We start from the raw sequence: 144,179 nt of genomic DNA on the forward strand, positions 1-144,179 counted from the left end.
GTTACTAGTGTTGGAGAATATATTAATGATGACTGAAGTCTCTGTCATATGTATCTGTTGCGTTTACTAAACTTACGGAAAAATGCCACGAACTTAGGAACCAATCCAATAAATGAAGCCAAACGGACGTACAACGTGAAGGGTAGGTTACATAATTGGTACAAACAGCCATAACGTCAGATTGCTGTGAAAAATCGACATGTAGGATGCAGTTCAGTCTGCAAGTAGCTTGCTGGTCAACGGTATATGAATTTCTGGTTTAATAATACCACTAATCTGTTTGGAACCTTAGACACCACTAACAACAGATTATTGTAAAACCCTACAGCAGATTCAGTCACTCCTTACTGCAACTCTTTTGTCAGACTAAGCCTCAGCTCTTTCTTTGTAAGTTAGTGAGATAGGTTATGGCCTGACAAAGCTTCTTTTATGCTCCTTCACGTCAATGGAAAGGAGAAAACCTTTCTTGTAGCAGGATGACCAGAAAATACCGAAGGACAACGTTCTGAACATGCAACAAATTCTCTTGCATTACCTCCTCAATCTTATCAACACTGTCAATCTAACACAATATCTGTTGTAAGGTACAAAACAGTACTTAGCAACCTAGTAGAAGAGTTGACAATAGACTTTGGTTCGAACTGTTCTCCGTAACTGCACACTTATCAAAACTAAACTTCAACATCGAGTTTGTTGTCACATCTATCACATCACAGGCATGAGGATTACTTGAGATTGGGCGAGAAGGGTATCAGCCACTTGGTCTGTGTGAGAGGGATTCTTGACCTGGCCATATTGTTAAATCCCTTATTACAAATGGTAACGATCTGAAAGTGATCAGATATAACCTCCACTACGAGTGTTTCGCAACTTTCGCTGCGGCTCAGCTTCCAGGCCCTAGCTGCCTCCTGCCGGCAGCTTCTGGACTCACCGGTGACGTCACCGAAGCCCACCTCCACACGTCTCGAAGAACTCCGGGAGGCGCACAGGCGGCTGTCTCCGGCAGCGGCCTCGCAGGCTGCGTAGGCACCAACTGTGTACAAATACTCCTCGACGTCTTTCGTCTCGCGTGACTCGGTTTGTGCTCCTCCACTCTGCTGCAGGTCACACTTATCTTCGCGACTGTTTCCTGTGGGCTCAGCCTAGAATGCACTGTGAGTCATCAGCTTATTACCGAAGCTGGGCACAAGGATGTTAATCTGTTAGTCGTTATTAACGAAGTTAACTTTTCGAGTAACGGATTAAGGTTTAGGTTCATTTTAAAGAACATTAACGGAGTCCTTAACTTTCGTTAACTTTCTTTGTATCTGTTAATATTAATTAGGTATGTACTAGTTACGACAAAATGACCCCTCGCCACCCGCGGAAATCATGTTGTGACAAGTTTGGGTGATGTAGGTGTGTGGGTACACCGGGCTGCGCACGATTGATGTAACGAGCGAGGCAAAATAACTAGGTGTTGCCTGTTTAGTGATGTCTGTTTTCTGAGTTCACTATGGAACGTGGAGGTGAACGGGCTGCGTTTTTACGGCTAGCTTTCAGTACCCAATACTCTTGATCTACAATGCGGGGGAATTTGCGGTTTTTTACCAACACTGAAGACATTAACTAAAGCTGTACAAGGAAATGCATTTAATTATCAATCATTGTTTAACATTTTGTCTGATGTATGCTCTTATAATACTCATTCCATTCTGGTGCCATTCTCTGGTGCATCGAATGTCTAACAGCATTCAAACTGTGGCACGCTGCTGTCAGCAGTCACAGGAGCACAATATGCCAACCATTTTGTAGTTTGAAGTCTTTGTGACGGGACAGAAAAACCTTTGTTGTACAAAATCATGATTTTGTTTAAAAAATACGGCTAAAATTATAGGCAGAACGACAAACAATGAACAATTTCTGCGATTCATTAGGCATAATACAAAAAGACTATCTCATTCTTCACTTTGGAGAGATCTGTTGGACATAGCTCTAAGCCTTATGAAGATCAACGCACTTAATATTCTTAAAATGTAGTTTCCAGAAAACGGGAAAAGATCGTTCGCAGTGTTTTTTACTCACCGTATGCGTCTTTCTGAATATTCGAGTAGCATGTTATTGCTGACTAGCTACTTCTTTATCCTATGTAGACTTTTTCAGGAGTGTTTTATTTACTCTGGACTCTTTAGTGGTGGCTTCTGTAGGCCTTTCAGTTTCAACTGCCGGCCGTTGTGGCCGAGCGGTTCTAGGCGCTTCAGTCTGGAAGCGCGCAACCACTAAAGTCGCAGGTTCGAATCCTGCCTCGGGCATGGATGTGTGTGATGTCCTTAGCTTAGTTAGGTTTAAGTAGTTCCAAGTTCTAGTGGACTGATGACCTCAGATGTTAAGCCCCTTAGTGCTCACAGCCATTTCCACCATTTTTTTTTCAGTTTCAACTACTCGCGGACGAGCAGCTACCACGTTTCCTGGTTGGATTTCTAATTTGTTCATTACTTTTGTCCTGCCAATTGCACTATCATTGAGATAGTTGACAGATGTAACTGCACTCCCAGGAGAGACTTTTGATGGAGACCATCGAGTGGTGGTGGCAAAGATGAGATTCGATGAACTGAAAGACATAAAAGAAGAAAGGGAATGGAAAAGAGAAGTGTGGAAACTAAAAGATGGCATGGTACAAGAAAAGTTTAAGGAGTTACTTAAAATCCCTAACACCAATTACCGCAATGTGGAAGATGAATGGGATAAGTTCAAAGAAGCGTTTGTAAGCTCTGCTGAGAAGACCTGTGGCAGAGTGTCCGGAAGCGTAAAGGAAAAGCAGACACCATGATGGAATGAGAGTGTGAAGGAGGCAGTGAAAGAGTAGAAGAAAGCATGGCATGAATGGAACAGAGACAGAACAGCTGAAAGTAAAAGGAAATACCGGGATAGTAAAAATAAGTTTAAGAAAATGGTAGCAGAAGAAAAGATGAAAAGCTGAGAGAAATGCACCCGACAGTTGGAAAAAGATGTTACTAGTGGTAAGAGGGTGATATATGGAATTACAAAGAGTATGAGGAAAGAAAAAACATACACAAATCTAGTGAAAGGGGAAAGCGGAGAGCTATTAAGGCAACCAGAGCAGATAAAGAAAAGAAGGAAAGAGTACTTCGATAAATTACTGAATGCGAAGAACGGCAATGGAAAGGGAATAGAAGTACGACGGGGGAGCAGGAGTCTGGAAGAAGAGTGGGATATAACGATGTTAGAAGTGGAACTAGCTCTGAGAAAAATGATAACAAGAAAGGCACCTGCGATCGATCAAATTACTGTGTAGATGATAAAGGCAGCTGGACTAGTTGGGCTATAGTGGCTATATACACTAAGAAGATGCATTTGGACCAAAAAATGTGTACCTAAAGAATGGGGAAAGGGAATAATAATCGCAGTTTTCAAGAAGGGTGACAGGAAAGTATGTGACCACTATCGAGGGATCACACTCATATCCCAAGTAGCAAAAATAATGGAGAGGATACAGGAAAGAAGAGTGATAGAATAAGTGGAAGGGCAGTTAGAAGAGGAGCAGTATGGCTTTCGTCATGGTAGATCAACTGTGGACCCAATCTTTAGTATGAGACAGTTGATGGAAAGACATTGGCAGTATGGCAAAGATCTGGTGATGACATTTCTCGACTTAGTGAAAGCATATGACAGTGTTCCCAGGGAAACGGTATGGGCAACGTTGAAGAGAAAGGGAGTTGGAAAGCAAACACTTGAAGTCATCCAGGCAATATATGAAAAAAAAACTCTAGTTGTGTGCAGACAGCAGTTGGAAGAACTGAATGGTTTAAGAATGTTACGGGACTAAGACAAGGAAGTGTGATATCACCACTTCTATTTATAATGGTGATGGATGAAGAAGTCAACGAGATGAAAGAAGGCCATAGAGGAAAGGAGATGAAGCTATTACTATTTGCTGATGATATTGTGGTGTGGGGAACAAGCAGTAATGAGGTACAAAAACAAATAGACGTCCTAAATGATAAGGTCGAGAAATATGGAATGAAATTTAGTGTGGAGAAAAGCAAGACCATGGTGGCAACCAGAAGGGATACAGCGGGCAAGGGACAAATTCATATTAAGGGACGGGATATTGAAATAGTGAACAACTTTAAATATTTGAGAAGTGTATTAATGGGGAATGCTCGTTTGGAGACAGAAATTAGCAAAAGAATACGACAGAGTAGTACATTTTACGTGTGTGGGGGGCTTGGTGCGGGGAATGGAAGTGCCAATGAGGTACAAGCTGATGCTATAGAAGACTTACTTCACACCCATACTAATTTATTTGTCAGGGACTATGACTAGAAGATAGAACAGTAGGATACAATCCAGTGAAATGAAGTTTCTGAGAAGTATGCTAAGGAAGACTAGGAGAGACAGAGTGAAAAATGAAGATGTTAGGGAGGAAATTGGAGTGGAGAAGTTGGCTGAGAAAATTGAAAAGAATAGATTAAAATGGTTTTGGCATTTGAAGAGGATGGGAGAGGGAAGAATGACAAGAGGAATGATGGAGTTCAAGATTGAGGAGAGGACAAGAGACTAAGAGGAAGGCCGAGAACAAAATGGCAAAATGGATTGATAAAATAAAGATGAGTTTAAGGAGGAGAAACCTGCCATGGAAATAAATTGTTGAAGAAGAATGGAGGAAAGACCGAGTAAAGTGGCGAAGTACCATAGATACCCCATCACGACCAGATGTTGGATAGAGGGGAAACGAAGATTATGAAGACTTGATGAAAATCTGTGGACGCATTTAAGTGATTATTTTGAATTTATTGCCCTTTCAGGAGAACAGCTACTCTTCGAATGTAAATCAACATTAGAGCTAACATTTGAACCTTAAACATTTTGGAACAACACATAAGGACAGCGCATGAATCACCGAAAGTACAGATTTGATAAATAGTGACGACAGAGTAGGCTCGAGGAAACCCAAAAAGAAAAATGAAACTTTGTCATTCAGACATTGACTGAAGAGCAAGTAACATTAATTAAAATAATGCGATAAAGAAGCACTGGAGAGTCTTTGGGCATTGTAGTAATTGCGAGCGGTTTGTCTCAAGGCAGTGTGGACCAAGTAAACTTTTTTGTTACGTACATAGTTGCTTTCTGTCCTCCATGTCCCACTTGAACTTCCTCAACAAATACTTTTTTTTAAAACGACGGTAATACGTTTGATTAACTAGCTCATTTCACTACACTCACAATATAAAATTCACTGATACGAATTAACGAGTAACTATTAACGATTCGCTTAAACTCCAGATAAATCTCCTGTACAGTAACGCTTTAATGTTTAATGAAGTTGACTTCCTTAGAAACGAATTAAGGATTAGCGAAGATAACTCTGTAATTAATGTTGTCGAGCTATACCTATAATACTGATTAATTAGTTCATGAGAGTAAACGACTGCGGTCACGAAATTCTGTCTAAAGCATAACACTAGCAACACCGTCAAAAAAGTCACCATGCGTATGAGATCACCATCTACTGGATGCGATTGCATCCTCTAATGTCCGCTGTCAGTACTGTATATAAAGAAGAGTTTGTTTGTTTACAACATGCTCCATTATGGACTATTTGTAATACTACATGTATGTATTGTGTGTGTAGTGTGTAGTGTAATGTTTGTATGATGACGATGAGAGAAGGGAGAGGGTCAAACCTGGTGCCGGCTCAAAGCCCACTCCCCGTGAATGGCACCAACACCGCAGCAGAGCTTAACGCCCCTATCCGACGCACGGATCGCAATCAGCAGTGTCACGTGCTCTCACTTCATGAGACACTGCGAAGAGGTTCGATGTTTAAACCAGGACGTTGGCGCAAAGTCAGGTGACCAGCGACTTTCCGCCATCACCCCTCGTCCCCTTGCCGGCGATTACTGGCAGTGAAATTTTTTCCACCAGCAAGATTCGAACCAGATTACTACCCAGTCGGGAGCCACCGCGCGTTAGTAACCTCGACTACGGGGGTTGGTATGTAGAGAAGAGTGCCCGCTTGTTTATTTGTAATTCACATAAGTATATAGTTTTATTGCGATCTTGATGAATTTTTGCGCAACTTACCTTCAAAGTAACAGGAACATCTCTGTTTGCACAAGAATTCGTAACCTGTCTTGAAACTTACATTTACGTAATATAAAAAGGGGAAACGCTGGTCGATTTACTTCATATTTCTAGACGATACCCTAATGAACATTTGGGTTAACGTAATGTTTATAGGCTAAGTATACACAGGGTGTCCCTCCTAACCTTTTCACTGCTAATATCTCTGGAACCACACTATATTTCAAACAGCTCTCAAGGGTACGAATGTGCGACAGGGGCTCACGAGGGTAAATGCTATGAGACGTTATAAACCGTGTGAAAATATTGTTTCAACACAAACATATGTTTTCTAAGTGGACACATATCATTCCATACGCCATCAATAACAAGAGAAATCAGAATAATAATGGCACTGGTTGCATCACAATACGTCAGTTACACCCCGACAAATTCGAACGCGTAGTTGACGCATGAAATGAATGAAATGCGCCGCTATTGCACCTCTCGCGACGCATGCGTGACCCGCACGTTCCTCGTAACAACGATGTGACTGACACACGTTTACTTATCACGATGGCTCGAGAGCAACAACATGGATTACTGTCACAAACATTGATATGTAAATAACAGTGTCTCAGCTGAGTGTTGGGTTTACCTACGCGCAGACTACCCGACAGTACAGGCCGGTGTACGCCTCCCCGTTACACCCGCGCGGGTCATCCCTTCGTCTGTGCAGTTGTGTACGGGAACGGGCCGCAGTCGTCAACGGTGTGTAGGAACGGCTCACTACGAAGCTGGTTATTCTGTATGGAAGTACCTACAGGTACATGGCACCAGTGTATTTTACACTGTAATTGGTGCCACTGTTGTATTCATGATATTAATTTGCCTGACCATTCGTACTAGGCATTCTAAATGGTATTCACAAACGAGGATATGGTTGACGTGATATTACTACACGGAGAATGTCACCATAATGGCGCACCAAAAGGCGGCAAAGGTGTAGGCCCAGCGGTACCATAACAGACATCATCCGATCTGAGGAGAGGCGTAACGCATGAATCAGCAGAGGTAGCGGTTCAGGCGACCGCTGCAATTAGCCCTCATGCAAGTATTCATGAAATGGAGAGACAGGTGAGAATCTCTCGAACAAGTGTGATGCATATTCTGTATAGGCACAGATACCACCCTCATCATGTGGCGCTACCTCAATGTCTCCGTAGCAACGACGTTCAAAAAAGTGGTTCGAATGGCTCTGAGCACTATGGCACTTAACATCTGAGGTCATCAGTCCCCTAGAACTTAGAACTGCTTCAACCTAACTAATCAACGGACATTACACACATCCATGCCCAAGGCAGGATTTCAACCTGCGACCGAGCGGTCGCGCGGTTCCACACTGAAGCGCCTAGAACCGCTCGGCCACACCGGCCGGCAACGACGTTCACAGTCGCCTGGATTACTGTCAGTGGGTTCTGCGGCAATGCCATGAATCTATGCTCAGGGTACTGTTTACCGCTGAGGCCGTGTTTACAAATCATTGGAACGTCAACTTACACAAGATGTACTACTGATCACCAGAAAATGTGCACTCGATTTGTCGGTTTAAGCATCAATATCAGTGAGTTGTCAATGTATGGTGTGATACTGTAGGACACCACGTCATTGGCCTCAGTACGAGCGGTTCCTGAGATGTTCCTTACCTGACTGATGATGTCATATGAACATGATGGATGTCCTGTGCATAATGCCATCGTGGAACAACAGACGCTAAACCAACTATTCCCGCCTCGGTGGATTGGGGCAGCAGTCCCATTCATGGATTTCCATCGTGGTCGCCGGACCTAACACCCCAGCCCCATGGACTTTTTCTCTGGGGACATGTGAAAGATGTAGTGTATCAGCAGCTCCCAACAACAATGGCCAACACATCTACCATTGTGTAACTTATATACAGCTATAGACAAATAGCATGTATCCCTCTGTGCGACCCTTTGAGAGCCATTAATTTCGTTTACTCTGGCCGGAGGTTATAGGAATTTCGTTACCTTATGTCCCATGCAGCACTGACGATAAGTTCAATAAAACACGTGCAAGTAAACAGTGTCCCTGTTTTCATTGTGGGTGACTGTACATCCGTATGTTTCCCACGTAGCGTACTAACAGTGTGAATAGCAATATGTAAGTACAGCGTTTGTTGCACCGTAGTTCGTCAGTCACATCACGGACACGAGAAACGTGCGGGCCACGCTTGCATCGCGGGAAGTGCAATAGCGGCGCGTTTCATTCATTTCACGCGTCAACTTCGTGTACGAAGTTCTCGGGATATAACTGACGTATTGTTATGCAACCAATGTCATTATTATTGTGATTTCTCATGTTGCGTGTTGAGTAATATGGGGTGTCCACATAAAAAAAAAAAGTTTGGTGAGCTTCGCCGTTCCCGGGTTCGATTCCCAGCGGGGTCGGGGATTTTCTTTGCCTCGTGATGACTGGGTGTTGTGTGATGTCCTTAGGTTAGTTAGGGTTAAGTAGTTCTAGGGGACTGATGACCATCGATGTTAAGTCCCATATTGCTCAGAGCCATTTGAACCATTTTCTTGAGCTTCGCCCTGACATCTACCCTTCCTACCAACTCTAACCCCATCTTCCTGCCTCCTCCTCAGGGCTCCCTCTCCTCCCCCTCCCTTCTCCTGAACGCCTTCCCCCTCCTACTCCCCCTCCCCCTCTTGCACTCCCTTTCAGTGTCTCTGCACTCCCTCCTGCCTTGTCTTCCCTCTTAATCTCCTGCCACACCAGTCTCCTGCCTCTTGGTGTATCTGCTGACGCCCCTACTCTCTTTATCCTGCAGCCTCCCCTGCTGCCCTTGCTCTCCCCTCCTTTTCCAGTCTCTCCGGCCTCTCCCTCAGCAGGTCCCACCTGGCAGCTTTATTCTTCATCATGTGTGCTCCAAGTGCGTTTTCAGTGTGTTCCTCTGGAGTGTTTTTAATACTGTGGCTGACTTTTAACCCGTGCATGTGCCTTCTGTGTCTTCTTTGTGTTTTAAGAATCGCCAACTGCGTTTTTTTAACTTTATGACGACTTTTTTAATTGTCCCCCCCCCCATGAACGTCTCCATGTCAGTGTATTTTTACCTTCATTATCTCCCCTTACTCTGTTTTATGTTCACCTTTTTTATCGCCTTATATATGTAACATTTTATTCTTGTCTTAGTTGTCATGTCACTCGGCTGAAGAGCGGCGGATTGTGCCGCTCACAGCCCTCCCCTGCACATATGGGGCAGGGGAATGAAATAACAATAAAGGAAAAAAGGGTACTCGCCAGTACTACTATAGTGGTACTCACCTGAAGATGGCCAGAAGACTCTGCGCCGACATCCGGCAGTTCTCTCGTGTTTTTGTGGAACAATTATAAAATTTGTTGCCTTTCTTTCACTCCTTGTATCAGTTATGTTTTCTCGATTTGATTTAAAATTAAGAAGCCGATTTCCGGATGAAGGGTCACGAATATCACTAGATGACATGTTAAAAAAGAAATTAAAAAGGAAATTTGAAAGCTACATAAATTTTGAAGAAGGATTTTCAACAAGCTTTCATTTGATTTCTACAAAGTTCGCCTAGGCAGCTGCGGGATCAGCATGGCTGAATACCAACCGAAGGTGCTCGGGTTCGATTCCCGGTCGTGTCAGAGGTTCACCTCTCCTGGGAACTTAATGTTGTTTTGTTTTCCTTATCATTTCATCATTACCGACGAACAAATCGCCTACATAGCGTCCCGTAGAAGACTGGCTCCCGACGATGACTCACTACACGGCATTGAGAGTGAGAGAGAGATACCATCGAAACGTTTGAATACTATTTCTCATTTACTGAAGCAATTGTCCACAAAGTTTCAACTTGGAATCATAATGCGAATAATCAGCATACTTCCGAGCACAGTTCCGAAAAATTTGTTTAATTCTTTTGATATGTCAAGGGAATGAGGTATGAAGCTGTATTCGACAAGACAAATGTTTATTAAAACGATTTTTATTTCAAGATAGTGGCTCAAGCAATACTTATAATCTTTTGGCTTATGTTCAGTGCCACTACAATTTCTGCCACTGAACGGTCATAAAATAACTTCATAAACTGAGCATGATTATAGCGGATTTCTAGGTACATGCTCAACAAACGAAACGTTCGATTGTTTCCTGCTTTTACGGTCCATGTTAGCAAGAACGTCGCAATATCCAAATATCGAAATGTCATAACTACGGAATGATGCATTCATTAATCCTATACGTACCATGCTTGCAGTTTATATTGCAGGTCATTTACTGGCGCACTTCGCCACTTTCCCATCAGCTACGAGTATGTAACAGAAGTCTAGTTCATGAGCTGTAGTTTTCGAGCCACGAATTTCTCATTGTCCGACTCCAAAGTAGCTGACGTGGTCACGAATAACGCGCGTGGCTGCTGCGTTTGATGACTGGCTGTAGTCAAGTAATTCCATTGTGCTTCAACACTATACCGGACTTCATGAATCCTTCGGCAACTCGTGACTATACGTTTTCATTACGTGATCAATGTGGAGAACGTGCTGCGAGGGTAACAGTCGAGCGCGATCTTTATCGAGGTAGGTCAGAACAGCAGGGGCAACAAGTGAGCTTACGTTATCATGTTAAAAGCTAACGTCACAGAGATCGCGAATACAGGCCACAGCCATCGGCCTTAATAACTGAGATTTTACCGCCTGCTGTTCAGTTTACCGCCTGTGCGAACCAAAGGTTATCGCCTTCTGTACTCAATGGCACCACGTACCATCAGGCCAGGAACTGAGCCCCACGGCGGTATAACAAAGGAGTGTGGAAACTTCGTTCTCCTCGCAGTCTCCATACCACGATACATCCACCGTGATGCTCTGGGAATTGACCTGGAACGTAAATAAACGTAACGTACTCCTCATATATAGGAAAAGAAACGGATTAATTTACAGCTACAGTTTTTGATGACAAATAGCTGGAAACAGTATCTACCGTGAAATACCCGGCAGTAATTATTCAGAGCAACCTAAGTGGAATGATCGCATAAAACGAATAGTGGGAAAAACCGTTGCCCGACTAAGATTCATAGAAAGAGTCTTAAGGAAATGCAACTCATCCACGAAGGAAGTGGCTTGTAAGACGCTTGTTCGACCGATTCTTAAATACTGTTTCTCTAGCTAGGATCCCTACCAGGTGGGGCTGTAAGAGGAGATTGGCAGACGTTACAAGGGAGGTGTTGTGCGTCACAGAGAGATTTACTACTGAAATTTCGGGAGAATATTTTCTGGTAAGAGTCGGATAACACATTTCTTCCCATTCGAGAAATTATAGCCAATATAGAGGATTACCAACAATCATTCTTCCCACGCGCTTTTCGCGAGTGGAACAGGGTTGGAGAGGTCAGTTAATGCTTCAAAAGTACCCTCCGACAAACACACCATTAGGTGACTTCCGGCGTACTATGTAGATGTAGATGCTGTACACGGAAAATACGACATGGTGCCACTGATGTTGAAGGGAAGCTGCAGCGATGTTCGCTGTACTAAAATGTGGGGTGCTTTTCATTATTTTCCAGTTCTACAATTTTGTATCGTGTCTGGAGATATCATATAGCATTCAGTGAGTAAAGCGATACCATAGGACGCACACAGTCGCGAATAAGATTTCGTGATGGCTACCTGAATTGTCAGCTGTATTGGAGGCGATCTTAGAATGTAAACAATTTTTTTTTGTTATTACAGAAGTTTATTTGCCCACATCGCACAAAATTTCAGTTTCCTATCAGATGTCAGCAAGAACACAACCTGAAAACATGTTATACATGTCTTATGTGTTTTATTTGTAAATCTTGTGCACTTTTTGCACAGATATTATTTTATTTTATGACGAGAGACGGTACTATGGAATGTTGTCTCTTATAAGTCGTGTCGAGTTAATACGAACAGTCCATGAAACTGGCTGGCCCTGTAAAAATTTTTTCTATGAAAATGATCTGAAGTTGACGACTTAATTTCTCTGAAACTAGTAATCGTTGCGTAATTTTGTTGATCTGGGCAAATAAACTTCTGTAATAAGAAGCACGACCTTGTTCAATAACACTTCAGTTACCACAGCGTCTGAAGGAGCTGGTGGACCATATGGTGCTGCCAGCGGACCGTGGTGTGGTGGAATTAAATTTGCAATCAGGTCTCATTACACTGAGCTCAGTTTTGGAAAAATTTACTTCCCATTGTTTCAAAAATAATACCAGTCATTATAAAAATGTTCTGATCTTGTTATGAAATATTTGTTGATATTAAAAAATCCTTACACCCCTTAAAAAAGAGAAAATAAGAAACTATTAAAATAATTAAAAATGACTGTTTCCAAAGCACAAGCAGAGAGAAAAGAAAAAAGAAAAAAAGGATACCATTTCTTGTATTTAAATCTAATATATTCATATCAGGCTTTAATTTCATTGGAATATATCACAATCAGGCTGAAATTAAACTTTAGTGTATAACGACAAAGTGATATGTGTAGTTAAGAAACTTAGAGTTATGAAAGGAAAATAAAGCGCTATATCTGCAGTGTAAATGGACATTTCACAGGTGAATAGTATCACTAATTATTAAATATATGTCTGCTGTTTTCTTTCATACATAACTAAAGATTGGGCAAATGATCATATTTCTGGAACTTTAACAGAGAAGTTAACATTTATTTGAGGTCTGGTGTAGTATTTTGTCTTGGAAAAGGGGCCAAGACAGATATAACCGCTATTTTTGCAATTTTATCTTCAGTATAAGTACACCAGAGGTAGACTGGTAAATTTCTGTGCGTAATCTTGTAGACAGCCTAAACTAGAGATTCGGTGTAAATATGGTGTGTTACATCGGGTTGTTACACCATTAGATATCGTTTATACATACAGTGCATGTATTACTTATATATGTTAAGCCTCATTTATGCCGAAGCGAACACGAGCGTACAGAGGTAAACATGTATTCGCTAGCAATGTGCACATATGTGCGTGCATTGACTTACACCTGCAAATAAGCGTTGAAACTCGAGCAAATAGAAGCGAAAGCCCACCATGTGTTTTACCTTTTTGGCGCTAATCTTCGTCGCTTTAACTTCAGTATTCAGTATAGCATTACAGAGAACAAGAACACACACCTTGGTTTAATTATTTGAAGTATATCACTGATTTGATTCTCTTCTTTAGACCTTCTGCCCTTTTCCTCCTTTTTGGATACTTACTTTCCTCCACAGGCTCTTCTGGTGTACTGGCTCAGAGCACTATGGGACTTAACATCCATGGTCATCAGTCCCTTAGAACTTACAACTACTTTAACCTAACTAACCTAAGGACATTACGCAACACCCAGTCATCACGAGGCAGAGAAAATCCCTGACCCCGCCGGGAATCGAACCCGGGAATCCGGGCGCAGGAAGCGAGAACTCGACCGCACGACCACGAGCTGCGGACTCTGATGTACTCTGGGGGACCAAAATCACTTGTCTTACACTTTTGTATACTACAACTTCAGTAGCTAAAATGTCTTTCATAACATTCCCTTTTGTTTGACTGAGTTTCTAAAAGATAATAATATTGCTTTTTGAGTATTTCTAAGGCAAGATTTGTTTTCTACTACGTCACAAGAAACGTTTTACACATTATGACGTAATGCAAAAGTAACATTCTTCTGATTGATGCAATCCTGACATTGATTAGTTTCTTGCTTTGGTGCAGAATCTTTAGTTTTAGGTTAAAACAGATTTTATGTAGTAACAATTAACAGATTTTATGTAGTAACAATTTTACTGGCAGCAACATTAATATCCTGTAGTTATCCTCTTGTTTCAGCTTCCTGAGCATGTAAATGAGTGTCTAGAAATTGCATAGGACTGTCAGGAGCAGTGAAACTTTCCACACTTCCTTGGAGCTATAGATGGGGCGTATTGTGAAATAACTGCACCTGCAATGAGCGGATCTGATTTTTATATTTATGAAGGGTATTCCAGTATTGCGCTTTTAGTGGTAGCTGACACTGATTACTGGTTTATATACACAGATGTTGGCCCCGAAGAACGTATATCAGATGCTGGGGTGCTGTAACGCGCATTATTAGGGAAGAAATTTGAAGATAACAGGCTAGGTATTCCAGAGGAGGCATCACTTGCGGGACAGAGCAAAAGTGTACGTTACATCTTCATTGTAACCAGGCATTTGCTCTCCATGCACATTACTAAAAAGCCATATCCATGCGAACATACACAAGGCAGTGACGAAAATGTTTTCAGTTACACGCTAAACAGAGCAAGGAGGATGGAGAATACACGTCGAATTATTTCATTGTATTCTGGGTGCTAAAACAGCCAATGCAGCTGGACGTTGAAAATGGTGAACTAGTTGTACAAGCTTGCACGTAGCTATACAATTTTCTGCGAGAAAGGAAGACCTCAAGGACTATTTACACTCCTCGAGGGACAGTAGACGAAGAAATTGAGAGTGAAAGTGACGTCACAAGTAGCCGATAGCAAGAAACACGAAGTGACAAGTCTTTCTTTCCTCTGAGACCTTCAAAACAATGAAAAAAATAAAAATAAAAATAAAAAGCGGCAAATGAAATGACGTTGAACAGTATTTTAAATTAGAAAATGGATGAGTCGAATGGGAAGATAAATACTTTTAAGGTGATTGAATAACATTTGTACAGTTCTCCTTAATCTACAATGTAAATATATGCAAGTTACTTTTAACACACGCTTATCACATTGCTTATCTCTAAACACCTGCTTCTCCTTACTTCGATTTATGCACGAGGAATGATATCGGTTGAAAAGAGAACAACGTAGATTGATATTTCTCTACTGTACCCATTCATATGGTTGTGGGTTGTATTGTTCAATCTCGCCTGAAAGAGGACAGAAGAGAGTTTATCTTCTTTTACATTTCGTCTGCCGGTATATTAAGAACTTCGTTGATATCTTGCCAGAAATAATTTTTATTGTTCAGTATTTTATGCTGAAGATGTTTAGGATCTACAGACACCTGTGGGATCTGTACTCTTCAGTTCAAAGGAGAATCACTCGTCTTGCTACTCCATCGCTCCAAAAACACTTCACAGAAAATTACAACAACAACAGTTCGCGCGAAGAAAACAGTACGCTGCCGCAAAGCAAGACTGACATCGAAGCTAGCGTTGAAGAGGATAGAACGCGAACTTCTTTCGATCATTCGCCCTGAAATCGACAACCAGCGGATCACAAGTGAATACTTGTGAATGCAACGTTTACACGCCCAAACACTGCTCACATAGGATGTTCGCTGTTTTGAAACTCCCCAGCAGATTAAGACTGTGGTTCAGACAGGATCTCCTTCCTGGAACTTAGCCTTTCTTATCAGCAGAGTTATCGAAACGCGTTAGATAGCTCGTTCGGCATGTGCACTGGACGTGAAAGGCCAAGTTCTGGGCTCGAGTCGCAGTCAAACAAACAGAGATAGTCTGCTAAGACGTTTAAACACGAAGTTTGTGTTTGAAAGGAAATGTTTGTTACAATAACTGTTTACCTTCACTGTACTTCAAGATCGGTCTCCCATCATCGAGACTCTGTCCCTGGAGCTCCCAAGTATTACCATATAGGTGACTGTAGAAGTGACAGTGGTTATTAAGATCCGGAAGTCGAAGCCACAAAAAGCCTTGGCGGAAACTCGCAGTCTGACCACCGAAAGGCGCAGAACATCCACTGCTGACCCGGGAGACAGCAGTGGCTGCAGCCTGGACAGCAACAGACCAGCTCTGTCGGGGCGCTCAGCCGTAGAAGAACACACCCAGCACACTACCAGCTGGCGACACAGGACGTTAGCGAGGCAGAAGACGGTACTCACCATTCGCGCACTCTTCTCTGTTGGCTGAAAATGTACATCAGTTGCCGTAACTACACTCATGCTCATAAATTAAGGATAATTGCAGAATGTGGTGCCACACAGCGTGGCACTGCACAGAACTGGTGCTAATAGCATAGGCACATAGGGAACAAACACGATACAGATCTGTAAGTCCACGGTATTGGTGATAAATTGAGAAAACCGTCCCGAAACACATGTGCTACAAAACGCCACTGTTTCCTGCGCATGTACCCCGACATCATTATGGGATATGATCACCATGCACACGTACACAGGCCGCACAACGGGTTGGCATACTCTGGATGAGTTGGTCGAGCAGCTGCTGGGGTATAGCTTCCCATTCTCGTACCAGTGCCTGTCGGAACTCCTGAAGTGTCGTAGGGGTTTGAAGACGTGCAGCGATACGTCGACGGAGAGCATCCCTGACCTGCTCGATGGGGCTTAGGTCTGGAGAACAGGCAGGCCACCCCATTCATCTGATATCTTCTGTTTCAAGCTACTCCTCCACGATAGCAGCTCAGTGGGGCCATATGTTATCATCCATCAGGAGGAGGGTGGGACCCACTGCACCCCTGAAAAGGCGGACATGCTGGAGCAAAATGACGTCTCGATACACCTAACTTGTTACAGTTCCTCTGTCAGAGACATGCAGGGCTGCACGTGCACTAATCATAATCCCACCTCACACCATCGAACCATGACCTCCATACAGGTCCCTTTCAAGAATATTAAGGGGTTGGTATCTGTTTCCTGGTTCACGCCAGATGAAAACCCGGCAAGAATCACTGTTCGGATATACCTAGACTCGTCCATGAACATAACCTGGGACCACTGTTCCAAAGGCAGTATACTGTGTTCTTGACACCAGGCTTTATGCACTCTCCTCTGACAAGGGTTCAGTGGAATGCACCTTGCAGGTCTCCAGGAGAATAAATCATGTCGGTTCAGTCAGTCGTCTGTAGACTGTGTAGCTGAAGTCAACTGTTCCAGTGGCTGCAGTCAGCTCCCGAGCAAGGCTACCTGCAGTACTCCGTGGCTGTCTGTGGGCACTGATGGTGAGACAGCGGTCTTATTCTGGTGTTGTACACTGTGGACGTCGTGTACTGTAGCGCCTGGAGACGTTTCCTGTCTGCTGGAATTGTTGCCATAACCTTGAGATCACTTTTTGTGGCACACGGAGAGTCCATGCTACGACCTGCTGTGTTTGACCAGCCTCCAGTCGCCCTAGTATTCTACCCCTCATAAAGTCATCAATACGTGGTCTTTGAGCCATTTTCAACATACAGTCACCATTAGCACGTCTGAAAACGTCTGCACACTTACTCGCTGCACCGTACTCTAACATGCACCAACAAACCTATGCGTATGTGGACTACTGCCAGCGCCACCGTGCGATGACTGCAGGTCAAATGCACCATATCGTCATACCCCGAGGTGATTGAAACCTGCAAACCGCCCACCAGAGCTTTGATCACCATGTATCAGCATTATCCCTAATTTATTAGCAGGAGTGTATAAAATGACATACACCCCTCGAAGGTCCTGGCAACTGCCGAGTATTCTAGATTGGTCATGATGCTGCTAATCAGATGTCCTTCACTATCAGGATAGGATAGAGCACTACCGCTAGCCACAGGTTCATTATCATTAATACTACAGGTAAGTGACAACTGCATCCAGCTAGTGGATGAGGGTGCTGTGGATGAGGCGCCTTCAGAGCGGAGAGGTGTATGCGCCTAGGTACACATACCTTGGTCTGCTGGCGAGAGCGAGAAGTCGGAGCGTGAGTAGTAGGATGTGGTGGCTGAGGCCTTCTGAGGTAGCACCCAGGCTGCGGCGAGGGCGCTCCTTGATGCTCCTGCATAGTGGAGCATTCACCATTCCCAGCCTGGGGGTTTCGAGATCGTTGTTCTGATTGAACCACCCAAGGACGCCAGATGGTATGCTGTGGTTCGGTGCCAGGCACTGCATCAGCCACAGCCACCTCCCACGCGGCAAAAAGCGGCGCTTTGCATGGTGGTGCGCGCCGCTTGGGTGTGTTTCACACCCGCTCACACAACCACCACTGTAGGTGCACTTGCCACAGCCATTCCTGCCATGGCGGGGTTGGTGCCACCTCTGCAACACACGAATAACGGAAAAAATTAAGAACAACACTCAAGATTTTTTTTAATATACGCTGTAAACAATCAATGACAATTTCGTAAATCCCCATTCCTGAAAAATAATTGTATGCTTAAACGATAACGGTCACATTATAATCACCTTTTACATTCTGGGTCTCTGGACTGAGCTGCAGTTTTCCCACCCAGTCAAATATATCCATCCCCTACTCCAGAAAGGAGGAATTGCTTTGTATTTCAGCAGCCACAATCTCACGTTCCCACTCAAGCATCTCACTCTCGCCGGCATCCTTGCGCAGGAATATCAAACTGGCGAGCCAATTGAGGATAACTCAAGAATGTAACAACACAAGGGGCGTGGAGCGTTTTGACACGTACTGTCCAGAGAAACTGGCAGACTTCAACGACGCCAATCAACATTTCCTGGCGGATGCCCACTGTCAAACGACCATAAATCATAGTTCGATGTTCTCTGGTCACTAAGGGTGGCACAAAGAAGAGTCATTAAATGTCATCCTTGCCCAGGAATATCAACCTGGCGAGTCAAACGAGGATACCGCACGAATTTGACAACACAAACATGGAACGAAATCGAGATGTACGTGACACGGGTCACTGAGAGAAACTTCATGAGAGTGCAGAGACGGCGGGATTGCACGCAACAGATGGACAAAAATCCATACTGACAGCTGCGGCGACAAGACGCCCCCCCCCCCCCCCCCGATTTATATTGTGCCTCGGAACAGTGGAACTACTGAGTGTGCCAGTGAACAGTGATTACAAGGTTCTTAGTCCAATGCATATCCGTGTGTTTCTTTCAGAGAAACTTTGACTCGTGTATTTTGCAGGGGTTCGATTTATTGGTGTTTTTTTATTAGACTGACTCTTATATTTTGAGGGTGTTCTATTTATTGTTTTTTTTTTTACTTTGACTATTGTATTTTGCAGGTAGTTCATTGATTGGTGTTTTTTTAAAGACGTTGACTATTTTACTGTCAGAGCTGTTTTATTTACCAATGTTTCTTTTTGTGTGATGTATTATATTTGTGATATTTTATTTCTTAAATTCATTCCTGTGGCATTGCTTCGTTTATCAGTCAGATAGCTCTTCATTCTCATTGCACTGTGATCAATTGGTCTTTGCATGGGGCATATTTATAGTGAGGAACTCCATAAGGGTAACATTAACAAAATTAATTGTAGTTACAGTATAACGACACAGTGATCATTGTTTGCTAACTAACTGAAATATACTAGAGTGATTAAATCAGTGCCACAAAGTTATTTTAATTCTACAAATTATTAGTTTAATAAGATTTAGAATTTTTTTGCGATAACCAGTTTCAAAAACATATTTTTTCCTCTTATTATCATTTTTTTTTTTTTTGCTTTTGCGGATTGTGCATTGTAATGTTCTGATTCATAATACTGATATTATTTTCAGTTTTTTTTTAATTGCTGTGGCACCTTTGCTATCTTCACAAATTCTACTTGTTAATAAACAGTCATAAATTTTCCTGTGATCAGTTGGCTCTTGCAATGAGCAAATACTGGTGAACTCCATAAGGGTAACAACCAGAAATTGTTTTCATGTTAATGACACAGGGACCATTGTTTTTACTTACTGACCGAATTAGGTCTACACTATCTTTTAAATACGTGTCACTGATTTTTTTTTCTCTTTGAAATTGGTAGATTCTAAAGATGTGTTGAAATTATTGTGTTTTAGCAAACAGCTGGTGACCTTTTGCCTTTTCTTTACATTTTGGTTTAAGTTGGGTGTGAGAAGCCTGCTTGGGAATGTCCTAGCATGGCCAGAAAATTCCCTGCACAGGCTTTTCCCGGAGCATTAGGGTTATGAAAGGTCTCTGTTGGATTTCATTCATGTTAATTACTTAAAACAGTTGTCATTTACGGCATACATTCCTCTTCTAAATTTACTGTGGTGTTTATGACTACCTGGGAGGAGACTGAGCAGTGGAACGTGTTACTTTTACACATAAACAAGAACGATCTGTCGCACTATTACACTTTAAAACACAGTTTATATGTAATTCATGTCACACAGTCTCATACGGAACCTACATCCGCTTTCTTTTATATACTGTATATGATAAGATACTGTCACCCCCCTTCCCGTCTGTGTGAGGCGATGAATGAGTAAATGTATTTCTAGTTGGATTCTTGATGGTAGCAGACAAGCCTGTCTGCTAGAGAACAGTAGGGCTAACGTCGGAACAGGTAGCTACGCTTTCTAAAAGCAGAGAGGTTTCTGTTCTTAGAATGGTCCTGTCTGTCCCTTGTCATGTTGGTATAGGAAGCTGCCTCTCTGGTCACTTCCGCTTGTATCTGTTAAGCACCCTCGGTAGGGGCCCAGCCCAGCTCTCCGCGGCGAGCGTCTGAAATGGTAAGATCTCCAGCTAAGCGCATCTCTGCTCAGTCTGTACGACAATGGATTTCTTAAGTTCAGCCTAACTGAAAATTTAATCACCTTTATTTCAGGTTTAGATCTAAAATATCTAATGCTATTTTAAATTGAAATGCAATGTAAATCGAGTGTGAGGATCAGAATATCTTCCAGTCGTTGCTTTGTCACTACTTTGTGAGTAAAGTAGAACCAGGTGTGGATGATCCGTAACTCTAACTAAGATCATCAACCTAAAATTCGAATGGCGTGAGATTATAACGTCTCGTCTTGACAATATTTTTCAATATAGCAACTTTTCTTCATGTTCAGTCCACGTGGGGTGTACTTTGTGGGACCAGTAACACGTGCTTATACCATTGTTTGACCCATCAGGTTAATAGTAAGACGATAGTAACCAATTCGAGGTTTTTCTTTTGTAATTTGTGTTTCGATGTACTTTATTTTAATTATCAAAATTATTGTGGAGTTACACTCTTTGTGTAAACCAAGTAGCCCACGTGAAGCATGTGGTGTAATCAGCAAAGTATCCCTCAGCTATTCTTTTCGGGAAGATTTCACAGAGAGTTGGTATGAATTTAGTATACCAGTGTGTGGTATTTTCATGCCGGGATTGCGCTACGAACGTAACCTCTTTGGGTGAAAATTGAATCGGTTGGTTGTGGTTAATTTCCTCTTGCATATGTTTCAACGTTCTTCGTGTGTTATTTTATGAATGTAGTGTTGTATGTAGTCTCCCAATCTTGGGTCCCTATCTGATGTGTTCCATAAGATTACAAACTCACATTTTCACAATCCTAAATAAGGCACCAGTTTAGTTATGAATCAAGTTTTATATGCTGAAATTTTAACGGAACAATGATCAATATTAAAATAAATGTCCAAATATAAACTGATTTATTTCTTTTTATTTAAATTCTCTCTTTGTGTAAATAACACCGGTTGTCGTAAGGTGACTATTAAAAGATTATAATTAATGTTAGTCTGGTTGGGAATTTGGTAAGCTAGACTGGATACCTGGTGAAACAGTTGCTCAGTAATGCAAGGTTAACTTCCCCAGATAGCTCACACCTTGTAACCCGCTTTTATTGTCTTGAATATCAGCACTGCTTTCAGAACAACTTAATGCATCAACGTTACAACATCTACAACAATGAATTTATATACAGGGTGTTACAAAATGGTACGGCCAAACTTTCAGGAAACATTCCTCACACACAAAGAAAGATAATATGTTATGTGGACATGTGTCCGGAAACGCTTAATTTCCACGTTAGAGCTCATTTTATTACTTCTCTTCAAATCACATTAATCATGGAATGGAAACACATAGCAACAGAACGTACCAGCGTGACTTCAAGCACTTTGTTACAGGAAATGTTCAAAATGTCCTCCGTTAGCGAGGATACATGCATCCACCCTCCGTCGCGTGGAATCCCTGATGCGCTGATGCAACCCTGGAGAATGGCGTATTGTATCACAGCCGTCCACAATACGAGCACGAAGAGTCTCTACATTTGATACCGGGGTTGCGTAAACAAGAGCTTTCAAATGCCCACATAAATGAAACTCAAGAGGGTTGAGGTCAGGAGAGCGTGGAGGTCATGGTATTGGTCCGCCTCTACCAATCCATCGGTCACCGAATCTGTTGTTGAGAAGCATACGAGCACTTCGACTGAAATGTGCAGGAGCTCCATCGCGCATGAACCACATGTTGTGTCGTGCTTGTAAAGGCACATGTTCTAGCAGCACAGGTAGAGTATCCCGTATGAAATCATGATAACGTGCTTCATTGAGCATAGGTGTACGACGAAACTAAAATGACTTCTAACATGGAAATTAAGCTTTTCCGGACACATGTCCACATAACATCTTTTCTTTATTTGTGTGTGAGGAATGTTTCCTGAAAGTTTGGCCGTACCTTTTTGTAACACCCTGTATAGCTTCAGACTCCACCCTCTATTCTGTAGAGGACCAATAGGAGCTCATAGTGCCATGCCAGCAAGCGATAAGTGGCATTTTTTTTATCTTCAGGCAGACTTGGTGCAGCTGTTTGAGGAAAGTATCACGTCTGTGGGGGGAGCAAAGAAAGATCTGAGAGAAACATGTTTGCCTGCAAATGGGTGGAATATTGGGTGCAACTGCTAGCCTCAGAAAAACACTCTTTGTTCATTCTGATACAGGTGAATAGTTTGACACACACAGTGTCAGCTGCAGTCCTCGAAAACTATTTTCCCTGAGCTACGTTTACTTAGCTGAGTAAATTTGTCGCACCGTGCTGCGCAACACGCTTGCGTCTTCTGCTGTGCGACACGGGTCGCAGGGTGCTGTGTGGAATGATTTCCTAAGATCGGCACGGTGCGAGTCAGAACCTTAAGAAGGAAACTTATTTTTCACAATTGGGCAACTGCTCCTGATAGTGTGATACGAGAACTACCTCCTGACACCTTTCTTTTTAACTCAATGAAAATTTTGTGCTATTGAAATAGATAAATATTTAAGATTTAAAAAAAATGGATTTTTCGAGCTACTCGGTATTTATCACGCGATATCTCCTAAGCTAAGTGTTGTACACCAAAATATCTTTGTAGTTGCCTTCAGTAGTACATATCGATAACGTCTGCAAAGGTTTTCGCCAATAGAGTAGGTAATAGTGAAGCAATAAATTAAAATGTAACGTCAGAGGCGGAATTTTTACGAAACAAACGTCCAAAATGAAGTAAGTGACAAACGTTTTCCCATTACGTTTTATGTGGGGGGTGGAAGCGAGAAATAGTTTCGGAAAGGTTTGAAATAATTTTTATAGTTCTTTGGAAGTCGGTGGGTGCTATAGCTTCTCCTAGGTGAGAGCAGTTTCGTGCGGTTCGTTGGCGCGACGCTGTTTCCTGCGAACTGCGAGGAGCTTCCTGCTAGGCCCGGGGCAGTGAAGAGCGACGGTAGCAGCGGAGACAGCGAACACAGTGAACGCAGCGCAATGCTCGAGCTAAAAACTGTTAATTTTGGCACTCTTAAAGTACGTGGAAACTAGGGAAGACGAGGAGGACTGTATGTTATTGGAAAGATTACTCAGGAAGCGCAATGCAATGAGACGAATGTTCTTGCACCGTGAAGGAGAGGGAGCATATAAAATTTTGGTTACAAAACATTTACTCGACGATCCGGAGAAATTAACGGCATTTTTCAGATTCACACTCAACCAGTTCCAGTATTTTCTTTAGTTAATTGAAGACAAACTGAGAAGTAATTGCTGTAACCGAGTGACAAAATGTATTACATTGAACATAATAGAAGACTTCTACATCTACATCACACTCCACAAGCCACTTAATTGTGTGTGGCGGGGGGTACGTTCGGTACCACTATCTGATCCCTCCAACCACTTCTTTCTTCCGACTTCTGGCCAAATTATATTTTTCGTTTGATTTTTCCACTCGGTGTCGGCCATATTTCATAAAATTTGCTTTTCGGAAACCAGTTCGGTAAGTTGCTTATTCTCTGACGCAAAGGTAATCGTTTCTATAACAACTCTGTTAAGAATTGTCTGTTGTTGCCTGTGCGTGCGAAAAAACAGTGGAGCTGTCGCCTCGTTGCTGCCCACTTCGACTATCCCCGCTCCTCCAGCCAAGTTTAGCTGCGACGTACAGGACAGACTCCTCCCGAAGCACGCAAGCGTTTCTCGCAGGCAGAGCCCGATGCGGCACTCTGGGAAAACTGTCTATATTTGTTTGCATCTTGCTCGTGAGCAGCAGGGTCTCGCACGCGTTTTATGCAGAATGCTGCGGGAAATTCCCGCAGCCAGGAAAACGCAGCTTTAGGGCAGAGCCGTGGCGGAAGACGCTGGCCTTCGAAACAGGTAATGACCAACAGAGCGCGCCTTGAGAGCAGAGTTGTATACTGGTTCCAGCTGCTGTCTGCCGACCCCCCTGACGGAGGCAGACACGTGGTCATCAGTATAGACCGACGGACACGTGGCCGTGCGGCACATGTGTCGCGGTTGTGTCGCTAGGCCACCTGAGAGTTAAGAGCTCGCTAGGCGTGGCGCCTTGCATGTCTAAAGGCCCGCAGCTCGTCAGGAGGCGTCGGGCAGGCAAGCTACTACCTGCTGAGAGGGGGCTCGAGACCGCAGAAGCTACATCGGTGAAGTCCGCACACGAGGCGCTACATCTGCACAATAGCGTCTATGGAGATAAAAGGACGGCCACCTCAAGTGCAACTTTTTCGTCAAAAATAACAGCGATAGAGCCCGACGCACCGCCTCCCCTAGACAGAGAGCGGCTATGTTCGGCGGCCGCTTTGCGGCACTCGTGATACGTGGCATGCCTTTTATGTGGCGCCCCTTAGCAGAAAAGGGAAATTTACAGGCATAACTCCGCCCATCTGGGGAATGTTTCAGATGGTTACTTCAAAAGTTGCCTATGTGCGAAACAGAAAGCCCCTCACGCAGTGCCTTTTGTACAAAGCGTGACGACGGCATCCTCAGAACCTTGATAAATGACGGCTATCTCGACCGACGGAGAGCCACGGCCCCCTAGGGACGTCGCCCGCCTTTCTGTGCTGGACTATTTAACATCAACTCGACTCCTATATTAAAGCAACTATTAAAAAAGAGAAACACAATCATTTTAAATTCGAAAATAGCATGATATCGTCAGTTTTTGAGCTGTATTGCGCTTGTATGCCGTCCTTGTGTAGCGTTGTGCATATAGTTGTGTAATTAGGACTGATAAATTACGTAATTAGGGTCGATATTTGCGTCAGTTTCCCGACCAAAATAAATAAAGTACTCTAAGCTAACCTTCCTCTCCCGCATCTGGACAGTTCCATGTGTGAGTGTTTGGCGGGGGGAGGGGGGGAGGAGGGGGGTTAGCACTTTGTCTTTCCAATCAGGGTTAGAGACCCAGAAAGGGTAGAGCCGTTTCAAATTTCCTGTCGATTACAAGAACCTCTGGTGGTTTAATTGTGTTAAGGGGTGCACTTAGGCTTTCCATCCAGGAGCATCAGGGTTCGAGTCCCAGAAAGGGAAACTCCAATTTTAATTTCCCGTCAATTCCAAGCGGCTCTGGCGGTGTAATTGTGTTAGGGGGGTACACTTTCTACCCAGGAGGACCAGGGTTCGAGTCTCAGAAAGAACATGGCCGATCTTAATTTCCTACCAATATTCGAAATTCCGTCCAATAGGATAGATTGAGGTGAGGCAAGTGGGGGAAGGGGAGCTTGGGCACACGTGCAGCTGAGAAAACACGTCTTCTGGCGTGGGGTTGGGTGTGGTTAGGGGCGGGGTTGGGCTGGGGTGGGTAGCTTACAGAAGAAGACAGCTTACAGAAGAAGAGAATAGAAGCTTTCGAAACGTGGTGCTACATAAGAATGCTGAAAATTAGAAGGGTAGATCATGTAAGTAATGAGGAGGTATTGAATGCAACTCGCAAGAAGAGAAATTTGTGGTTCAACACGACTAGAAGAAGGGGTCGGTTGGAAGGTCACATTCTGAGGCATAAACGGATCGCCAATTTAGTACTGGAGGGAAACGTGGGGGGTAAAAATCGCAGAGAGAGCCCAAGAGATGAATACAGTCATTGAGATGGATGTAGGTTGCAGCAGTTACTCTGAGATGAAGAGGCTTGCGCAGGATAGTGTAGCATGCAGAACTGTATCAAACCAGTCTTTGGAGCGAAGAGCACAACAACAACAACAAAACTTTCATTAGATGCTTGATACAGAATTGGCGATGGTATTGACATCCAACATAAACCGACCCCAGCAGTATACACAGGGTGGTCCATTGATAGTAACCAGGCCAAATATCTCACGAAATAAGGATCAAACGAAAAAACTACAAAGAACGAAACTCGCCTAGCCTGAAGCGGGAAACCAGATGGCGCACTGGTTGGCCCACTAGATGGCGCTGCCATAGGTCTAACGGGTATTAACTGCATTTTTTTTAAAACAGGAACCCCACTTTTCATTACATATTCGTGTAGTACGTAAAGAAATATGAATGTTTTAGTTGGACCACTTTTTTCGCTTTGTGATAGATGGCGCTGTAATAGTCACAAACGTATAAGTACGTGGTACCACGCAACATTCCGCCAGTGCGGACTGTATTTGCTTCGTGAAACATTACCCGTGTTAAAATGGACCGTTTACCAATTGCGGAAAAGGTCGATATCGTGTTGATGTATGGCTATTGCGATCAAAATGCCCAACGGGCCTGTGCTATATATGCTGCTCGGTATCCTAGACGACATCATCCAAGTGTCCGTAACGTTCGCCGGATAGTTACGTTATTTAAGGAAACAGGAAGTGTTCAGCCACATGTGAAACGTCAACCATGACCTGGAACAAATGATGATGACCAAGTAGGTATTTTAGCTGCTGTCGCTGCTAATCAGCACATCAGTAGCATACAAATTGCGCGAGTATCGGGAATCTCAAAAACGTCAGTGTTGAGAATGCTACATCAATATTCATTGCACCCGTACCATATTTTTATGCACCAGGAATGCAATGGCGACGACTTTGAACGTCGTGTACAGTTCTGCCACAGGGCACAAGGGAGGAAGTTACGGGACGATGACAGATTTTTTGCACGTGTTCCATTTAGCGATGAAGCGTCATTCACCAACAGCGGTAACGTAAACCGGCATAATATGCACTATTGGGCAACGGAAAATCCACAATGGCTGTGACAAGTGGAACATCAGCGCCCTGGGCGGGTTAATGTATGGTGCGGCGTTATGGGAGGAAGAATAATTGGCCCCCATTTTATCGATGGCAATCTAAATGGTGCAATGTATGCTTATTTCCTACGTAATGTTCTACCGATGTTAGTACAAGATGTTTCACCGCATGTTAGAATGGCGATGTATTTCCAACATGATGGATGTCCTGCAAATAGCTCGCAAGCGGTTGAACCGGTATTGAATAGCATATTTCATGACTGGTGGATTGGTTGTCGAAGCACCATACCATGGTCCGCACGTTCACCGGATCCGACGTCCCCGATTTTCTTTCTGTGGGGAAAGTTTAAGGATATTTGCTATCGGGATCCACCGACAACGCCTGACAACATGCGTCAGCGCATTGTCAATGCATGTGCGAACATTACGGAAGGCGAACTACTCGCTGTTTAGAGGAATGTCGTAACACGTGTTGCCAAATGCATTGAGGTTGACGGACATCATTTTGAGCATTTATTGCATTAATGTGGTATTTACAGGTAATCACGCTGTAACAGCATGCGTTCTCAGAAATGATAAGTTCACAAAGGCACATGTATCACATTGGAACAACCGAAATAAAATGTTCAAACGTACCTACGTTCTGTATTTTAATTTAAAAACCGTACCTGTTACCAACTGTTTGTCTAAAATTGTGAGCCATATGTTTGTGACTATTACAGCGCCATCTATCACAAAGCCAAAAAAGTGATCGAAGTTAACATTCATATTTCTTTACATACTACACGCATATGTAACTAAAAATGGGAGTTGGTATTAAAAAAAAAAAACGCAGTTGATATCCGTTTGACCTATGGCAGCGCCATCTAGCGTGCCAACCATAGCGCCATCTGGTTTCCGCCTTCAAGCTAGACAAGTTTCGTTATTGTAGTTTTTTCGTTTGACGCTTATTTCGTGAGATATTTGGCCCGGTCACGATCAATGGACCCCTCTGTATATTATTACGCTCCCAATGAACTGTCGACTTCACCTGCTGATGACATCAGCTGCTGCTCATAATACTGTTCATTCGAATAAGATTGTTTCAATAGTCAATAGTTTAGAGAGAGAGAGACAGAGAGAGGCAGAGAGAGAGAAATGTAACCGAATAAATATGGAGTCCATAGTTTATGAACTGCATAAACCAGCACGAAAACAAACCCTCATAAGCATGTTATGATTAAAGGCTTGGATGTGTTATGACGGGATGAACTGGTAGATAATATTCATATGAGAATAATGGATTCAAATAAATTTTAAAGGTCATTGATAAATATTCTGAATTGGCCTAGATATTATATGATACAACAAAAATGGGAAGAGATGTCACAGAGGTCTTAGAGCATTTGTTGCAGACAGCCACGAACTGATGCCCAGAGAACCTTCGAACAAATCACAGTGGAGAGTTCTACAACGGATATTCCTAGACGATGATGCTGCAGTATGGAATACATCACCACTCAACATTCACCAACCTGAAGACGAATATCATGAAACATCCGAGCAGAACAATAAAAAATCAACCCTGTAAGCGTTTTAATTTGCGCAATTCACACAAATGGATGACTATCCTCCGAGAATTAACTGCACAATATAATCTAATCAAACGTAGCCAATCGATATTCCTGATAACAGAGTCACGAATGCGGTATACTATCGCATTAAAATGTGTGATTCATATAAACAGAAAATTAATGTGAGTGATTTGATGTATATGTCAAAACACAAGACAGCATTTCAGAAGTCGTACCTCCCAAACTGGATGAAAGAGATATTCACAGTTTCCAGAGCGCAGAGAACAAATCCTAGAACTTACAGCTTAAAGGATGACAGTGCCACTGAAATTTCAGAAATTGCAGAAGAGCTGAGAATCATACGTGTTTCCCGTAGAAGGCCTCATAAGACATCTAGGGCACAGTGAACTAGTTAAATGGCTTGGTTTTGCTACAGCACAAAAAAGTTGGATTAATGCTGACGAATTGCTGTATAATGGGGTGCACAGAGCACAGCCAGCACAGTAGCATAACATGCGCGATAGGAGACACATTACATAAGGTGCTCGTATTCTCGGCCAACTTCCAGTTCAGTTGCGTGTTTCAGGGTATAATTGCTGCAGACGTGGTATAAAGGCTTCAAAAACGTTTGGCTTATAGTGTTATGGGGTTAACCTGCTTGATGAGACGTGTTTGGAACTCGACATTGCATACGCAAAACACCAAGATCTCTCACGACGTTATGCTACAGCTCCAATTTTAGCTGATACAGCCAAGGCAAAACGTGTGAGAAAGGAAACTTGTATAGGACAGCGTTTGTAATTGATAAAATCATGTGTGGTAAAATTAGGTAGGACTTGGGTGTGAATTTGAAGCAAGTGACGAGCGCCGCACATTCTGCATTGAAGAAGATGAGAGTGATGAACTAGAAGGAGCCGGGGAAGAGATGTTTAAAAGCTGTAAACTATTAGCGATGTATGCAGTTAAAAGCGCCCTAAAGCATAAAGAACTGGTTAAAGCACCCGGGTTATACCAATACGCAAGGCGTCAGGCGGAAATATCCCCTTCATCCTTACTACCCTCACAGGTCTCTCAGTGATGGGTTCTCTGGCTGGTCATACCGCGGTTATTGGCATAACGGTCAAGAAAGCATAGAACTCCCAGGAGCAACTAGAGGAGGCAAGGTGATGTATCCGTATGATGGAAGCAGCAGAGATCGGAAAAGGACTATAGGCCTACGTGAAACAACAAAAGAAAGGACTAGGTCTCTTCAGAAACAAAAAAGATTCCGTTACCTATCCTACCGAACATACCGCCTAGAAATACAGATCTGTTCAAGTTTGTTAGGAGATAATTCAGTATTACAAGATTCCATGGTATGTTTATGAGGAATATGTTACTGAAGACCATTTGGAAACCCAGATAATGTGGAATTATGAATTAAGCTCTTACTGTGGGACCAGGAACCTCCTGAGGGGCGTATGTTAAGGAAAATACCAATAACTTCTACTATTTCGGCTCTTTTGGAGCCCTGCAGCCACTTGAAGAGTTACAACGATACTTCACCGACAGAGGACGTGTGTTCTACAAGTTTCGTCGCCACCCAGACTTTAACATTGTGCATCATGTTCCTCGTAACGTTCACAAAGAAGCATATATAAGAAGGTGCGCTAAGCGTCCACTCGTCAGATGAAGTTCAGATGGAATGTCGTATACTCTGACTTAAAGAGAAATATCGTCAGAATTAAGAGCGAGTGACTTCATACGGACTGATTTAAGCGATGGAGACAGGAGTATTGCGCTGACTGCACTGCAGACATTCAACAGAATTCCGAATATCACACAGGCTAACGAACGTCGTCCGAAATTAATGGTAGAAACGAAATTTTTGAAGCAGAACTTGGAGATACGATATAGACGATTAAAACGACGTTTTAAAACGGTCTCAAAAAGAGATAGAGTTACATGCAAGCATCAGTACACTTAAATTTGAAATAAAGACACCGAAACCAGCTACTGACTTTAAACGGTAAGATTCATCAGGACGGCTATTCGGTTTCACAAAAGAACCGGTTTTCAAGAAGGGTTCTAATAAATTTTCCAGATCCGGCCAGTCAGTGGATATACTTTCTGTCAGTACAATCTGTGTCGAGTGTAACATTGCAACAATCTCAATGTTAGATTGTTTCACACAATTTACGGATTCTTCTCGTCGGCTGGAAGAGGACGGAAGATCGTTGAGAGCCCCACCAACACTTATTAGTGTGGGAAGTATATAAGGTGTTGCAATATGTTAACAACATAAAAATTCGACTGAAGGAAAACAAAAAGTCTGTGAAGACCATACTGTCTATACGAGCGAATACAGTGGGCAGTAAGCTAGTAATAAACAAAATGGGATGGTTGATATTACGACAAGGCATCATTGCCTTAAACAACAACGTAAGTGTTGCATGACTGTGAAATACAATCTACATACGAGGTCTGTCTAAAAAGTATCCGACCTCTGATTTTCCGCGCAAAATAGAGACGATAGCGCGGGGCCACAGTAAAGGAAGAGACCTTTATGCGCATGCGTGAATTTTGTCCTCGCCTACCAGCACGTCAGTCGCTGCCTGTTAGTCGCTGAGGGAGGTGGTATACAACGTGTTCGTCGGATTACCGATTCAGTCAAGAGGAGTGAACGAGTTGAGCAAAGATACTGCATCAAATGTTATCAAAAGCTTAGCGATTCTCAAAGCGAAACAACTCGTAAGACTCAGCTGGTATTTGGAGAAGATATGATTAAGGAGTGTTTCAACTGTTTCAAAAATGGCCGCACATCAGTGGAGAGTGACCAGCGTTCTGGCAGGCCCCAAACTGCTCGGAGTGCAGCTGTTGTTGAGAGGGTGCAAAATTTGGTGATAGCAGATCGTCGTTTGACCGTAACGGAGACTGCCCAAGAGATGGGAGTGAGTAAAGATTCTGCACATGCAATTTTGCTTGATGATTCGAACATGCACCAAGTGACTGCGAAATTCTGGCCTAAGTTGTTGTCGCCGGAACAAAAAGACCTCCGTTTTGACGTTGCACAGGACCTTCTGGACACCACGAATACTGATCCTGGGTTTCTGAACACCACGATAACTGGAGATGAGTCACGGGTGTTCGGGTACGATCGAGAAACAAAAAGACTGTTGTCGCAATGGAAGCATCCCGAGTCTCCAAGGCCGAAAAAAAGTACGGCAGGTTGCGCAGCAAAATCAAGGTGATGCTGACTGTCTTCTTTCATGCTCGTGGAATTGTGCATCACGAATAAACACTGGAAGGACAAACAGTGGCAAAGAAGTACTATCAAGATGTTCTCTGGCGACTCCGTGAAGCAGTTCGGCGCAAAAGACCACACATGTGGACGGCGAAAAACTGGCAACTGCATCACGACAACGCCCCCACACATTCATCCGACTTGATCCTAAATTTCCTGTCCAAACGTGGAATTACAGCCGTTCGCCAACCTCCCAACTCTCCAGACATGACTCTTTGCGACTTCTGGTTGTTTCCAAAATTAAAGACGGAACTGAAAGGATCCCGTTTTGCGAGTAGAGAAGAGACAATGCGGAATACGATGACGGAGCTGAACACCATTCCAAAAGAAGACTTCCAGAGGTGTTTCCAACAGTGGAAGGATCGGTGGTCTAAGGGAGTGCAAGCACAATGGGCCTATTTTGAAGGGGATTAGGGTCCCAACCCCGTCAGGTATACGAAATATTTTTTTCTGGCCAAAGGTCGGATACTTTTTAGGCAGGCCTCGTACAGTACATAATCCACACAAAACAGTACACTTTATGGCCGAGATTACTTAGTTACATGTTGTAGATTTTCTTTCTTATAACATTTTTCATATAACGTTTCCATATTGGGCGAGGGAAAATGACTCTCTACATGCTTCAGCACTCCCCAGCACCTCTCACCTTATTCTTAAGATCCCTATGCAGTATTACGATGGCGACGGCAGAAAGGTCATGCAGTCTCTGTAGAAGGCTGAGTTTTTGAACTTGCTCTGGAGCGTCACCTTTTTTCCGATGGTTAGCAAATAAGTTTCTCGACAATCTATTACATTTTCGTGCGGACTATAGCGACCATTTTGCATCTGAACAGTACGCCTCGAAATCGTTCGATGTCTATAGTTATGCCTACTAACACTGTGGTAACGTGTTAGTCGTACTAGAAAGACGCGATACAGAGTGCAGTTTCCCTGAACTCTTCAAATAAATCCAAGTCTTCCATTCGCCTTCACTAATACTGATTTTATTAGACTGATCAGTTTCACACCTCTTCTTACTACTGCCCCTCTGTTCTTACGTTTTTTTGCCAGTTAAAGATCTAGAAACAGGATATTATTGGGTTTTCCCCTTTGTTACTGGCATTATTTTCTGTTTAGCCACATTTAACGACAGCTGCCATTTATTACCCCAGTGAAAATTTACTCCAAACAATGGTTCAAATGGCTCTGAGCACTATGCGACTTAACTTCTGAGGTCATCAGTCGCCTAGAACTTAGAACTAATTAAACCTAACTAGCTTAAGGACGTCACACACATCCATGCCCGAGGCAGGATTCGAACCTGCGACTGTAGCGGTCGCTCGGCTCCAGACTGTAGCGCCTATAACCACACGGCCACTCTGGCCGGCCAAAAAATTTACTCCAGCTGTTTCTAAATTTCCTTACTGTGAAGATAACAGATCAGAGGATATCAAAAAATGTAACTGTACTATCCAAAACAGCATGTTCTCGAAGATCGACTAGGTAGAACTGACCATGTTCAATTACTCGAATAGAGAATATCCCAATCCATGTCCCCTAATTTCTCGCGCCTGGAAATTTAAAGACTACTGAAACCAGAAATACTCTACCTTTTTCTTAGTTTAGCCGAACACTACTCTCACACATGCAAGTAATTAACCAAAAACTTTAACGTTATGGGTGATCACTCACTGACCAAATAAAACAGTTACCATTGATGAGATATTCTCCTAAACAAACTACACAACTCGTGGCATGCTACTGTCTGCTAATGTAATAGCAGATAATGTTCAGCAGGCAAACTTCATCTGCACAGCACTACAATTTGTATGGAATTAAATGCACAACAATAAAACATAGAAATGCAGATGAACACCTATAAACTACACAAATAAAGAAAAATTGACAATCAAAAAGCTGTCTAACTTTTACTTCATTAGTATTAATAGCAACTGTTTGCAATAATTACGGAGCCGTAAATGAATGAGTTTGCAAAAGTATTAGGGTTACAGAAAGAAGTAATTCAGTCAACGAAATCAAGTTTTAACCATTGTTCTAAACGTTGCTGAAAATAAATGAGAATACCTTTACAATATGACACATCACAGTTACGTAAAATGAATGATCAATAAAAGTTACTGTTGTACCTATATAATGAGTTTTTACAACAGTGATTAGGAAAATGTTGTTCGTACTGTCTCTTACCCACTATCCCTTTACAATACTTAGCTGATGTTGCCAGCGAGTCGTGCGTGTCCGTGTCTTTAGTCCATGATCCGTGAGAGTGTAGTCCAACAACAACATCTTGTTGAACTCCTTCATCGTGGGCAATTGTTGCGAATTTAACAGGAAAGATCGACGTCTGCAGAATTAGTTTCAGCTTACATATTTGCGTGCAACGACGAACATAGGAAACTTTACGTAATCTGAGGCTATAATGTGTACTGTACAACATCGCCAGTTTTTAGGGTGATGGTTTACTAATAAATTGCGGCGCATGACTTTTCACAGTATATCCGCCCGCACTACGAAAGTAAATCAAGCTAATCGTACCGTAAGACATTTTTTCGCTATTTGTACCGAACACTCGGCCGTTCACTATTGTCCCCGTAATCCCTTCCGTCACGCAGCACACCCCACGTTCACAGTTAGTTCTTAGTATCGATAAACGACCACAAAGTGCGCTATCATATTTTCTATTAGATTTAACTGTCCCTGCTTCGTGCTGTCTACAATCGAAAACGGTTTCATTACGGCGTGCACGCAACTTACCGGTATGCACATCAAAGTTTTATGCTTAATGAATGAAAACGCAGTTCTGGTTCATGAGCAACACGACATGTAGGAAAAAAATGGCTCTGAGCACTATGGGACTCAACTGCTGAGGTCATTAGTCCCCTAGAACTTAGAACTAGTTAAACCTAACTAACCTAAGGACATCACAAACATCCATGCACGAGGCAGGATTCGAACCTGCGACCGTAGCGGTCTTGCGGTTCCAGACTGCAGCGCCTTTAACCGCACGGCCACTTCGGCCGGCACGACATGTAAGGTTACTAGTTCTTTAATCGTGGTACACAACGAAATGATAAATACAACGGTGTTGGAACACTGATTTTTACTGGCCACTACCACATTGCATAGTAGTAAGTGCACGGCCAAACAGTCACCTCCATTCTGTATTTCTCGCTCTAGTCTTTGTTGATGTTCCTCTGTCGACATATCGGTATAGTTCCACACCATTCATACATCTCGCTTCACATAACACTTTCAATGATTCTGATTACGTTGATTTACAGTTTTATGCCAAAACACAGTTTCATGTTACTCTACTCATAGAACCTGAATTAAATAGTTGTGCTAATTAATGAGGGAGCATGCAACATCAGAACAAATGAAAATAGCAATCAAATTCGTCACAAGTACATGACATAAACAGAAACATAATTGAACCAAAAATTAAACTTATGATAGCTTTTTCTCAAATAACGTTTTCAATGTACACTCCTGGAAATTGAAATAAGAACACCGTGCATTCATTGTCCCAGGAAGGGGAAACTTTATTGACACATTCCTGGGGTCAGATACATCACATGATCACACTGACAGAACCACAGGCACATAGACACAGGCAACAGAGCATGCACAATGTCGGCACTAGTACAGTGTATATCCACCTTTCGCAGCAATGCAGGCTGCTATTCTCCCATGGAGACGATCGTAGAGATGCTGGATGTAGTCCTGTGGAACGGCTTGCCATGCCATTTCCACCTGGCGCCTCAGTTGGACCAGCGTTCGTGCTGGAGGTGCAGACCGCGTGAGACGACGCTTCATCCAGTCCCAAACATGCTCAATGGGGGACAGATCCGGAGATCTTGCTGGCCAGGGTAGTTGACTTACACCTTCTGGAGCACGTTGGGTGGCACGGGATACATGCGGACGTGCATTGTCCTGTTGGAACAGCAAGTTCCCTTGCCGGTCTAGGAATGGTAGAACGATGGGTTCGATGACGGTTTGGATGTACCGTGCACTATTCAGTGTCCCCTCGACGATCACCAGTGGTGTACGGCCAGTGTAGGAGATCGCTCCCCACACCATGATGCCGGGTGTTGGCCCTGTGTGCCTCGGTCGTATGCAGTCCTGATTGTGGCGCTCACCTGCACGGCGCCAAACACGCATACGACCATCATTGGCACCAAGGCAGAAGCGACTCTCATCGCTGAAGACGACACGTCTCCATTCGTCCCTCCATTCACGCCTGTCGCGACACCACTGGAGGCGGGCTGCACGATGTTGGGGCGTGAGCGGAAGACGGCCTAACGGTGTGCGGGACCATAGCCCAGCTTCATGGAGACGGTTGCGAATGGTCCTCGCCGATACCCCAGGAGCAACAGTGTCCCTAATTTGCTGGGAAGTGGCGGTGCGGTCCCCTACGGCACTGCGTAGGATCCTACGGTCTTGGCGTGCATCCGTGCGTCGCTGCGGTCCGGTCCCAGGTCGACGGGCACACGTGCACCTTCCGCCGACCACTGGCGACAACATCGATGTACTGTGGAGACCTCACGCCCCACGTGTTGAGCAATTCGGCGGTACGTCCACCCGGCCTCCCGCATGCCCACTATACGCCCTCGCTCAAAGTCCATCAACTGCACATACGGTTCACGTCCACGCTGTCGCGGCATGCTACCAGTGTTAAAGACTGCGATGGAGCTCCGTATGCCACGGCAAACTGGCTGACACTGACGGCGGCGGTGCACAAATGCTGCGCAGCTAGCGCCATTCGACGGCCAACACCGCGGTTCCTGGTGTGTCCGCTGTGCCGTGCGTGTGATCATTGCTTGTACAGCCCTCTCGCAGTGTCCGGAGCAAGTATGGTGGGTCTGACACACCGGTGTCAATGTGTTCTTTTTTCCATTTCCAGGAGTGTATAATGAAATTAAAACAAAAAATACATAAAAGAAAATGTTGGGAAAAAATGAAAACAAAACTGAAGCGTTCTAAGGGTTATCTTCACATTATGATAGTGTAATGGAGTATTATTTTGTAGACAATATAGGAAGGTTAAAAATTTTTAGTTTATCTGACTGAATCTGATAATTAGGTATACTGAGAACTTTATGGGCCATATTAGAATTTCTTTCCGCACACACGACGCTATTTTCATTTCCGTAGCACATTCGCCGTTCATTATAACGTACTTTGTTCTGTTAATGAAATACACAATATTTGCGCATATACTACGTATGATCGACGATTCGACGAAATAGGAGAGAAATCAATGTAGATTAAAAGTACTTGTTCAGCCGCGTCTACCATTGCAGCAAGACGTCATTCGTATCATTGATCACTCGTAATGCACCGTTCCGGCACAGGAACCAGTCGGCTCATTTCTTGGAAAGAAACGCTGGGCGAAGCGAAGGTCACGCCTCGCGCGTTCGGCCTTCTCCGCGAGATTTCGGGGAACGGGAGTCACGTGACACTACAGCTGCTGCCGCCTCGCGTAGCTTGGAAGTTTGTAACAGTCACTCGCAAGGCGTGACACAGTTAGGAGGTAGCGCAGTAGGAAGTGCACATCAAGTATATATATATATATATATATATATATATATATATATATATATATATATATATATATAGCAGGTAAGTACGCTGAACCTGCACGTTTCGTATCGCAAACTTATATGTGAAACTGTCAGTGAAATAGCGAAGTAGTTGTTATTGGAGCAAGATACGCAGCTGGAAGAGGCAAGTCGCGAAATGGCTTGTTACATCGTCAGTCAGACATGTACCTAACGTTTACTGCCCGTCCCATGTTGCCTGGCGGCTCGCTTCATGCTTTGAGGTTCGACTTCAGGTGTTCCCTTTTTATGTCATAAGTGTTCACTAACATAGCATAAATTCCACCGTAAGATTTGGATCCTGGCGTACTTCAAAGTTGCAGACGTCGGTGCGTGGATGAATTAAGCCCTTAATCGGATTGAACTGGCGATTTTGCGCCGCTACAGAGGCGACAACTTCTCTGATTCAGAAAATCTGCTACTTTCTTATGTGAATGCAGGCTTCCCTGGCAAACTACACTGGCGATTTCTTTTCGGGAAATCAGCCGCTTAATGTGTCCTTGTCGCCAGAAGACAGAAAAGAAATTCGTAGAAACGTCGCTCCAAAACGGTCACATTACGCTGCTGCTTTCACGAGGAAAAATTCATCAGTGTCAATTTGCTAGATTCTCACGCAGTTTCTTCAGCCGGCTCATAAACCACCTTTTCAAACCCTAAGACGTGTAAAGCGTCGTCTAGACTAAATGTGCACGAAGGTACAGACACACAACATCGTATATCCGGTGACATATTTGTCTGTTGGACGTGTATTCCTCCTTGTTGTAGGGACTGACTGCGCTTTTTTCACACAGAAAATCTACTAACTCTTCGAGGTTATGCTGACATCTGTTTAAAGAGGGGCCAAGTGCAGACGAATTTTTTAGTTTTCATTATTTGTTTTTCACCTGATAGGAAGTTTTCTCGTTCTCTTAGTGATAGCAAGAGGCAGGAAAATGTAGGATACAGTTCAGTGACGTCATTTAGGCCTACGTGGAGTCATTTCGGCTTGCTACGAAGTGACGGAAAATAAATGAAAGAAAATTAGGGGTTCCCTCATAATTCTCTTCTCCAATAAAAGCTGATCAATGTTTATAAAATCAGCTAGGTCTAAAAGTGCTCCTTATGAAATAGACAGCATACTTTGTAGTACCTCTTGATTGAATCAAATTCCCTTGCAAAGGTAAGCCTTAATGAAACCTAAAATGGCTAATGTCAGTGCTTACTGATAGCCAGTTAGATTTGTGATATTACAGAGGACCAGTGCAGTGATTGCTACATCGCCTGTGCAATCAGTGTAAATCACTGACGGTCTATAATGACTGGTTCAGTCTTGTCTTTTACATTGTAAAAGGCAGACTTTTGGTTTCTTCGTTGCATACGTTTAATTATCAGAATGTTTACAAAGCATCGGGGTACACTGTTGGAAAAAAAATTAGTACACCCTTTGAGGTTTCCAGTTCACTCAAGATTTATTGTTGCAATAGTGCATATGGATTAAATGAAATGATTACATTACAGATAAGCAGCACAAAAGGTTCCAGAGTACTAGATTAGGACCAATGCTGAAACATGTTTACCGGCGGAGGTTCGAGTCCTCCCTTGGGCATGGGTGTGTCTGTTTGTCCATAGAATAATTTAGGTTAAGTGGCGTGTAAGCTTAGGGACTGATGACCTTAGCAGTTAAGTCCCGTAAGATTTCACACACATTTCAACATTTTTTTTTTTTTTTTGTTTGAAACATGTTGGTACGTGGTGTAGCCTACACAAGCGGCAATGCATGCGCTGACTCTGACATCTAGTTGATCGTACAGATGAAAATAGTGTATTCAGATACGTTGTGCCATGCCGGATCGACATGTTCACGTATTTCTGTAAGAGTTGTTGGTTGGTGAGTCGCATGTGTCACTTCTCGTCCCATCATACCCCACACGTGCTCGATTGAAGACAGATCCTGAGATCATGGTGGCCAGGGAAGCTGCTGCATGTCTGGCAGAGCACATTGAGTTTCACGGGCAGTGTATGGACGAGCATTATCCTGTCGGAACAACACACAACGCTCTCCGTTGGTGGACGATATCGAATCCATTATCAGTACATCTGCTATCCCCCAGGTGGCATATGCCATCATTGGAACACAATGGACGTTGTCTTTCCTGGTGTTCAATTTTTTTTTTTTTTTTGGTCGTGTATGTTAAATGGAATTGTGGGTAATCGTAGAGGAATGGTCTGTTTGTTACTTTCTGCATGTTTGGATGATGCTGATTCCGGAAATGTCGTTCAATAAATGAAAACCCACGCCAATTGCTTACGCTGTGCCTGGCTGTCTCGTTCATTGCAACTGTTTCACACATTTATTTATTCTAAGTATTACCTCATCATTTTATTCGAAAAACGTAGCACTGTGCTTCTGAAATACGTCAGAATAAATTATTAAGCTAAGGCATGTTAAGTTTAAATTTCTTGGAATCTACAGTTTTTTAATTATGTTACGATCATTTTTGTTTGACATAACTGGGCGCGAAAGTGTTTAAATCCAGTTTAGTTTAATGTTTCTATCATGTGAAGTTGCTTTTATACTGCGTAAAGTAAGCTGTTGATTCCTTCTGTACTCGCACTGTACGTTCTCGTCTCCTATTATAAAAAAATATGAAAATATTTTTATATCTATCATATTATATATTAACACTCGGCAGTTTCTTATCCACATGAATAATGACCAGTTATAAAGGCCGAAACCGGTGGTGTGTGGACTTGATACAGCAGTAATTAAGCAATTTGAGCGGATTTTCATTAATTAATGATGTGTGATTCTTTGATGCGTATCCATTGACGATGATCCGTATTCAGTTTTAGTGTTGAACTGGATTCTATGTCGAATTAATATAATACCTGTTTCCACATTTTCTGAAAGAACCTCTCCATGATGCACAACGCTTAACTTGTACCGTCGGCCACTGCAAGTTGACTATCGCTGTAACACTGTCGCGCTGACTGAAAGAACCCGTGACGAAACTCGCCGCTCTCCGTTGTATCTTTATTTCCTCTATCGGCTCTTCTTGGTAAGGATCCCAGATAGATGAAAAATACTCAAAAGTCGGTAGAAAAACGGTCTTGTATTGCACTTCCTTCGTGGATGCGTTACATTTCCTTAAGGTTCTTCCTATGAATGTGTCTGGCATCTGCTTTTCCTACAATTTGCTTTGTAGTCATTCCACTTGTGGTCGCTCAGGATAATTACTCCTAGATATTATACGGTAGATACTGTTTCCAGCAGTTTGTCATCAATAGTGTAGTTGTACAGTAGTGGATTTCTTTTTCTATATATGCGCAGTGTCTTACATATATTTTTGTTCAGAGGCAACTGCCGGAGCCTGCACCATTCATCCGTCCTCTCCAGGTCATTCCGCAAATCGATGCTGTCTTCTGGCATTGCTACTTTCTTCAAGACACCTGCATCATCTGCCAACAGTCTTAAAGTTTGCGACGCTTCCTACTGGATCATTTGTAGAAATTATAAATAATAATGGACCGATGATGCAAAGAAGTCTTCAATCCAGTAGCAGATCTAGTCCGATACTCGATAAGCTCGTATTTTTTTCATTAAACGGCTGTACCGGACGGTGTTGTATGCCTTCACGGAGCAAAGGAACATGGCACCAACATGACCGCTATTGTCTACAGTGCTATGGATCTCGAGGAGGAATAGAGCGAACAGTTTAGTAACATCTGTTTGCTGAATCCACGTTGATTTTTATAGAGAATATTTTCGTTCTCCAGAACGTTATAATTCTTGAGCGTAAAACATGGTCCAAATTCAAGATTCACATCAACGGTACAGGTTTACAATTATTCTTTTTACATGTCTTCCTGAAAAAAGTGGAATACTGGAACACAGATCAGTGTAACTGTACGCAGTACTCTTGAGCTGTCCTGCTGTAGTAGTCATGAGCTGTCCTGTCCAAGCTTTTACTCTAAAAAGTTTCAACATTAAGTCAACTGAAGTTTGCTATTGCTGTGTCTGATGTGAGGCTTGGGCACGTTTCACATAAATGAGTCCGTAACTCTTTACGGTTGCCTAAATGAAATGTGAACTTCGGAGAGGAGGTTATGCGATTGTAAAGTTCCCTGAGACTTCTGAATTATGAAGTGTAATTTGGATCAACACTGTTCGTCTGGATCAGGCGTGGCCAAGATTTGCGATCCCAGAGCAGGCTCAAGTCGGGTCAGCGCTCCGGTCTCCCCCTCCACTGCACTATTCCGAGTAAGTTTGTAAGAGGGCTACATGCTGAAAGCTGCATACGCAAGAAACTTAGGAAGACGTGTTCGCAATGCAGTTCTACTGCTCCTAAGAGGCGAATATTGCAGCACACAAGCAGGATTTTACCACGTTTACTTTCAAATATTTACTTTACTTCCAAAGCAATAACTTATCACTTGATTAAAGAACCACATAAGGTAGTGCTGTTACCCTGAGCAGAACTACGAAAGCTCTACAGATAGGCATTTTACATTAAGTTGTAACGTTTATAAATTTATAAACAGTTGTGTTGTAATATGTGATGTCTACAACTAAGATTCGTGATAAAGTCAAAGACATGGAGCTTCTACACAGGTTAAAATCTCTTAAACCTGAATGTTGGTGAGACATTCTTGATTTTTGACACAAAAAATAGTTCGCACAGATGTATTGTACAACACACTGAAATAACTTTAGTGACATGTCTGTGCTGTTGAGGTTATTGCTCTTGGTGTGACATTTTAGAAAAGTCTTGTAAGTACCTGGATCAGCTCAAATTGGAAGTAACGAGGTCACTAGCAGTTAAAAGTGAGACCGATCTAAAAAATAAATTGAAATCCGTCGTGAACCGTGCTGTCTCTTCGAATCTCTTTCAGAAATTACAATGATATGTTTGTTACTTAAACGTTGTCGGCTATGTCTCGTCCACAAACGATTCCCTTGACACGAGGGAAATGTTTCGTGTCATGAACCTGAAGCTGATCTTTCTATATTACTACTTTTTATTTTGCCACATCCATCTTGTCCGCCATACGTTACCAAAAGATTGTCTCGTTCCATTAAGATACTTACTGAATTCAAAAAACACGCATGATGGTCACAAAAGATTTTGTCAACACTGTACTTAAATTTAACTCCGTTTTTTCTTCTTAATGGCTACCTTCGGTTCATCTAACTTCCTCTGTCGTTCGTCAGATGACAAGTGCGTCATATCGTCTGCCTGGCCGTGTTGTAATCACGAGCCAGTAAGTGTTTTCATGGCCATAGTAAGGTGATGGCATATTAAGCACTTTGCACGGACTTTAAACAATGTGGAAAGTATTCCATTCGGCGCTGAACAATGTTCCTTCTCCACTTTTTATTTGTTTAGTTCCAATAGTAATTACAGTATAGAACGTAAATCTAATGTAACGCGAGCAGTGTTGTCGGCAAACTACTTGGCATCTGACAAGGCGAATGTTTGGCGTCCGGCTGCAGCCTTCACTTCCCTGTTCCTCCTCACACCTCAGCCCCGCTCGTGGCAGCGCTCAGAGCTCTAGGCAGGAGCGCAGCCGAAGCGCTCGCGTTTGCAGAACGCCGTTTGGCCGGCCTTTGTCTAGATGTGTTTCAAGCTGCTCCGTAAGGTGCGGGCGAAAAACTCAGTAATAACTACGCGCCCAGGTTGAAGCCTCGTTCAGGATACAAACATGTGATCTGCCAAAGAGTTCAGGTGTGGTTAGTCTTGTGATACCCCGTGCAGTAAATTCTCTCACAGAAAGCCTGAAAGCTGTGAGGAAACGCAGATTGTATTTCCGCAAAACAGCTTACCTTCTCCACAAAACATATTTTCATTACCACAAAGCTGCACATACCTTTCCTGCGAAATATTAGAGAGCCCTACCGCAAATATAAAGTGTACAACAGCCTACCTTTAAAACTGGTACCGCAGCACAGTGCTTATCGCAGTGAAACACTTTTCTACCGTGCGATAGGCTGGAACAGAGATGAAATTCTTATTAAATACTCCTATAACGACAATTCACAACGTTGGTATTTGTTTGACAGTTAAGTGGCAACATGATGATTTTCCCAGCCATGTCTATTTCTCTTTTATAGTGCACTGTGGTAAGGCACGGATAACACTTCGCAGTTGCTTTAAAACGTCCCTGAACTAATGGATAGAAGGATGGAGTTTGTTGAATTGTTTCATCTGCTGGTATTCTGCGAAATGTCTCTTCACTTCCATAGTTTCAAGTACATAGTGCATAAAGTTTATTGATTGTGACTGCGAGTAATATTATGCAACTTTACAAATGCATCCCAGAGTGTGCTTTGGATATAAGAATTTTTAACCAAACAAATATTTTCAGAGAGTTTCGGGCTTCTGACTGAGGATTGGAATACTCAGAACGACGCCCAAGTTCCACTGTCCGTCTAGACTGTACCTGACATAAGCAGTCTTCAGTCTTAACGCCTGGAAACATTCTGTGCCGCCACATGAACTGCAACTTCAAAATCTACAATTAGTGTTTTAGGGTTAAAATTTTTAGTCCACAGTCTACGAGTACTTTCAAATGCAGTTTTTGATAACATTAAACAAAACGCAACTTACACATACTCCAAGATAGTGCATAAATGTAACGTATAAAGCTGATGAAGTCTTTTGGTGATATGTAACATCTCTATCCGCCAATGAAATATGCATCTTACAACATACAAATTGGAGATTTCGTTCACCAATGAAAAATACGTTATTTTCTGGCTTTACAAAGCAGAACCTTTCGTATCAGTTTGATAAAATACCCGATTTAACTGCCCTACTGCCTGGAACACCAGGATGAGCAGTCATACGTTTCCTTCGCGCTTTGTAGAATGATAAATGCAAATCGTCTCTTTTCTATATTTCATAGCTAGCTGACATATTTAATCTGTTGGTATTATTTTACTAGCTTGTGGCTTGTGAAATTAGGACGGCTGTTGTGGGCGAGCGGTTCTAATCGCTTCAGTCTGGAACCGCGCGACCGCTACGGTCGCAGGTTCGAATCCTGCCTCGGGCATGGATGTGTGTGATGTCCTTAGGTTATTTAGGTTTAGGTAGTTCTAAGTTCTAGGGGACTGATGACGTCAGATGTTGAGTCCCATACTGCTCAGAGCCATTTGTACCATTTTCTGGTGAAATTAGTTCTTCACAAGCTCTGCTTTTGCAATTATTCCGCATAACACGCCATTCAATAACCCTACCACTTTTGTCTTCATGAACATGGGTGTCTCTTAAATACACTATTTCATTGATTTCCGAACTAGTCCGTAAATTCGAGACACGATTCTCCTCCGTGCCACCTCCACCCATCTTTTTACGCGGCTTTGTTTTTAAAATTGTCCTTAATAATAATGTCCACGATTCGTTTATGAAGTGCATCATTAAACGCTTAAAGTGACAAGAGAAAGATAAATATTCTTAGATACGAGCGTCGAGACATTCATCCCGCTAGCTACGTAAAGCTGGAACTTCCGACTGAGAATATGGTCGTACCCATCACACCACCGAACACAACACAACACAACACAACACACAACTTCAGCCTTGCGTAGCTCCTTGTACAGTAGTAAATTTCTCCTGTGTCCTTAGCTAACGATCAATCTTCTATCTTGCAGCTAAGTCTACTGTCATATGGGATGGGGTAGAATAAACGCGGAGTTGCATAGTTTATGTGGTATGTAATTAGGAATTTAATTTAGCGATATTGAAAATTCATCTGTTGCGCTAATGAAGTTTTTTTTGCGAATATGAAAATTAATTTTTCCGGAAGTTAAGTTCTTGCGCATTCGTAACCAAACTTGAGGAGAAACAGGATGGTTATAATTAAGCTTTCGCAATCTGAAAAGTACCCCCTTCCCCCAAATCAGAAACGAGTTATCGTAGTACAACGAAAGATTGTGAAAACGTGTGTAAGCACATGCGGAAACAATAATGAACCATTCAAAGAAACATACTTTAATTTCACCGTGAGAGGGTAACATTTTTTAACTGCATGCCAGGTTCATGTTCCAGGTTACAAACGTTGGTCACCGTGACGACTAACTGCATTCACGACAGCCTCTGACCGTGTTAGAGGTAACGTTTCAAGGAATTTCGCCGCAACTTTCGAACGGTGGACCATGGAGTATTCAGGTGTCGTGGCACAGCTCGTGCGCAGCTTGAAACTCGCACACTGCGGACAGCATTCTCAGTCATGGCAGCAGTAACTTGAGCAGTTCGTAAAGTAGTTGCCCGTCAGCATCTCCCAGGAAAAATTGCCACATCGCCAGTTAATTTGAATTTAAGAATCATGTTCTTCAACCCGGTGCCGAAAGAGGCCGTTCCCGTATTCCTTGAATGCGTCGATACTCGCGAAAAGCTGTTACCGTTTTTCTGTTAAAACAGCTTTGCGCTTAAAGACCCGCCCACCTTGTCTACCTTGTCTAGACGTGTGCTGGCTCTCCGTAACTGTTATGCACACTGATGTTTGTTTTTAAACTCTAGGTCGCCGTACCAGTACCGGTGCCTAACGGCAAGTCATGACACCAACACTACCATTGCGGCCGTCACGAAAATAGGCACTGTGTTACACGACTGCCAGTTGGTGATTTCAGTAAAAGTTTAAAAAAAATTAGACACCTCTATTTTTAGTGTAGGATAGCATGGCGTACTTCCCAAAAGCAAACTCTTGCCAGACGCTACGAAAAAACGAAAAACTAACTTTAAAATAAATTTTCAAGGAAAATTGTTTTTTGATTCAACCTGTGGAAGGAAAGAACCAGAGAGATATTCGGACTGAAAAAATAAATGAACATTTTCAGTTTACAGATGCTGGAGTCCACTTTCGACACTTGCTACGGTGGCTTACCTTCGCACTACCTGCAGCTTTCCCGGTGGATGTGAGCCCTTCATCATCTTGGCTTCATGAAGCGGCCCCTGTTAACCTTGGCCTTCATTCTCTTACTAAGGACACTACTCCATCCCCACTCTGTCGTTCTCAGTTTCATGGCCTTGCAGCGAACTTCACGATAGTACCTTTGTGTACACTGAAGGCTCTCGGACTGATGGTGGTATCGCATGTTCCTTCGTCATTGGCGCCCACGTCTTTCGATATCGGCTTCCGGCGCACTGCTCAGTATTTACAACCGAACTAAATGGTTCAAATTGCTCTGAGCACTATGGGACTTAACATCTATGGTCATCATTCCCCTAGAACTGAGAACTACTTAAACCTAACTAACCTAAGGACATCACACAACACCCAGTCAGCACGAGGCAGAGAAAATCCATGACCCCGCCGGGAATCGAACTCGGGAACCCGAGCGTGGGAAGCGAGAACGCTACCGCACGACCACGAGCTGCGGACACAACCGAACTCTTTGCCCTGTAACCGGCGACAGAGTACATCCGGCGACACACTTTTTAGCTGTGTCCTCTGCTCACACTCTCTCAGCGCCCTTCAAACTCTATGTGCACTGTACAACGCCCATCCCTTAGTGCAACAGGTCCAGAAAACTGTCACTCTTGGTGGAGCCACTGTGATGTTTGTGGGTTCCTGGTCATGTCGGTCTGCCAGGACACGAGGCTGCTGACGCTGCTGCCAAGGCTGCAGTCCTCATACATCAGCCCACTTGTTCCTACATTCCCTCCAATGATGTGTGTTGCTATGTGTCAGGAAGTGGTGTCCCTTTATCGCCATTGCTCCTACCTTCATGCGAATAAGCTCCCGAAGCCTCTCACAGCGGTGTGGACGACCTCTCGGCCCTCCGTTTTAACTAGGTAGCGTATTGGGCAGTGCCTTTTCTCTATCGTTATTTGATAAGTTGCGCTCCCCCACCACTCTGTATACATTTCGCCCAAGTTTTAACCGACCGCCACTTCCTGACGGAATGCCCATTTTTAACAGTTTCGTTTCTTGCTTGGGTTTGGCTTCTGAGTTATCGGCCGTTTTAGCAAATGCACGGTCTGTCGACCATGTCTTACTTTCTATCCGCAGAAGCAATATGGCGAAGGCCATTTAATTTTTAGTTTTGGACCTCCATTTCCTGTATGGTGTTTTTTTAGCAATTTCTCCACGTGACTGTTTTTAGCTGTCTTTTATTCTGTCCATTGGGACTGACGTATAGTCGTTTAACTGCTCTCTGTGTTCGTTTTCTATAGTTTCGACTTGGGCGCGTATGACCCCAGTGGTTTTTGCGCCATAAAAGAAAACAAAACAGTAACTTTAAGCATAAGATACGCCACCCTTCACACTTCAACAAATGATTTTTTCAGTTTGTAATTTACGCCTAAAATTTCCGATAATGATTTTGCCTACTTGTGATTTCCAAATAAGAGTACTTAAGATTTCAGCTCATAGATTCCGAACTATATCCCGCTTCTTATATTCCTCAACCGTAGGATGTCACAAACTCACTCTTTCTTGGACTAAACTTATCAGTTTCTCACAGTCCATATGTCGTGTGTGCCAACTTCGGTCGACTTGACCGACGGAAACAGATTTGAATTTCACCGATTATCGTCCGACGTCATTCCGTTTGGACGATGAGTTCAGCCGTATAACGTGACCGCTCACATTACTGCTTTGAAACGATCGGCCGTCTTAGGCTGATGCAGGTCGTCGGCGATATCCACCGATATGTGACTGCACCAGTACATTCCAACTGCTGCTAGACATGTGTTCACGGGCAAGCAGCACTGGTGGCTCGTATGAACAGGTGGTAGTGAGACATTTACTCTTCCGTGACCTGCTAACATACCCGTCAAAATAGAAGATAGCGATACATTTGCGGAAAGATTGTTTTGATCGCTCTCTTCCGTAATTTCAACCCATTCTCTTTCGCACTTTCGTTTTGTAATGCGTCTCAGTTTTTTTGTAATTACAGGCGGAGTAATCATGTTGTAACTTTTCATTGCGCTTTCTCGAACTCGCTGTTGGGCGAGCTTGACTGCTAACTCACTTGCAGGAGTTCCTGCTTGTACTTTGGTTCATTTCCCAAGTTACGGTGGTTTTTCATCTACAGCATTTGCTTCTCTTTTCTGCTCTCAAATACTTAAGATTCTTCGACTTCTTCTTAACGAACCGAACGAGATTGGATTGCATCAGCGTATTTGTTATTAGTCGTCTTCAGCTTCTGTGGACATATTTCGAGCAGACAGCGTTTTCTCAATTATATTCAACGTTTCCAAATCTCTTCTTTCGCTTGTAATGTGTCGCTAACGCCCACGTTAAGCTTACACATTGCACCCCGGCAGAAACAATGACACAATTCGCAAATGCAATAATTGAGAAAACTCGTCTTAAACAACAAATTCTATAAACCTTACATTGAAATATTAGGCTAGAAGCTCCCTTTAAAATTCAAGTAAGTATTGTTCGCAATGAATTCCACTATGTTTTTTGTGCACTTAGGGCTGTTCACACATTTTTCAAATGGTTCAAAGGCTCTGAGCACTATGGGAGTTAACATCCGAGGTCATCAGACCCCTAGATTTAGAACTACTTAAACATAACTAACCTAAGGACATCACACACATCCATGCCCAAGGCAGAATTGGAACCTGCGACCGTAGCGGTCGCGCTGTTTCGGACTGAAGCACCTAGAACCGCTCGGGCACACCGGACGGCTTCACATATTTTTCCGTGAGATAAACTGAAGATGGCGTTTTTTGACTTATCAATTTTCTTACCAGGGTGCGATATGTGGTCAACGATGATTTGAATTTATGGCAACTCTCAACTTCCGATTGCGAAATGAAGTGGCAGGCTGATTAAATTTAGCTGCGGGACACAGCAGAACCATCTTTTCCACAACTATTCAAATATTTTAAGTTATTTTGAATTGTTACTCTTAGAGACTGGAGAATTCTTCCAGAAGTAATGGGTTACCTTTCTCGGCGAGAATGCTGATAGAATTCATTTTCCTTTCGGAAGATTCCGTTGCGTCACAACTTTCGATCCCTAGAGCTTTTGTTTGCTGGAGGAATTCTATGCCTTAGGCTGCCCAGCTGCCGAACAACCGCAGAGCTAATCTGATGCTCATTCGTTGAACTGATGTCGGATCCAAGCGAATGGGAGTTAACTTGCGGTGAAAGTTTCACTCTGCCGAATTCTGAGAAGTTAACCGGTTGATGGTCGTCACATTTTTACTGAAAAGCCAACACTGACGTTGTGGCGAGAGGTAGGCCTACCTCTGGTTGGATATGTACCGATCTAATTACTGATTGGCAGCGTACGTAGATTGGTATGTTAAGAACCGTCAATAGATCAGCTATAGTAAGAACGCGATAAGTAGGCTGTCGGACCTGAAGTACTGATGGTTAATTGCCAGCACCATTTTTAATACTTCGTGTCGACCGTTCTCGGTTAAAAGATTGGTGTCCCGCACACAGACCTCCAAGTCGTGACTCTGTAATTGCCTCACGAAGTAGTTTTGTGCCGCCTGTGTGAGCCGTAAGTGGTATCTTCAGTAATGTATTGTGCAGCAAGTGAGACGATCACAAATGTTTGCTGAATGCTTTGAATGTTATTTTTTCAGCTCATTGCACTGTATTGTAATATCGTTAATGTAATTTCACATTCATTGTTACAAATGCGTAACGCGTCTTAGATGACCGTCTCTGTAACGCACATTCACGAATCCATGTTTATACCGTAGCAGCTGATCGGTACGAAGCAAACAAGCCGACAAAATTGTCAACACTGGAAGACAAATCAGAAAACATTCCCAGTATAACGTCCTCTCATCCCACAATGATAAAATATCTATCTGCCCCTGCACCCAGTTTCAACGCTGAGGTCACCTGCAATAGCGCCCATACCTGGTGACAAGGGGCGCGGGATGATGGGAAGGCACTACGCTCTAGCTCTAAGGGAAACGAGAAACATTTTTTTTATTTCGAGAAAATGGTTTAAAAGTCGCTGTCACGCAGATTTATAATAAGGTCGGAACAGAGACTTCTTCATGCCTGCTTAAAAGTCGCCATTCGTCTTCCAAAATATAAATAATACTCCATGCTGCGAGCTAACACCCCACAGATGTTCGGGCTTACATGCGGCTCCTCTTGTCCGAAATTGTCTTGGGTCAAACTCGTCTAGGGGTTGAAACGCACGTGCCGTATTACACGCCCTAAATTAGACACTAGTGGCCCTTTGCTTAAATTGTCTGACTGATGGCAAGTTTACGAAATACAAAGTTAACATAACATATAATAACAGTAATAATAGTATCGGGAACACTTGCCAATTGGTTAGAATAATTTTTATTCCGAAAACAAACTAATAGTGAAAGTAGTCGTATTTAGAGTTATTGTTACACTCGTGCGCATATCCATTTGGCACAATTCGATCATTCACAATCTCATCTCTAAATAAAAGTCCAATATTCCACCTCGTTATCTTCGCGAAAAGCTATAGTTCACACCAGGCGCGCGGCTGCTCACCGCTCAGAGACAATGGTCCCGTGATACCACACAACGCGAAATTTTCTAAGTCGTTTCACCTCCTACCTACTTAAAGACCGACTGTCAGCTTTCGCGTCTCAATCCGAACTGTACTCTTTGGTGTCTCCAGCCAAACTGTGATCCCGTCGCCGACCGCGCTTCCCGTGCGCCGAACATCCTTGCTCAACTGACTAGTGCAGTTCCCTTTCCTGAAGCCGTCCATCTGATTGGCTACAGCTTATTCTACGTCAGTTTACATTTTAAAACTTTTATATAATCAAAGCTTGACCAATTTCACGTTCTAAATAAAGTAACAATAATATCCATTACATAATAAACGTTAAATTCTTTTACATAAAACCAATACGACTTCCTTCTTGACTTTGAATGTCACAGCCAGTAGCCTTGCACCAATGTGATCTCTTATAAATAAGGAAAAAAGTAACTATTGTGCACTAAACTTTACAACAAATATTCTATTACCTAATGATTCAATAAGGTGTCATGCTGTCATCGGTCAATATGTTTCTGTGGAGGAAATGATGTGGTGCTTCACTGAAAATACTGATAATTTAAATATAGTACATCTTTTAAATAAAGTTACAGAGTTGATAGTTACAACGTTTGTCATTTTACTGATGCGCTTCTATATGAAATGTCGATCGTGAAGATCGACCAAAAGCGATCAGATTTCAGCTTTCAGGTCTATGTTACAAAACTTGTTAATTTCACTTTAAAAGTAAATCCTAAACTATTATAGATATGAACAATATTCGAATTTTATTGGGATCACCATAAAAATTTATGGAGCATCGCAGATTAAAATTATTGTGGCTTTATTCCCTGCACTACTACATAATTAAATAGTTCTCATAAATGTTTCCCTTCATGGCCGATCTGAGGTTTGCCATATTTAACACTGCTACACCTCCTTGGGCACAAAAGCCATCTACGGGAATTCCCTATGACGTAGGTTCTCGTCTCTCACTCGCACACTACAGCGCTTAGGCCTCAATAGACAAGTGGTGCCTGTGAGTTTCCCCTTCTCTTGGGAATCTGCGCCCTTTGTGGCACGCAGTCCTGGACGACAGGGTTCGTTTCACAATTCCTGTAGGCTGACTCTTTCGGCTATTTATTTAAATGAGAGTACAATGTTCGCTAACTCACAATACCCCAGGTCTAGCTCCGCCCCCCCCCCCCTCGTATAACTATCGTACTAGCGCCCTTGGTAAGACCAATTAGCAATACACATGTATACTCGAAACTCTAAAGGACATAAGCCCTTTTCTACTGTTAACCCTACCCCTCTACCTCGTCGAATAAAATTGTGTCGCTACAGTCGCAGGTTCGAATCTTGCTTCGGGCATGGATGTGTGTGATGTCCTTAGGTTAGTTAAGTTTAAGTAGTTCTAAGTTCTAGGGGACTGATGATCACAGATGTTAAGTCCCATAGTGCTCAGAGCCACTTGAACCATTTTGAAAATTGTGTAGTTGCTGACAGTGATCAGCTGTGATAATAAAAGATTACTTCCAAAATAAGTCTTCACGCCGGCCGTTGTGGCCGAACTGTTCCAGGCACGTCAGTCCGGAACCGCGCTGGTGCTACGGTCGCAGGTTCGAATCCTGCCTCGGGCATGGATGTGTGTGCCGTCCTTAGTTTTGTTAGGTTTAAGTAGTTCTAAGTCTAGGGGACAGATGACCTCAGATGTTAAGTCCCATAGTGCTCACAGCCATTTGAACCACTTTACTGTTCAGTAAAATAATATACCCTGTCCAGTCACATTGTGACCACCTGTCAAAAGCCTGAATAACAACAAATGGTTCAAATGGCTCTGAGCACTATGGGACTCAACTGCTGTGGTCATAAGTCCCCTAGAACTTAGAACTACTTAAACCTAACTAACCTAAGGACATCACACACATCCATGCCCGAGGCAGGTTTCGAACCTGCGACCGTAGCGGTCGTGCGGTTCCAGACTGTAGCGCCTTTAACCGCTCGGCCACTCCGGCCGGCGAATAACAACATTTTGCAGCCCACAGCACTGCGGGATGTACAGGAATAGTCAGTGAAAGGTCTGGAGGGTATCGACAGCGAATTGGAGAGATGCCGACTCCAGTGCCATGTTCAGCTGCGCTGGGTTACTCGGTTGAGCATCCATGGCACGATCAGAGCGATCATGGTGGTCCCACAGACTCTCAATTGGGTTTACTTCTGGGGAGTCTGGTGGCCAGGGTAGTACGGCAAACTCGTATGAGCGCTGTTAAATCCATGCATACATATTTTAAAGTGTGTGACACGTTGCATTGGCCCGCTGGTAGATGTTACACTATGTGATCAAAAGCATCCGGACAGGTGGCTGAAAATGACTACAAAGTTCGTGGCGCCCGCCATCGGTAATGCTGGAATTCTATATGGTGTTGGCCCACCCTTAGCCGTGATGCTAACTTCCAATCTCGCAGGCATACCTTCAATCAGGTGCTGGAATGTTTCTCGGGGAATGGCGGCCCATTCTTCACGGAGTGCTGTACTGAGGAGAGATATCGATGTCGGTCGACGAGGCCAGGCACGAAGTCGGCTTTCCAAAACACCCCAGAGGTCTTCTATAGGATTCAAGTCAGGACTCTGTGCAGGCCAGTCTATTACAGAGATGTTATTGTCGTGTAGCCACTCCGTCATAGGCCGTGCATTAAGAATAGGTGTTGAAAGATGTAATCGCCATCCCCGAATGGCTCTTCAACAGTGGGAAGCATGAATTAGCTTAAATCATCAGTGTAGGCCTGTGCTGCGATAGTGCCACGATAAACAACAAGGGTTTCAAGACCCCTCCACGAAAAACACGACCACAGCATAACACCACCGCCTCCGAGTTTTACTGTTGGCCACTACACACGCTGGGAGATGACGTTCAGCTGGCATTCGCCACACCGACTCCCCGCCATCGGATCGCAACATTGTGTACCGTGATTCGTCACTCCACACACCGTTTTTCCACTGTCCGATCGTCCAATGTTCATGCTCCTTGCACCAAGCGAGGCTTCGTTTGGCATTTACTGGCGTGATGTGTGGCTTATCAGCAGCTGCTCGACCATGAGATCCAAGTTTTCTCACCTCCCGCCTAACTGTCGTAGTACTTCCAATGGATCCTGATGCAGTTAGGAATTCCTGTGTGGTGGACTGGACAGATGTCTGCCTATTAGAAGTTACGACCCTCTTCAATTGTCGGTGGTCTGTCAGTCAACAGACGAGGTCGGCCTGTACGCTTTTATGCTGTACGTGTGCCTTCACGTTTCAACTTCACTATCACTTCGGAAACAGTGGACGTAGGGACGTTCAGGTGTGTGGAAATCTCCCATACAGATGTATGACAAGTGACAGTCACCTGACCACGTTCAAAGTCCGTGAGTTCTGCAGAGCGCCCCATTCTGCTCTCACGATGTCTAATGACTGCTGAGGTCTCTGGTGTGGAGTAACTGGCAGTAGGTGGCAGTACAGTGCACCTAAAAAGGTGTGTTTTTGGGCGTGTCCGGACACTTTTGCTCACAGTGTAGCATGCGAAGGAAAAGAAACTGCATGTAGGGGAGGACATGGTTACCATGGATAGAATCAGTGTGCCTTCCAGAATGAGAGTACCATTCAGGAAATACCACTAAAACATTCGCCAAACCATAACCCTGCGTAGTACAGTCTGGACCGTTCAAACCATGGTTGCAGGGCGTTTGCTTCAGTCCTATGGTGAGTAATATGTGATTAATCTGGATACTTTACCTGCCGCCACTCTGCGGACGTGCAGTTGTGCTATTGGCTTGCAAATTGCACCCTTCGTCGCCCCTGAACAGTAGTCAGCTTGGTTACATGGGCCAGGCACCTGATGCTCTGGCCCATACGCAGCAGCGTTCACTGAAAGGTCGACGAGGAGATACTCTTCGTAGTGCCTTGGATCATCTTGGTAGTCAGTTGCTCAGCAGTTACATGTTTATTGCCCCGGACACAATTCTGCAGCCGTCGTTAATCCCTGTAATCTACAGCCCGTGGTGCACTGCAGTTGTATTGGAGCCACTTTCGGATAGTGCCGTTTTGTCATGCATTGTACACTCTAACCACAGCTGCCCACAAATAGTTTACGAACTTAGCTGCCCTGAAATCCTTCCTCCCTTGCCCTGAAAACCAATGATAATGCGCTTTTGACAGTGAGATAAATCACTCTCTTTCCACATTGCGACAAAATCTGCAATGCTTTCTGTGTCCCCTGGCAGTCCATCATAGTGGTACACTGTGCAGCCTGTGAGTGGATATTGCATATTGCACATTGATGTCAACATAGACGGTGATCACGTTAATGTGAGTGGGCCGTGTGGTACCTTCTGACCTTATGTCGTGTCCTGACATAGGTGGGAGAGGGAGAAAAGGGGTTACTGGTCAGTCAGCGCTCCCGAGCGGTACACAGCAGAAGGCAGGAGGACAGTTCACAGTGAAGGCATTTGGTTTTCTTCTGTCTGAGCCAACACTGGTACAGGCATTTACTAGAAATGCAGGTGGTGAAACTCGATAGGGAACTCGTTGTGGAGACTCTTGGACAAAGGGTTTTCAAATAGTTGTTTATTCCATACAGGACTAACTAATACACTGGAGGCTACTTCTAGGGTTAGAAAAAGCATGAATAACATTATTACAACAGAAGCCAGTGTAGAAGTTCCAGGATGGATGCTAACCACAGTAGCAAACACTAGCAGCATCTTAAGGCAACAACTTAGTTGCAAAACAAAACATACTAAATGTGACTCTGTTCATTGAGGCACTCAAAGTGAGAGAGCAGACTTACGCGGAGCTGGACCGAACGTGTGGGGGCACTGTTTCTCCCACTTACAGCCACCTAGCCAATCCCACAGGTCTCTTGCAGGCGCCTGCCCATCACAGTTTAGTTAGGTCCCCTCTACTGCTCCTAAGGCGGGGATGTTAATGCAGTTGTACTAAGTCCGTATTTGGTATCCAAAATGTTCAGCTGAAAGCTAAACGTAACTGCTCTGCCAAATAAGTATTGCAAAATTATTGTTATGTCATTTAGCCCCGCCCCTCGGTTTCCCCGAAGTAGGGACTGCTAGGCCAACAGTTCTTTGGCGTTTTCGCTCTCTTTCTAACCCTTGTGAGGCTACTGACGTTGCTGTTCTCAGGGCTGGTATCAAGCTCTCTTTATCGCTAGTACGTGTCTGTTGGTTACAACGTTCTACGCTGGCAACCTACCACAGCATCTAGATGCCATATGAAGTTACATGTTAATTCCTTGAAGAGTAACTAGCGCCCTGGGACTGCGTCTGGGATCGTCTGCATTTTCACAAGGCTCTCCGCTTACCGTTTATTTCATCTAATAATATCTCTCCTAGTTTCTCTGCCCTCAGCATCGTCTCTGCTTCCTTTCTCACAGCTTCAAGATAACACTACAGTAGCAAGGAATAATCAATATATTACACTTATCAGTATTGAGCCAGTACACCATTTTGGAAGATTCAGTGTTTGATAGAGATTGAAATGTAGATAGAAACAGAAGATATGGGATGCATTTTGTGCAAAAGAAGTGTTCAAACTGTTATGGAAATATTGATACTCTATTACTTAAGAACTGCAGTTACTCACTTATGGCGTCTGTCTGATGCAGCAAGAATGTCAGGGTGTCGTACTTTACATGTAATGTACAAATATTACGAACTGTTCCTTCACAGAGGTGTCTCTGTGCGTCATATAATTACTGAGAGCAATGTGCGAGATCAAAGGGCTGATCAGTAACGCTGTGTTCAAGAATCACCCGCAATGGAATCCGTTACCAAGGTTGAGGAAACTGCAGCTGTCGACCTAGACGCCTTACTGGACGCTGGGGAGGGCCCCATGGTGACTCTCGTGGCAGGAGAGACGCGGCTGATGGCGTGCAGGGCCGTTCTGGCAGCGAGGAGCCCAGTCTTCAGCGCAATGTTCAGCCACGACACGCTGGAGTCCAGCAGCAATGAGGTCACCATAACAGACGTGGAGGGTCCGGTGCTAAGAGAGCTACTGGCCTACTGCCACACACTGAGGACTCCACATCTGTCCAGCATGACTCACCAAGTTCTGGCAGCAGCAGACAAATACGATTTGTCGGGATTGAAGACAGAGTGCGAGCAGCAGCTGGCTTCTCTGCTGACTGTGGAGACAGCGGCGGCAACAGCGGTGCTCGCTGTCAGACACTCGTGCCCTAGCCTCACGCAAGCCGCCGTCGCCTTCATAAAGGCCAACTTCCATGTGCTGGCCACTCAGGGTTGGGCTGATGCTGTGCACAACCAGCCCAAGGATGTGGTCGAAGTGTGTTGGCTACTCGGGCAGCCACCAACAAAAATCAGGTAAGCACAAGCATAAGAACAAGATGCTAATCTGTGTTTTCCAGCGCTAGGTGTGTGTGTGTTTTGTTTGTTTGTGTGTGTGTGTGTTTTTTGTTTGTTTGTTTGTGTGTGTGTGTGTGTTTTGTTTGTTTGTTTGTGTGTGTGTGTTTTGTTTGTTTGTGTGTGTGTGTGTGTGTTTTGTTTGTTTGTTTGTGTGTGTGTTTTGTTTGTTTGTTTGTGTGTGTGTGTTTTTTTGTTTATTTGTGTGTGTGTGTGTGTGTGTATTTTGTTTGTTTGTTTGTGTGTGTATTTTGTTTGTTTGTGTGTGTGTTTTTTGTTTGTTTGTGTGTGTGTTTTTTGTTTGTTTGTGTGTGTTTTTTGTTTGTTTGTGTGTGTTTTTTGTTTGTTTGTGTGTGTGTTTTTTGTTTGTTTTGTGTGTGTGTCTTTTTTGTTTGTTTTGTGTGTGTGTCTTTTTTGTTTGTTTGTGTTTCTAAGCCTACAATGTTTACCCTTGAATTAAGTAGATGTCTTTGCTGGGAAATATACCTTCAGTGAAGACTACACAATTGATCTGGTGATAGCTCACAAAGCTTTTGTTGCGTTTTCATGACTGGTACAACAGATCTAGGAACTGCAATGTGTTTGTTACGAGATAAATAAGCTAACAAAATTGTTGGAAGAGCCAAATATTTTGTAGCTTCAAGAACTGCTTTGATCTCTAAGCAGTTCATCATTGCTTGCAGTCGCTAGTTCATTTAAATCATATGTGTATGTAGGTTTTGGCATTATGCCTGTTCTGAGAAAAAAGATATGTTGACTGTGTTCTCAGCAGGAGACGTTTTTGTTGTGAGTGCACAGGTGTGCTACCCAGCAGGGAAGCACACAGTAACCTCTGCAGATTGTACTCAAGCAGGCGAGTGCTCGGGATTTTTTGTGCCTGATCTATAGCTCATCACAACCCTGTCGACGAAAAGTTGCATCTAGTAATTTGGTGTCACAGTTGCTACTGATAATGAGATACTTCTGACTGGTACTAAGCTGAATAACGAGAAGTCGAAAATGAAGAGTATGTAGCTCCTCACCAGCACCAGGAACATAACAGTATGCTGCAATATGAGACAATGAGAGCGGCAATGTATCTACAACTTATCATTTCTCACGATGCCCTGATGTAAATGGTGACATGCCGCAAATTCAGGCTTCCTCCCTTCACCCAGTTCCATGTCTCACAGTACAAAATCAACAGCCAGGTGGACACCTTTGAGCAAGCAGGTGAAACTCAGCAGCTGCATCCGCCAGCAGCGTTGCTTCTGCCAGCCCCAGTTTCAACAAACATCTCATGGGAAGCCAACGAATGTGGGCAGCCATGAGTTGGTGATAGCACTTTCTACTTATGATCACGATGTACTTATCAATGTATTCAAAATTTCATACATCCTGCCTCAGTGTGCCTACCACTGTGCAGGATAGTCTTACAACTTTGCCTGTTGCATTATTTTTCTATTGTATTAGTGCATGTATACTGTATACCATCAGTTTTCATAGTTAAATTATTTTGTTAACCCTGAGCGGTACAGGGGGAATTTTACATCAAGCTCCAAAGAGTCAGGTTACATACAGCAGATATCTAGTAGGCAAGGTACTGTAAGCACATATTCTCATATGCTCTGTGTTCACCCACAACACCCTCATGACATCACAGCAACACCGAAGCTTTGAGCAGCGTCCACACAATACTGGGCCTTCTTACCACATTTCTCTGCTTCTCTGTTTGGGATTGACCTAGTAATGGTGCTGTAGTAGGTACTCATTTCTGTAACAGTGATGCTGTGTACAGAAGCAGATGACAAACCTCAGCGCTCCTGTCTTGCATGAAGTTTTCTATGGTGCTACTAATAACCTTCCAGTGAATGCCACTAACTTAACCCAGACAGGTTGCTCATGTGGCATTGTAGGGATGTGACTCCGCCAGGGTCTCGACTTTTTCACCGTTACAAAGGGAAATGAAGGACGTGAGATTGGGTTCCACTTCCTCCCTTGCGACCTCTTGAAGCGTCTCAGTTTTTTGCTCGCCATGCAATCCAAGTGTCTTCTGAACTTCCTTTCTCACTATCTGACGAAGAACACTTGTGAAATCAGTTGCTTCCTCCATCACAGACATCGATACGACGTTTGGAAGCCGTTCAAACTTCTTGCGTGTAATTCTTTTTTGAGGCATTGTCTCGATATACTGGCACCCTTTTATGATGTCGTCTGCTGTCGGAACCTCCTTCAGGAGTAGGGCTTGATACATGTCCTCAGCAACACCCTTCATGAGATTTGCAACCTTATCTTCCTCCTTCAGTCTAACATCCACTGTTTTACACAGCTCCAAGACGTCTTGAAGGTAGGATGCTGTAGTTTCTCCTGGTTGCTATGCCCTGCACTTCTGTTTATCTGCAGCCTAGCACTTCTGTCATTGTTTCGCCGGAATACTTGCGCAGTTCCGTCTGGAATACTGCCCAGCTTGTGAACTTGTCCTCGTTGTTCCTATACCATTGCTTGACAGTGCCCTCAAAGGAAAAAAAATACGTTAGCAAAACGCACGGTGTCATCCCATTTGTTAAATTTGGCTATACGCTCATATACCTTCAGCCACTTGTTTGGATCAGGGCCATCGTCACCAGAGAACCCGGAAAGATATCTCATGGGGTGGCACACAGTTTCTGTCATCGTAAAGTACTCGTCTTCTCCTGTCTCCGATGGACTGCGATCTGTTGAATATGGCTCGAACTCAGGTTTCTCGCCGCGTTAACGGCGGCTCTGTCGTGGCCCGATTGGAGCCACTCTGTCGTCCATAATGTGCGCTATCACAAGTTCCAATACCCAGCGTCTCTACAAAAATGTCACTTAGAAGAAGATGTAATTAGATTAATGACTAACACTATCTTCACTTAACGAAGATTTACTCGGTATTTGCAGATACAAGAGCAAGGAGCCAACTGCCTCCGGCTAGAACACAAACAGTATTTATACAGCTACAGAACATTCCAGTACAATGATCCATGACATTTGTGGATACTTGTAGAATGTACTCGAACCGAATATAGAAATTATTATTGTACAGTCCAGGTGAGTTTTGAACTCACGACCCTTCGTGCAACAGTTTAGTCTCATAACCTCTACACCTCGGTGCTAATTTGCACGGAACCCTCAGTGTAAGTCCTAATCGCATCCCTGACAGTTTTTGATAATTCGAAGGCATTTTCGCCAAAATTGTCTCTGAGTTCTGTTAAGGGTGGGGAAGCGTACACAGTCCACAGAAGCTCCTAGCTTGCTTTCGTGATATTTGTTTTTACCGTCTTGAAAAACTCTAAATCACTCTGTAGTCCCTCCAAGTAAATCAGTATCAGATTATAATCGCTAGTTCTCTATCCTGAGATGACTTCCCAGTGAACATACCTACAAGCTGACACACTTGTAAATGTAACGTCTACATTGGAGCTTTCTCACGTCCTGTTTTGGTAAGTAGGTGTGTTTCCAGGATGATTGTGCACATATACTGTTAAATCAAAACATTGTGTCCGCTGCCCACGAATGCTGTAGCGGGCAGAGACGAATGGGCAGTCATTATAGCGAAGATTCGGGACCTAAATGCGCAATTCCACTGATACAAGCAGTTTTGACAAAGGGCTCATTGTTGGGGCACTGCGGCTGGAAGCGAGAATCTCTGAAAAGGCGCAGGAGGTCGCCTGTTCGCCTACTGGTGTCGTGATCACCTATGTATAGTGGTTGAAGGATGGTTTTGGACTACCTCGTCTCATCAGAAAACGTAGAGGTCGGGGGAGCCCTCCTGTGCTATTCTATATTCTATACAGGTAGCGATCTGTGGTAGGTCTGACGACACAGTGCTGGTGCAGGCACAAGTGTTTCGGAGCACATCGTTCAAAGGCCATCGTCGAACATGGAGCTCCACGTCACATGACCCCTACGTATTCCTGTGTTGACCAAACGACATAGTCAGTTACGATTGCAGAGGGCACAGCATCACCGAGTTTTCACCGTGGATCAATAGAAACATGTGGCCTGTAGAATAAATCGCATTTCTTGTTACACCAGGTCGATGGTTGGGTCATTACACGCTGTCATCCAGACACGAAACATGCACTGCACCATAGATGCCTTGTGTTAAGAGGTACATTGAGTTGGGCTTCAACTAGACTTGTGATGGTAATAAAAGGTATCATGACGGCTGTGAACTACGTCAGAATTACGGACCACCTGCATCGCTTCATGCTTGAAGTCTCACCCTACGGCGATGACATCTTCCAGCAGGATAACCATCAGTGTTGCAAAGTCAGAATCGTGCTGCAGTGAAATCACACAGTCTTGGCCAGAAAATGTGCCTGTCATGCATCCATTGGAACACACATCGGGAGCCACCTGTGTGCCAGTAGACAGCTGTCTCTTACTTTGCAGGAATTGCTTCACCAGGGCATAGACATCTGGTGCCACATACGAGAGCAGTAAGTAAGGTCTCCTATGTTTTATACGTACACAGACCTGTTTATTTCTACAATGGTTTACAATAGTTTACGGATTGAACATTTAGCTATTTTTGGACATAATCGCCATTTCTGTCGATGAATTTTTGTAGACCCTGTGGCAGTTTTTGTATGCCCATGTCATACCAGCTCGCCACCGCGCTGTTCAGAAAGTTATGAATCTCTTCTTTCACCTCGTCGTCGGAGCTGAATCGCTTTCCGGTCAAATGTTCTTTTAACCTAGGGAACAGGCGACAGCCACTGGGTGCCAAGTCAGGACTATAGGGTGGGTGGGTGATTATGTTCCACTGAAACTGTTGCAAGAGAGCATCGATTTGCCGAGCGATGTGTGGGCGAGCGTTGTCATGGAGAATATGTAGGCCCTTGCTCAACACTCCTCTTCTCCGCTTCTGAATTGCCCGTTTTAGTTTTTTCAGAGTCTCACAGTACCTGTCAGCGTTAATTGTGGTCCCAGTGGGCATAAAGTCGACCAACAATACCCCTTTCCGATCCCAAAAAACAGTTGTCATGACATTACCGGCAGACTGCGTGAGCTTGAACTTCCGCGGCTTTGGCGAAGAAGAATGCCGCCACTGGCGTGATTGTTGCTTGGTCTTGGGTGTAAAGTGGTATGCCCACGTTTCGTCAAGCGTCACAATTGAGTCCACAAAGTTGTCCTGTTCGGCTGCAAGGCGGTGAAGAAATGCGCGGGAAGCATCAACTCGTTGCCACATGTGGTCCTCAGTCAGCATGCGTGGCACCCATCTTGCGCACACCGGTAGTCCAATGTTTCCGTTAAAATTCTGTGAGCGGTGCTTCGGGAAACCTCAGGAACAAACATGCAGAGATGATCCAGTGTGGTCCGCCGATCTTCACGCATGCTTTGCTCAACCTTCAACACGGTCTCCTCAGAAATTGACGGTCTCCCGCTCCTTTGTTCGTCGTGAATTTCGGACTGACCAACTGCAAACACTCTACACCACTTACGAACATTTTTGACATCCATGCACGACTCACCGTACACTTACGTCAATTGGCGATCGATTTCAATCGGTGCAGTGCCCTTTGCGTTCAAAAACCGAATAACTGCGCGCAGTTCTCACTTGACGGTTACATCAAACGGGAGCTCTATTTTCAACGGCTGCCAAGCCAAGACTAAGCCCCTCAGTGCGACGTGTGCATGTTTACACACAGGGCGTGAAGCACTCTCCATAACAATGACCAACTGCCACACAGAGTTCTGTACTTATAAAAAAAAAAAAATAGGAGACCTTACTTCAATGACTTGTAGAATGCATGGAAATCAGAATCTCTGTTGCACTGTGTTTGAAAAGTCGAATAACACGCTGTTAAACATGTGGTCATAATGTTTTAGCTCATCGGTGTAAAACTGCAGCTCGAGAACAGCCAACGTAATTCATGATCCTTATCATATAGTGTTGCACTGTGGCACGACACAGATTTAGTATCTGCTTCAAGACCAGTTACAATTAGCTTAACATAATGTGTCTGAAAAATGTCCTTCAGCTTTTGAATTTGTATAAATATTTCATTGCTGAAAGTACATGGTGAGAGTAAATCCACTGGTATCCGCATTAATATCTTGGTTGATCATGGCATGATCATCATACAACTAACGGATTTACGTGGGATCTCCTGTTGGGAACTACATCTGCCATTGAGCATCTCCCCTTCGTTGTGCTTTACGCTCTTTGGACGTCTTGGAGATTCTTCCTTGGTGGAGAGTACGCTTCCAGCACACATTGAATTTCTGTTGGTCCGAAGGCTTTTGTAATTCGTGTAGCAGCGTCAGGATGTGCATAGCGTTCAATTGTGGTGATCGTAACGACTGTATGTTGGATTGTGAGTGAGTATGAAAGTAACGACGCAAACGTGACTTTCTATGATCAAATGCCATGCGTTGATACAGGGTGTTTCAAAAATGACCGGTATATTTGCAATGGCAATACAAACTAAACGAGCAGCGATAGAAATACACCATATGTTGCAATATGCTTGGGACAACAGTACATTTTCAGGCAGACAAACTTTCGAAATTACAGTAGTTACAATTGTCAACAACAGATGGCGCTGCGGTCTGGGAAACTCTATAGTACGATATTTTCCACATATCCACCATGCGTAGCAATAATATGGCGTAGTCTCTGAATGAAATTACCCGAAACCTTTGACAACGTGTCTGGCGGAATGGCTTCACATGCAGATGAGATGTACTGCTTCAGCTGTTCAATTGTTTCTGGATTCTGACGGTACACCTGGTCTTTCAAGTGTCCCCACAGAAAGAAGTCACAGGGGTTCATGTCTGGCGAATAGGGAGGCCAATCCACGCCGCCTCCTGTATGTTTCGGATAGCCCAAAGCAATCACACGATCATCGAAATATTCATTCAGGAAATTAAAGACGTCGGCCGTGCGATGTGGCCGGGCACCATCTTGCATAAACCACGAGGTGTTCGCAGTGTCATCTAAGGCAGTTTGTACCGCCACAAATTCACGAAGAATGTCCAGATAGGGTGATGCAGTAATCGTTTCGGATCTGAAAAATGGGCCAATGATTCCTTTGGAAGAAATGGCGGCCCAGACCAGTACTTTTTGAGGATGCAGGGACGATGGGACTGCAACATGGGGCTTTTCGGTTCCCCATATGCGCCAGTTCTGTTTATTGACGAAGCCGTCGAGGTAAAAATAAGATTCGTCAGTAAACCAAATGCTGCCCACATGCATATCGCCGTCATCAATCCTGTGCACTATATCGTTAGCGAATGTCTCTCGTGCAGCAATGGTAGCGGCGCTGAGGGGTTGCCGCGTTTGAATTTTGTATGGATAGAGGTTTAAACTCTGGCGCATGAGACGATACGTGGACGTTGGCGTCATTTGGACCGCAGCTGCAACACGGCGAACGGAAACCCGAGGCCGCTGTTGGATCACCTGCTGCACTAGCTGCGCGTTGCCCTCTGTGGTTGCCGTACGCGGTCGCCCTACCTTTCCAGCACGTTCATCCGTCACGTTCCCAGTCCCTTGAAATTTTTCAAACAGATCCTTTATTGTATCGCTTTTCGGTCTTTTGGTTACATTAAACCTCCGTTGAAAACTTCGTCTTGTTGCAATAACACTGTGTTCTAGGCGGTGGAATTCCAACACCAGAAAAATCCTCTATTCTAAGGAATAAACCATGTTGTCCACAGCACACTTGCACGTTGTGAACAGCACACGCTTACAGCAGAAATACCACGTACAGAATGGCGCACCCACAGACTGCGTTGTCTTCTATATCTTTCACATCACTTGCAGCGCCATCTGTTGTTGAAAATTGTAACTACTGTAATTTCGAAAGTTTGTCCGCCTGAAAATGTACTGTTGTCCCAAGCATATTGCAACAAACGGTGTATTTCTATCGCTGCTCGTTTAGTTTTTATTGCCGTTTCAAATATACCGGTCATTTTTGAAACACCCTGTATGTGATAAGATTTGTGTGTAAAGTTGTAAATGAGATTCCTCTTCTCCTTTCTGCATGCGTTTTGACTGAGTTCGTTACTCTTGCCTGTGCAGGATGGAAGAGTCACTGTTTTTAACTGAATTTTGTCCACTAATTCTTGGAAAGTGAAGGTCAGGAATTCTCACATTGGTGTCACACACTCACTAGATGTCTTAAGATGTGTGTAGACTAACCAGCTTCTCTATTCCAGAGAAACTTATCACCATAGCTATCATACAAAGGTTCAGGGTCTACTTGCGTTTTATACTTCTACAGAGATATAGGATTAATCACTTTGGGTAGCAGCGTCCAGCATGCGTTTTCAGTTGGGAGAAAGAGATGGCATTTCAGCAGAGCTGTCTGTCTGAATGGCGACATCAAACAGCTGTCTTGTGCTAAGCACGGGCAAGGCCCTTTTAAATTTAAAGCCAGTAGTTCTCTCTTAACCGCTTAGATGGCGATTTATGCTTCCTAGATTTGAGTGCAGTATTTTCTGTATCTGCTAGTTCATTCGTGGACTGAAGTACTGAGTTAGTGTAATTCTCAGTAATCTGCCCCTTGTCAGTATTTTCAATAGCATTTGTTATTAAGACAAATTCTATTGTTCGCAGTGTTTTTTTCCCCTGCTTTTTGCAGGGTAGGCTCACAGCTAGACAGCTAGACTCATTTCCCTGGAAAAGTTACTTCTTTCACTGTCTTCTTCCCACATATTATCTTAGCCGAAATACAGAACACACACAGTCCATAACCAAAGCACTTCAGACGTGTAATTGGCATACAGTAATCGTAAACAGATATTGCAGGAGACTTCTGTTGTTCAACCACTCTCTTTGTCATAACAGTAGACACTTCTGCCACGTGATGTAACGTGGCTTTTCCTCTAACGCATTTCGTAAATGAAAGGAAAAGATCATTAAAATTTTCACGATCCATTTCTCTGTCAAAGGTTAGCTGGTAGACATGTCATGAGCGCCTAATTGGGCATGCTAGTGGGAATTTCGTAAAGGGTGACCGACGGGCTATTTTTCTATAGTGGCTCACAGCTGACCTGAGTTTTTAAATACTATGTTCGACTAATGTTTTTGTTGTGTCGATTCCCTAAGGTCTCGACACAATGAGTGGCTAGGTGCACGCGAAACTAACGCAGACGGGCGTAACTTCTGAAACAGGAGACTGGATGAAAACTATAAAGAAAAGAAGAGAGATTTTAATATACTTAACTTTAATGTAGTCTTGTTCTTGTTGAAATACATCTCTTGCATAGTAGTAAGCAATTAGCAATGATACACATGGCGCCTTGCTAGGTAGTAGCGATGGACTAGCTGAAGGCTATTTAATCTGTCTCTCGGCAATTGAGAGGAATACTTGGTAGGTCTAGTCGCAAGCTATGTCGTCCGTACAACTGGGGCGAGGTCAAGTCCGTGTCTTGTGACCTGCCCTGTGGTGGCGCTACGTTTGCGAATACACAGTGGCGACACGCGGGTCCGACATGTACTACAGGACCGCGGCCGATTTAAGTTACCACCTAGCAAGTGTGGTGTCTAGCGGTGACACCACAGTTTTGCAGTTCTGTACATGGACCACATACAATGTTAAGGCGTTCTTAGTAGAATGAATGCTGTTTCTTTTTACTTCCTCATTTTGTTGAGCTACAACTTTAGAGTTGGCTTCCCTGACTATCTTGGTGGTTTCCCTCTTTTTTTTCGTTTTAATAAATACCATCATACGAGCTGTATGAAAAAAGTAACGAGACGGATTTTTTATCTACCGAAGCTTTTATTATTGTCAAAAGTATTGCCCCTTTCAAAGTAATTCCCCCGGTAGTTATTCACCAGCGGAGTCGTTTCCAGTCTTGATAGCAGCGCTGAAAGGCTTCAAATGCTAGGACATTTAACATGTCGATCACATTCATTTGAATGTTCGTCATAATTCCGAAATGACTTCTTTTTTCAATTCCTGGGAAAGAAAAGTCAGGACGACTCAGATCCGGTGGATATGGGGGCTCTGGGACAGAAACAGTGCCTTCAAGTGGCCGTGTGACATGGGGCGTTGTCATGATGCAGTATCCACTTGTCTGCAACGTCTGGTCTCACTTAATTCCCCCTTTATCTGAGACTATGAAGGATTTCTTCACAAACAGTTGGCTGACAATCTGTCCTATAGGAACAAATTCTTCATGCATGATACCTCTACTGTCGGGAGAGCAAATAAGAATAGTTTTTATCTTTTATTTGCTCATTCGAGCTGATAGACACGGACGGGTATCCAACCTGGTGCCACGTGACCAAATAACCAAAGGAAGGACTGGGCCGATTTTTGCTGATTTGTACATAGTTGGTGGGTAGGTAACACGGACTTTATGTAACATTAAGTTAGTCTTGACAGGACAAGCTAGTGATCTTTAACAATTTATGAGTTATTTTAAAAACACTGGCGACAACCTAGCCTGATAAAATTTTTCACACACAGCCTGAAGGACTGATATAGAAAACAAGATAAGACTGAAATACAAAAAATTCCCAAAGCAAAACTCCAGAAGGGCTAATTTTAAGAAACAGAAAACAACAACCAATAACGCAGGGTTGTTTTAAAAACATTGCCACTACCGCAACGAGTACCGCCAGAACGCCAGATTTTTTAAAAAAATGCAAGTAATAACCGATAACGCCTGAAGGGCTGATTGTAAGAAATACCAACTACAATTAATGATGCCTGCAAGACCAATTAAGAAATGCAATTAAAAACTAAATAATTAACTAGTATTTGAAAAGTTACTTTTGAAACAGACCCGAAGGGATATCTTAAACACAAACTATTTGACAACAAGGTACACGAATAATTAACAAGACACTTTAAACATAAGCGGAAGGTTTAACAATGCAATCACAGTAATGAGGAAACTTCAAAATTTCCACAGATTAGTTGCAATCGGCAATTAAATAACTGAAGTTTTGGTTCTCAACTCTAAATCAGTGCGAGCTGCATCACATTTCGCTCATTCATCACCTGATCGGTACGCTACAGCCTGTACGCAAACCGCCAGTTTAGCGTCAGTGTGTCCACAAGTCTGCAACAGACTAAAACATCCAATTACCAGCCGGTACTGACAAATATAACAGAAATGAGAAACCTGCCAGATAAAATTACTGAATTACGCTGGCGCCACGTTAGTAAGTTTGCGCCGTAAGGAAACATTTTGTTCCTGAAATAAAAGTTCGCGGCCCCAGCCGCCAATTAATCAAACGCACGTGAGATACCAACACGACAGACAAATCGTACACAGGAAACACTCTTCGTGAAGTTTTTGAAGAAACAGAGCATAAGATATATGGAGGGGCAGATTGAGCCGACTTAGAGATCAGCTCATGAAGTACAGGCAGGCAATTCAAACTGCGTAACGACCAACCACAACGGATGGCGACAGCGAAAGAATCTTGAGTAGATGGGACACAGTTTCGTTGTGGTCTGCAGAAGCAGATAATAATAATAACTATCCTCACCTTAACTGCAGGCTGATGATTTCAATGGTGGTCTAGCAAAATCGCAATGGATAGCCTGTAATGAATCCCTCCTGTGCGTCTCACAATACACCGAGGCCGTCATTCCTTAATTTCTTACAGGTTTGAACTAGAACGTTGACCGTGCCAACAGCCCGTACTGAAACCCTCGCAAGCAGCGGCGTACTCCTTCTCCAGGAACGCCGGGCATGTTTACTCCCTCATACCGACCACTACTTCCCACTAGAAGCACACACCGTGTAAGCTGCATGCTATCACGTGCCAAGTCAATGCAGAACTCACTGCATTACCGTTCGCATTGACAGCCAAGGCGCGACACTCTACTGTACATCCCTCCAAATACTCTCCCCCTATGTTCCGTAATCTGTCTGACAAGGATCACTGGCCGTAAATAGGAAAGATAAACTAGCCGATCACTGATGGCGTTCAGCCATCTTGCTCACGAGCTTTTATTCTCTCCAGCAGATGTCCCAGTGTGCCACTCCGCACTTAGTCTCTTTGTCCCAGGATACTGCTCAGAGTCCAGGATTCATCATATGTGTTCACACATCTGAACCGTTCGGGGTCCAATCAAGAAGAGTAACGCTCACGTTTCTTAGATTGTTCTTGTCATCGGTTGTAAGATTTCTCGGCACGATTTCGGCACAAAGCTTTCGCATGTGCGAAATTTCGGTCAAAATTTGATAGAGGGTGAAATTGTTTAACAGGTCATACATCATTCTTACCGTCAAATGTCGTTCTGATTTCACACTAACAATCACATGCTTTTTAAGTTGAATGTATTCTTGGGTGAGGTTCGTCTTCAACGTGTTCTTGGCCTCTCAAAACTACGTCGCTAGCAGTGTTTCCAGTCTCGTTACTTTTTTCACACAAATTGTACCTAGCTTACCCAGTTGACTTCCTCTACTTTCCTCCACGTTCGGAGGTCGTGAGATCATGTTAGATTCCGCTGAGGCATACAATTTATGAATTCGTGTACATTTTCCACCATTCTCCATGCATCACCTGTGCTATGGCTCGCAAGGGTATATTTCCTTTGAGTAATAGCACTTCAGCTGCTGTTACCATATCTCTGTGACAAACAGTTCGTCACTCAGGGCGTTGGAAATCTCATGGTGACCCGCGTCAGTACCCACATCATTTAATCCCGAGGCCTGTGAATTTGCTGACGCCTCAGAATCCTTGGCCTCGTCTTTAGAGACCAAGTTGGAAGTTGTTTACCAACTGAAGAACGGCACTCAACACCCTCACAGCACGATGCACTGTCGGCTGTGGTTGGCTCTGACTGCGGACCGGCGCTTCGGTTCAAATGGTTCAAACGGCTCTGAGCACTATGGGACTTAACATCTGAGGTCATCAGCCCCCTAGAGCTTAGAACTACTTAAACCTAACTAACCTAAGGACACCACACACACCTATACTCGAGGCACGATTTGAACCTGCGGCCGTAGCGGTTGCGCGGTTGCAGACTGAAGCGCGTAGAACTGCTCGGCCACACTGGCCGGCGCATCGGTTCAGAGCGGCTCTTGTCAAACTTATTACTACAGGGAGGAGATAGCACTCTGGCAATAAAGCGAGCAGTCACGCTTGCCACGGAGTAAAGCTTGTTAAATTCAAAGTTTCGCCGTATCGAATGAAACACTTTGGGACAAAGTTGTATCCCTAACTACGAAGCACTTGCACCCAGATAACTGTACACACTTGAGTGTTAGTTGAATACCGTGGTACTGCGAAATCAACACTTAATCAGGAGCTAAACATTCAGCACATAACGGCTCACGTGGTAGCCATCTTGAATCGCACCACCGCTGGTCTGGTACACGCTCCAGCCGCATACAAAGCCACACGATCTTTATGTGGGCCACACCTAGCAAAGCACCATGAGGTTCAAAACTATTTCCAGTCTCTTGGCCAATGTGAAGTCGTTCAAAATTCACATCTTCTATCTAGCCATTCGATAGGAATAATTACAAAGTATTTTAAATAATGGTCCGAACAGTACAATGAATTTTGAGTACATAAACTTTGGCCCTATAATCATTTAATTTTTTCGTACAGACTAGTTCCCAGTTCAGACAGTGACACCAGAATACGGATGTGCATATAATATTCACGCAAAAAGAAACTAAGAGTTTGGTTTGTGGATATTAGATTTAACTGCGGGAACATCTCCTTCGGCAGAATATGAAAGGACTTTGTTCGTAACTGTCTTCGGTTTTACTCCACACTACATGAAAACAAGTTTCTGGATCAGAATGTTGGTATTGCATATTAGGCTCATTGCAGTGTGGTTGCCACACGCCACAGACATTGTGCTCTTCATTAGTAAATACCTTAATGATGTGACGTATACAGGGTGAAGCGAAATTCGCACACTCGGGCTTAGCAGCGCGACTCCTTACATGCCAGCGATAAAAAAAATCTCTCGCAAAAATATCGTCCGGCGAGTGCATCCAGCAGAAAAAGGACGTTATAGAGTGGCAATCTGGCAAAACCGTGACCACATGTACTGTAACTAGCTTTGTCAGCACATGTTCGTTGCGATGTGGAGTTGGTGCAGAGGATATAGATTTGGGTTTGCATGCAGGAGGACGTGGGTTCGATCCTGGGTTGAGGCGCATTTTATTTGCTAATTTCATTCTGACATTTCATACAGTAATATACGCCGTTTCTTACGTCACATGTATCCTAAATTTTCAACATTTTGCAACTCTGGTTAGACAAATAAGAAACAGACAGTTGACGCAAGTGATCTCTCATAGGACAGTGTAACAACATAAACAATATCAGTTTCGAGATACTAAAGATGTGCCTGTTCCATGTAATGGACTTTACCCCTCTGACAGATATTGTTCTGAACGATTCATACCAACATCGCTAATTGTGAAATGTTCTGTTTCGAATTACACTGCGTCCCTCACGGTAATACACGTAATGTTTCCACAATCCCATTGAGAGAATAATAATAATAATAATAATAATAATAATAATAATAATTCTACGCACAATTGGAAAGCCCCTGGAAATGATAAAATAGCAAATTTCTGGCTAAAGAAGTTCACCTCAACACATTCACATCTAACTAAATTATTTAACAGTTACATTGCAGACCCATACACATTCCCTGATACACTTACACATGGAATAACCTATCTGAAACCTAAAGATCAAGCAGACACAGCAAACCCAGCTAAATATCGCCCCATAACATGCCTACCAACAATCTACAAAATATTAACTTCAGTCATTACACAGAAATTAATGACACATACAACACAGAACAAAATTATAAATGAAGAACAAAAAGGCTGTTGCAAAGGAGCACGAGGATGTAAAGAGCAACTGATAATAGATGCAGAGGTGACATATCAAGCTAAAACTAAACAAAGGTCACTACATTACGCATACATTGATTACCAAAAAGCTTTTGATAGTGTACCCCACTCATGGTTACTACAGATATTGGAAATATACAAAGTAGATCCTAAATTGATGCAGTTCCTAAACATAGTTATGAAAAACTGGAAAACCACACTTAATATCCAAACAAACTCTAATAATATCACATCACAGCCAATACAGATTAAGCGTGGAATATACCAAGGAGACTCATTAAGTCCTTTCTGGTTCTGCCTTGCTCTGAACCCACTATCCAACATGCTAAACAATACAAATTATGGATACAATATTACTGGAACATACCCACACAAAATCACACATTTGCTATACATGGATGATCTAAAACTACTGGCAGCAACCAATCAACAACTCAACCAATTACTAAAGATAACAGAAGGATTCAGCAATGATATAAGTATGGCTTTTGGAACAGACAAATGTAAGAAAAATAGCATAGTCAAGGGAAAACACACTAAACAAGAAGATTACATATTGGATAACAGCGACTGCATAGAAGCGATGGAAAAAACGGATGCCTATAAATATCTAGGATACAGGCAAAAAATAGGAATAGATAATACAAATATTAAAGAAGAACTAAAAGAAAAATATAGACAAAGACTAACAAAAATACTGAAAACAGAACTGACAGCAAGAAACAAGACAAAAGCTATAAATACTTATGCCATACCAATATTGACCTACTCATTTGGAGTAGTGAAATGGAGTAACACAGACCTAGAAGCACTCAATACACTTACACGATCACAATGCCACAAATATAGAATACATCACATACATTCAGCAACAGAAAGATTCACATTAAGCAGAAAGGAAGGAGGAAGGGGATTTATCGACATAAAAAACCTACATTATGGACAGGTAGACAATTTAAGAAAATTCTTTCTAGAACGAGCAGAAACTAGCAAAATACACAAGGCAATCACTCATATAAATACATCGGCTACACCACTGCAATTTCATAACCACTTCTACAACCCTTTAGATCACATAACATCAACAGATACGAAGAAAGCAAATTGGAAAAAGAAAACACTTCATGGCAAGCACCCATATCATCTAACACAGCCACACATCGATCAAGACGCATCCAACACATGGCTAAGAAAAGGCAATATATACAGTGAGACAGAAGGATTCATGATTGCAATACAGGATCAAACAATAAACACCAGGTATTTCAGCAAGCATATTATTAAAGATCCCAATACCACAACAGATAAATGCAGACTTTGTAAACAACAAACAGAAACAGTAGATCACATCACAAGCGGATGTACAATACTAGCAAATACAGAATACCCCAGAAGACATGACAATGTCGCAAAAATAATACATCAACAGCTTGCCTTACAACATAAACTTTTAAAACAACAAGTTCCTACATACAAGTATGCACCACAAAATGTACTGGAGAATGATGAATACAAATTATACTGGAACAGAACCATTATAACAGATAAAACAACGCCACATAACAAACCTGACATCATACTCACCAATAAAAAGAAGAAATTAACACAACTAATCGAAAAATCCATACCCAATACAACAAATATACAAAAGAAAACAGGAGAAAAAATTGAAAAATACATCCAACTGGCTGAGGAAGTCAAAGACATGTGGCATCAGGATAAAGTTGACATCATACCAATTATACTATCAACTACAGGAGTCATACCACACAATATCCACCAATACATCAATGCAATACAGCTACATCCAAACATATATATACAATTACAGAAATCCGTAATTATTGATACATGTTCAATTACCCGAAAGTTCCTAAATGCAATATAACATATACCGTACAGCAAAAAGGAAGTGACGCTTGATAAAGGTCCGCGTCACTCCATTCCTCACCAGACTTAACGTCTGAGAAAGTAAAGATAATAATAATAATAACAATGCAGAGAAAGACGTAGTGAACAGCATGTGGTTACCAGACTCAGTGTTGAAAGGCGTGGGACTGTGGTGATAACACATACAAATAGCAACAGAGTTTGGACATTATTTGCAAAGCTCATTGGTAGTTCTATTGGTACCATACGGTCCTAACGAAATGTATGGACTTGAACGAGGCAAGAATAATAGTTGCTACTAATCTCTGGGACCACTGGAAGAGGATAAGAAGAAAACAGATTTCGCACCTGGTGGATGAGGTAATTGTGAAATTCCATGACATGAAAAGGGCTTCAATGAAGGCTGACCAACCTTCCATTTCTACGATTGTAGTATGTAAGTGTAAGTGTTTTCTAGAGGACCCACTGCAATATCTGTTGACGATTAAGATGCCAGATACCGTACCACCTGCACTACATTACCAAATAAAAAACATAGGCCTCAACCCAGGATCGAACCATGGACCTGCTGCATGCTAACCCAAAACTCTATCCACGGCACCAGCCGTACAGCAGGACGACTGTGTGCTCACAAAGGTGCTTACCATACATGTGGTTACAGTGTTGCCAAATTGCCACTCTTTAACGTCCTTTTTCTGCCGGATGTACTCGCCGGACGAAATTTTGTGTAGACTTTTTTTTTATCGCTGGCATATGAGGAGTTGCGCTGCGAAGCCCGAGTGCGCGAATTTCACTTCACCCTGTATATTATGTTCAGGAAGCAGAGGCGGGCTTGCAGGCATAGATATAAAAGTCAATGCAACTCTTTTATTTTCTAAATGCAGGTTGGTTTTATTCAGAATTCCAATAAACCATATTATTTCCCATTCTTATGGCTAGTAAACCCTCTTTTTCACCATAACCTCCGTTCAGTGCGATGGCCTTAAGCCACCTTACTGGGAGGGTCTGTATGCACGCATGGTATCACTCTTCTGGTCGACATTGGAGTCAGTGTCTTGCTGCATCAACAACCTCCCCATCGTCCGTGTACTGCTTCTCACAGAGATCCTCGTTTATTGTCCGAAAGAGATGGAAGTGGAAAGGTGGGAGACCCGGGCTGTAGGGTGAATGAGGAAGAGTAGTGCAATGCAGTTCTATGAGCCCCTGTCCAGTGTGTCAGATCGTTTGAGGCCTTACGTTGTCGAGGAGGAGGAGGGAGAGCTTGTTTGCATTTTTTGTGTCACTGAAGAATTTCCCGAGGGTAGCACAATATGCTTCAGAGTTGATCGCTGCACTATGAAGGACATCAAACAGTGTAACACTTCAGAATCGCGGAAGTCCGTCACCATGAATTTACAAGCTTAGGGTGCGGCTTTGATCTTTCACTTAGCAGGAGAGTTGGTATGGTACCACTCTATGCACTGACGCTTCGCTTCCGATTCGAAGTGATGAACCAACGTTTCACCGCCTGTGACGATGTTCGACAAGAACTTGTCACGATCAGACTCGTAACGAACAAGTAATACCGTACGGATGGTCCTTCGTCGGCGGCGAGGAACTCAACATGCACACACGTTTGAGTACAGCAACTGGTGTGTCAGCAATATCAACAGAGACTTGTAGTTGTGCTCCGAGGTCTTTGAGATCTGTCCATCATCTGGAACGAGATTATCCGTATGTTCCAACATTGCAGCAGTCACAGCTGTGTGCGATCGTCCTGCACGCGGGATATGGGACAGGTTTGCGTGATCTTATTGCTACGACAACAGATGCCTCGTCCAACAACTCAGTGCTTTTGTTTACTGCCAGGTCTTCGTAGACACTTTGTAAGTAACTAAGATGCTTTGCGAAGCTCTGGTTTTCCACTAAAAGGAACTCAGTGACAACTCTGTTTCGAACGCACCTCCGTTACAGACGCCATTTTGAAGACTGTGAATAACGCAACCTTCTATCGGAAATTCATGAAACTGTAGGGGCTGAAGCACGAATATTCCTCTGTCCCAAAACGAATTCTTCATTTGTTAAACCTAAATTAGCGGTGAAAAAAGTTACACACTACTGGCCATTAAAACTGATACATCAAGAAGAGTTGCAGATGATAAACGGGTATTCATTGGACAAATATATTATACTAGAAGTAGTATGTGATTACATTTTCACGTAATTTGGGTGCACAGATCCTGAGAAATCAGTACCCAGAACATCCACCTCTGGCCGTAATAACGGCCTTGATGCGCCTGGGCATCGATTCAAACAGAGCTTGGATGGCGTGTACAGGTACAGCTGCCCATGCAGCTTCAACACGATACCACAGTTCATCCAGAGTAGTGAATGGCGTATTGTGACGAGCCAGTTGCTCGGCCACCATTGACCAGACGTTTTCAGTTGGCGAGAGATCTGGAGAATGTGCTGACCAGGGCAGCAGTCGAACATTTTCTATATACAGAAAGGCCCGTGCAGGACCTGCAACATGTGGTCGTGCAATATCCTGCTGAAATGTAGGATTTCGCAGGGATCGAGTGAAGGGTAGAGTCATGGGTTGTAACACATCTGCCGGCCGATGTGGCCGTGTGATTCTAGGCGCTTCAGTCTGGAACCGCGTGCCTGCTACGGTCGCAGGTTCTAATCCTGCCTCGGGCATGGATGTGTGTGATGTCCTTAGGTTCAATTAGTTCTAGGCGACTGATGACCTCAGAAGTTAAGTCGCATAGTGCTCAGAGCCATTTGAACCATTTGAACACATCGGAAATGTAACGTCCACTGTTCGAAGTGCCGTCAATGTGAACAAGAGGTGACCGAGACGTGTAACCAATGGCACCCCATACCATCACGCCGGGTGATACGCCAGTATGGCGATGACAAATACACGCTTCCAATGTGCGTTCACCGCGATGTCGCCAAACACGGATGCGACCATCATGAGGCTGTAAACAGAACCTGGATTCATCTGAAAAAATGACGTTTTACCATTCGTGCATCCAGGTTCGCCGTTGAGTACACCATCGGAGGCGCTCCTGTCTGTGATGCAGCGTCAAGGGTAACAGCAGCCATGGTATACGAGCTGATAGTCCATGCTGCTGCAAACGTCGTCGAACTGCTCGTGCAGATGTTTGTTGTCTTCCAAACGTCCCCATCTGTTGACTCAGGGATCGAGACGCGGCTGCACGATTTGTTACAATCATGCGGATAAGATGCCTGTCATCTCGACTGCTAGTGATACGAGGCCGTTTGGATCCAGCACGGCGTTCCGTATTACCCTCCTGAACCCACAGATTCCATATTCTGCTAACAGTCATTGGATCTCGACCGACGCGAGCAGCACTGTCGCGATACGATAAACTGCAATCGCGAGAGGCTACAATCCGAAACGTGATGATACGCATTTCTCCTCCTTACACGAGGCATCACAATAACGTCTCACCAATCAAGCCGGTCAACTGCTGTTTGTGTATGAGAAATCGGTGGGAAACTTTCCTCATGTCAGCACGTTGTAAATGTCTCCATCGGCGCCAACCTTGTGTGAATGCTCTGAAAAGCTAATCATTTGCATATCACAGCATCTTCTTTGTGTCGGTTAAATTTCGCGTCTGTAGCCTGTCATCTTCGTGGTGTAGCTGTTTTAATGGCCAGTAGTGTATTGCTTATTGAACGCCCCTCATATAATGGTATTTCACCCAAGTACATGAAAGAATTTACTCGGAGCTACAGGTTTCTCCGACACATTCACACACATGATATCCAAAAGTATGTAGTTAAAAAAGTGTGTCAATGTGTGCCTGCATGTACAGCGGAGTAGGCTTGGTTATGCGAATGTTGGGTAGCAGAGCCCAACAGGTATCCATGGCGTTACCACCTATGTCCGTGTTATTTACCAACGCAAACTCGATTTCCAAGCACTTCGCTGAGCACTATGCTCGAGCCTCTGCAGCGGAGAATTACCCCCCAGCCTTCCGCACTCTCAAATTTCGGATGGAAGGGAAAGTCTTCTCGTCCACTAGACGCCACATTGAACGCTGAAACGCCCCATTTACAGAGTGGGAGCTCCTCAGCGCCCTTGCACATTGCCTCGACACAGCTCCTGGACTGGATCGGATCCACAGTCAGATGATTAAACATCTCTAGTCCAACGAAAAGTGATATCTCCTCATGTTCAAACAGATCTGGTGCGATGGCGTCTTTCCATCACAATGGCGGAAGAGCACAATCATTCCAGTGCTCAAACCAGGTAAAAACCCACTTGGTGTGGATACCTATCGGCCCATCAGCCTCACCCAACGTTCTTTGTAAGGTGCTAGAACTTATGGTGTGTCAGTGGTTTTCTTGGGTCCTGGAATCACGTGACCTACTGACTCCATGCTAGGGCACTTTCCGCCGGGGTGGGTCTACCACTGATAACCTTGTGCCCTCGAGTCTGCCATCTGAACAGCCTTTTCCAGATGCCGACACCTTGTTGTCATCTTTTTTGATTTACGATAAAAGCTTACGACATGACCTGGCGGCAACATATCCTTACCACGTTATGTGAGTGATGTCTCTGGGGCCTGCTTCCGATTTTTATCCAAAATTTCCTATCGATCCGTACTTCCCATGTCCAAGTTGGTGACTCCCATAGTTCCCCCCATATCCAGCAGAATGAGGTCCATCAGGGCTCTGTATTGAGTGTGTATTTTTAGTGACCATTAACGGCCTAGCAGCAGTCGTAGGGCCGTCCGTCTCACCTTCTCTATATGCAGACGACATCTGCATTTCATACTGTTGCTCCAGTACCAGTGTACCTGAGCGACGCCTACAGGGAGCCATCTACAAGGCACAGTCATGGGCTCTAGCCCACAACTTCCAATTTTCAGTCGCAAAGTCGTGTGTCATTCACTTCTGTGTGTGTTGTGCTGTTCATCTGGAACCAGAACTTTACGTTAATGACGATCCACTCACTGTAGCGGAGGCGTATCGATTCTTAGGACTGGTTTTCGACGCCTGATTGACTTGGCTTTCTTATCTTCGACAGCTTAAGCGGAAGTGCTCTCAGCACCTCAATGCCATCCGTTGCCTGAGCAACGCCAAATGGGGTGCAGATCGCTCTTCTGTGATGCAGCTCTACAAAGCCCTTGTTCAATCCCACTATGATTATGGGAGTCTGGTTTATGGTTCGGTGGCGCCCTCAGAGTTGTATTTACTTGACTCAGTGCACCACTATGGAGTTTGACTAGTGACAGGAGCCTTTAGGACGAGTATGATGGCCAGCATCCTGATGGAGGCCGGAGTCCCTCCATTGAAGTTTAGGCGTGCTCAACTGATCGCCAGTTACGTTGCACACATTCGTAGTTCTCCTGCACATCCGAATTACCATCTCACTTTCCCAACCACTGTGGTTCATCTCTCGCATCAGCAGCCCCAGTCTGGGTTCATGATAGCAGTTCGTGTACGATCGCTTCTGTCTGGAGTCCTTCTCTTTACCACCTCTAGTCGAGGTCCATTCACGTACGCCTCCATGGTGTAAACCTCGGCCAAAGCTTCACCTGGACCTATCACATGGCCCTAAGGACCCAGTTACTCCCGCGGCTCTCCGCTGCCACTTTCTTTCGATTCTTGACGTGTTCCTGGGCTCTGAAGTGATTTACACTGACGGCTAGATGGCTGATGGGCACCTTTTCTTCGCCAACGTTCAGAGGCCATATTGAACCCCATACCTTGCTCAATGGCTGCAGTGTTTTTACTGCTGACCTGGTGGCCATATCTCGTGCTCTTGGGCACATACATTTAGGTCCTGGGGAGTCGTGTACTGACTCCTTGAGCAGCCTACAAGCTATCGGCCAATACTAACCTCACCATCCTTTTGTAGCGTCTATCCAGGAGTCTATCTATGCCCTGGAACGTTCCAGGCGTTCAGTGGTGTTTGTCTGGACCACAGGTCACGTCTGAATCCCAGGAAACTAACTTGTTAACATGCTGGCCAAACAGGCTTATGGAGAGCGGCATTCCAATAACTGACCGGCATTCGTTATTACGCAGCAAGGTTTTTCGGCTTTGGGAGACAGAATGGCATAGTCTCAGTATGCACAACAAACTGTGTGCCATTAAGGAGACTACGACTGCGTAGAAGTCCTCCATGCAGGCCTCTCGCAGGTACTCTGTGGCTCTCTGCCGGCTCCGCATTGGCCATGGTTGGGGGACATGGGCTACCTCTTGCACTGTGAAGACCCACCTCCGTGTCGGTGGGGCGCCCAGTTGACAGTGGCCCATATTTTTTTTTGTACTGTCCAAGTTTAGCAGACAATGCTTCATTGGCTGATTTGGTTTTACATTTTATACGTGAGGGTGTGTTTTATCACTTCACATAAGTTTCAGCGCAGGTCCTTTGTTTCTGTGTCCTCCACCCTTGTGCTTTTGGGGTGGAGGTTTTAATATGTTGCAGTGACTGGCTTACCCTTTTATTTTTGTAGTCAGCCAGCCACGGTTATCTGCTCTCCAGTTTTACTCTCTTCTACCAGTTTCTTGCGTCTCTGTGTTTTACTTGGCCTATTTTCGTCCTTGTAGTGTTAGTTGGTCTTCTGTCGTTCTCGTGGTTTTCCTTCCTCTCGGTATTGCGCTGTGTGTCTAGTTTGTTTTATTCTTTCCCTTGTGGAATTACAATAGGAACAAGGAACCGATGACAAAGTAGTTTGGTCCGTTTCCCCCCTTCTAAACGAACCAACTAACCTTTAATTCATTTGAAGTGTATTCCATGTAATCATAATTTCGATTATTGTTTATACACACAGTTATCCGAGAGCTTTGCACAAGAACTTTGCTTGGCGATTTTTACATTGCAGTAGCTGACTCTGGTCACATTGCTTTCCAATCTTAGTACGTTTCTTGTATTGTTTGGTGAAGAGATTCAGCCTCAGCGTTTGTTTTCAATTGCTGTTAAAAAGTGTATTATATTAAAAAAACATACTTGCTTCAATATCTCAATCAATAAATCCTATAAACTGGGTGATTCTTCCGCTGTGTACAAACTCCAGGGATTCATCGATGAGGAGATACGGAACACAAAAAATGCATAATGAACTTACATGCGAAAATGTTTAGTTATTTATTTTATTCAAATGTACACTGTTACAGAGACCACAGTCTCATAGGCGCTGTACCATGCAGCCACAGTTACAGTATTTGTTGAAAACGGTTTCCATGTGTGTGTGCGCGCCGTAGCATGTTGTCTCACACGTTCCCATCAGCCAGGCTGTATCCAAACAGTGTCAAAGGCAGCATGAATACGCTGCTCCACTGTCTCCACATCAAGAATGGACTCTGCATACACAACACCTTTGAGATGGTCCCATAAACATAAATTGCACGGGTTGAGATCCTGTGAACAAGCAGGTCATGCAACTGGATCCCCCTCGTCCGATCCATCGACCAGTGAAGACACAACTGAGAAGCGTCCGGATGTTGAAGGTGAAGTGGGTTGGAGCACTGTCATGTAGGGCGCACATAACCCTTCGAATCATCAATGGCTCTTCTTCCGGCAGAGGTGGCAAAGTCACCTGCAAGAAAGTCTGAATTTCCGGCCCGTTAGGCGACGTAGAAGGAAGACTGGTCCCACAATAAAGAGGTTCCAGCAGCACCCTTGCTGATCATTCTGTCACCATACAGTGGGGATTCTGCATACAATCCTGCAGATGACTGTTATGAAAGTTGAAGATACCACTTGCTGTAAAGGTAGCCTCATCTGTGAATAGGATGGATGACACAAATCCCAGAATCGTGGGAAGCCTGGTGAAGAAACCAGTGACCAAAGTGATACAGATGTGAAAAATCTGTCGCTAGTGAGCGCTGCACACACTGTAAGTGATCTGGTGGGTAACAGTTGACATGGAGAATGTTCCACACGGTCGTCGGGCGGGTCCACTGTTTTGGCGGTTGCCTTCCACAGCGTTAGTCATTTTCTTCGACGTCTGGTGCCTTTTAAGACTTCTTGCATCCTGGAACGACACTCCCTCAGACAAAGGGCGAAACACGATTGCAAACACTAAATGCTGTGGCTGTTGTCAGTGGGGATAGGTCTTCCCATACAACCGTGCTTCCCACAGACCATTGTCATTTGCCTTTGCGTAAGTAAACATCATTTCAGCATTCTCTCGATTCGAATACGGAATAATTGTGTACAACGCTGTATCACATCCACTACAAGGTGAGTCAAAAGTTAATCGGACACAAGATTATCCATTGCTGTGGCCAGAGAGGGCGCTAGGGCGTGACGTATGAGGAACATTACCAGGAGATGATGCTTGCTGTAACTATGGCTGTATGGTACAGCACGTATTAGATCGCAGTCTCTGTAACAGTGCGACTAAATAATCTCTAGCATGGAAACCATGCATGACTGGGCGTAAGCCCAATAGACTTTCTTGTTACGTATCCTCTCATCGATCAGTCAACAGAGTTTGTACAGAGTGGAAAAAAATCACCCTGTGTGTGTGTGTGTGTGTGTGTGTGTGTGTGTGTGTGTGGTGGTAGTAATAGTAGTAGTAGTAGTAGTAGCAGTAGTAGTAGTGTAGAGTGTAAGACTCTTTAATGTTTCGCGCAGGAGCGGTTTTGGAGACGAAACCAGGAGACTGATCGAGGCGTTCGAGGAGGGGGATGTAGAGGAGCTGCTGGAACTTATCGCGGCAGGGGCGGATGTGAGGACGAGGGATAGTGATGGGATGACCGCCCTGCACTTCTTTGCAGAGATGGGATACGTGGAGGTAGTGAGGAGTCTGGTGGAGAGAGGGGCGGAGGTTGACGCCAGGAACAGCAGTATGGAGACGCCCCTGCACTTGGCTGCAATCGGTGGCCATTCACCTATTGTGCGGCTGCTGGTAGCGTGCTCCGCTGACGTCAACGCAAGGAATTGTTACGAGAGAACACCGCTGCAGTTTGCTGCGTGGCATGGGTACGAAGAGACGGCAGCGTTTCTGGTGGAAGCGGGAGCCGACACGGAAGCTAGGGATAAAGATGGGAGAACCTACCTCGACTGACCACCAGGATGTCAAATGGATGCCATCATATAACTAACAGTCCAATGAATATCTGTGATATAAAACAAATGATGCTTCACAACATGAGTTTTCATTATTTTTTAATTAAAGAATACAAAAAATTTCATTTCTACCCATCATTATGTAGTGCATACAAATGCTCTAGGAACACTTCAACTAGTATGAAAATAGGAAATATCCATAAACAAATGTAAATAACTTTTCTTTTGAGGAAGCCGACTAAAAGAAAAGGTTTTTTGAGGATGTTGTGGGTTGGCAGGAGAGCCAACGCCGTATTATTAGAGGAAGCCGAAAGGCACGCGTTTTAGCTCACGCAGGCTGGCGTGACGTCTGGAACAGGACAAGGAAATTAGACTTTAGAAAAACGAACGTAGCTGGTGGAATACTTAACTGTAATCCATTAATGATGAGTGTCGCTCTTGAATGAACATGACTCAGTATCAATAGTAACTGGTAAAGGCGCCTTGCTAGGTCGTAGCAAATGACGTAGCTGAAGGCTATGCTAACCATCGTCTCGGCAATTGAGAGCGTATTTTGTCAGTGAACCATCGCTAACAAAGTCGGTTGTCCAACTGGGGCGAGTGCTAGGAAGTCTCTCTAGACCTGCCGTGTGGCGGCGCTCGGTCTGCAATCACTGATAGTGGCGACACGCGGGTCCGACGTATACTAACGGACCGCGGCCGATTTAAAGGCTACCACCTAGAAAGTGTGGTGTCTGGCGGTGACACCACAGAGGAATCTTTGCAAAACTCAACAATTAAAAAATATTCATTACCGATAGACACCAGTTCTGTCTGAAAATTGAATTTCTTCCAGTCTGTGAAATATACAAACAAAATAATGCAACCAGGTGACATTTTCGACAACCGCCTACGTGTCAACTGGTGAAAACCCAGGTATTTTCAAGGCGCAAATGGAGAAATAACGGTGAGAAATAATGGTCGTTTTAAGTATGTCACCTGGCTGATTTCCTGTAAGTTGTTTCAACCGATCTCCTACATCACTTAATTACTGGAAGCAGGTTAGTAGGAGCATGTACAATGCAATGCTAACTTAATGTAAACTGTAGCTGTCCCCAGAAGTCTGCTATGTAAGGCACATGGTTAGAAACATATTCTGCTTTGAGCTCATACTGAATTTACTACTTTGTCTGCAGTATAGATGTGCACCAGTCTAACTGCACTGTTACACTGGTAGCCATATTTACACCACACTGTAGGTCTATCATGCGCACTGGTTCCAGGGTTTATAATTAAAGTGCATCTCTACAAAAGTCGAGTGCGGGCTGTAATTATTATACGACGGTTATGGTAATGTGTTGCTGCGGAACCGATTTACGCCGAAAAGAAGTTTCATTTGTGGCCACCAGGTATGACATACAAGATGTCATTTGACAACCCCTAAGGTGATAGAACGGTGTGGCTATCGAGAGGACGGACTGTGTGCTGTTAGTGAAACTGTTTTATGTGAATGGGAGCAATCACAGTGCTGCATTGAGAGAGTAACACTAATTGAAACATATGAGGAAAGGCACGATGTTATTAAATGGCTGAAAGAAGATAATGAAATTCGAAAACACAGGTGAGCTGTAAGACTGCTATAAGATTCCATTGAGAACCAAACAGAACAAGTATTCCTCCATTCCGAGACGAATGGAGGCTGTTTCGAATTACAACGGTTTCCCTACACCGTATTAGCCATGGTGATGTTTATGGCGTTTCCGTATTTTTGTCCAGCCTCTCTTTCTTCTTTTGGCCACACGGAGTGGCCACAGACTTTGAGGCGCCATGTCACGGGTTGCGCGGCCCCCCCCCTGATGGTGGTTAAAGTTCTCCCTCGGGCATTGGTAGGTGTGCTGCTCTTAGCATTAAGTTAGTTTTAAGTAGTGTGTTAGTCTAGCGACCGATCGCCTCAGCAGTTTGGTCCCTTACGAATTCACACACATTTGAACATTTTTTCTCTTCTTTTTTGAAGTGGTTGGCCAATGGAATGATTTTTAATTTCAAATATAACTCGTACTCCTTCCTTCTTCTGTTTACTTCTCAGAAAATATACGTTCGAATCTATTGATTTACTGAGGAGTATAATTTACTGTGCCAACCTTCGACAGCATTCATGGTCTTCTGCTATTGGTTAAAAACATTCCACATTTAAATTCGACTTCATCAACTGTTTTTGGTAGGAGATATAACACTGCGGCACACTTGCGGCAGAGTAGTCGGACTTCCCTCTATCACTACATAACTCCGTTAATCACAGTTCTTGCATTTTCTTGCACAGGTAATCGTTGCAGTGAAAATTACAACTGGAAAAGGATGTTTCTGGGAACACAGTTTTCATAGCTTTAATTGTAACAATTTCAAAGTGTAGCACCGCAGTTTTCGATGACGTTAAGTGCATCTTACTTTTCAATCCAGAAAGAAGTCTTTGTGTATATTGACTTCTGTCAGGTAGCAAAGCAAAGAAAAGAGGTAATACCTGTCTCACTTATGTTGTGCTTCTGATGTAAAGTGTGTTGGTGTGCGTTTGTTCGAACAGTTTCGAACAACTCTGCAATATTTCGTCCATAAGAACTATTCCGTTTTCACGCGGGATTTTCTTTGCTTCTTCACAACCGAACATCAGGATTCTTTTATGAGGAACAGACCTATCGTCAGTTTTCAAAAAAGTGATACCGTAAGTAAATTTCAAAATGTTTTCACCCTGTTGATACTTTGAACTTATACCAACGTCACGGTCAGTCTCAATAGTTTCCCTTCTTGCTTTACACAATACAGTTTTGGAATTCTCATAATTTGGCTCATTTGCGAAAAAAATCTAAACTTTTATCTTCAAATCTCGAAACTGCTCTTTAAAAATTTGGAACACAGGCACTATATTTTCTTCGTGACTCTTTTCCTGCAGCTACGCAATCGTTTTTTAATCTGCACATCTGCTTCGTCAGGTGGGCAAGAATGCTGCTCTTCAGCAATGATTCTGCCATTTACAGTTCTAAACCGCCTCGACACTTACTCCATTCGGAATTTGCAAAACATAGCTCGTATTCTCATCACATTACCTGTGCATCTGGTGGCAATGAGTATTCTTGAGAAGACAGTGTTTCCCTTTCGTTGTTCGAATTATTTCCATTACTAGTAGTGTCCAGATCTTACGTGTTTAGGCCTACGAAACTATACGGAAACGAAGACCTTCGACAAGGGCACTGCGCGACTGTCGGCGAAAACATATCCACCGTTGCTGATCGACTGACGTAAATCCGAAATCGAGGAGGCTCTCTGGTCGGAATAACTACGGTGTGAAACTGCCTTGGTCCATAGCCCCACGGTACCTGCGGCAGCCCCAAATAGTCGGAAACACGACAGGTGGAAAGTCCACGTACCCAGCTTATTACCGTGAAACGCTCGCCTGTGGAACTTCTGTGAGAACACCTGTGGTGTGATAGGCACTGGAGACATTTTCTGATACAACGTATAGTCAAACCATCAGATTGGAAATATATTGTGCGACGAAGGCTAAAATAGTTGAAAGATGGAATCAGCTTTCAATAATTGCACGCATTTTCCCCACCACTAATTTTATTATATTTCATAAGATTACCTTTAATTAACTGCTGAGTTCTATGTTCCAGTGTAACGGACTTCCATCTAAGCACGTTGTGGCTTCTTTCCTCTTCCCCCCCCCTCCCCTTCCACTCCACCCCTTCTACTGGTGAGTTTATTCGCTATTAAGATATGAACATGAATGTCGATGAATGTCGTCCTTAACAGATCATGTGAGTACGTCAGCACTTTGGCTTATATGGAGTTTCTCCCTCTGTATTTTGTGATTTTCCACTGTAGTTTACGATAGAGTATGAATTATGTTCTCACTATTTTGTGTACATACTTGGGGATATATATACATATATGAGCACCCCCTCACACGTCTCCCCTTCCCCATCTCGTGGAACATTCCACTTTTCTATAGACTATTTCGTGTTGTTCACAACGAAGACGCGGTTAATACAAAATAGTTCAGTATAAATTCATATTTTAGCTACATTATGTTATAGGTAGTCGCTGCTCATATGCATTAATGTCGCAAAACAGAGTGGACCTGACTTTATAACCGATGTTATTTGTATGGTGCAACTGTGATAATGTCCACTCCTTTCCTGTATTTTCCCTCTTTAACTGGATTGGTTATATTCTACGTTTTGTAACACTGATATGCGCTGAATAGTTTTTCTAGGGACATTTGCAATTCATGCATGTAATGATTATACAAATCACGTTTTATAGTGCTAGCTCTATCTAATCTACATTTGGCATTCGTCTTATTACGTTTAGATAGCTATGGCTTTGTAATGTTATGTGTGCTGTATTTTTCCCATAAGTGTAAACGATCTCCTGTCTGATATATAAGAAGTCGACTTAGTTCTTTTTCTTTTTTGCAGGCGAAAGTGGTACTGCAATGAATCCAAGCTTACATACAGAAACAGAAGAAATTGTAAACAACGTTCTTAAAAGTAGTCATATCATTGACTGGCTTACAGCGAACGGTCAAACCCTCAGTGTTAAGCTTCCTAAGTGTCCATATTGATGAGAACTTAAATTAGAGTAAGCAAATTTTGGGAATTTTAAAGCAACCTGGTTCAGCCACTCTTGCACATAGAATCATTGGAAACCATGGGTAGCGACAAATCTGTAAGCTGGCATATTTGCCATATTTTCATTTTGTAATGTCCTGTGGTTTAATCTTCTGAGGTAACTCATGTTTAAGAAAGAAACTCCTCGTTGCCCAAAAGTTGGCCGTAAGAATAATATGTGATGCTCACTCGCGATCACCTAGTAAATGTCTATTTAAGAAGTTGGGCATTCTGACTTCTGCTCACAGTATCTTTAGTTCTTTGTGAATTTTGTTGTAAATAATCCACTACAGTTCAAAAGTAACAATGTTGTACATAATTACGGTACCAGAAGGAAAAATGATATTCAATACTCCACACTTAGTTGGTCTTTAGCACAAAATTGGGTACAGAATGTTGCAACTAAAATTTTTGATACCTTACCCAGTCGTATAAAATATGACACACAGTAACATAAAATTTGAAAACACACCGAAACTGTTCATTTTATTCCATAGAAGAACTTATGACTGCAGTGTGTAAAAAGTGATGGATAGGAATTAGTAACTCATATCCACGTATTTTTTAAAAAAACTTTTATGAAAGTTCAGCATGTAGCCATATTTACAAATTAATTTGTGATGTGTATGTAAACTAACTCATTCCACATCATTACGATTTATCATGCACATGATCCATGGAACATGAAACCAACCAACCAGTTATCGATATAAACAGTTATTTCTATATAAAGCGGTAGTGTCTTTGGTAATATCTTGGATATACGTTGGAACAGCTGTTTTGGACTTCAGTCTGCATGTGAACATGTCGAGACAATAATCTGATGTACATATTGGGAATTACGTGTATTCCCAACTGTTGGACGTTAAATACGTCCTTAAGGTATGTTGTACATGGGTCTACAACATGTATTATAAACGTTCTGTTCCCATTAATACAGATTATGATAGTATTTACAAATGGTTCTACATGTCGGCTAGTGGATTGATTCGTGTATCAAATCTGTTGCAACATGAAAATACTGTAGGCTATATCAAATTGATAAATCTGTCGTTTGGTGTGTTTTGATACAGATTTTATACATGCCCTAGTTAATCGAATTTTTCAACTGTTGTGGTCTTGAACTGATGGGTCTGTGAGATGTAGGGTGTTGTGAGGTGGGAACGTTGCTGTTGGTCAGCTGTCACCGTGATATGTGGCCAGTGAACCTTATTTTGCTGGATAAGGCAGACTCAGTATAACAGACGTGTACCACATCTATAGCTCACAGTCTATAGACAGTTAAGTGCATCGCTAAATTATTTAAAACTTCATTCGCCATGTGGTATGTATGGAAATTAATTTCCATATGATGAATCCACTGATGGAGTAAACTTTATGTACTTTTAACCATTCTGTCACAATCCTTTTATTAATAGTTTGAGAAAACGGATTCCTTTGTTTCATAATTCACTTTTCTGCACTCTTACTTGATATATGCACATAGTCATTAAGAGATTCAAAAACCAAAAATCCATCTACTCTTAGCAGCCATAGGACACATATAAGAGTCGAGACTGATTCGTTCAGGAATCTGCTCTCTTCAGAATACATCTCATAATTCGTTGCTTGGAAAGTTCTTAGTGCGCTAACTCCGGCCAAATACTTTGATCTTCTTCGGTGATAGCATGTATAGGTAATTTGTTTTTCCAATTTAGACACTAAATATCATCAAGTAATCGTCTGCTCCTTTGCGAATCTCCATGTGTAATTTACTTAACTGACGAAAAAGAGGTGGAGTGTGAGAATAGTTGTTTCCATATACTTACAAATTTGTCAAGAATTTCTTACAATACGCGTCCTGTAGTGCCGCTAATTACCACTCTGTTCCTCGGTTCCATGGCGTTGTAATAGAGATCTGCATTCGTATATTGCTTATAATTTCATAGAACTTCGATGCCCAGCATTAAAACCCTCCTTAAAATGTTGCTACATTGTCAGCTGAGAAAACTCTAGTATTCCTTATTTGTTTTGTTATTCCTTATTTTTTATGTTATATACATCATGACTATCTGCCGAGAAATAATACTTACCTCCCGCCATCATTGCAAACACATAGTTATTGACATTACTTTCATCGCTACTACTAAACAAAAGCTGACTATTGCTAGTTACTTCACAGCGCAAGTTCAGCTGATTAAGTTCTTCACTTTGCATATTTCATTTAATTCAATATCTCTTTATTTCCACTTGTTGAAGTTTAAAATGACATAAATCTCAGGAGGGTAATAGCTTTCCCTTAAGGCCAGTAATCGCTTTGTATAATTCCCTACACGTTGTGATAAGAGTGCTAATTCGACTTACTACTATATTACAGCTCACCAGCAAACATTCACTGTACATCAACTAGGTTGGCAATATCTTATCAAGAGAACAGTACTTCATTTTCTTTCGAAACAAACCTGTTATATCACGCCGTACCACAACGTGGATAGGAATCGGTAAGAGGATTCAGCCATCTTCTTTTTTTTTCACAACCTTACTGTTTCTTGAATGGGTAATTTACAAATTATTAACTGGTAATACATCATTCATTATAGTTTCATTTGCTAGTACAGAAACAAACTTCAAGTGTGCAGTACTGAGATAAGAATTAGGGCATGTCCCAGATGTGGTAAACATAGGATAGAGATCAGGAAAATAGGGATCTAAAATGACAAATTTCAACACTTTTATATCTGATCTATTTTAATAGATCCACGAGAGTACAAAGGTACATGTAAGTATTTTGAAACACACAAACATTATATATCTCCACACAACCACTGATCGTCCGCACTGCCCCTCCCCACGTCTACACACATCGACGTCCACACAATTAGCAACAGACTTTTCATTTCCCTCCAGCAAGGAGGTCGTTGTCACTGCTGAAGCTCTTGTCTCTGTACACCCAGGACAAGATACTCAAGCGCAGAGGCGGCATGAACTCAGATCCATGGTGACTGTAGCCAGAATTTAAATCTTCTGTAAATACTCTAAGAACGACGCACCAGTGAGGCGCAAGTCTTCCTCAGAACGTAGATGACCAGGAAAATGAGCAGTGCGACCAGGGTTGGCAGGTACGGCCTCCTCTGCAGACCGTCCAGCAGCGGGTGCCTCCTGGAAGCCGCGCCGCCGCCCCCACCTGCCGCCGCCGCCGCCACCCGCCGCCTCCACCGCCCTGGGGTGTTTGAGGAGCTCCGCCCTCAGCATCGACATGTGCCTGGCCTGCCAGCTCCTCCTCTGTCGCCGGCGTGGGCGCCACACACGCGCGGGCTGCTCCTCCCACCTGCGGGACAGAAACACGCATCTCAGCGAAGCCTCTCACAAAAATCTCCTGCAGTTTTTTTGTCACCCTTTCGGAAAGTGTCTCCCGTCGCCACACAGGCGCCCATGGGTCAACAGTTAACAGTTCTTCCAACGCAGAACCTGTGGCACTTTATTTCCGCTGTTTCCAGGAGGGCTTGCGATTTCCTAAGCCCTTCGGGTGGGCGTTGCTTTAAATTGTTAGAGATGCTTGTACAACATTTTTCTAAGAACTGCTCGGAGTTGGTCAGCAGCTACATGTCTACAAACAGTGTGGGGAAATCGCGTTGGCTGATCTCAAATCAGTGCACCGAGGTTTGCTAATACTGAGGCAGAAGGTGTCAACGACTCTTTGGTGGGTGTCCAGCCTCACTCTTTCCTGGAGAGTGTATTATTTGTTTGAGACATTGCTGGCAAAGCGTCCAGTGATCATTCACTAACATAGTCTGTGACAATGCCGATTGTGCAACATGAAGCAGGAACAATTTGTTTCTCTGCAAGCAGAGAGACAAATCTCTGCTCACTTATGACTGCACACTTCGGCCAAGCGTCTATTCTTGGCAAGTGAGCTTGCCGGTGTGGCCGAGTGGTTCTCGGCGCTTCGCAGGTTCGAATCTTGCCTCGGGCATGGATGTGTGTGATGTCATTAGATTAGTTACGTTTAAGTAGTTCTAAGTTGTAGAGGACTGATGACCTCAGATGTTATGTCCCATAGTGCTCAGAGCCATTTTTGGCAAGTGTGTAAGCAGATTGTCTTCATTCGTGAACGGACCCCGTACTTGAGTCAATTCGGATGTAGGAGTTTTCGGATGCAACTAGATGTCCTCTGTTTAGTTAAGTTCATATCTGCATATCACACATAGTTTTCACGCCGACCACAGCCTTCTGCTGATCGATGTGGCTGACTTGCGCTTTAGTCGACTGCTGTGATGGTATACGCATCACGGCTTGAGAAATAACGAACCGTAACTAGGAATGTATTCAGTTCCATGAGATTGTTCTCTGAGCTCTCTGTTGTCAGCGTAAGTGAGAGTGGGGGAATTTACTAGCAAAGAGGCCGGACACTAACAACCTTGTAGGTGTTTCTGTCGTTCTGTCGTCGAAATGTGGTGCGCAATAAATGCATAAAGATAGGTGTTCTAGCAGTCTTAAACTTAGACTAAGGTGTGGGCTTAACTGAATGTTGCAATTGTGCAGATTCCATTTTCCAGTTTCCTTGACATTTTGTAATAAATATCTCGATGGCATCATACTACTCGTATTTAAATAGGATTAGTCTTCACCTCACTGTTCTGAGTAGATTACTTAACAACAGTAACCAATTAGTATCAGTTAAATAATTTTTGTGTAACATCGCAGGTGGGTCATCCATAGCAGGATTAATCCGATCGCACCATTAAAATAACAAGATCACTACCTGCCCAGTGTTAAAATGTCACCAGATTTAGCATTACTTTCTATTTTTCTTGAAAAACAAATCACGAAAGTGACCTACGTTTCATGCGTTCAAAGGGGAGTACCTTTGTAAGAGATGTCCAGGAGGAGGGATCATACCCAACCTATAGAGCACACGTAACTAAGGCACAACTGCTAAGTAAAGACCTTAAATATAGCCGAATATATGCAAACTGTATGTCATCACTGGAACTAATGGAAATACTTGATGGAAAAGAAGAAGAGAAGGAGAGGAAATATATAAAGTATCAGACAGAAATAAGAATGCTGCTGTAGCTATTTGTCTGGTCGGCTGCTGCTGTTAGCTTCAGCGAGTTTTAGCCTTATGCAAAGACGTGTTGGGTGGCAGAACAAATGTATCAGCTGTAGGTGACGACGTAGCTACGGGTGGCCATTTTCCTAAATTTTATCGCATGCCCTCTGGGAGTTGTAGGTCTGAAAAGTCATTCACTGAAATTCTTAAACATTATATTCCGAATCGAGTAAAACCAGGAGAGATGCTAACGAGGAAACTGAAGACACAAACACAGCAGCGAACTAGAGCAACCCAGATGATGATGGAGAACATGCTGAACAAGAAGAAGAAAATGACATTCAAATGCTGGTAGTGATGATCCTGTAGATATACCCTCTAAAAGAAACAAAAGATAGTTAATGTGACAAAAAAACAGTGGAATTTATATAAAGCACTGACAACAAAGACATTGTGTTCCACTTGATCTGAATATGTCTGTATCATGTTGAAAGATAGTATCTTTACTTTTAATAGACGACTTTTCAGAAATAAATCGTGTCACGGAAAATACTGCTCTTTGCAAATTGTATCGCTTTCGCCTGTTGGCTTCACGTTTAACAGACAGGCAAACGCCTCGATGTAATGCACAGCACCAATGTTTGGAGATTCTTGCTGTGATTATAGAACATCGAACCGTCGACGATAACCTGTCTTTAACAGGAACAACACCCTGTCATGCAGCCAGAAGTGGTGCCAATGTCTGCTGTGTTTGTGAACTCTATTGTAATGGAAATAACTAAGCAAAGTTTTCTGTAGGCTGTCGACGTAAAGCGTTCGCTTCAACTTAACGCTGATTGTGTAGCTACTGCCCAGTTAATGTTACTGATCTACATTCCTATACCGATGACTCCTTTGCTGACAGATTCCTAACAAGTTTATACGTGGAACAACATTTTTGTTTCACCAAACAGTTTCATACGTTTTTTCGTGGGTCTGTTTTCAGTAACCACTGGTATTTATTTCAGTCTCGGTTTTTACGTGCCGCTGAAGTTCTACACAACGTGTGGAAACTGTGCAGCTTGACTAAACGATCTGGTTGCTTTAAGGAATGTTGAGATTCCATCCATCTGCTGCCAACGCAGTACTTAACCAGGCCCCGCATGTACTATCTTCCGGGCAATCAGAAAATAAATCTTACAGCTTTCCTGTCCATGTTTCTATCTGACGATAAACGTATAATACGTCTGTCAAAAGAAAACGCGTGTTCCGGGCATCAACATACTAGAACTCGGTTATCAAAGAACCTGCAGACCCATCGGAGTGTGCAACAGTAACATTAAATTGAGAGCGGCTACACTCTTAATGGTGAATGGAAGCGGGTTCTCTACTTTGAGAGACTACAGAGAAATTCGCCCATTTACTTTTGTTACAGCGGGCACCATTGCCATTAAGGACATCGTCACGATCTCTGGCAGCGTAACGACACAGAATTGCTCCCGGCCAAGAGGAGAGAGGGCCTCGCCCAGAGTTCGAGTTTTCATTCAAATCTAGCGCTACAAGAATACCAAAATTTTCTTAAGCTGGAGTTTGCTGAAAAGTGTTGCCTCCGAATTTTTTGTTCTGTTCTCAATATCGGTTCAGATATTATATGTCATACATTTTGCTCTGTCGACTTTCCCTTCTGCCGTTAGAGGGCTCCAAATTGTAACGTTGTAACATGGCGGTGTATAACGTAACTACGTCGGCGCGTGGCAAACAACGTGCTGTCATCGAGTGTGGAATCTGAAGATTCGTTCGCATATGGAGCATCCTCTGCTTCAGGGTAACAATGCCGGATCACACATCAGCGCTGAGACATCTGCAACAGTCCGACGCCTGGGGGTCACTGTCAACAGTCATCCTCCACACAGTCCAGGCCTTGCCCCAGCCGATTTTCAACTGTTTCCAAAACTTAAAGAACGCCGTGGAGGGCTCCACTTTGAAACTGATGAAGCGGTATAAGTGTAGGTGAGGTTGTGGTTTCGTCAACGAAGTCAAACATTCTACAGTGACGATATCAACAAACTGGTCGCTCGTTGGGAGAAACGTATTCACCACAAGGGTGACCTATGGAAATGAAGAATAAGGACGTGGAGTGTTACTATGTTTTATTTATAAGCCTCTAAGAATTTTCAAATAAAAAATCGAAGAGTTTACGTTTCCTCACAATGATCCCACTACGGGAAACTTACGCCTTGCATTCCCGGTTACACTACTCAACACTAAGCCTCTGCACAGGACAAGAGATATGGCAGTCAGCAGTGCTTGTTAAAATAGTGTCACTCGGGGTGCTTAGCAAGACAACATGAAGTCATTGCCAGGTCCGTCTCAAAAGAGGAAAAGCGAACTTTTTATTTCGAGCTACTTCCGCCTCAAAGTCCAGTTACCGAAGCTTGATTGCGTAGTTACGCTCAGCTCGGCAGTATTTTGTTCGAAGCATGTTAAACTCAATGTTCTTCTCACCATTACGTGGCTGGAATGGTGAAGAAAAGTAACGGCGTAAATACCTTGACCGCTTTCAGTTAGTGACCTAACCTAAAATCAGAGCTTACACATTGCGTGCCATAATCTGAAAACGTTTGAGACATAACGAAGGTCTATCTATAAAATGGGGACGTTGGGTTCGTAAACCCATCCCGTGGCGCTATTCGGAAGTAGTAGTCTGTGAACCGACACAAAATTCCAGCCATTACACAAAATACCAGCCATTCCATTATCATGTAGAGCACAAACACGATCCCAGACTCTGTGTGCGCACATGGCGGCCACTAGCACTGTGCATCGGATGTTATGGAAACACAGGTGCCGGCCGAGTTGGCCGAGCGGTTCTAGCCGCTACAGTCTGGAGCCGCGCGACCGCTACCGTCGCAGGTTCGAATTCTGCCTCGAGCATGGATGTGTGTGATATCCATAGGTTAGTTAGGTTTAAGTAGTTCTAAGTTCTAGGGGACTGATAACCTCAGATGTTAAGTCCCATAGTGCTCATAACCATCTGAACCATTTTTGAAACACAGGCTCCCTTAATGGCCTCTAGTCGAATGTTTTCACAATGTTACTGAACAACACAGAGGTAAAGTAAGTTCGTAGAGAAACATAGTTGGTATCGAGCAAAGAGAATGACCAAACCTTATCGCTGTGCCACAATTTCCCAAATATTAGTCCCAGGGAGTAACTTCTGTTTTCACTTTTTTTTTCTTCGAGAAAGCAGCTAGGTCGCAGAAAAAATCATGTTTACGTCAGGTTTCTGTCGTTTGCTTAGAGATTCAGGCACCATAATACGTTCAGTGGAAACCTGCTGGGACTAAAGGTACAGGGTTACTGACGATCGATCCTAAAGTGCAAAACTGGAAGACGTCATCATCATGCACTCCTGTTCGATAAGACAATATACCGACTGAGATGAGGCAGTCGTTAAAGAACTGGACTGTCATTTTCAACTAGGGGGAGGGGGGGGGAGGGTCGGGGGAAAGGGCGTTGGGCGACGTTCAAACCAACGTCCGGCCACCCTCTTTCAGTTTCCTTAACTCGGTTGTAGCGAATCCTGGGGTGGTTCCTAAGAGCAGGCCACGGCGGTATACATTTCCCATCCGTTTCCAACCCTAATTAGTGTTCTGTCCTAATAAATGACCTTGTCGTCGATAAGACGTTGACGTTCAGTCTCATTAAGTAATTGTATTCCGATAGTAAAATGCCCATACTGGCCTATGGCTGTATTCACCAAATCTCATTGAAGTACACAGACATATCATACATTTTACTCCTGTAATGGGACGCGTAGTGGGCATATAAAGCTAGCGATAAACTCCAACGAAGTTCTCTACCCTACCAGAACAGCGCCAACGGTAAAAGCTGTCGCAGCCACGTGTTGCTTTTATCCGTAACACCTCCGTTTCTGAAAGGGCTCTGCGTTACTGTATGGTAAGAAATTTACTTCTGCTTTCTGCCACCTAACATCCTAAACCAGTCTTCTAAACATTTTTGCACTAGGATGCTAGTCTGCAACCACCAGCTGTCTAGTTGCTGGAACTCGTGGTTTTGTACGCAGATAGCTTGAAAATATCTCTGAATATCTAAAGTGTGTATATATATTCATTCATACTGACTAGCTTTTAGGAGAATACTTTTGGCAACCTATCGGCACACCAGCAGCCACAGAGCACCAAATGAAAACTCTTGCGCAGTAAGATCTGTAGAAAACATGTCTTTCGTTAGTTAACGTTACTTAATTAGTAGGAAATTAAAGAGTCATTAATACGTCGTCACCAAAATGATGGGACTTATGTTGAGACATCAGAAAAAAACAAATGGGGCATGTATTTGACGTCATTACTCTGCTGCACACCAATATATCAATGAATGAAAAAAGATTAAGAAGAAGCCTTATCAAAAGGCCGTTTCATCTTAAAAACGCAGAAAATATTAAATGTAAAATGGACACAGGACAGGATATTATTGAGGGGCCCACCAAATCAGTCAGATGACCGATCACTCCCCAAGACAGGAAAGTGTGATTCTGTGTAGGTTTTGAGAAAGACGCCACTCCCCGTCAAGCAGCTATTTACAGTTGCTCACTAGATCAATCGATCGCTCCAAACGATTGGAAAATTGAGGTCATTACTGCCTTCAATAAGTGTTGATGAAATGATGCGTTTAACTGTTGGCCTGCAACCATGTTTTGAATGTGGCTGATTTATCTAATTAATTTTATGCTTGCGTACTGAATATCTCCTCTGTAGGTAGAAACACAGATTCCAAGAACAGCCATCTTTTGGAAATCTGTTCTATGTTTTCACCCATGAAATTCAATAAGTAATAAGCTTAGATAATGGCACGTAACTTATGCGGAAGCCATTATCATGGATGCAGTTCTTCAAAGTCATCTAGGAAAACAACCCACGAGCTTACGAAGTGTATCGCCAACTGTGAATTCAGGACTGCTCCGGATGTACAATTAATGCTGTCGTTCTGAATCCATCGGATGTAAATAGGGCCCTTACTATTAGTTACACAGGTTGGTCAGCAACTGTCTGAAAAGCTTTCAAGCGTGTTCCAGGGCAGGTCGTACTAAAAAGATCTTAAGAAAAAATTTGAAACCTTGCGCCGATTACGATTTAATTAGCGTTGATGTTACCCAATCATGTTGTTGCATGCCGGAGACAGTGTCGCCAAACATTTCAACTTACGGATGAACAGGATCTGTGAATTGCCGCATTTTAACGCGTACAAGTGCTTGAATTTGAGCGCGCGGGACCTGCTTGGTTAACGTCAACACTAATTAAATCGGAAACGGCGCAGCGTATAGAATTTGTTACTCAACATTCGTTTGTCAGCCCACCCTGCACTGCAACATCTTTACAAGCTTTTCAGTGTGTTTCTGACCGCCCTGTATATACGTTGGAAGCTCCGTGAGGTTGCACAGTGTTAATGCTGTTGTACTCCGTACGGAGGAGAGTGTTTCGACTGGAACAGTTTATATACTTTCTCCTCTAGCCGTTCCTGTAGCTTAAGCACTCTAAGGATATTTGTAAAGATGTTGCCAATGCTTGCATCGCTACGTCGACAATAATTTCTCTTTTTTTTCCTTTCTGAAATTTTACTTCGGAATATTTGTGAAACGAACCGACTATACGCAGTCTGAGAAGCGCGCTCGCTTTCGTTAAAATATTGGCATGTATTACATTAGGGTATCACATATCATTCAATGCTAATGGTAAGTTAAACCTTATTATCAGCAGTCTGCACAAAAGTGATTTACTTATTTATTTATCTGAATTAATAGCATTAACTTTGTGTGTGGTGTGTGTGTTTTTTATTTATTTTGTTTTAACATTACAAAACTTATTCCTGGACAAGTAAGGCTTTTCCAGATATGAAAAACTGTTCCAATGTACAAGATGGCCACGTACCTAGGGGCAAATATTCTGTTTGAATTGAAAAGTGTTGCAATCGAGGAAAACGTGTCAGTGCTATTTTTAACAAATTCAAAAATGGTTCAAATGCCGGCTGTATTTAACAGCCTCTGTGTTACGTCATTGCCGGCCAGTGTGGCCGAGCGGTTCTGGGCGCTTCAGTCTGGAACCGCGCGACCGCTGCGGTCGTAGGTTCGAATCCTGCCTCGGGCATGGATGTGTGTGATGTCCTTAGGTTAGTTAGGTTTAAGTAGTTCTAAGTTCTAGGGGACTGATGACTTCAGATGTTGAGTCCCATAGTGCTCAGAGCCATTTGAACCATTTTGTTACGTCATTACTCTGCTGCACACCAATATATCAATGAATGAAAAAAGATTATGAAGAAGCCTTATCAAAAGGCCGTTTCATCTTAAAAACGTTTTGAAACAGAAGGTATTGGCAACTAACACAAATTTCCGTCTTCAAGACACAGAAAATTGTTAAGACAGTGCATGAATCCAGTTCATTTGCAAGCGCCACGTGTTGCACGAGAGAAGCCTGTCCGTTTCAAAGGATAAGACAGTGCAGGACAGACAAAGTACGGCTTAACTGTCCTCACCATAAATCTCTGGGACTGAAGAATTGTCATCAAAATATCTGTAAGATATTACACAGCATTCAAATATGTAGAAGTCGTAATACTTACATGCGCTGAATAAAAAATACGCAACGTAATGTGTCGTAACAGCGAACACAGTACAAGATATCAGAAACTACTTTTGGCAGTCCCTAGCGCGCTTCCTTCATGTCACTCTAAAATCGGTCTCTAGATTGAAACAACGATCAGGGAATATCATGTGTTCGTAGGTACACACACCAAACACTCTTTCCTCTTTGGGAAGATTGCTATGCTAGAACATGACAGCGATGCACAGGAAAATCTGTTGAAGATGGAAGACATAAGAACTACCGGCTGATTTTATTCAGAAATAAAATTTATACTTCCACGTAAACAGGTGAAAGTATCCTATACTGTTTCATTACGCGATTGGCGAAGAATAGTAGAATATAGAATAGTGTACGACTGGAAGAACCTGAAGTGGGGTGACCACCTGAAACCAGGAGTAGAAAAGCTGTCACCTGAGTAAGAATCAGTGGAAGAATCCTATTTGTTTTCACCCCTGTAAAGTAGTAGACGACAAAAACCTCTTGCCACTAATTCTTGACCAGTGATCTTCAGTGAAGAATTCTCACAGCATAGAGTTAATGAAGAAACGAATGGAAATCAATTGAAGAGCAGCAGATTTTATTGCGGCTTCGATTAGACTTTGCGAACACGTAAAGCGTTATGCATTTCAGACAGATTTACTATAACTTTCTGTGAGTGCACATTCCAAGAATAGCTAGGTAACATACAGTATATCTTTCTCGCACATACATTTTACACAATGATGTTTTTCGTCTTGTTCCTCTCTTCAACCCTTTGACTGAAGGCGGCAAGGCGTCAAATTTCCCTGAGTTAATCGTTTCAGCCACAAATATGGGCGGCTTCTGCCATCAGACTTCTGCCTTTGCACTACCTCGTCCTGGACTTTCTTCTGCTTTCCCATCTATTGCCGAAATGCACCAGCGTGTCATAATAAAAGTCTCTCTCCATTTATCATCAATCTTCTGCGTTACTCAAATACTACTTTATTCGTTTTCCTATCTGACGAGGTTACCAAGATGGACAAATCAGATATACGAGAGCTTCTTCGGGGGCTTGTAGAATGTTACTCATAGGCGAATGGAATAAGAAAAGTGGACACGAGAGTGAAACTTCCTGGCAGATTAAAACTGTGTGCTGGACTGAGACTCGAACTCGGGACCTTTGCCTTTCGCGGGCAAGTGCTGAGCTACCCAAGCACGACTCACATCCGGGCCTCACAGCTTCACTTCCGCCAGTCTCCTACTTTACAAACTTCACAGAAGCTCTCCTGCGAACCTTGCAGAACCTAGTTCTGCAAGGAAGTTTGGAAAGTAGGAGGCGAGGTACTGGTGGAAGTAAAGCTGTGAGGACGGGGCGTGAGTCGTGCTTGGGTAGCTCAAATGGTGGGGCACTTGCCCGCGAAAGGTAAAGGTCCCGAGTTCGAGTCTCAGTCCAGCACACAGTTTTCATCTGCCAGGAAGTTTATGTCAGTGCACACTCCGCTGCAGAGTAAAAATCTCATTCTGGGCACGAGAGTGATATCCAAAGTACTCTCCGCTACACAGCGCAATTACCCTGGCAAATGTGGAGGTACACGTAGGATATATTCGTCCAGTCTAGATAAAGAATCCACTAGAAAGCCATCAAAAACCCATGTTTGCCTTGGGAGTCGTATTTGTGTCTTTCACAGGGTTCTTACCTGCATCACCAAGGAAAAGGACGTACTGCCACCCTATTCTACCAGCGAGACGATCCTCAAGATGACAAGAGTATTTATGACTATACTGAAGGCGCATCATGATCAAGAATGTACATTCTTATTCATGCACGAGACTTCCCACAGGCTACAAAAATCGTTCATTTCTCTAATTACTTTCAGTGCTGTTGTTTACAAGGCACGTGAGCAGCAGTGTAACGGACACCAGATTTATTTGACATACGTACGTTAACACTAAGAAAACAGGACACAGACGTGCGTTCAGCTAACTGTACACTGTGCACATTCAGATGCAAGCGCAGACCGTGGCAGTTTCCAGTACCAGATAATTATTCGAAAATGTTATTGATAAGCTACGATAAATTTAGGAGACATTTATCATCAGTAATAATTCCCGTCATAAAAACAAGCTTACCACTTTCATTTTAGCGTATTTACGTTAGTTTGGAACTTTAGAATCAACAATGTAAACTTGTAAATGGATGGGAATTATAAAAATTCCAAAAATATGTGTGTCATAGACTTGACGTCACACTTAGAAAATGGAGAACAGCTTTACAGAAGAAACAGCTCACCCAGTAGAGTATAGAAGCGAACTGTTTAAAACTACAGTAAGTACTTTGTTTTTACTACGTAATACGTAATAATACAAAAAAAATGTTCAAATGGCTCTGAGCACTATAGGACTTAACTGCTGACGTCATCAGTCCCCTAGAACTTAGAACTACTTAAACCTAACTAACCTAAGGACGTCACACACATCCATGCCCAAGGCAGTATTTGAACCTGCGACCTTAGCGGTCGCGCGGTTCCAAATTGTAGCGCCTAGAATCACACGGCCACTCCGGCCGGCACCTAATAATACACTAATGAGTGATTGTAATTTATGCAAACTCATCGTGGCAAGTCGGTCCGATTTCACATCTCATTGTTTAATTATCTAAAGCCTATACACATATACTAAACATCAGGCAAACAAGTAACACGATTCAACGAATTGAGGTTCTCACTTACCGTGGGTTCTGGTTGCAGCATGGTCTATTCTCGTGAATTTTCGTCAAAGACAGCACACACATAACCTGAAAATCGTAACAGAATTATTAGTTACCTAACAACACTCATCATTGGATTTGCAGAATGCATGTACAGATATTATTCAGGATAAATCAACATTGCCGTTTCCTAAAGAAGACGACTGACCAATTTCAGTTCCGTTCATACTAAGTACTGTGTGGTAGCTGTAGCTTTCAAACCAGGTGGAAAACGTAGGATAATATACGAGATTTGAGGAAAGCTTACTAGCAGTAACAACACTGTGCACTGTACACGGTGTAGCACTTGGTCATCCCTAAAGACAGTATACACCTGCTCTCTGTGACAGAACCACATTTTTGTATCCCATAGTGCTATATAACATACATTTACCACCGCGCTTGTGGTTTGTTATAACCATTTACACAGGAAGATACCCAAAAAGTGTATCCCTGTGGCAGGGATTTCGGAGTCACCAAAATGTAATTTTTGACACCTTCAGGTAAACGATTATTTAACAAGCATTTAGCGCGATAAAGCTTGTTCATAACTGTTATTGCGTACGCAAACACAGACACGATAATGTGTGAGTCTGGGCGCTAAATTCAGATTCGTGAAGAGTGGGAATCTATGTTGCTTTATTTCCGAAAATCATTTCAAATAACGAGATCGTGCCTAATAATTGACCACTGCTGTTTACTTTCTCCGCCCTTTTCTCCCCTGCTGAAATTCTACTCCAATTACTTTACTAATTTTCAAGATCCTTCAATGGCATAGCTCCACATGTTGTCAGTGCACCTGAGCTTGCATGTGTGATAGATTATTAGAACGATGGTAACATTGACAGTTCACTACATACTTAACAATATATTACAATGTAATAAGTGTCGTGTTCATCGGATCTTGTGGGACTCTCACAGTCAAAAGGCTGCATTTTGACGACTACATGTACTCATGTCAGATAGTATTGTATTCTGACAATGTAACTTCTGCAGTGTTACTTGAAAATGACCATATGGCCGAAATTGCAATCGTAATAATAAATATATTATACAGTAAACGGCGACTATGATGTCTTTTAAGAAATATTATATGACTGGGAATACCAACCATGAGAAGTTAATCTAAAGATCAATAAAATTAAAACATTCTCGAAAGTCTTGGAAATTCCGGGATTGGTATCTTGCTGGTATCGTCGTTAGATTCCCGGAATGGATGAACTATCAACATACATAACTGAGTTTATATGAAATCCTCACACCACTAGTCCTACTCGCACTTCGCCATTTTTTATTGGTCAAATGTTTGAGTGGAACGAAAGTAAGGCTCGCTAGAATTTGCATAATGGATTTTTGTCCGAATTTTCATAGAGAAATCAAGAGTGGGAAATGCACAATTTGTGTATCAAATTTACTAGCATGAGTTCTAGATCTGCAAACAAAGACTAGCTATGTAAATGATGTGTCAAAAAACATCAAATCACGGCAATAATTTTTTTTCTTTTTTCTTGCTTTGTACATTCTTAACAATAATGGAAGACCGATCGATATTTTGATATACTTTATTGCATGATTACCGAACAACACTTGGAACAAAATGATACCAAACTGTTAAATGTTTTGTGAAATGATTATTCTAAACATAACATGAGGTGCCGACAGAAAATCGATTAATTTCAGTGTTTAAATTAGAATGTCAGAATTTATGTAGTACTCACTCACTAACGTATGATTATCTCAATTGCTGTTGACCAGTTTCTTTCTTTTTTTTAAAAAAAAAAGAAAAAATCAGGTCATACAAGTACTTGATTTGTAGAGGTTTTGGCCCGCATCTCGTGGTCGTGCGGTAGCGTTCTCGCTTCCCACGCCCGGGTTCCCGGGTTCGATACCCGGCGGGGTCAGGGATTTTCTCTGCCTCGTGATGGCTGGGTGTTGTGTGATGTCCTTAGGTTAGTTAGGTTTAAGTTGTTCTAAGTTCTAGGGGACTGATGACCTCAGAAGTTTAGTTCCATAGTGCTCAGAGCCATCTGAACCATCTCACTCAAGTCCTCTATCGACAGTGAAGTAACATACTTATTTCGACAACTGTCCGCCGACCTTTGAAACTCTACAGTACCGCAGTGAAGTTAACTGCTGATTATGAACCAGCTGTGTAGGCGGCAGATTTGTGAACCGTCACGTGAGCAGTAGGCGTCTGTTCGATAGTGTATATCTACTCTTTATTATGTTTCTTGTATTTAATGTAAGTGTGACGAGACAGTGTGTATAGGGTTGTCAGCCAAGATAAAAGAAGATAGGAACATCAGCGGTAGAACTCAAGTACCTCGCCGGGTTAACACTTGAAACGTCTTTCTTTATTGTCGTCTTTCCTCTCTACAGGTGCCTTTGCCAGGGTCCTATATCGCCACCACCTCCGTACGGATGATGATGTTGATGATGTTTGGTTTGTGGGGCGCACAATTGCGCGGTTATCAGCGCCCGTACAATTGCCCAAAATTTGCTCAGTCCAATCTCGCCACTTCCATGAATGATGATGAAATGATGAGGACAACACAAACACTCAGTCGTCTCGATGCAGGTGAAAATCCCTGACCTCCATACGCACCTGCGTTGGACGTAGATACAGTGCAGCACTCAGAGTGCCTATTTTAAATAACCACTTTTGTCCCATTTAAATAACAAACCTTGATTTTGATACGATTGAGGCGAAACCATTTCGTTGTAAATAACGCCGTTCTTTAAATGAGTTATGGAATGGTCAGTGGTAACGTCATCAGAGGCCGTCAGCAATCTCCGCCCCCCCCCCCCCCGTAAGAATACTAATAGATTTTTACCAACAAAAACGTTTTGCAGCGGCCTCGTTGTGAAGATGGGCTACCAGTGGGACGAGGCTGCAAATTATGAGTTCCAGTTATCACCACGTCATAACGGTATACAACATTATCTGATTAACTTTTCTGTCCCGTCCTTATACTTAACAACAGGCGACGCATTACGAGACTAACTTGTAGATGTACGTAATGTTATGATGAGTCAGTCATAAAATGGTTCTGAAACCAAGACACATCGTGAACGTCTAAATAATCTTTTTATAAGTCTTGGAATAGTGAAAAAGAAAAACTTATCCAGTACACCATAAATGGACACGTGAAGCAAACAGAGCATTTGTGCACGTGTTTGTAGATATTGGTAACGTACACACGTTAAAATGTTCTCATTGTCAGATTCCCCCAATCAGCAAGACACAGACTAACTACTCTTCCACACTAAACAGGTGGAGCAAAGTACAGATAATATTGACCGCAATGCAAAAAGTTTTCCATTATCCAAAAGTAGACAGGAACCGTAACAATTACTGGGTCCTTTTTGCAGCGAGAATTTAGCAAAATTAACGTAAATGCGAATTAAGCTTTTATGAGTTTTATGATCAGAATTTAAATATCATAACGAAAACAAAGAGAAAGAGAAATTTTTCGAAAGGTTGCCAATGCTCACATCGCTACGTTGAGAATAATTTCTCTTTCTTCCTGAAACTATACTTCTGAATAGTCTTGAGACAAACCGACTGGGAGCAGTCTGAGAAGCACGCTCACTTTCGTTAAAATATTAGCATGCATTACATTATTTCGTGTATCACATATCATTCAATGCTAATGATATGTTAAAGCTTATTATCAGCAGTCTGCACAAAAGCTATAAAAGAGAAGAAGGGAAGAGTATTTACATTACACACTGACAGTATCGTTTCGCAGGGACCACAAAATACTGAAGTATGTTTAAAGAATCCATTTTGGTATCGTTAATACGTTACAGAGCGTCAAGCATTTCATTAGAAATAAACTGCGTTCTATGTAAATGAGTTATGATATGGTGAACGGTAATGCCAGCAAATGACGGCTAGAATGTGTGGAACGGTGTACCTGTCCGTTTGAACAAACGCTAAATATTGTTCCTGTCTAAACAGACGAAGCAACTCACAAATGGTGCTGTTTAAAATGTGTTCCACATGTTAGAAATCTTAACAATTACGCAATCCGTTTTGCAACCTGAGGCAGCAAAAGTACTGTAAATGTGAATAAATTTATTACGTGAGTTGTGGAGAAACTGTAAATAATATTACGAAGAAAAACCTAAGGACAAAAAGAAATTGTAGGAGAGGCGACGTCAAATTAATTGCGATGTTGAGAATCATAGACTGCTTGATTTTTGTTACTGACATAACGAACCGAATGCGAAATCTACGCGCTACATTTCTCATTATGCACAAAAATGTAAGGAATACCGGAGAGCGCGCTGCTCACTTACCTCGAAAACCATATAGTTTGAGCTCGGAGCAGGTGCCGCCTGCCCTTCTGCCGACGAACCCTCCGAGAACTCCTCCTCCGATTCTTCGTGCGAAGTAGACTGCGGATTCATCTCCAACGTGGCTTTCACAGCAGAAGGAACGATACTAAGTGATGCTGCGTCAACAAAACACTGGTTCACTCCGTGTCACCCCAGTAACTGGACCACTGTCTACGGGCTCGGTCGCTGCAGCTGTGACTCGTAATGGTACTGGAAGGGGAGGGGTTGGTGGCAGCGGTGGAGGGGATGGAACGCGCGAGATAACGAGGAATTGTTTGCGAACCCAGCAGCTCGTAATGCCACGTCATCACGTGAGCCGCCTCCCCAGCCTCCCGGTACCTGGACCTAGAAGAATGACCGAAGGTCAGGGACATTACGTCGCCGACGACGAGGACAATATAGACACAACACATGCGCGGATACTCTTGGGGCAGGCAATCTTTTCCATGCGTGTGCAGTATTTAGATTCTGGAAAAGTTCAGAAAATCTAGATGTTGACGACCGGATGGGGAATTTTAGTGAAGCTCTCTAGTACATGAGACGATGTCACGTTGCTCGGTAGTGTCTCCAGCCGACCACCAGTGCATGCCCTCCCTTAAAAGTAGCACAGCAAGTAGATGTGTGAGAAGGAGAAGTTCCACGGCACAACTAGTATTTTTTCAGAGCATTATTTCCTCATTTTAAATGAACAAAAATCATTTGTAATTCTGCAAGTAGCGTACTTAACATTTTTTAAACTTATCTTAACGTGCAATTACAAAAATCTTTAGGCCATGATTAAAGATCAAATGTTTTACAATATTGCTTATAGTGTATTCTACTTATTAGGATTGTAGTCAAAATGGGTATCAACATTTTTAATGAAACATATTCTAAAATACAGTGCATAAGTTACTTCTACAAATGCAAATGATTTTTTTCCATTGGAAAAAAAACCTACAATTCTTCCGTATAGATTTGCATAATAAAAGTATTTAGTAACTACATAATGCAATTCCTTTTCCATACTAATTAAGATCGCAGCAATGTGTGCACCGTATTCCACCATTGAGTGGAAAACTTCAAGTCTCACTGAAAGTTAGGAGTAAGATATGTGCTTCCATACGCGATGGGATCGTCATTCCGTTATTCCTGATTCCTCAATCTGGCAATTTACATGTTGATGAAGTTAAAAGTCTTTCGTTGAGCTTGCGTGTTATATTCTTGTTACATAATGGGATTAATTTTGCCTCCTGGGGCACTATGCGTCTGGGACCAAGGCAAGGAAAACGAAAAGAACGAAGAAGTTAAATCCTCATAACTCACGCTACCTTGAGAAATTTTACGTTTTCCTTACGTATGCATTCACTGCTTTCCTAAACAAGTCTTGGTGAATACTGCGATTCATAATACAAGGGTCACTCCAAAAGAAATGCACACTATTTTCTTTAAAACCCATCTTTTATTCTACATGTTTGAAAGTTTAACAGTGTGTAGATACATCTTTTAGGAACAATATTTTCATTTCTCCACATAATTGCCTTCCATCTCAAAGGCCTTACGCCATCTTGGAACCAGCGCCTGTATACGTGCACGATAAAATTCTGGACCAACCTGTTGGAGCCACTGTTTGCAGCGTGCACAAGGGAGTCATCTTCTTCAAACCATGTTGCACGAACAGAGTCTTTCAGTTTCCCAGAAAGATGATAGTCACATGGAGCCAGGTCAGGACTGTAAGGCGGGTGTTTCAGTGTTGTCCATCCGAGTTTTGTCATCGCTTCCATGGTATTTTGACTGACATGTGACCGTGCATTGTCGTGCAACAGCAAAACATCCTGCTTTTGCCAGTGAGGTCGAAAACGACTCAGTCGAGCTTGAAGTTTCTTCAGTGTCATCACATATGCATAAGAATTTATAGTGGTTCCACTTGGCATGATGTCCACAAGCAAGAGTTCTTCTGAATCGAAAAACACGGTAGACATAACTTTTCCAGCAGAAGGTGTGGTTTTGAATTTTTTTTTTTTTTCCTTGGGTGTATTTGCATGACGCCACTCCATGAATTGCCTCTTCGTCTCTGGTGAAAAATGATGGAGCCATGTTTCATCACCTATCGCAATTCTTCCATGAAATTCTTCTCCACCATTCTCGTACTGTTCGAAAAGTTCGCTACATACCGTTTTTCTTGTTTCTTTGTGAGCCACTGTCAATATCCTGGGAATCAACCTGGCATAAATCTTTTTAACGCCAACACTTTCAGTATTCTGCAAACACTTCCTTCCCCTATCCCAACGTAGCGTGACAATTCGTTCACTGTGATGCGTCTGTCAGCAGTCACCAATTCGTTAACTCTCTGCACATTGTCTGGAATGTGTGCAGTACGAGGCTTGCCGCTGGGAGAACAATCCTCAATATTGCCGTGCCCGCTTTCATCACGTAACCTGCTTGCCCACCGACTAACTGTACTGCGATCGACAGCAGCATCTCCATACACCTTTTTCAACTTCTTTTGGATGTTTTCCATTGTCTCGTTTTCACAGCACAGGAATTCTATGACAGCACGTTGCTTCTGACGAACTTCAAGTGTAGCAGCCACCTTGAAGACTTGCTGTGACGGCGCCACTCAAGGGAACAGGTTGAACTAAGTTTGAAAACAAGCGGGAAGGATGTATCTACACACTGTAAAACTTTCACACATGCAGAATGAAAACTATGTTTTTGCAAAAATAGTGTGCATTTCTTTTGGAGTGACCCTCGTACGTACATTGCATGCCAGTCACGGAGAGTACAGAATTTTCCTGTGACAAGTAGAATGGCCACCAGAGAGGGCATTAAAGTTGTCCGTGTGAAGTGTTGTTACTAGGCCTGGTAAGGTACATACATCTACATGGATACTCTGCAAATCACATTTAAGTGCCTGGCAGAGGATTCATCGAACCACCTTCACAATTCTCTATTATTCCAATCTCGTATAGCAAGCGGAAAGAATGAACACCTATATTTTTCCGTACGAGCTCTGATTTCCCTTATTTTATCTTTGTGATCGTTCTACGGTGAAAACCTACTACAGCGTCTAGACGACATGTGAAGTTACATGTTAATTCCTTGATGAGTAACTAACGCCCTGGGACCGCGTCTGGGGGCGTCTGCATTTTCGCAAGGCTCTCCCTTTATTGTTTACTTCACGTAACAATGTCTCTCCTAGTTTCGTCTGCCCTCAGCATCGTTTCTACTTCCACACCTTGAAACGCCTGTCCGCCTTTCTCACAACTTCAAGATAACACTACAGTAGCAAGGAATAATCAATATATTACGTTTGGTCTGTTGGTGTAGGAGCTTATTTTGATGATGACGCAATAGATCCTTCTTCTAAGTCTTTCTAAGCAATGTAGAAAATTATCCGTTATTCTCATCATATGTATCTTGGAACGGTCTGGTCGTAGCTACCAGATTCGCAGCAAAACGTTAGCACAAGATTTTCTCTGCAAAATTCTTTAGTTTTCATTGCATGGAAAAGTAGTGCAAGACACGTGGAGCGTGCCGGCAGACAAAGTAGAGGTGTCGTGCGTGAGCGAGCCGCCCCCGCCCACCCCACCACCACACCCCCTGAAGGCGCCTCTCTGTTTCTTTGGAAGTCGTGGCCGTCGAGCGACGGAACTTGCAGGAACCACAGCGAGGCAATGGTACGTCTGACATCCCCGTTATGTTTATACAGTGTCTGCCGGGTATCGTTTATTTTTCAGTCTGTGTTCCGCAGTCACTCGGCCAGAATTTGCCGTGCTTCCCTTTAGCAAATTGTGACGCTGCTTTCGTTCACATCTACACTCAGATCTCATCTTATTAGTAGACGATCGTCATGTACTGTCGTGCTTTGTTTTGACGCTTGGCGGCTGCAGGCGTGTTTGCGACACACAGTCCTGAACGCCGCGCCCCTATCTCTTGTCGTAATCCCGTTACCTGCGCTGACCGCCACGCGGCCGCCACATTCCTGGAATCGCAACAGCTGTCCTCCACTTTGCTCATTATTTACGGGGTGCTGTAGATTTCTGTCAGACCGTAGGAAAGGACGAAGGGAAATAAATAACACATATGCAAAAATTTCCAATACTGTTTGTTTCTGACTTTAAAAGTATTCAGCACGCAGTTTGCCGTGTTGTTAAATTAACAGAGATCTTATCATTGTTTCAACGATAGCTGATTATTTCGTTTTAAACAATTTTCGATATGATTTTAGTAAACCAAGACGAAACTGGTGCCTGCCTTGTTTTCACCTCCGTACTTTGCTACTACTTATAAGAGTACCGCTCTGACACACGTAACACTCACCCGTTTTAACTCAAGACATGAATAGTGCTATTACCTTTAAATTGAGTGATCTATCCGGTAGTGACAGAGAGCAGGTTATATTGTTTCATGATCTGTGAAGGATGTGGTCATAAATAAGAAGTGAGAAAAGCCACGTTGAGTGCTACGCCATCATAGACAGAGCAGCAGAACTGCCGTTAACACTCAAAATCCGCACTACGCTCGACCTGTGTTCTTCCCTCGACGAGGATCCGTGACAGTCTCCTCCATTTCGCTCCTTTATATTTAGAACTCCTATCAAAACTTTATTACCTGTAAACTTTTAGGCACCTGTAAGTTGAATGCTTGGCTTGTTTGTCGTCCACGGGGGTTCTCTTAGCTTCAGCTGCCTCTCCAGCTGTTAACATCACCACACTCATCAAAGTATTTGTGCCTCTACACCTACAGCCATACTCCGTAAGCCACCTTAAGGTATGTGGTAGAGGGTACTTTGTGTACTATTATCACTCGCTCCCTCCTCAGCCTCTTTTCCTGTGCCAGTCGCGAATGTTTTGAGGGGAAAACGATTGTTGGTAAGCCCGCATGTAAGCTCTCATCTCTCCAAAACTCCACGAACTTCGATTTAGGCAGTGCATTGCCTTTTTCTACCTCCATGGTGATCTCGATGCTACTGTTAATGCTTTGAGATATTGCATGAACTTATCAAGCTTCTCATGTCTGTGGGGACAAATGACGAATGTATCGAAAGAAACAACTAGGGTTTAATGATGTCGTTTCTAACGCAATATCCTCGAAATTCCCTTTGAAGAGGTTTGCAACAGCTGGAACTAATGGGCTTTCTATTGCAACGCCATCCGTCTGATCGAGATAACGGCCGTTATACATAAAATAAGAAGACATAGGAATGTGCCTAAATAACTCGACCACGTCACTCACATAGAAGGCTAATTTAATCAGTTCACTTGTCTTCCTACTGCTCTGCTGTGACGAGAAGGGTACACAACACTAGGCGACACTAGTATACAAGTGGATATGCTCCTATGGCCTTGCATCAGCAACTATCATGGACGCTTTCAGCTTTCCAATGGGACTTGGTCGACGTGGCTATGGTTTCCCATCAAAATTAATCACAGAAACAAACTGCAGAGAAGCAGAAAGGAAAGTTCAGACGCCTTTCCACCAGCAACGTGGTGTGGACAACAGATCTTCAGAACAGACGGTCATCAAGCTGACGGGTGCAATGTCGGCTCTTAAGAAAGGACTTAACTTCGTACCTGCGCTGCGGGACACCCCTATCTTTGAAATAATAAGTGCTGTCGAAAGGTTCCGCAAGCCTCCAAGTCAAACAGTGGATGAAATATGGCGTGAAACGAGCCGTATTCCCAGGAAAGTAAAGCTCCCAGCACCCATCGTGACCAGGGCTCACCGCAATGGCCTGCGTACAATACGCAGTCAGTAAGCACTGTGGTGCTTCCTGCTGACAAGGGCAATGTAGCCGTAATTATAGAATACGCGGCCTACGATACGAAGAGATGCACGCTACCGGTCGAAGATACTTACTGGAAGCTCACATGCGACCCAAAATTGAGAATACTGAGAAGGACATCTGATTTTCTCAAGCGCTTTTCGGCGAACGACAGTTTGGTCAATCATCGTCTCCCTTAAGCCCCTAGACAACCTATAGCTTAACCTTTACCAAAGATGCAGAAGAATGGATCGCCATCCCGTCTCACTGAATCCACACTGGCTCACCAACATACAAGCTGGCGAAGTACTTGGCTAATCTCCTCGCTCAACATATGGGACACGGTGAACATTGTATTAAAAACTCAGCAGCGTTAACCATCTTCGATTTAGTGAGTGTGACATTATGGTCAGTTTTGACGTGATAGTGCTGTTTACGCATGTGCCTATCAAAGACACTTCAGACATAGTATCATAGTTCTTTGTAACTGTCTTGCTAGAGCTATTTACACATACTCTTACGTCTTCTTATTTTCTGTAGAACGACCAGTATTCCGATCAGGAGGACGGCGTTGCGATGGGAATCCCGTTAGCTCTAGTTGTTGGAAAGCTCTTCGTGGAGAATTTCGAGGATATTGCCCCAAACGCGGTGCCATTAAATCCTAGTTGCTTAAATCGATACTTTGACGACATGCTCGTCGTTTGGCTCCACGGACGACGCGCTCTTCGAACATTTGAACAGCGCTAACAGTAACATCCAGTTCACCATGGAGGAAGAAAGAAACGCCTTCTCGCGATGCAAACGAAATTCTCTCTTTGGCTCCGTCGTCTGTACGAAAACTACCTACACAGATATGTACTTGCACGTCATCAGACATCAATACCCAGGACACAAGTGCAATGTATTACAAACTTGGTGCGTCGTGCAAGGGTGATATCAGACGCTGACAACATGCCCCATGTCTTGAACTCTATTTGGCCCTTTGCAATGGTGAGATAGTAAATAAAATCCAACATTCATCGACAGCTACAGACTAATTGACCTCACCAATGTGCCCTGCAAACTGCTTGACACGGTGGTCAATTATGCTGGGTTCTCAAATCTCGGTAACTTTTGACCTCTGTCAGTTGGGTTCCCAGGAGGGATAACCCATAGCTGACCCTCTAGTTAGGGTGGACGCGGCAATCCTGTAAGCTGTTTGTAAACACCATCGTCTCCTTGCAATCTTTTTTGACCTACATCAGGCATAAAACATCTCTTGGCTCCATCATGTTTTAGTTAGAGGTGAGTAAAGTGCTATTACGTCACGAGGACAGAAAAGTGCGCAGCACACGTATCTAATGCTTGATGGCTGTTCACGAAAAACTACATGTTCCCTATACGAACTTCGACCATTTTTCTTGACAAGGTATTTTCATTCAATGCCATAACAGGTCATACGTATTTCATTGTTTTCGGAAAAAGTGACATTTTATCTTGGAGATAGTGACTGATTTTTTTATTGTACAATTAGTATTTTATATAGGTCCCCAGGCTTTCGTGAATATAAGATCTAGCAGGTTGTCACGCGGCGTCATATTTCTTCTATACATTCGTAGTTTCGCCCCCCCCCCCTCCCCCCACATCTGCAGGGATGTTCTTCATGCTCTTGTGGCATCCACGGTTAACTAAACAGTGTCGTAGACCAATGTCACATTCTCTTGTAAAAAGGACTTTTTCCGCTCATCTACTGGAGAAGTGGCGTTATTGGATAAAATTCCTGCCTGTTTGGCGAAAACTGTTCTCAGAGCTGTTGGTTGGGTTATGAAACGTCCCCTTTGAACAATTTATACACGACTGTGCTTATCCTGACGCACAATATTTTTAGCGCAACGCAATCTGACTTTCAAGATTCCCTACAAAAGAATGGCCCTGACTAACATTAAACTATACCTTTCACAAATCACTTACCTCACAAAAATCTTCGCTGCTCAAGCTACTGCAATACAGCGAGCGCCACTACTGCCAGCTAAATAAAAGATACAAACTATGGAAGGCACTAACTACTGATAGGGATAGTTAGCAAATGAAAGATATTAATAGAGAACAAACAATGTATTTACCTTGATATCATCATATATATAGCAGTTCATGACAAATTACAAAACTCCGCCATCTCTCTCCCCACATCCACCACTGCTGGCGGCTCACCTCCAACTGAGCAACGCTACGCGCTGTTCACAGCCAGCTGCCTAACACTACAATGGCGAGTATTACAACAATGCAAAGCAGCCACAGACTGCACACAGCACAGTCAGTGATTTTCATACAGAGGTGGCGTTACCAATAAAAAAACCTAAACAGCCTACTTACAGGGTTGCTTGGGGGGAGGGGGGGGGGGGGAGACCAAACTACGAGATCATCGGTCTCATCGGATTAGGGAAGGACGGGGAAGGAAGCCGGCCGTGCCCTTTCAAAGGAACCATCCCGGCATTTGCCTGGAGCGATTTAGGGAAATCACGGAAAACCTAAATCAGGATGGTCGGACGTGGGATTGAACCGTCGTCCTCCCGAATGCGAGTCCAGTGTGCTAACCACTGCGCCACGTCGCTCGGTTCAGAGTTGTATTTCACGACATTATAGGCCCTCTATCTACGCGAGATTTTGTTAGAAATAACCTAACCACATTGATGTCTGATTATTTTGCCCCAGAAGAATTAGTTTTACCTCCGAATTGTGTGGATGTGGAGAATGTGATTCAACCTAGTCACTAAATTATGTAAATCACTCAAAATTCTGTCACTAAACCTGTAAACACTACAAGATTACACTAAACATCCGTTTACTTATCCCTGTAGTCATCAACAACCAAGTTATTGCTCATGAAAGTATGGTAACACGACTATAAATACGATGTAAACACAACCTGCCTGGTTTGACCCCTGTCATATTTAATTTGCCTTCGCCGCGAATCTTAGACCAATAGCGAAACAATCAACTCTAATTGTATTGGTCGTTGGCGAGAAACTAATGGCAGACATTGCAATCTATGCACAACCTTATCAAACACTGAAATTTTCCAACTTATTTTGAAAATGACTGCACACACGTTTATAAAACAATCCCTAGAAAGGCATACAAAAACATGCAAAAGTAAGAGTAGTTTAAGAGAAAAATACTTATAAATAATGGTGGCTCAACAATGCTCAGCTGGAAGTTAATAGTTCACTTTAGCAAACTTTATTTGCGTAGCGAAAGCTAAGAAAGAAAATACTTTTACAATGAAACAAACGATTTACAGTCCTAGCTGCGAAGTTCTGTTAAGTCTTTCAGCTAGGGAGAGAGAACGGCGGCGTAGCGTATCTGTTCCCTGCTGTAGAGGTGTGGCAGCGTGTTGAGATGTCGGCGGAGGCTTGTGATGCAGTCGAAATTATTACAGCAACTCCTGTTGTCGTATTTCTATGCCAAAATATGTTGGTGAAGTCCCTTCTTGATTAGGCATCAAAGTCATCCGCAGCAGCATATAACAGTACGGTATATTGATAATTTTCACTTATGGACCGTCTGACAGAAACTGAATTAAAACACAATTTTAGTGCCTTGCAGAAAATTAAGGCGAAACGCGTATGGCACTAAAATTGTGTTTTAATTCAGTTGCTGTCAGACGGTCCATAAGTGAAAATTATCAATATACCGTAGTATTACGCGCAACTGAGGAGGACAGGACCACAAAAGTTGAAGCATATAACAGGTTTAGCATGTACGCGTTCATTACTCGTAATAGACACTTAGTTCGTGTTTCATTATTTTATGCACTGTACGTGACAATTTCCGGCCGCGATGTAACTGTTCGTGGAGTGTGCATAGAACTACGGCGACCGCGAACTCAGTCAGTGAGGCCGTTCTTACACCAATCCACAGATGTAATTTTGTTCATTGATACAGTTACGGCTTCAAATGCTCGAATGTTCGTTAAGAAGACAAACATATGAACAATTTTATGGAGCCTTGGCTCTCGCGATGCGGTTAAATGTAGAAGCAGTTTCACACACACGGTGGCAGTAACTATAATGTTCACTCGCATTAGCATTGTCAGTAACATCAGAGACACAGTCCATTTAGTAATTTTCAAACCATGAGATCTTTCTCTACGTATTGATCACTTCAGCTTTCATTACGCACTGATACGGTAATCCCAATCGTCAGTCTTAAAGTTCGACAATTCACTGTCTCGAGAAGTTTCCGCATCTCAAACCAACTGCACGCGTCCGCCATATTACCGTCCACACAGAGTCACTAACTACACTCCTGGAAATGGAAAAAATAACACATTGACACCGGTGTGTCAGACCCACCATACTTGCTCCGGACACTGCGAGAGGGCTGTACAAGCAATGATCACACGCACGGCACAGCGGACACACCAGGAACCGCGGTGTTGGCCGTCGAATGGCGCTAGCTGCGCAGCATTTGTGCACCGCCGCCGTCAGTGTCAGCCAGTTTGCCGTGGTATACGGAGCTCCATCGCAGTCTTTAACACTGGTAGCATGCCGCGACAGCGTGGACGTGAACCGTATGTGCAGTTGACGGACTTTGAGCGAGGGCGTATAGTGGGCATGCGGGAGGCCGGGTGGACGTACCGCCAAATTGCTCAACACGTGGGGCGTGAGGTCTCCACAGTACATCGATGTTGTCGCCAGCGGTCGGCGGAAGGTGCACGTGTGCCCGTCGACCTGGGACCGGACCGCAGCGACGCACGGATGCACGCCAAGACCGTAGGATCCTACGCAGTGCCGTAGGGGACCGCACCGCCACTTCCCAGCAAATTAGGGACACTGTTGCTCCTGGGGTATCGGCGAGGACCATTCGCAACCGTCTCCATGAAGCTGGGCTACGGTACCGCACACCGTTAGGCCGTCTTCCGCTCAAGCCCCAACATCGTGCAGACCGCCTCCAGTGGTGTCGCGACAGGCGTGAATGGAGGGACGAATGGAGACGTGTCGTCTTCAGCGATGAGAGTCGCTTCTGCCTTGGTGCCAATGATGGTCGTATGCGTGTTTGGCGCCGTGCAGGTGAGCGCCACAATCAGGACTGCATACGACCGAGGCACACAGGGCCAACACCCGGCATCATGGTGTGGAGAGCGATCTCCTACACTGGCCGTACACCACTGGTGATCGTCGAGGGGACACTGAACAGAGCACGGTACATCCAAACCGTCATCCAACCCATCGTTCTACCATTCCTAGACCGGCAAGGGAACTTGCTGTTCCAACAGGACAACGCACGTCCGCATGTATCCCGTGCTACCCAACGTGCTCTAGACGGTGTAAGTCAACTACCCTGGCCAGCAAGATCTCCGGATCTGTCCCCCATTGAGCATGTTTGGGACTGGATGAAGCGTCGTCTCACGCGGTCTGCACGTCCAGCACGAACGCTGGTCCAACTGAGGCGCCAGGTGGAAATGGCATGGCAAGCCGTTCCACAGGACTACATCCATCATCTCTACGATCGTCTCCGTGGGAGAATAGCAGCCTGCATTGCTGCGAAAGATGGATATACACTGTACTAGTGCCGAAATTGTGCATGCTCTGTTGCCTGTGTCTATGTGCCTGTGGTTCTGTCAGTGTGATCATGTGATGTATCTGACCCCAGGAATGTGTCAATATAGTTTCCCCTTCCTGGGACAATGAATTCACGGTGTTCTTATTTCAATTTCCAGGAGTGTATCCGTCACTGTACATCGCTGCTCAACTGTGCTTTCGATATCGGTCTCTGGCTTTTGTATCTTCGATTTACATAGCAGTTCTTCACAGCACAAGTAATGTGATAAATACAGAGACAATAAACAAAATAATTTAAGGTCTTCCCATTCCAGTAATAATGAGAAAAAATATTTACGGAAAAAGAAATAAATTGTAGTTACGTATTAATGTTATTGTGAAACACAACTATGTTACCCCATCAAAGATATGAATACTACACCTAAGAAACCGAAAGAAATGACAGGAAAAAAATAGGAAAAATTACCTATCACTGATGGCTATTCCTTCACGTGTGGCTACTACCATTAGGGGGGCATCGTCATTGGATAGATTTATAAGAGAACCTGACACAGGCCTTTGACAGTCAAGATGGCGTTGGTTAACAACCGAGAAAATTTTACCTGCAATTAATATTTTCTTTGATACAATCACAGAAAATGTATTATATCGTTAAGCAGTATAGAAATAATCGATTATCATCAGAACACAGGAAACCTGCATGACATGAACACCAAGTAATGTTTTATCTATTTAATTATGTTGTTACCATTGTAAGTCATAAATTGTTTTGAGAAAAACGAAAGTTGTTCGTTTTCCTCATCCAGTCAAATTGAGTTTGATTTGTCATTTCTTGAAGTATTCCAGGCGCATATCGGAAGCATTGCTGCTAATACCCAATGTCCAACATTTTGCCCTTCTGTTGGTCTTTACTAAGACTTGTAAATGAGCAAAGTGGGCTCGTCCTCTATGGTGAATTTAATGGTACAATCGTATTCATGCCCAACGCATATAACTATTGAAAATATTACAACTCTGACTGACTCAAAAGATGTGTGTCATAGACATTAGCGTCAGCTAGGTTGAGAAGCAGCTGAAATCGCCAAGTATGAGGAAAGCCCCATGGTCCAATGGAGTGTTTGTATGATTATATAAATAATTTTGTAAGGGTCTACGGATTGATCGCAGCCGTACAGTATGTTTCACGCGCTCGCCAGCCGACCTGTCTGGAATGCTGACAATTTGCTTGGTCAGCAGACGCACATCTGGCCGCAATGCGACACGGAGTATGTCGCTGGGCACCGTCCACAGCGCGCTGTATTAACTAGCGCGGCCTCAGGCGCGAATATGTCTCTTTTCATAGCTCACCATGGAGCCTTTCGATACAACAGTAATTAGCCGCTGTTAGAATGTCAGACACAGTGATGATGGGTATGCATAGCGTGCGTGTTTTATAATCTGCGTTTGTAAATAAAACTGTTTAAACGTACCTCTCAGTGTTCTCGTATTCTGTACCTCAAGTACCCACTGCTTACAAATTCTAACAAAATATTCGTGTGATCATCATCCGGGGCAACAACACAAACAACCCCCCCCCCCCCTAGCAGAGGTGTCAGAAGTGGGATAATTATGGAAAATCTACAGTCCTGAAGAGGAGCACCACAACATGAACTTCGAGCAGCAGCATGAACAACTTTCAACTACGCAGGGTCATCCAACGCTGGAATTCAGTTTGGTTTACTCCAGTTTGTCTAGAATAGGAGAGGCAGTGATGGATTTTTATTTTACTTTTGAGTGATGCTTTGGCGTTAAATTAGAAAAAATGTCGCAATCCAGTCAGAGTAACGTTGTCGATCAACAAACTGTTATTAATGAACTGCAGGAAGAGATTCGACAGTTAAAAGCAGAAAGAAGCGAGCGTAACATTCCGAAAGACTTGGCAAATAATAGTTCATGCAGTACAGGTACAACTACAATAGATAATTTTTCATTATTGTCATCAGTACCAGTGTTTAGCGGGAAAACAGAAGATGATGTGTAGGTGTTTTTTCGTAAACTTCAAGGTACCACCCTGTTAGGATCGTGGATAGATTCCTATAACCTAGTGGCTGCCAAATTAAGAATTCGGGGAGCAGCACAAGATTTCACTATCGGAGCCTACTTGCATGAAAATAGAAGAATACAATGAGTTTAGAACGATTGTTGTTCAGAGATTTAAACGTAAAAACTCGATCAGATTTTACAGAGAACAGCTTTACAGTTTGCGAATGCGACGAGACGAATCTATCGAGCAGTTTGCCGACAGAAATCGAAACATCAACGCTGAGACGTACGAGTTAGTAGAAGATGATAATGAAAATCGCATTCAGTTGTTCGAAGCCGACCAGGGAGCCTTGGACACATTCATAAATGGGTTGTATGGAGAGGAAGTAAGCAAAGCTGTTAGATTATCACGGTGTAAAACGTTTCAGGAAGCAGTAGGATCAGCTGTTGGTTTCGTTTAAGCACTAAGACGACTGAATGAGATGCAGAAACAAGAACACAGAGTTTTCAACACAACAGTACAATGCTACAGATACATCAAGCTGGGTCACAAGCATAAGGGCCCCCAGGGGCTCAGCATTCATTTGCTGGGTACGGGCTTGCCGACCCCGGGGTTCCTGAGCTGGGGTCTGGTAAGCGCTGCCAGTCCTCTATCACAGCAAGCTCTGGGCATACTTCAACGACCACCGTGCGGCGTGGCGGTGGAATGTTGTGTGTCTCAGGGAATGGGGATCTTGGCTTGACCGCCCGGATCGTGAGGATGGAATAAACCTCTATAAACAACCCCTCAATCTCAAGGTGTGCTGGGCACTGATGAGATGCATGGCTGTTGAGGTTGAACAGTCGTTAGCGGGCAACCTCTGGGGGACCTGCCGCACCTCAGTTGTATAAGGCTTAAATAGGCACGCGGGGCTCTGTCTAGGTGGACTTCAAGTTCCCTAGCTGCTCATGGGACCGAAATGGAACCCTCGAACTTTTGTTCTTCTCCTCCCAGCGGAAAGGGTGGGCCGCTGGTAGGTTCTAACACCAACAAGAGGGCTCATGTAGCACACCCTCCTGATTCATTTACTGGTAACAGAATGCAAACTGCTTCGCAGAAAGTGTTTCTTATAATTAAAAGAAAAGAGGCGAGTTTCGATAAAGTTTCACCACTTTATATACAGAAAAGCTTAGAAGGCATTGCTGGCACCTTAAAATCTGTAACGTCCTTGTGAAATGGAACCTTGTTGGTTGAAACATCTAGCTTCCAACAAGTCGAGAACCTTCATAAGGCACAATTCCTTGGGGCGTTTGCGATAGAGACTGAATTTCACAACTCCTTGAACTACAACAAAGGTTTTGTGACTTGCAGGGATCTCGTTGACATTCCCCAAGACGAACTGAAGGCTGAATTGTCCTGGGACGGAATTGTCGACGTGCAACACTTTATGAAACAGGTGGATGGTGCTCTCGTGAAGTCCGACTCATTTATTCTTACTTTTAACAGCACCAAATTGCCACAGAGCATGTGAAGACAGGTTTCCTAAGTCTCAGTGTACGGCCTTCTTACCACAACCCCATGCAGTGTTTTAAATGCCAACACTTTGGGTACACTACTCTCGGCTATAGAGGGGAAGTCACTTGCGGGAAATGTGGTAAAGCCGCCCATGAGGGAGTTGGTTGCTCCTCTCCTCACAAGTGTGTCAACTGCTCTGGGGATCACCCTGTGTGGAGTAGGGAATGTAGAGTTTTCCTTGAGGAACGGAAGATCCATGAACTTAAAACCACAAAACACATCCCGTATGGCGAGGCGAAGAAAATATACAAGTCCATGCTGCCACCCACGTTTGCCGCCTCCTTGTCTTCCGTTCTGAAACAGCCAGTCTCGAAAACCGATGCTGCTACACAAACAGAGGTTGCTACAGTCAGCACTAGCACCTGCATTTGTCAATGTACGTATGCTGCTGCACATACTGTGAAGCCTGCTGCTCCCCCCCTGGCGACGCTGTGGTAGCTGGCATCATGGACCTTCCTGCCCCTTCCCGGGTCCAGTCTTGTGCACTGCCTAGCGCTGCTACACCCCCTACCGCTTCTTAGGTTTTGGCTCCAATGCTATCTCAGACCAAAAAATCTAAGCCAAAGCCAAAGGTAAAGACTCGCCCGCTGAAGGAGGCTGAAGGTATACAGTCTGCTGATGTTGATGTCATTCTCTCTGACATCTCGACTCCTCTTCAGAGGCGACGGAGGTTGATGTCAGACTGGGGCAATCATCTCGCCCCAAAACTGAGCCTCCAACTGTTGTGGGCTCTTCTCCCCGACAGAAAGTGAGGATGAAGGTACTCCCACCCTGATAGATGGCTCCCATTATACAGTGGAACATGAATGGACTCCAGACACATGTCGAGGAACTGAAACTCCCATCACAGCAACGCCCCCTGTGCTTGTGTTTACAGGAAACACATTTAAAACCATCTGATGCTCCTGTACTAAGGGGCTACATGTTATATCGCAAGGATGACCTGACTGGGGAAAGGGCCAAAGGCGGAGTCGCCGTGTTTGTCAATTATGGCCACCACTCCTCTGGTCTCCCCCTGGATACTGACCTGCAAGCAGTTGCAGTTGAAATTCATTCACGTCGGAGGCTTACCGTTTGCTCCCTTTATTTACTTCCTCTGGATGTAGTGAACTTAGAGGCTCTCACAGATCTTATGGAACAACTGCCCCGTACATTTCTCCTCCTGGGCGACTTCGGTGCCCATTATGTCCAGTGGGGCTTCACTTCTCTTTGCGCTCGAGGTCGAGTTCTGGAGAGCCTCCTGACATCTCAAGTGTTGTGCATCCTTAACAATGGTACTCTGACTCATTTCTCTGCTGCTACTGGGTCATTCTCAGCCAGTGACCTATCTTTCTGCTCTCCAACCCTCACTGACTCTGTTCACTGGGAGGACATTGACGACCTTCATTCCAGCGACCACTTCCCCTTCCGCATTCATCTCATGGATGATGTATTGCTGGAGCAGAGGCCGCCATCGTGGATGATTGGCAGGGATAACTGGCCACTGTTCAGTCAGTTGGCTGTCTTTGAACGCCGCAGCAGTGTACAGGAATGGGTGGATCACATCACACTTCTGATCCATCATGCTGCTGACCTGTCAATAGTATAGTCTTTTGGCCCTCTTAAGCGGCGCCTTGTACCTTGATGGACAGAAGAGTGCCATTCAGCCATCCAGGTCAGGCATGCGGGTCTTCGATGATTTAAATGCCGCCCAACAGTGGTCAATCTTACCGCCTTTCGATTCGCGAGAGCCAGGGTACGCCGTGTCATGAAGAGAGCAAAAAAGGTCTTGGCGGGAGTTCCTGGACTCTATCAACCGTTCCACTTGTTCCAAAAAACTATGGGAAGCCATCCGGAGGATTTCCGGTAAACGAAGCAGTTTAGCAATAGCTGCAGTCCTGAACCAGGGGTGCCTCCAAACGACACCCAGAGCCATTGCTGAGACGCTGGCAGAGCATTTTGCACAAAGTACTGCCACTGCAAACCAGGATCCAGTGTGTGCGACTGTCGAGAGAGGAAACTTGGACTTTCGGTCGAACAGTTCTGAGGCCTACAACTCCCCTTTCTCCATGTGGGAACTCGAATCGGCACTTACTGAGACTTCTGACCCTGCACCAGGTCACGTCCGCATCCGGTATGCCATGCTTCGACATCTGCCAGCGGCGTCAGAGGAAATCCTCCTCGAATGTTTTAATCTCGTATGGCAGACAGGAGTGTTAGCCACCTCGTGGAGGGAGGCAATTCTCATCCCTCTCCTCAAACCAGGAAAGGACCGTACATGTCCAAGTAGTTATCGGAGTATAGCCTTGACGAGTTGTGTCGGAAACACCCTGGAACGGATGGTTAACCGTCGTCTGGTCTGGCTGTTAGAAGCCAGACAGCTCCTTAGCCGCTCTCAGTGTCGATAACGAAAATTTCAGTCCACGGTCGACAGCCTTATCCTCCTAGAGGTGGCTATTCAGCAGGTTTCCCCCTTAGGCATCACTGTATCGGTATCTTCTTTGATATCAGTAAGGCATATGATACTACTTGGAGACACTGTCTTCTTGCACAACTGTATCAATGGGGCTTTCGTGGCCGCCTCCCCAGTTTCCTTCAGTCTTTCCTGCTTCAGCGGTTTTTCCGGACCTGCGTTTGTAACACACTGTCTGATCGCTTTGAGCAAGAGAACCGTGTCCCCCAGGGCAGTGTTTTAAGCGATATCCTCTTTGCCATAGCCATCAACAGTATAACGTCTACAGTGAGGAGTCCAGTACAGTGCTCCTTATTTGTGGACAACTTTACTGGTTTCTGTTCCTCCTCCAGTGTTGCAACCGTGAGCCGTCAGTTGCAGCTAACAGTGCGGCGATTAGAGGAGTGGGCTGCAAAGACGGGTTTTCGGTTTTCTGCTTATAAGTGTGTTTGTGTTCATTTTCATCGTTCTCGTCGTCTTTTTTTTTACTGCCTTGCATATGGGGATACTGCCCTACATTTTAGAGAAACAGTGCGGTTTATGGGCCAAATTTTTGACTCTGGGTTGTCATGGCTGCCATACCTACGAGACGTGAAAGCCAAAACCCTGAAGGCACTGAAAATCCTCAAGTGCCTCAGCCACAGGCCTTGGGGAGCGGACAGGGCGCGTCTCCTTCAGTTTTAACGGGCTTTTGTGCATTCACGGCTGGACTACAGGTGCACTGTGTATCGGTTAGCAAGGCCGTGGTATCTGCGGATCCTTGACGCTGTCCACCATGCGGGGATTCGACTGGCCCCAGTTGCTTATCGGACCAGTCCCATACCCAGCCTCTGCCAATTACCCTCCGGCGGCAGCTCCTGCTGGTGCGCCAGGCTTGTAAGTTTCTTGCAGCTCCAACCTCGCCTGCTCACCATATTAGTGCTCATCCACCTCTGGACCGCCTTTTTTCCCACCGCCCCTGGGCTACATTGCCGTTTGGGATCCGTGTGCAATGTGTGCTAGAGTCCCTCGGTGTGGATTCTGTACAACCCCAATTTTAACCACCTGCCACCCTGGTTACTGGAGAGGCCCAGAGTGATTTTAGATTTATAGCAGTACAGGAGAGACTGCACTCCTGCCACCGTTTTTAATGCAGCATTTTCTGCCATTTTAACTGAGCACCACGACTATGTAGCTGTTTTTATGGAGGGGTCGAAACAAGGGGATTCCGTTGGTTGCTTTATTGTTGTTTTTTTTATCGTATCCTCAAGGTTCGACTGCCTCAGACTTCTACTGTCTTTGATGCAGAATTGTCTGCGACCTTGTGGGCACTCGAGCAGATGAGACATTCTTCCTGTCCTAAATTTCTTGTCTGTTCCGATTCACTAAGTGCCCTTCACTCATTGCAACTTTGTATCCAGCAGATAAAATAGTCCAGACCATCCAGGATGCCCTCTTCCAACTACAGCGACTGGGGAAGGTGGTGGCTTTCTGCTGGGTTCCGGGGCACGTCGGCATTGCTGGGAATGAAAGGGCAGATCATGCAGTCAAGGTGGCGTGTCTCGATCCACAAGTATTTCAGTGTGCTATCCCCCTGCACGCACTCACCTTGCTGTTGCGCTCACGAGTCATGCGTCGGTGGGAGGATGAGTGGCTGGAAGTGATCGACAATAAGCTCCGTTTAGTCAAGCCCACAACCTGTGTGTGGTGTACTTCCTTTCATCCCCATCGACCGGACGAGGTTCTCCTCACTCGGCTTTGGATAGGCCACAGCCCTATGACGCATGGCTTCCTGCTCCGGTGGGAGGACCCTCCAATGTGTGGTTCTTGTGGCGTCCAGGTCACTGTGCGCCACGTTTTATGGGATTGCGTTTTATTGTCTGACCAGCGGGCCACAGCTGACTTGCCAGTGGACCTGCCGTCTCTTTTAGGCAACACTCACACGAATGTGGTTAATGTTTTCAAGTTCCGTGCCATGTCAAATGTTTTTACAAAGATTTTAGGGAGAGGATCTTAATTTGCACACTGAATGACAAGCTCGCCCATATTTTATGTAAGTGGCCAGCCAATGACAATTTCCTGTGGCATTCTTGCTGCTAAGTTTTCCCTTTCCTTACGTTTTACTTTTTTATGTAGCATTTTTCCTTCTTTTCCTGCTATCTTTGAGTGTGTGCTTCAGTTTTATTAGGTCTGTCCACATTCCTTCCCAACACACACACACACAAGTGTAAGGATTGTAAAGGGAATCGAATCTGCTATCATTGCCTGATGCAGGGTCATGTTTCGAGAGATTGTTGCAACAAGAAGAAAGGTAATGCGAATAACAAACTACCTGCCAGATCTTTAAACGAGTACAGGGATGTACGGGCCACCACTCCCTCCGTCCCTTGCCACAGACAGTGATTCCTGTTAGTTCCAGCGAAAATCAGACCGAAAATGACTTCGTGATAGGTGCTGTATATCGTGGGACTTATTGACACAGGAACACAGACCTCATTAATGTGGTGTGGCGTAGATAAACGGGATTAATTGAAACCGCCGCTATTAAAAGTGCGGGGATTAAACGGAGGAAAGCTACGTAACTATGGAGAAGTTGACGTAGAATTAATTCTTGGCTAAGGCCAAGATGAAGGTGTGTCACCGAAGAGAACTGTGGATTACCAACACCAGCTGTCTGTTAAAGGGAAATCGCAGCGTTGCGGTGTAACAGGGCGTTTAGTTCGTACTTGCGCTCATGTGAGGGCATCCAGAGTCAGTAAATGACACCCGGCTGGGCAGTGACCTGGCGTCAAGCCTTTAAATCCTGTTGTGCCCGTGTCCTCAAACATCACCCCCAACTGACTTATATTTGTTCTCGAGTAGGTGGTGAACCTATTTGTGACTTTTGCATTCAGGTAGCTCCTTTCCATTGTTGAGCTTGGAATGGTTTCTTGAATTTGGTCGTCTTGCAAGACTTAGCCCAGTCCCTTCTTCAGTACAGAGATGTCGGCTTGCCAATGGGCAGGTGTTGCCTCTGCATGGTTGGGTCGGAGGGAGTGTGGTGTCACCGCCATACACCACACTTGCTAGATGGTAGCCTTTAAATCGGCCACGGTCCGTTCTGTGATTGCAAACCGAGCGCCATCACACGGCAGGTCTAGTCTAGAGAGACTCCCTAGCACTCGCCCCAGTTGTACAACCGACTATGCTAGCGATGGTTCATTGTCTACAGACGCTCTCAGTTGCAGAGACGACGGTTTAGCATAGCCTTCAGCTACGTCATTTGCTACGACCTAGCAAGGCGCCAAATTCAGTTACTATAATTACTTCAAGAATGTATTCTGAACAGATAATATTGTGAATCAAGTATCGTCAAGAGCGACGCTCATCATTAATGGATTAAAGTTAAGTATGAAACTAATTACGTCCGCTTTCTGAATTCTCATTCCTTTTTTGCGACGTTGCAGAGGGCCGGTGTGGCTGTTAAACCCAATGCTTTTTGTCCATAATTTTGTTCGGTTTTGCTCAGTTGGCGGCTCCTCTAAATGAACTGCGCCGAAGAGGGGTGCGTTTTAGTGGAGACCTACTCAAGAGGCTGCGTTTGAGTATATTAAGGCGGCTATAGCCAATCCTCTGATTCTCAGAGTGCCTGATTTTAATAAGAAATTTATTGTCCAAACTGACGCATCTAATGCGTAAATTTCGACACTCCTCCTCCAGGAGTTCGAAGGTCAAAGGCAGCCATTAGCATACGCGTCTCGTCGGTTAACCAGCGCCGAGCTTAAATATTCTGTTTACGAATGTGAGGCACTGGCCGTCTTGTTCGAGCTGGATAAGTACCAGTTTCATCTCGAACATAATCTCAGCTAGAGACCGACAATCAAGCCTTAAACTGCGTGCTAGCCAGGCCGTGTAAAACTGGCCAAATCGCGAGGTGGGCGGTACGCATTTCGGCGTTTCAGTTCGAAGTTAAGCACATTAGAGGCACTGAGAATGTGCTCGCGGACGTCCTCAGCCGTATGTCGTGTCAGGCGGTATTCCTCATTTGTTTAGTGACATTGCCGGCCATCAGGATCAGGACCCCACTTGGGGACCGGTTAAGAAACGTCTTTCGGCGGGCAGGCATTTGGATGAATAAATTATCAGGAGAAGCATTTGGTGTAAAAGGGTGGGACGTACCAAGGAGGTTACGATCTGTCTACCAAGCACCCTAATACGCCCGGTTTTCCATTATTTTCACAACTCGATGATTGGCGGGCATTTAGGAACCTATAAGGCCTTGCAGAAGGTTAAGGAGTATCTGACTTGGCCGTCTACTGACCGAGACGTTAGAGAAATTGAGTCGTGTGGCCAAACCGTATAACGCTCTTCAGCAAGGGCTCCTTAGTTCTGAGCGTGAATCTTGCCCCACGGACAAACTCTATACTGATTACATGGGGCCATTTCCTCGCACCAAAAGAGGCCATCGGTATGTATTAATTATTATTGACGCGTTTTCCTGGATTACCTGGCTTCTTCCGAGTCGTAATGTGACTGATGCACTACTTTTGCGCATTTAACCGACGTACGTAGTGTTTTTGGACCTCCAGAGCAAGTCGTTAGTGATAATGCGCCGGCCATTCTTTCGGTTCCCTTCAAGGCCATCTGTTTTCAAAGCAGTGTTAAGCATGTAAGTACCACTCCATATTATCCCCAGGGGTCCTTTGCGTAAAGGGTCAATTGTAACCTTAAATCCGCACTGATCATCATTCATCAGAAGCCCTCCAGTAACTGGGATTCTAGTCTCCCCAGCCTTGCCTTCAATACCGCCAGCCATGAGACTCTGAAGGCTACTCCAGTTTCCTTGATGTTTGCTTATCCTGTTAATTCCCCCATTTCGAACTTTTGGGGGATTCAAGACCTAATTCCTGCCGAGATCACTCCTCAGGTTGTCAAGGAAAACTGGAATCGTGCGAGGCGTGATATTCTTAGAGCCAACAACAAACAAGCTGGTCGTTATAATCGGCGAGCCTTCAGGGATAAGCCGGGAGATCAGATGTATGGCCGTAATTTTCCTGGGAGGGAGGTGCGTGTTGGCAACATTTCTAAGTTTACTCCCAGTTTTCTGGGCCCGTGTACGATTAGGCGGATTTTAGGTCCAGTTAATCTTCTGATGAAGGACAACCATACCGGTAAGCAATATTGGGTCCACCTCAGTCAAATTAAGTTTGGTTAGGCCGCTAGTTGGGTGCCCTAACACCCCCTCCCCCCCCCCCCCCCCCCTCACCCCGGGTTTCTCCTAGAAAGGTGGAGGTTCAGCCATGCTGCGGCTTGTGTTGGTGCTGTTTGTAGGTTTCTGTCCTCTGTCGAAAGCCAGACCGTATCGTTTAGTTGACATGGTTGCGGTTGTTTGTCTTCTTCTCGTGTTGACTGGCGGCACTTGGTTTCGCAAGCGTTGCCTGTCTGCTATCGATATGTAGTAACTGTAGCTCTATCTTTGGGGCGACGTCGTTGTTCTTCCCGGTCTGGTCAGTGGATATCAGTGGGCTGTTCGGTTGGGGACTCTGGAGGAGCCAGGTCCGCGCAGTGCGGGAAAACATCGGGACTGCTGCCGGCTCACATGGGCTGCCGGATCGAAGGCCTGTGGTCACGAGAGTGCAATACCTCATCGTAAACCGGATCCTGCAAGCTTTCAGTGCATTTGGAGTCAAGTAGAGAAACCTCCACCATTCAGAGATCTTGCGATTCTCCGGTGACTTGGGTTCATGTTGCTGCTCATAGTGTTGCCAAGGTGAAGAACAGCGAGTGGAGTACTTGGAGAGGGCGGATCTGATAAGCTTTCCTGGATTAATAATTACATTTTTGCGTTCAGTTTGTTAGTATTTGTTAAATTCAACCAGCGGTATTTTTCCTTCCTCATGGCCGCTAACGCCCCAGTTACCTGCCCTGGGGATAGTGTATGTAACGGCAGTGTGCGTTTCCTCGCCTTGCCGCTGCTGTCCGGTGAGGTGTGTAGTTTTGACAGCTTTCTTGATTGTAGGTTGGTTCGCGATTCTTCTACTCTGGTGGTAGTGATTCCTTTCTCGTTCCGGGTTCTCTGAGCACAGTATTCTGCGTGCAGAGTCCAGACCGCTAGTTCCGGATTTGACGTATTTTTACATCTTTGAATTTGGTTTATTGGACGTCAGATACCCTCAGCAACATTTTCATTAGTCATTCGTTACACTGTCACTAGTCTGAGTTACCACCTTGTGAAGCGAATGCATATCTTGGCTGCCTATCTCATTGCTTGCGAAAGTGTTATTTGCTGGACCTACTCCGAGGTCGGTTCCTGGTGCACTGTCTGCGACTGACCCTCGAGTTTTATTATTGTATTTGCTGTTTTATTGTATGTTTCTAAATTTTTCTATATAATTGCCATTCTTGGCGTTACAGCATTTTTAAATTATTGTGCTACCAAGTTTAGCATCATTTTTTCTCACCTGTTTATGATCAGTTTTTCGTCATTTTAAATTAACCTTTGCTGTTGTATTTGCTGATTTACTATATGTTTTTTATATTTTTTTTATATCATTGCCATTATTAGCGTTACAGCAGGTTTAAATGGTTGTGCTACCAAGTTTATCATCATTTTGTCCCTCCGATTTGGTGATCAGTTGCCTGCCGTTTTAAATTAACGTTTTACACTATGTTGGTTAAATTTTTGATAATTGCCATCCTTGGTGTTACAGGCCTTCAAGCGTGACTGTGGTTACTTGCCTTAAAATTCTATTTGGGATCACATTGGCTTGTTTTTTTTTTAAATATTATTTGCTCTGTATGTATTTTATGCTCATTTGGTAAATTGTAATGCACTGAAAGCACTATTAATTACACAGTTGTCTATTCTTTCATTAATAACGTGTGATATCTTGATTTATTGTGGAGTCTGGAATTACAATTTTCAAATAAATGTGTGTAATGGCAAAAGGGAAACAATAGTAACTGATTCTGGCCCCATCCACAATCGTAACTGAATCCTGCCTTCCTTGACTACCAGGTTTCAGTGCAGCTGATTCATACCTGTCTATTTAATAGGATCGTTACATGTGCTGGATGCCTGTATGCATGCAGTATTTGGCTTTGATATATGGGAGGAGAGATATGCGTTAAAAATCTTATCTTGTTCTCTATTGTATGAAGTTAGTTGAGCTTTTATAGTTCATAATATTTCTCTGTGGATAGAATAGAATAACGATGACAGAATGTTGGGGGGATAGACGTGAGTGTACCTTGAGAGACGTGGATCTGTAGTACCTGCCTGTAGTTTGGAGAAACACCACAATGCAGTAGCAAAATCTATGTCCATCCCCCATCTCCCATACTGTCTTTCATACTACATCATGTTGCAGGATCAGGCTTCGAATGATCCAAACACAGTTCAGTCACAGTAACTCAGCTTTGTCTGTTTCTACACGGGTTGCCGAAGGTGGCAGATATAGCTTTCTCCGACTTCTACTCAGTTCCGACTTACATTGGAACAATCACATGAGCAAAGCTGTATGGACGGTAGCGCAGAGTCTGAGGGGTAGTTGCAAGATGCATAGGGGCTACCTAAAACCTCAATGGAATTTTACTGTAGCAGGTAGGTTCGAGAAAGGTGGTTTGTTTCAAGATATGTGAGTGCCAGAAATATGATATCGCATTGAGACAGAAAGTGTTACATATACTGGGGAAGTATCTAGTGGCGTCGTCGTGAGGGGTTGCACATATCTCTTTTATTCCATGCTCCTTAGCTGAATCACTTTAAAAATTGGATAATTTTGTTATGAGGGTGCACCGTTGGCAACATGTAACTGCACTGCTGGTGGGATTATATACACTCCAGCGACCACTGTCTGTATACAATGTCATGGTATTTGTCTGGATAAACCACGCCATTCATAGCTAATGCCATATGTGGATTTCTAAAGCCAGTATAGCTTTTAACATGGATACTTGCGTGCACCTGTAGAACCAAGACCGCTTGTGACAGTAACACACAGTAGTTGCTGCGATTGTTTTTTTTTTTTTTTTTAACATACGAGACGATTATGGCTCTCTTTCTAGGACACAGTGGTATCACTCACAAGAAAAACTTATGAGGCACCTCCCCCCCTCGCTGATTTGCTCTCAGTATTGTTTTGTATTGTAGGTAATCACTTATTGACGAAGTATTGTACTTAGTAGTAGAGGGTGCATGATAGGTTCATCTTAAGCATCATGCATATAAAGTACATGTTTGTGTGCTGACATATGCAAAGGAAATGACTACGACCATTCATAAGCAAGGTATGGATTTGATGTCTAGTACTGTGATAGCATAGGTAAGAGTGTGTCAAGTCATAAGAATGGTACAGATATATCTATTTCTAGAGCCACAGCAGTCAGCAGTATGTATTTCCGATAGTTAGCTCATTGTCGAATGTCATTCAACTGAAACCGCTATCATAACATTTAATTGTAAATACAGCGATCAAATACATATGTGACCGAATTTTTTTGGATGATTCCATGTATGCGTGGCCTGTGGTGGGAATGATTCACGTTTCCAGCTAACGGCAGAGGCCGTTTGAATGGAGACAGCCGCATAGCGAACTAATAATTAGAATGTGTTGGATAGCTTTGGTGATCGCACAGATACTTGAGAAGATTCCCTTCAGTGTACAATATTCAGTTGACTGCTTCCACACATTTCCTGTCATTATTTAGGTGAGAGAATATCGATTGTGGTGTGTGCAACTAGCAAGTGGAAGATATGTTTGCTGGCTCTCTAGACATGAGAAACACTTTAGTTGAGTTTGTAAGTTATAGAGATGATTTGGAATCTATTACATCACTGACATCGGTATTCGCAAGTGGAAATATCAGTTTTCTCTATTTGTTTCTAGTTATTCAGTATTGTAGAGCATGCTCCACCTAGCTAAAGTTTCAGGTTTGTTGAGAAATAATGCCCAGTGTACATCTTCAGAATTACGTTATGTGACTATTGGTAGGATACTGCTGTGTGCAAACCATGCGAAAATATATTTGTTCTTGTAATCCCAGAGTCTGGAAATGGGTGCTGAAAAATGCGAGCAAGCAAGCAAGCTGGTCCGGACCAGAAACAGTAATGCGTTTGTTCCGAGGGGGGAAAACGCGGCGAATTTGTAGAACAGTTCTGAGAGTGACTTTGGCCTGCTGACGGTGCTCTGGTCACTCGTCGGGACCACCGACCTCACAGTAAATCTACTTGAGCGAGTATACGTACTGTGCTGCCTGTCTTCGCAGTATATGTACAAATGATGTAAGAGGGGTGATTTTGTATGGCGCAAGACATAAATAGTATGTTTACTACATCAAGATGGTAGGCGCTGATATATTGCTGGTTGGAGATCGGTTTCATGCTCCTGTCCTCGGTGGGAGAGCACTGTAAGTAAGTAAGTGTCTTTCCGAATTTGATAATAAGTAGGGTATGCAGTGATATATTGATGGGCCGCAAGTTGGTTTCATGTTCTAATATTCTGGCTACGGTCCTCATTGGGAGAGCATTATAACGGAGTAGGAGTATTTCCCTATTTGAGGATATGTAGAGTACATGGTGATATATTGACAGGTCGCAGGTCGGTTTCACATTCTAATATTCAAGCTCCTGTCCTTGGTGGGAGAGCAGTGCATTTGAGGAAGAGTCTTTCTGTATTTGACGATATGTAGGGGCACTTTAAAGGGTTTAACTGTCGGTGCAATATGGCGGTGCGAGTAGGCCATTTTTTACCTTTGAAAGTCTTGTCTGCAGAAAGAAAGAAAAGGTGGATGGTGCTTCGATACCGGCGGCATCACTAATTCGGCAGGTAAATTCGATAAGAAGCAATCATAATGCTCGATTCATTCACAAGATATCCTTCATGCTGGGATATAGGAGTCTATATAGCAGTGAAGACGTTTGTGTGTGTTGAAAGCAGGAAGGGTAACATGTGATGGATGAGGTATCACGTTAGGACCGCTAGGAAGAGTGCATTCGATGCTATTCTGCGCTGTTTTCATAAACAGGTTCTGTTAGGCCAAGAATTTCCGTGCATACAAGCTGAGACATCACGAAAACTCCTACAAATGTGCATGTTAAGTATTTCTGGGACACTATACAATTTACTAGAGTTCTATTTGGTTATTATTTTAGATAGTCATGTGGCTTCAGTACAACATTGAGAACTTTTCTAGATGCACTTGCAATGGTATATAGCTACTCACAGTGATGTGTCAACCACAGGTCATGTATGGTCCATTAGAATTGCTAGGGAGAAAGCAGTTTTTGCTATTCTGGAACGGATTTCTGCAGCATCATTCAGCAATTAGCTCTTCATCGGACCCCAGGTGGAGGGAGGGCTTACATAAGTAGCAGCAAATACATGCACGCGTGGCCCACCTTGGAGCATCTGCGCTCTGTAAATGGGTCTTCACTCCCATCCAGCTGCGTCATCAATGGTGCCAAGGTTATCATTTGTTTCGAGAGGAATTTCTCAGGTACAAAGTATTAAAGGGATGTGGCCGCCTCATGCGTGCAGGACCCAAACGGGCACCTGTGTGTGGTTTGACAGCTGATGGTCATGTCATATCATGGTCGTTGTCGGTAGCCTCCTGTGCAGTCCAGTGGATAGGGGGCAGCAAACAGTGTCTGCGTATGTTGTTTGCTTGTCTGATGCATTATTTTGAGAGCAGGCCTGTAGGCTGAACTATGCATTATTTCCACAGTTTACAAGTACTGAATGTGTCTACTCATCAGTGTACCATATTATTTAGGAGGAGTTTGCATTTCTGAACTGAAATTATTTATGTAATTTAGGAGTTGTTTGCATGTCTGCAGAGCATTATTGAGGATTAGTTTACAGATCTGTGGGATGTGTTGCGTGACCCCAAGCATCTCACAGTGTGTGTTTTGTATCAGTGTGATAAATTACTCCAGCCCTAAATAAATTGTCCCAAAATAAGTAAAGTACACTCCTTCCTTACTCTCTCCAGCAGCCCAGCACAGTCTGAGTCGTTTTTGCTCCATTTTCTCCCTCCAGACCACCATCTTTGATTACGTGGCAGGAGGGATGACAGCACCCTCTGGTGGCTGTACTGTGTCCTAGGTCAGTTGGACTCTAGATCTAGTGGTGGAGACACTGTCTGCAAAATAAAGACTAATGTCCAGCACAGGCAGAGTCCTTTTCCCACCATTTCCTCCTACCTTCTTGGGTTATGTCACAGAACGGATGACAGCACTTTCTGGTGGTGGTACTGTATACTAGGCCTAGACCACATGACAAACACACTGTTTCACGCTATCTTGGATAACGGTACTTGCATCGTTGAGGCCATCTTGGATTACATCAAGATGAGAGCGCCCTCTGGCGGTGGTACTGTGTACTAGGTCAGTTTGAGTCCTGACCCCATGGCGACCACACTGTTTCCAGCCATTTCCCACAATATCTTGGATTATGTCACAGGAGGGAACAGCACTCTCTACTGATGGTACTGTGTACTAGGTCAGGTAGAGTCGAGACACATTAGTGACCACACTGGACAGTGGTAGTGTCTCTAATTGTTTAAATAAAATAGAGCATGCAAGATAATAAAGACATGTCCTGCACAGGTCGAGACCTATTCCCACCATAAGAGGAAGTGGTGGTTGGGTGACTTAGGTTAGTGCAAGTGACCTTTCTTTCCCGTCATTTTCTTAGGTTGGTAGAGATAGCCCAATTGACCTTTCTTTACCGCCAAAATTCAAACTTGGCGCCAGTTCATAGGTAGAGTTGTCGGTCGGATGACTTAGGTTAGTGGAGGTAACCCAAGTGACCTATCTTCTGCAATTTTCTTAGTTTTGTAGACATAATTGTGGTGTGATGCATTATCCTGTTGGAATTTTAACTTCCTGCCATTTCTCTGGGTGAAGGGCGGGGAGGGGAATTAGGTTAGTGGAGGTAGCCCAATTGACCTACATTCCCACCAAAATCCGCCATCTTGGCTGACATCAGAACCGCCATCTTGAATGATGTCATATGCTCTTGCCAAGTCTGCATGTCGCCATCTTGGATGACATCATCGCCACCATCTTACAATCATCTGGCAACAATGCAGGATGTCTCAGAACTGCCCTTGCCCAAATACTTGGGTGTAGTTTGGCATGTCATGACTGCCCTGGTCTACTGAGTACTGAAGCAAGATGCTTTGCTACAACAGGTTTACAATTACAAATCCAAAAATTATGGCTACAATATGCAAATATTAGCGTATGTAATATGTATGTATTCTAACAACAATTTTTGAGATCTGAATTGTAAAGTAAACAATCTAGCTTCAGTAGTCATTGTAAGCACCACTTTCTGGTATGTGAAGTTGCCATTTAACTGGACAAAACTAGTAACCGATATATCGTTTTTTGCTATCTTAGCAAATGAAAATTTTTCCTAAGGACGACAACAACACTGTTTCTCCTTTTTTTCTTTTCTTTTTTATGTAAATTTTGGCTGTATGCATTCAGCCTCTTGTAACGTTACGACTTTCCATTCAAATGCACAGCGTTATTTTAGGGAAACTCATATTTACTTTAGTATAGGCGTATGTATTGTCAGAAACTTTGTATCAGTATTTTAAGTTGTTTCAGTATGACACACTTAGTCATTCATAAGTGGGTCAAGTGCGCGAATTGATCCTTACTGTCTGTATCAAATTACAGACTTGTTTATACCATGATTATTAATGCCTGCCACATTTTAGCAGAAACATGCACAATTGTGTCAGTGAAGTACTTGGAATGTATATCACATGTCTGAAATACGACAAAATCGTAACATTAAAGTCATGAGGATATCAGTGCATATACTACAGGAAACAGCAACACACAATTAGGAACAGAATAAATTTCCGCTCACAAAACAATGAAAATACCTATTTCAGACAGTTTGCCCTACTATTAAAGAAAAACGATCATGTGAAAATTGTCTGAAAGCAATTTTTGACTGGGAAGAAAAATATTACAACTCTTTGCAGGAAACTGGGCTCTTTCCTACATGAGCTAACAATTTTTTAAAGCATGTTGTTTTAAATAGCAGAATGTCTGCTCTTCCCAGTGATGAGAAGAACCTTGCCATTTGCATGCTGAGTTTCACATATTGTTTGGTCAGGAACATGAGCATTTCTAAAATAATTTATGGATGAATAATTAAATAACTGGTTTTCCTTTATTTCCACTGATAAATGTCGTGCTTTTCATCACATTAACTAACTGGACTTCGATCCATTCTCCGTTGATAATATTTAGCTTATGACAGCACACTCAGCCCTGTCAACCACACTTTCATTGCAGTTGACGAGCGGGAGATCGAAATTAATCTACATTAAGTGCATTAAGTAGGATAGAAAGAGAACAGTATTCTTATGTTGGGCTCGCAGTAAGGCGTTTGTCGCGGCTCCAACCGCCCCATGGAGTTGCAGTTGCTCACTAGCACCAAGTGTTAGGAACTAGCTATGTGCCTCATTCTTTCAGCACAGTTAAAGAACACTGATATTAGTTATTGGCGGCGAATTCACTATTTCATGATATCATCAGAAGAAAAAATGAAAGGTAAATTAAGAAGTGTTTTTTAGTTCCTGGTGGGATAAAGTGCACTTGCCTCTGTCATCACGTTTTGGTTTTTCTCTGTGAGTGTTCGTGCATTTGCAGTGAGACACTATACATTCGTTGTACTTATTTTGCAATGAATGTCTACAGCTTGAAAAATGTTATCAGGTCTCTGTATTTTCTGGCTCAAGTATGTGGTCTGGCTCCAGTGACATTTGGCTGTCATGCCTCTTCAGAACATAATATATTCAATGCACGAGTGAGTAGATTGGCTACTGTAGGAATAGCATTTGTCTGGCTGATCTTCATTGTGGGTGATGGCTCACACTGCATCTTCATCGAGAAATGTTTACAGTCGCATCCTGGACAATCACCGGCGATTCAAGTTATTAATTTATTGATCTCGCACCTTAGCTGGCTTGAGCCGGCTGTGATGTTGACCACATGTCTAATTTCTGCAAACAGATATGTGAGACAAATGTTTCGACTTTTGGAACTGGTAGACGAATTGTTTGCCCAGTATGAGAGAAATTACTTCCGAAATCATTACAGTAAAACGAAGCTAATAGGGACTCTCTTGCTGGTTTCAGTTCTAATGTTTCTCTTCATACCTCTCGTGTTCTACTTATACAATATTCTGAGTGAGGCTCGCGCGCCGACTATCATTTTCTGTCTCCAAGCATACTCTATGGTATGGCGATCGCAGTTCACCTGCATCGTTTTGGTAATACGAGACCGTCTGGGCACTACGAGTGTTCACCTCCTGAGAAGTGTGTGGCCGCGGATCCGCGAGGAAAACGATCTGGACGAGGCGGTGACGTGGACGGGGCTGTCTGCAGTGCCTCTGGTGGCGGTCGGTCAACTACGGCGACTGCAGCGAGCCCAACTGTCGCTGCACCGCTGCGGCCTGCTGTGTGGCCGCCACTTCGGACTAGCACTGCTGCATGCTGCCGCTAGCAACTTCATGATCGTCACTCTGCTCTATGGGGTGGTGATGGCGCGAGTCATCAAGCAAAACAGTCTGCCAGTTGTGGCTTTCCAGTTGGCTGCTGTTCGTGCTGGGGAATCTCCTCCTTACTTGCTGAGCGTGCTCTTCTGCAGCCCATCACGCTGTCAGAGTGACTTTATTATTGAACAAGGTCGATACGCTGTTAAGACAGAGTGAAGCGTGTGACACTTTCTGACTGGAAGTGGAACCACTACGCTTCTCTGGTGCACGTTTCTTCAACATCAGTTTGCCTCTCTTTATGTCTATTGTTAGCGCTGCCGTCACCTACCTGATAGTGTTTCTACAGATTCCACGCTAAAATGTGAACTAAACCACCGGTGACACTCTACAACTCCAAGAAGTAATCTACAGCTAAGTTCACTGTGCGCCGTAGTAGACACCGACTTAAACGAGCTGGCTGGTCGCCTGATGCAGTGTAGGTGGAGCAGAGCTGGGTATATGATGTTCCATCGATCAGTTAAGTCATGGCACTGAAGTTGTATGCTACCAGTGCATTGTATGGAATTAGTGCATTAGTAAGGGTCGACATAGAGTCCTAGCAGAACGGCAGAAAGAGCTGGATACACTCACTGGCAAAAAGACTAGTCACAGCCTTCAGAGAATCCACTGTTCGCTTTGTAGAACTGGAGATGGTGTAGGACTGCTACTATTTGTTCATGTGAAACGCCACCACTCAATGGATTAAACAATTAAAGTGGTATGTCTGCATGGTTTAATGGGTGTAAGTGCAGATATTTCTAATGGTGACTGAGAGTGACAAACTGAACAAGGATACATTAGTGTTTACTTTATTTGTACACTAATACCTGTAGCTATTACAAGTTATATATTTTTATGCTGGCGCAGTACCTCCAAGTATATGTGGAAAGAGCAAGTCATTATGCTTATTTTTTCAGGCAGCAGGTAAAATGTTGAAGTGTGCATGAATGGATGCAAAACGGTTAGGCTATCCTGAAAGTGGTACTCTACTTAGTGGTACAGCTACAACCACACGGAAAACCAGATATTCCATTACATGACATGTTTGTGGGATGACAGTTTGATGCAGAGATAAAACAACCAACACATTGATGTGCATACAAGTTAAGATGCCACATATGAAAATATCTGCACTTATACCCATTACAATCTTTATGTCAGTCAGTTTGATGGAATCGCTGTAATAAGATGGGATGACTTGGAGAAGTGACGAAATGACCAAAGGGAGCTATCGTGTCTGGACATGCCATGGCAACACTGTGAATGAAACTGCCCAGTTTGTTGGTATATCAACATCAACTACCCAATGTGTATACTTTGAATGGTGTACAATTCATACCTATGTAGCATGGTGTAAGAACAGTCATTGTGGAAATGTTTTAACTGCCACAGACTTTGAGACGACATGCCTAATGAAAGACAGCTGGTTCAAAAAATGACAATAATTGCTTCTGTCTATGCAGGAAGAAACAACTCAGCCACTTTTCAAGAGAACTGCTTGCAAGGGTCCTTTGATGCCCAGTATCTCGCAAAAGGTCATTACTCACAACGACATATAGAGCTGCACATCTTTGTTAGTCCAAACAATACAAAAACTGCACAATACCTCTCTGGGTTTGTATACCAGTACTGCAATCCACTGAGTTACGGTTTTATCATTTTTAAAATGGTAGAAGGCCCTTGGTGCACCAACAATCCTATGAGACATTTAACCTCTAGTGCAAGGACAGTGTAGTTCAGGGCCAGAGGTGGTTGTGTGATATTTTTAGGATGGTTCGCATACTACACCTTGGGCTGCTTCGTTCAGATTACTGTGAACACGAATCAGGCTGTTTATTTTCCTATTATCATTTAGTATGCTGAGGGCATTCCCTTTTTCGAAGAGAACAACAATCATGTTCACAAAGCTATATGCATACCTACCCCACTGAAGAACATTCAGGCACTCTCACACATCTCAATTGACCCACCAAATTACCCAACCTTAACTCCATAGAAAATGTCTGTATGAGGGTGAAACATAGGAACTAGCATTGCTGAAACTTGGTAGCTCCGTGGGATCATTGAATACTCCCCCGGGGTGCAATATAACTGTAGGAGTTTGCAGACTGTCTTGTTCACTCTCTATCAGCAGTTTCTCACAGAATTAGCGAAATGTCTCCTGCAGGTGACTAATTTTTGCAATACGTACTGATAACTTTCTTATCTGTTACCATTCTACACATCTTACCTGTTTTTCAGGGTGCATCCATAAATTTCCATCTAATTTCTACGCAGTTTTAGTATTTAAAGTACTGCTGTACACTTAATGGCGCATAGCCGTAGATGATATATTAATAAAATATACTTAGTGTTATCGAGACATACTGAGGAATAGCAGAGACTTGGCTATGATTAACATATCACCTACACTTGAGGTACAGGCTTGATTAACATCATTGGGCTCATCGTTAAGGTGCTGTTCCAATATTGTAGAGCCACACGATACTGATGTGAGTTTACAGGGAGGACAGCAGTGAGTCTGAACTTGTATCAATGAGGGAGACATACTAGAGTAGTCCAGGCACTGCAGTATTTATAGTGCCAGTGTGATGTAATGGATAGCACATCCACCTAGTAAGGAGGAGACCTGGATTCCAATCACAACTCTGATACTACTTTTCATTTATTGCTTTGACCTACATCATAATTGTAGATAAAGTTGAGACTCAATATGTCTTAGGCATATCAAGTAACTATGAGATACAGGCAGCATTAATCCTATTTTGTTCATTGCTAAATGCCTTGGAAATACTAATGCAAGTTTAGAAGGGGAATGGCAATGAGTTGCGACCTGTATCGGTGAGGTAGACACACATACTAGAGTAGTCCATGCAGCAGTAATATGTACAGCGACAGTGGGGCTTAACGGATAGTGCATCTCTCTAGTAAGCAGGAGAGCTGGTTTCGGATTCTTGCGCTTTTACTAGTGTTAATTCCTTACTGTGGCCTACAGGTTATCCTTACTGTACAATTGTTTGACTTGGCATAGTTTAGCTTTTAAAAAGACCAATATATGCTAATCATTTTGCGATACATTTGGCAAAGAGAAACGGTCATCCCAAAATACGCTAAGAACTGTTTCAAACATCGCTTGTGTTCAGTTTTACTTTATTACTTGCTTTGGATGCTTGTCTCCAGGCCAAATTCTGATCGTTATAAAAATTCCTGCAGAAATACATTCTTCTATAAGTTTATAAATCCTGTCCTAATTAATCATTTATTACATTCTTTTTACATTATCCTACAGGCATACTATAACATCAGGCTATTATCCTACATGCACAAATAATTTTGTGTTATACTTAAATAATAATAATAACACTAATAATGATTTAATTGTTATAAATAATAAATAAAATGGTAGTAATGTAATGTTCATTTGATTCACTTTTTCTTCTCAACGACAAATTATATCTTATTGTTACCACTGTAACTGCAATAATTAATTCTGTTGGGATTAACAGTGTTCACTGACAATTAAAAAGAAGTATTGATGTTATGATGACACTTTCTTTGATTATTTCTTGGTTCTATATTGTCCTAAGCCCTGGGAATAATCTTATTAATATAATATTTCTCAGGATGATACTCGGTTTGTATATAAATGTGTTGTGACTGAGAAGTTTCGCAGTGAAATAGATGTGCTCTACACTTTTCAAATGTCTTCTCTATGATTAATTCTCAAGCATAGCACACACACATATAGGTACCCATTTCTGACCAATTACCTCTTCCATGAGACATTCATATTTGGAAGTTAAACTTCAGTGATATATTTCTAGAATAATTAAATATAAAACTTGTGGGTTAGAATTTTCATAAGTGGTGTACAGAAATTTGGTGCTGCTGATCTCCTACATAATCTCACTGGAACGTGTACAACAAAGAACACTGTCGTGAAATAAGGTTACAAGAGAACTCCAACAGAAGTAAAATAAGGACAGCGTGGTCGAATGAAATCAAGCGAAGCTGGGGAAATTACATGTGGAGACGAAGCACATAAAGTTAAAGGTGAGTTTTGCTATCTGAGCAGCAAAACAGCCATTGATGACTGAAGTAGAATGGTTGTCATAAGATGTAGATTGGCAATGGTAAGTAAAGTGTTCCTGAAAATGGGAAAAATGTTAACAGCGAAGATAAATTTAAACGTCAATAATTATTTTCTTTATGTATTTATCTGGAGTACAGCCTTGTACAGAAGTGAAACATGGACAATAAACATGTCAGGCTAGAAAAGAAATTAACCTTTTGAAATGCCATTTTCGTAAAAATGCTAAATGTTGACTGGGTAGATCGAAGGACTAATGAGGAGGTACCGATCTAAAAGAGGAAAATAATTAATCTATGTCAAAACTAGACTAATAGGAGGACTCGGTTGATAGTTAACATTCCGATCCACGAAGGTTAGTTGGTGATCAAGGAAGGTGAGTACAATTGTAGGCGGAGATGAACACTCAGATACAGTAAGTAGTGTAACATAGATGCAGGCTGTTGTGGTTACATGCAAATGAAGCGACTTGCTCAGGATAAACGAGTGTGGAGAATGACAACAAATGAATCGTCGGTCTGGCGACCACAATAACAACAGCTACTCATACACAAAACATTATACAACAATACACACAATACTCATTTTCTTAACTAGAGGTGGCTCCTCTTTTATACAGTTGCCCCTCGTAAAGTAATTTATCAAACGGCTGTCTACGCAGCAGGGACGTATGTTCGGTCACTATCATCGGTATTGGTCTTACCAACAATTCATATTACTATATCACCATTCCATAACTCAATACCGGATGCAGGTAGCCTACCTAGAAATTCCAAGCACAACAAAATTTGACTTTCAGTACTTCGTGTGATTATTTTCCGAATTTAACAATTCAGAATGCTGTATTGATCTACTTATTAAAAGGTATAATATTTTGTTAAAATTGTAACACAACAAGACAGGACTACTGTCAGAAACTGAGTGGTTGTCTTGAGGCTGCGCAACTGATGGCACGCAAGTATCCAGAATCTTTCATCTAGTATTTAGGAATGTGAGCATTTAGCGACTCCCAAAAAAAATTACACATAATTTTAAACCTTAACAAGACATTTTCCCAGTGATACAGTGCCCCCCCCCCCTCAATATACTAGTTGATGAATGAGAAAAAGTTTAGCACTTACTAAACTTTTTGCTGTTCTTCCAGTCAAACTTCAGTATCAAGCACGATGTTTTAATTTATTACTTCTTTACTACAGACTCTATTCATAGCTCCGTTTGCAGACAGTATCCACACATACCACTGACTGGAGCTGGAAAATTATATCGTTGTACAACACATCGTCCAAGACAAAACGTTATAAACATTGAGACGCGGGAGAAACCATCTTTTGTTTAAAATAGAAGGCAAATAACCGAGACTATAATTATCTGTTGTTTCATAACGAGAGCACTTGGTGACTTCCAACAAACTTTAAACATAAAGTTAAACGTTACACAAACTTCCTCTCTCTTACACGCTTATAGTCAAACATTTAAAACGTTATCTCATTTGTAAAGTACTTAGCCATTTGAAGCTGTTCTGTACATGGGAATTCAATTCTTCAAAGAATCGGTGGTTTATTGGATGTAATGTAGTGAGTCTTTTTAACCATTTCTAACTTTGGCTATGAGAACAGACCACAACGAAATCCGTCAGTGATATGGGTTCTTTTATTTAATACATCATGAAAAACG

At 43.4% G+C, this 144,179-nt stretch overlaps 1 protein-coding gene across 1 annotated transcript; it reads left to right on the top strand.

Moving 5' to 3' along the window:
• The first annotated feature begins 23,511 nt into the window (after positions 1–23,511).
• On the top strand, positions 23,512–83,227 carry LOC126233010 (26S proteasome non-ATPase regulatory subunit 10-like). Its single transcript, XM_049942834.1, has 3 exons — positions 23,512–23,550; positions 57,220–57,449; positions 82,795–83,227. Exons 1-3 carry the CDS (start codon positions 23,512–23,514, stop codon positions 83,225–83,227), a joined length of 702 nt encoding a protein of 233 aa, XP_049798791.1.
• Positions 83,228–144,179: the final 60,952 nt, after the last annotated feature.

Source organism: Schistocerca nitens, chromosome 1 (genome assembly GCF_023898315.1).
Source record: "Schistocerca nitens isolate TAMUIC-IGC-003100 chromosome 1, iqSchNite1.1, whole genome shotgun sequence".
Lineage (NCBI taxonomy): Eukaryota > Metazoa > Arthropoda > Insecta > Orthoptera > Acrididae > Schistocerca > Schistocerca nitens.

Coding starts and splice junctions, on each gene's coding strand:
- LOC126233010 (XM_049942834.1), top strand. CDS start 23,512: ATGCTCGAGCTAAAAACTGTTAATTTTGGCACTCTTAAA. Junction 23,551..57,219: donor TTAATTTTGGCACTCTTAAA/GTACGTGGAAAC, acceptor TCGGGATTGAAG/ACAGAGTGCGAGCAGCAGCT. Junction 57,450..82,794: donor CAGCCACCAACAAAAATCAG/GTAAGCACAAGC, acceptor TGTTTCGCGCAG/GAGCGGTTTTGGAGACGAAA.